Genomic DNA, 144,179 nt, shown 5'->3' with positions numbered 1-144,179 from the left:
TTATTATTTATTCACTGGTCTTGATAAATGGATTTAGATATCATCCTGTTGAACTGGACGTACTGCAGTGTCGGAAATAAAAAAATCATTGTACTCTTAGTGTTTAATTATAGATTTAAATATGGCTCTATTGTTTTTTTTCTTTTTCTTTTGATCAAACCTTTTAATCACACATCTCCAATTCAAAGTACTATTGTGATGTCATGACCATGTAATGACAAGTGCATACTTTCTGAGTTGAGTTAAAACACCAATGGAGTTAAGGAAGAAACGGCTCCACCGCTGTGAATACCAGAGATATTTGTCAAACCCAAAAACTAATTTCTCAGTAAGAGAATGTTGCAACTCCAGTGCGACTAATGCAGTCTCACATTATACAGCTCTTAGGCTCAGAGACACTTTATTTTGGACTTCCTATTAAAACTTCAAACCTTTGTGTGTGTGCTTTGGGCCTTGAGAATGTTTTAATATTCAGGAACCACGATTGTGCGGTTTGTGCAAATGTACAAAATAAAGAGCCACATCAGATAGCTTAGACGAGGTCGCAAACATTTTCTTACATTGGGAGGGGAAGGGAAAAAAATGAGAAGAAAACAAATTTGGGGGGGAAGCATTGGTATTTATAGTGCGGTGTGAGTGAGGGAGAGGGAGGTACAGAGGGAGCAAAAATTGCGAGAGAGAGAAAGAAATGTGTTTGAGAGAGATGTGTGACACGAGTGTAATGAAGAGGAGTTTGATTCTGAGTGTGGTGCATGCGTGGGATCATACACTTTCTTGTGCATTCCAGTACTGTCCCACAAACCATAAACATAGACACACACAAACACACAGGCACATACACACACACATGAGAGAGAGAGAGAAATGAAGAACACCATCAATGTTAACATACTTACTCGGGAAACACCCTTTTGTGCAGTGTGACTAAACCAGTTAGAAGAATTACCATCACTAAAGAGTTACCATCCTATACCCAGTTTATGTCATTTCTTCAGATGAAATGAGGTGTGTTCCATGTTATGCAATGAACAACATACACCAATAAGTTAGGGACCAAACGTTTTCAGCGTTGGATTTTTTTTATTTATTTAAAAATATTAAATATATATTTATATATTGGCAATCACTGGAAGACAGAGGCTTTAAGTGTAGGTGACACTTACATCAATCATCCAGACATCTGACCTAATCGAGCATTTATTAACACATATTCCAGTAGGTGTTATTTGTCATAAACGTTTCAGTCTCTAACTTTGAGGTCTAATTGACATTTGTAAGTTTGGTTGGTTTTTCTCTGACATTAAGCTGTGTTATTGAGGAAACCATCTGTGTCACTTTCTGAGGTGAAACAGCTCAGTGTATATGAGAGTGATATGATGTAGCTTTGCAATGATACGTAGTTTAACAAGAGTAAGCATTTTTCTGGTTCCGTAGATTAAATGAGTTTCACTTTATCAGTTACAAAATTGAAACTACATCACATGATCAACATTAATTCTCTATGATTATACATAAGCTACGAAATTCTGAATAATATCACCTGATATCAAAGATAAGAAAAGCAGGCTTTGTGAAAAGACACCTATTGGAATAAGACTTTCTAAATGTTTGTGTAGATTTAAGTCATTTGTCAGGGAGAGCTTGTATCATGTAACCAACCGAGCACTGCCCTGTGGTAAAGTGGTATAGATAAGTGTAAACATCTTTCATAGCTGCCTTAACTTAAGAATAGTCTTGGGTTGGCCTTTAAAACTTTCAGAAACAGTCTTCTTTTATCTTCACATTAGAGAGTGAACAAGAATGGCTAAGGACTACAGCCTCCCTCATCCTCCACAACCCACACTGCATTAGCACATCACAGGGGTCTATATTCACACCTAGCTTTGATGAGAAACTTACCTGAGTCAAACAGGATATTGTGTGTTTTGTGGGTCCTGACACAGCAGTCAGTTGGTGTGGTGAAGCAGCAAAGAAGACACACACACACACGCATACATACAAGGAGTTATGAAAATAGGAGAGGGTTTCTTTAAAGATTATGCGCACGTATACATGCACACCTCAGTTATTACATGGTACAAGGTGCTACTTGCATGCTTGGGGTGTTATCGTTCTGTGATCAACTGATAAGGGGTCGTATCAGATGCTTATATTTTCCACTTGTTTCAGACAGGGTTTTTTTTCTTTCTCTTATGCTTTCTCTGCATTTCTCCATCCCTGGTTATTTCTCTATTATTATGTCCTTAAGAATTTATGTCACTCGTGAGTCCATTTCAGGTTGCATCAGGTGTTCTATGGTAAAGTGAGTGTACAGTTATATTCTTGAGCTCTGAAGCGGGGTGGCGTGGGTGTAGCCGTGTAAAAGCACTGTCATTATGCCATTGGAGTTCAGCTTGGGGAATTTCCCCATGTATCTTTCTCTTCGGTGCTTGAATATCTGCTCTAGACGGATCTGAGTCAAGGGTCTCACGTACAAACACACACACAAACATTTGCACAGAAAATTGCACATTACTTTCGCTTAGTTTAAGCTTTCTCTCCCCTTTCTGTCTTTCTCAGAAGTCTTCCCTGTTTCCTGTCTGTCCTCAGCTCAATGACACCCCCAGAGGGACGAGCCCTGCTAAGCTGTAACACATCAGTGCAGTGTTATTATCCAACTCTCTGCCATCTGGGCTAATCATTTTAATCAGTCAGAAAGGGCAGAAGAGCACCACACTCACAAATTTAGATCAGGCCTTTTTAAATGGGAATTTCCCCAATGATTTTAAACGTATTTATTATTGAAATCTAAAGAAGAAAACAAATTGCTGAAAAAGGTGTTTGGTGTGAAGTTGGGTGCTGAGAAGATCGCCTCTGATTTCTTTACAGTACAGTTGTTTACACTGTGAATTTAAAAAGCTTGGTGGGATTCCCCTTCAGGTTTATCTACTAATTTAGGTAAGTTGGTGTAAAATAAGCCTAATCACACCCTGCCCACAAATGTGCTTTTTGCAGCAGTTGTTTTTAGGTAAATTTAGCTTCGTAGACTACTAGCGAAATCCAGTGTTATTAAAGTTAAATTCTATTTATATTTTGGTCTAGACGTCTCACTATTCGATTACATCAGTGGGATCTGATGGGTATATTTTTTGTGTCAAGTAATTAAGCTAACATTAGCATGATGGAAAATTTGTTTTGAGTTTTGAGCTAAAATAAAGATTACATATTGGTAACAGAGCTTTGTAAACTCCAAACAAATTTCACTACATTTTCACATTTGGTTGAAGGAGATTTTGTCATTTTCTAAAGCTTGTCCAGAATTTGGAAAGGAGACGTTAGTGGGTGAGGCAGATTTGGAATGACTATGTGTGCAAACACTACTTAAATGTTATTTGTTTGATTTGAGTAAAGCAAAGTTACAGCATGAAAAAAAAAGGAAATTATTTTATACAGTACAGCAGTTAATTACAGGAATTATGAAAGTCATGGTGAAATGGGTAATGTATATGCATTCAAAATTATATATAAATGAATACAATAAAAATGTAAGCCACTTAACCCTTTAAATGCCAGACTTCCTTACAAATATAACTACCTAATTAACATTGTAGCCCCCTCCAGGGTGTATTTCCGCCTTGCGCCCAATGATTCCAGGTAGGCTCTGGACCCACCGTGACCCTGAATGCATAAGTGGTTACAGATAATGAATGAATGAATAATTAACATTGTATTTTCATAATGCTTACTGAATAATTCATAGTATTTACTGGATAATGATCAAAAAATATCTTACGAATAACTAAATAAATGAGTACAGAAATAACACCCAAGAACTTTAAAAAGTAATGTATATGCTCAACACCACATACATCAACAGATAGACACACACACACACAGACAGACAGACAGACACACACACACACACATATACACACACACTCCTCCAAAGGTTTATAAACACAAATTTGGCTCTGTATATAAACACCATACCCCAGCTTTATTACTCTAAATCTACTTGAATCCTTGTTAGTGTGGCAGTAATAAAGTCAAACTGGGCGAAGGGCCTCTGTAATCAACAACAAGAACAAAGAAAACCACTTAAAAAGCCTTTAACTACAACAACAGATACACTGGTGTAAGAGTGTGCGTGCGAGAAGCCTCGAACGATCATTATTACATCTGTTTAGTGTGAAAGAACAATCATACAGTGGAGCTTATACTGACGTGTCCTTTAAAAAGCTAAAATCTCACTACACACACTCACACACCTCACCTTATTAAACTACCCTCTAACACCCTTACAAGACTACAGAATGTCACACATGCACTATCCATCACCCCCCCACACACACACACACAGAATGACACACTTTGAAAGTGAGCATGTAGTCAATGTGGCATCTGTATTTAGCTGAAGAAGCATGTTTTGCACGGGTTATCACTGCCAGACATGACTGTCCTCTAAGATGGGTGTTAAAAACAAGAAAATGACAAAAACTGAGAAGGCCGTTAACAGTTCATCTTTAGAGTTGTATTTCATTTCCTCTGTGTTTTGGGCAATCAACATTTCTGCTATTTTTGCATGTGCTGTATTTTTATACAAATACCTTGATTGTCACTGTACAAGTACAACAAGATCAGTATGAATTATCTTGTGTTAACATGCATTAGACTGTCCAGTACTTGACTGAGCCTCTGTATTTTTATTTTGTGTGCTTATATGTGTGTCTGGATATTTGTTTCTGTCTCTGTGTGTCTGAAAGATACCATAGGGGGATGTAGGAGGTGTAGCTGTGATGTGGTGTGTGTGACTCATTGTTAGAGTGTGAAAATAGCGACGTCAGATAATTCCGCATATGTTTTTAAAGGTTTTTACGTTTTAAGGACAGTAGAGATGAATTTGATTGCTGTTCAGTGAAAAGTCTGTAATAAACTCTTAACTGCTGTGGTTTTACATGTCAATGCTCTACACTGACGCTACAGAAGGTAAAACTAAATGTTTCTTATCTCTTGCTGGTTTCTGCCATGTGTGCTTGCCTTCTTTTTTGTTACAGAAATAAGAGATGCTTTAAAATGATGTCTGGTCTTTGAATATATCATTTGCTGTTTAAACGGGAGTTTACTGTAATGTTTTAATTACTAGTAAAAAACCTGAACTGACTTAATCTCAAAATGGTTGAGCTGGCACTCTGTTACAGGTTTTCATGTGGCTTCTACTGTACCGATAACTTTTTCAGACTGTAAGTTTCCATATGTTCATACACAGAGCCCAGAATAGTCAATGTTTTGCCTTGTATAGTTTTTTTTTTTAACAATGATTTTCAAACAAGAGCTGCTCTCGGTGGTGAAGAGAAGCTGATTTTGAACTGTGCCTTTGGCTTTCCTTGTGTGCAAAAATGAAAGTTGAGAAACACCTACATATCATATATTATCACATTGTCAAAATAGCGAGTATTTACTTCATACTTAAAGCAGAAATATATATTTAACCTTTCCAAATTCTTTCCAAACATTTCCAAGTCTTGTTTTGCTGGTAGAGCTTATGTGTGAATTTACAAAATACCTCAAGTGTAAGGCAACTAAATTCCATTTAAGATCTCACAACTGATTTTCATATAATTTGTACATATCTAAAGCCGCAGTTGATGTAATGTAATATGTAGTCTATTAAAAGTACTTGAATTCCAAAATTGTAAAGGGACAGTAAGAAGGTAACTGTTAATTCATCTGTAGTTTTTCCAAATATATTTGTTCTATCTATCTACAGTAAAACTGGACAAAAGCCTACATTCTCTTCAGATATCTATCATCCCCAGATCTTATATATGTTTATCCTAGATATCCTAACTCGTCAGTAATTCACAACATGGAAAACTGTGTGTCTAACATTACGGAAATCTCAGGAGTCTGGTTGTTGTTATATTTTATTATATAATGTCTTCTGATCCTGAGTTGAACAATTAAGCTTTTGCATCACTCCGTTTTTTAAATCACTTTAAAATGTAAAACTTTTTTAGTTTTTTTTTTCTCCCCCACAGTATGGTTACATTTGGTACATATTTATTTATTTGTTTATTGTTTTTATTTATTTACTTTTACTGTTATCATTATGAATTGTTGTTTAATTTCCCCTAACATATTGTGCTTATTTATGTAACTACAAACACTAATAAATTATGGTGAAATTACAGATATTAACTGTAACATCTGTGTGGATGTTTTATTCGTTCATACAAATACAGAAGTATGAAACTCTTTATAGACTTCTGATAGAGGCCATAAAACTCAAGCTGATATTACAAAATAATGAAAGAACAAAAAAAATACCTTTTGAGATGATTGGTACAGGTGTGCACTCTGTGCACATGTAAAAGACACATCGTATGGTTACATTTTAATTTGTTATCCGACACATTAATATTGCATTAAAACATTGTTAAATTCTTTGTCTATTCAATATGTTTTCCCTTTTGGTGCCATAAGTAATGGTACTGGTTACACCTTGTTTGTCTGAACATATTGCAAAATGGCAAAATTAATGACTAAATGTTTAATTTAAAAAATAAAACTTTTGTAAAGTTTTTTCTACAGTTCTCAGCGAACATGTTTGTAGCACTTCATTTATCTGAGGATGTCCTTTTAGTTTATAAATTGTATTAGCAATACAGGTATCGTAGTATACACAAGTTTATGAATGCTGAAATTTAACAATGTTTAACTGATTTAGCACACACAAACACACACACACACAGGTATACACACAAACAAACACATACTTACACATGAGCATTGGCTCAGAGTTTTTCTGGCTGAAATATAAGACTGAGTAAAGAATGTGATCAAGCCCAGATATATAAATAAATCAGTCAGGGGAGATAATGAGAGCCATCCCTGCAAAACATGGACACAGGCCACTGTCATTTACTGCCACAGCACGAATTACACTCCACTCAACCCTAATGTAGAGCAGGCCCACTTCTGCTGAGCTTAGAAGGAATAGATGTGGTCCATAGGACCTGCCATTCCAAAGGATTTTTCATGGAGATTCTTAGTAATCAGTTTATATATCAACGGTAGATAATTAGCAGAATGTTATTAAACTTTCATAGGTATCTGCAAGACTACATTTGAACTACACTACATTCACAGTTCCCAAAACTGGGGTGAAGAAGGTCTTGTTTGACAGAACACTTGTGCTGTTTTTTTAATGAATCTTTTTTTAAAGCTATTTCTTAAAATTATTCAGGTGTTCCGCTTAGTATGAAAGCCTTTCCTGGGCTAAATCCAGTTTGGTCCGGTATGGCTTAATTTCAAAGGCTGAATTTTGGAGGTGTGGAAAAACATATCTTCATCTTTGTTTTAAAAGCATAAAAGCAAACCACACCAAAAGCTGCAATAAAGACCAAGGCTGGACAGAATGTGTACTGTAAAAATGTATACTACACTGCAATCATAAATTTTACATTTTACATTTAAGGACTGTTTAGTTTACAGTACTTTTGTGTTAACAAAAAAATAGATATACACCGTAAAAAAGCCTTAGTATTTACATAAAAATAAGGAAGAAACATTGTTTTGGCATAAAAGTAACATGTAAATTGCTTGACAAATGAGAGAATGGAGATATAGCTATATTTAGATATAGCCAAACCACATCCTATATTTAGCCCTTAAAAGGAGATATTGCTGAAAGGACTAAAGAAATATGCAGTATCTGGGTGCCACACTCCAGCACTTTCCTGACCAACACACATCTCGTCAAAACATGCACAGAAACACAAACACACACAGAAATACACAAAATAATCACCCCAATGCAACCCAAAATCAAAAAGTCTCAGACAAGAAAAAATAAAGAAACTCTGGAAATCACAGAAAATATGGAGAAGCAAGGCTTCTACAATGATTCTCGCTCCTCCCAGTACTTGGACACTTGTAGCGCCCCTAATGGTTTGCGTGTTTAACAGTGAAATAATGTATTTTTTACAGTAAAGAGATGTATACAATATTATTATTTTATTATTATTATGTGTTTTGGTTGATTAAAATATTTATGGTATTTCACTGTTACAGAAACTGTTTTCAACCTTTTTGAAGTTTACAGTCATTTACTGTCATGCTTTTACAGTTTTCCACCGTAAAATTTCACAGACATTTTTTACAGTGTATATATTTATTTTATTTTTATTTTATTAAATAAAAAATTAGGAGATATTTTGACTGGAAGCTAAACAAAGGAAGGGTGGTCTCAGTCCCACTATGGTAAGAAGTAAAAAAGAAAGTACAATAATATATAAGTTGGAGCAGCACAGACAGAAAGTGACCTATGTGTTTTGAATAGTGATCATGCCATGAATATGTGTTTACACTAATATAAACATTGTATAACTCTTTCATTAATCTGAATGAGTGGAGTTTATTGCTCCTATATTCTGCACAGTCATAGAAATAAAGGTCACATTTTGAGTGCTGTGTGTATTTGGGCACAAATATATGGCCTGATCCAAACCCAACTTCAACTAAGTGAGTGGGGTCATTATTGTGCACAGTCATAATAGAAAAGGTCAAATTGTGCTCGGCATGAGTGTGTATGACTTTGCAAACCTACTGGTGGGAAAAACACTATTGGTTTTTCATGTACACTACAGAAAAGGTGTATTACTCATGAGTGAGCAACATTGGGGCTTCACACACACATACACACACACACACACACACACACACACACACACACAGGCCGTGCTGCATTGTTATTTTTTCCAGCACAGTCGAACTGAAACTGCAGCTTCCTGCCATGCGATGCCAACATGTTCACACTTCGACTTTGAACTGATTAGAGAGAAAGTAGTGAACCCAATCATGTAAACACACACATGCACACAAACACACACACACACACACACACACACACACAGACACACACACACACACACACTTACACACTGTACAGAAACCTCTGTCAAACAGAGAAATGATTACAGAAAACATATCCTATTTTAGATTTCAGTGCTTTACTATTTGTTAAATGAACTAGATATTTTTAGGAAAAGTTTGGAAAATTTGTATTTAAATAAATCCTATTGTATGTCTGTATTTCATGGATCAATGAAACATTGAATAATTACAACAATTACAAGATGCGATAGCATGCAAACATCTAGGGACTCAAAATATATGGCTTTTTGGTAATAAGTTTTGGTGCAAGATTTTGGGGCAAAAATATAAAACATAAATTATAATATTAAACAGTGATTATTCATTAAAATGTACAAAAGTGTGTTCTCTGTATAGGATAAGTAAACTTATTTCAGTCAAAAAAAAAACTGCGCAAATTTCAAACAAATAATTTGAATTAATTAATTGAATGGATGTGTGCAAACTAATTCAGAGTAATAGCATATTTATGTATTAATCTGTGTATAGAAAAACATATCCATTTGTTATCACAATGTTGCATCATTTATTTAAATGATATAAAATGTTGAAAAATATTATTATTATTATAATATATTAACTGAATTTGGATTCTGGAGCAGTGGATATTTTGCTTACTTTATTGAAGGCATTCTATTGCTATTTTAATTACGACGTTAAATGCCATGCATTAGTAATTTTGTAGAGCTCAGAGATTTATTGGAACATATTGAATCATCAACCTCATTTTCGGAAAGTGCCAAGAAAGACAGCATCAGCTGGCATGGTTTCTGCCACAACTGCTTTCTGATGCTTTGCGCTGAATGTAGGAGAGTAACTATTAGCAGGTTTGCAGTACGCTCAACCTGAATTGAATAACATTTGTTGTAAAGAATAATGAAGATTTTAAAACACAGATCCTTTTAACAGCAGTTTTACTCAGTATGGCGAATTGTGCCTTGGTCAGTAACACAAGGCATTCCTCAGAATACTGGTGGTTTTAATGTCTTTCAGTTCTTCATATTCAATTGTTCTTCAGCCCAAAAATGTTTCACATCACTTGGAAAAATTCTAATGAAGCACGTCTGTGGGTGCCAGTTCATTCAAGTGTACATATAAACATATTAGAGCCATGTGATATGAATCATAAGCTCCTTTAATCAAGTTCTGATTGTTCATTTTTGACGATTTACAAAAAAGAGTTATAAAAACTCAATAAGCAGAATTCAAAATGTACGCCTGCAGGGTCCGGACACATAAAACCAAACGACTCATTATATTTTTGCAACAAGGGAAGAATGCAAACATTTTGGTAATCGTAATATCAATGTTTAGTAAGTCTGAATTTTATTCTCCTAATTTAAAAAACATTCTGTACACTTTCTCACTTGTTTTTAATCAATAACATATTTCCCAAAACTTCTTAAACTATTACATTATTGCTTTTTGACACTTTTTTGTGTCGCTGTTTTAATTTTGTCAGAGTATGATTTTCTTGTACAGTTTTGTGTTACTGTATGTAACAGAATGAAAAAAGTTTTGCTCAGCCACCCTTAATACATATATCTATATGGTTTCATTTGTCTCACTGTTTTGTCCCTTCCCAAATCTAATCTGTTTTTTTTCTGATCAAGCAACCTGTTTTGTTCAATCTCAAACAACTGAAATATAAGTTATGAATAAAAAGAGATAAATAAATGTAAGTTATATATAAGTATACTATAAATATATGTATGAAAATATATGAATATATGAATAAAAAACTAATTGACACAAGTCTTTAGTTATTTCCCTATCCCCGAGCAGCCCAAACATGATACTTTTAAGTAAATATGTATAAAAAAAAATTGGAAATTTGTTTTCTGTTTTCAGTTACAAAATCAAGAAAATATGTCACTGGCCAGGGCAAAAAAACATGGGGTATAACTGTGTTAATATTAGCAAATGTAAAAATCCTCCAGTGTGTGTCTGGCTGTAGTAGTAAGTAATTTTCTGCTTGTGGTTGGTGTTTTCAATTATACACAAGTTTTTCCCCCCGTAATTGATCTCTCATTTCTCTCTCTCTCTCTCTCGCTCTCGCTCTCGCTCTCTCCCTCTTGTAGTTGATACAGGAGGTTTGCTGGACTCTGAGGGAGAGGATGAAGGGTGTGTATGGGGGACGGATGTGCAGGATGAAAGAAACGGGCAGGATAAGTTGAGTGTGACGGCCAGCGAGGGCACTGAGCCCAGCAGCCCCACTCGCTTTGCCCGAGCCCACAGCCTGAGTCCTCCCGACGTGCACTGGGACGACACAGAGACCACTGTCCTGCCAGCCACGTCCAGGGACACAGACAACACTGCACACAGCATGTACAGTAAGTAAATACCATTAAATCCAGCAGATGTGTTCAAAGACAATCAAATCTCTGTCAAATCCACTGGCAGCACCTTTGAGATTAAAGCGTCATATACAAGTCTGAATTATGAGAGTATTAGGTCAAACATTTTTTTGTTCAACAAATACATATAACTACAATGAAACCAAACGTGTAGAACTACAACATAGAAGCTCCTGCAGTTAATTGGGTTAATGGGTCAGACAGGCTTCAGTTTAGAACAGAAACATATTAAAAAGTAAAAAAGACCATAAAACTGCATTTACACCATATTCCAAATCAGCGCTATATGAGGCAATCATCTTTCATTATGCACATAGAAGTTACCCTCTATGTTTAGTTATGATGATTTACACATGATTATAATCATTGCAGTAGTTGTGACTCTGTACCAGTTCTGAAAGTTCAGCAATTTCCAACGCCTCCGAGATATTAGAAATGATAATAGCCAGACCGTGGACGGAAATTGAAACCTCTTGCTAGCATCCAGATAACACTAAAGTCACTGCAGTATGAAGGGCTCTTTTTAAAACGTCAAGCATGACAAAGGCCTGTCACATCAAACGAGGTGTTCTCCATCTAAAATCCAAATTGAGGTTATGAGGCTTTCTTTTTATACTGGCGGACATCAAAGGCTTTCACGGCATGCCTAGAAACATTCACTGCAGTCTCTCCCTCTCTCTGATGAAGAAGAAGAAACAAAGTTTTTACTGCAATGAAGCACTCTGGCTCTTCTCTGGCCACATTAGAGAAAGCTGGAAATATGATGCCAACATCTGCAAACATTTGAAAAATCCTCCTCAAAGTCACAGCGCTGCACTGGCATCTGTCCTTCTCTCTTTCTCTCAGTATTATTATCTGATGTTTTTTTTCCCTGCTCTTTGGCTGTTATTGCTCTCAGGGGAGAACCGCTGAAGCATTTTCTTCATTTGAGTTCTCATCATTCCCATTATGGAGCCTTTTTTAATTTCCCAAGAGTTTTCCCTTTTACACTTTCTTTAAGAAGGATCACACACACACACAAACAAACACAGACGAAGATAGTCACACACATACTGTTTTTTCTGTGGTGTTCAATATGGTTCTTAAGACATTGTTTGCTGAACAAGATTGATACACCTCTTCAGCTACAAAGCCTTAGCTAAATTAGGTTGCTGTGTTGTTTTGTAAAAAGTTAAATACAGAAATTGTACATCAAGCACATCCATATTAAACAAATAGCTTAAAAATGTGTATGGAGAAATATCTACCTTTACACACACTATATATATATGTGTGTGTGTGTTTGTTGTTGCCACAGAAAAGGTAGATTGCATTCCAGAATTGTCCTTAATGTAAGAATATGGTAAGAAAAAGCTGCTCTTGGATCAGCATAAAAAGGCACATTTTTCTTGGAGAAAGTATTCTATCTTACAGCAAAACAGATGATAAACTAACACTACCACATCCTGTCTCCTCTCCTCAGTGCAAAAAGATGCCCATGTGCTGGAGGACTTAGCTCGTTATGACTTTCTCATGCAGCTGAGAAAATCGAACCACCGACAGAGTCAGCAGCTCAACGGCTCCATCACCGCCTACAATTCTTGTGCTATACGGGAAGACTCGTTATCTACCCTGTCACCAGGCATTCGGGAATCACCAGAGAGAAAAGGTAAAAAGGCTTGGAAAAAAATACAGCACTGTGCTAATATCTTGTGGATCCAAGCGAATAGTTGAAAAACATGTTTATTTAACTACTAAATGCACTTATAACATCACTATACAATATTAGAACAAAAATCAATTGATCATTTATACAGTAAAAAAATGTAAAAAGTTAATGAAGCACTAATTGACCCAAAACAAGAAATGAATATCTATGAATACTTCTAGAATACACAGACAGGTTTAGAAATTTATGAGTGGACACAAGACAAACATAACATCACTACTTAACACTCCTGGGAAAAATTATTCAAACATTCTGCTTGTTTACTTGTACTATCAAATGTACAAATTACTGAAATATACATCAGATAATTACACTGAGTTAATGCCAAATAATTAATCAAGATCCAGAAAAAAATATTGTTTTGAGGAAGAGTGTTGAGGATGTAAATTTAGAAACACCTCATAATTACTAAAATATATACTGACACAAGTTGCAAATTGACTTATAAATGGAGCCAACTGAAAGAAAATATGACCCCAACAAGAGAGCCTCCCATAAAGCCAATATAAAATGTGGAGAAAGTGTTGTTTATTCACTGTAAGCTGATTTTAAAGTTTGATAAAAATATAAATATAAGAAGGTTATAAATGGAAAACACTTGGGTTGACTAAGGAAGATGTCAAAACAACAGGATAGAAAACTCAAAGCAAAAACAAAAAAGGTATAAAACAAGTTAATAATATAAAAGTAAAGAGTAAAGTCAATGTATCTCTGTCTCTGACAGAACGATAAGAAATCAGCTGAATTATATGGGATTTATGTCTAGAAATGCAAAATGAAAAGTGAAAAATGTTAATCAGTGATATCACTAATCTTCATCTGTCAAAGTGATGATGCCGCAAATTTTGTTTGGCACAGTTCTAATGAAACTTATTAAAATGACTGCCTGAAGACAACATTTATATATCCCCACTTATTTTTAATATGTTATTGTAGACCAGAGGAAATGGCAGTCATTACCTCGACAGTCAGTCCTCAGGTATACACTGAAGTTTTGGACACTTTTCTCATTCTGTTGATAGAAAAAAGGTTTGGTGATAATGAAAATCACAATGCATTGTGTCACTGTGCCAAGTGTTAAAGGTTTTCTTCAGGAAAGTCATGTCAACGTAATAACACAGCCAGTTAATGTCCTAGTCTCACACTGACTGAAAATTTGGTGGACATTAAATTGATTGGTCCATGACAATGTTCCATCCTGCAAAGCATGTCAATTGCTATCCAAGAAACTTGGAACCATCTTGATGCACAATATAGTTTTTTTCATTAGTGTAGTCCAAGTCTCAAGGAATTCAAGTCTAAGGACTAGCAACAAAATAATAAATGTATTTATGATTCCAAATTTGGTCCCCTACTTGACTGGGAAAATTTTGCCATTTATTCACATGACTTTAATTTAACGTTGGCTCAACAAACCACAAATAACATCCAACATTAGACTAAACTCAAATAACATTATTCCAGGTAGAAGTGTGATATTGTGTGTGTGAATATGTCGGTTTAAATCCTTCCAAATCTATCCTTGTGGCAGTTTACATTATTTGACGTTTTCATCCAATGCCTAGTTTTAGTGGTTAATAAACAATGATTTTAAAAATGCGTGCTGTTGATTTAATAAATTCGTGCAATCAAGGAGTGATCAAACTCACTCACCTACCACCTTAATGGAAAAATAATCTGTATAAATATTTTTTTAAAATGTATTATTTGATATAAGAATATACATGTGTGTGTGTTTGTGTATTCTGAGCAAAATACTGCTTACTGACAAAATAAGGTTTGTCATATTCATAGATACATAGCTGTAATTTAAACTAGAAATCATATTTTATTATCACTGAAATCTAAATGAATGGTTTTGTAAAAAAAGCAAGTAGCATTTTTCCCCTTGGCTCAAATGTAGTTATATATCCAGGACATGTACACTTTCTTTAATTTTGCACTAGTGTAACATGACTAATGTAGGTTTCAAAAAACCACCAAGTAGCATTGTGCAAACTGCATGTCTAAATGATAACTCACCCGCCTCAAACCATATAAACATTTAATCGTATGCTGACAGGGTTATGTAGTTCATGAAAAAAGATGACAAGAATTTACAAAATGTCTCACCGGTGAACAAAATGTGAAAAAGACGCAATCAGTTCTCTGTTGTTTAATCTGCAGACACAGATTCGATGAGCCCTGATCCCACAGGGACAGCTGTGCAGGTTTGTCCATTTTGCCAGCGGTCATATCGATGTGAAACCTCTCTCAGAGACCATATGAAATTGTGCCAGGAAAGAGAGGCAGGGCACACCTTATGCTCAATCTGTGGGTACAGCACTCCTTACAGGGCACAGATGGAGCAGCACCTGGCACATCACGCTCAAGCTCGAGACAAGGTAAGAGAATTTCTTTTATCTTGCTAAAACATCAGAATAATTAAAATTGCTATACAAATCACTTTGCTCAAAACCACTAAACCCTAACCCACAAACCACAAACCAGCACTTTGATAAATGACTGCTACTTTGTCCATACCCATAATACATTAAAAGGTCTCTTAAAAAAGTACCAGTAAATTTGTTTTTTGTACCCAAAATCCCTATTTAACATCCTGCTGTTTGCTTGTTTTTTCCAGGCCTCAGTGTCTGAACCTACTGTGGAAAACAGGAAGTTTAAATGTACAGAGTGCGGAAAAGCCTTTAAATACAAACATCATCTCAAAGAGCACCTACGCATTCATAGTGGTAAGCAGCACTATTGTTCCAGCGTTCTATGTCAGACATTCAATTGAAGGTAGAATTTTATCTATGTCGGCTGATACATCAATACACACTGATAAAGAGAGGCTCTTGTTAGTTCTTCAGTGCAGATGTAATAACTCAGTAATCAGTGGTTCTCAGTAAAACATCTTGTGTGCCACTCTACTCAGTTGGCTTTTAAGATGATGGATGATGTGTCATCCTTTCATTATCAACCTGTAGTTAAACTGTAGTTTTGTGTTTTTGTTTGTCTTTTGTCCCTGCAGGAGAGAAGCCGTATGAGTGCTCTAACTGTAAGAAGCGTTTCAGTCACTCAGGCTCCTACAGCTCACACCTTAGCAGCAAGAAGTGCCTCAGTGGAGTTGGGTCAGGGAATGGAGCATATTTTAACGGCCATTCCCATCCCACTTACCTCTTTCCCTCCCCGTCATCGCCCCCAGTAGCAGGAAGCAGGAATATTAGCAGAGGGAAGACCTCTCCATTTGGCCCTCTGAGTCAGTTCTTTGCAGAGCAGCTGCCATCTCAGGGACAAGAATCTATTACCTCTATGTTACGAGCTCCACAGGGATGGTCAGGGATGTTTAAAGGGACCACGCTACTGCCCTTGCTGCACTCCAGTGGCAAGTTTGAACACCTCCTGCAGGAAATGCTACGGAAGGAAGTGAGGAGGGAAGAGCATCGAGGGAAGGAAGAAAGAGAGGAGGTGGAGGAAAGTGAGGGAAGGTGTGAACTGCCTGTTGGTGCCATCTCATGCCAGTGGTGTTTTCAGATTTTCCCAAATGAGGTTGTTTTAAAACAGCACGAAAGATATCTGTGCAAGAGCATAGACGAACAGAATGCAGAGCAGTCACATTGCCGCAGAGAAGGATCACCGCTTAACTTTTCTCGCTCCTCCCAAGTGCCTCTGAAAAAACATTCCACCCCTAATGGATTCTCTAGAGACCTCTCTTCCCCTCAGAGGGCATCCTGGCACTCAGTCCCACAGCAGCTCCTCGTGCCACTACAGTCACCTGTGCATCATCCTGGACACTCCTTTTGGCCAAACAAAGAAACCAGCAGCCCCAGAAACCCTGCTCTTATGAGTCCCACTTCACCTTCACTACAACACCACAGACACCCACTCTCCTCAGGTTTCAGCTCTCCACCCTGCCTCGACCTGTCAGTCACCACATCTCCATGCCGACCCACCCTAAACAGACCGTCTCCCAAAACAGAGGGTTACCAGAGCGAGCCCCTAGACCTCTCCATTCCCAAAACCCGCAAAAGCTCCAAGGAAAAGAGAGAGCAGGCCTGCAATGGCAGCTCACCCCAGAAGGACTGGAGTGATGCTGAAAGTGTGTATAGGAGGTTAACTCCACCTTCTCAGCATCAAGTAGGTGGGGGCTATACGTCGTTATTTGGTAGTGCAGTTCTCAGCAGCTATTCCGTTTTAAATCCCATCTTCCCAAGTGCCCTTGCAGGGATGGGTCATAACGGTCTAACATCAGTTCCTCTAACACAGACAGCCCCCAGCCCTGGATTTCTGTCTCCTATGTCATATTTGCTGGATGCTGAGTCAGAAGCAATAAGGAAAAGAAATACTTTGGTGAGCATATAGACTTGTTCAGTAAGCCACATACTTGCAACAAGTTCAAACAACATGTACTCCAAGTACAGACCAAGGGTCTGATATACAGGGTGAATCAAACGTACACTCCTTTTAAGTACCCGTAAGTACCATTTTATCTGAATACCCCAGCAAGTAATAGGTGGCCACCATCTTGAATGATATTGGATCTAGGGCAAGTTTCATCCCCAATGGGAAGGTGGTCATGTAGCATATCAAAGAAATAAAAGGGTGTTCTGTGACTTTTGACTCTCCCTGTATAATAAATGAATAATTTTTTTCTATTTTTCCAGCTCCAGAGGCATCAGACTTTCAGAAGTTGGTGTTCTACAGCCCTAATTGGCTTTTTTGCTACTGCGATGAATAGAAATAATTACTGGTTATACTTAAGGGCTGTTTTGGAAACATGTGTTATCCATCCATACATCCATTATCTGTAACCGCTTATCCAATTTAGGGTTGCGGGGGGGTCCAGAGCCTACCTGGAATCATTGGGCGCAAGGCGGGAATACACCCTGGAGGGGACGCCAGTCCTTCACAGGGCAACACACACACACACACACATTCACTCACACACTCACACATACGGACACTTTCGAGTCACCAATCCACCTGCAACGTGTGTTTTTGGACTGTGGGAGGAAACCGGAGCACCCGGAGGAAACCCACGCGGACACAGGGAGAACACACCAACTCCTCACAGACAGTCACCCAGAGCGGGAATCGAACCCACAACCTCCAGGCCCCTGGATCTGTGTGACTGCGACACTACCTGCCGCGCCATGTGTTATGTAATAAATATTATACATTCTTATAATATTGGCTAAAATTCAAGCGTTTCCTCCAGTTTCATACTGAAACTCAGTAATAGACACTTGCTCAGCACTTAACAATTTAATTAGTTTGTACTACTATGGCAAAGAGTGATGCTGTTCCCTTCTGACTAAAAAGGGTTTACTCTTACACTTAGGTTTACTCTCAGTTTAAGTCAGTGTCCGTTATTCAAGAGAGCATCAAATCAAGACAGTGAACACAAAAATCATAACAGACCCTCATTCACTGTCTTTTAAACCTATGTAGGTGTCTTTTGATGAGCTTGTTTCCCCTGTTGGTGCTGTAAACCAGCACATTACTCAGAGGGGAATTCCTGCCTGTACATACTTAAAGGGCAAAGAAAATGCACGCCTGTTTACACACTGATGGGTTTGGAGTTCAGATACAAATTCTCAAAGTTCACAGTCATATCCTGACTAAACATATAAAATAGAGTGTATATTATACTCACTGTACACCATTTATAGTAGATATTACTCTTATAGTAGATATTACATTAGATATTGTAGATATTACATTCTTAAATGTGAATGCTATTACATATCAAAGAGCTCATCTGTATTTAAAAATTGCAGATTTCAATTTAAAAAAGTTAATTTCTCTCTCTCTCTCTTTCTCTCTCTCTCTCTCTCTCTCTCTCTCTCTCTCTCTCTCAGGGTGAACCAATAAATCGTGCATATCCAGACTACTTCTCTCTGATGGAGGAGGGACTGGATGGAGATCATCTGCCAGGGAGAAAGAGACTGAGGAAAACAGAAGAAGGTCTATATGCATGTGATATCTGTGATAAAAGTTTCCAGAAGAGTAGCTCTCTACTTCGACACAAATATGAACATACAGGTACAGACACAACAGAACTGTGTCATATGTTAACACCGAAGATACTTGAGATATACACATTGTAAACGAAAGTTATAACATTGGGTTATTGGGTGTGAAGGAGTTTTGTCATTTTAAATTTCAAAGATATTATAGTACCATTAAAAGTTTATAAATGAGACAGACCATTGACTTATCCTGACTGCTGTTCCGTTGCAGGAAAGCGGCCCCATGAATGCCAGATCTGCAAAAAAGCATTTAAACACAAGCACCACCTGATAGAGCACAGCCGACTGCACTCTGGAGAAAAGCCCTACCAATGTGATAAATGCGGCAAGCGCTTCTCTCATTCAGGCTCCTACTCACAGCACATGAACCACCGCTATGCATTCTGCAGTCGAGACCATGACCCAGATGGTACTGGAGAGGAGCTCTTAGTGGGGGATTCCTACCCAAGCCCACGCAGGGAGCTTAATCCTGAAGCAGAAGATGCACCTCTAAGCCTCCTCAGTGATTCCAGCCTTGATGGAGCTCCACTAGGCCTAAGAGTGGAAGATGACGAAGAGGAGGAGAGCTCACTCAGTAACCATGCCCATGATAGAAGTGTGGAGAGCAGAACAGGAATGGAGGAGAAAAGTGGAGGCCAGGAACCAACGAGTGAAAATAGTGAGGAGAAAAAGAAATCAGAAAGTTCTGTTGAAGGACCAGAGAGCAAAAGAATCAATCACTGCAAGAAAATGACAGTAGAGCAGAATGGAGATGGAGAAAGAGACAGACAGGAGATTAATCTAGTGATGGTATGAGTCTGCTGGACAGAGAAAATAAGATTTAAGCTTTAAGTTGACGTACCACAGATGTGAACGTACTTACATGGGTTGTACTGTACAGTGCAATGGAGAACTTATTACATTCTCACATAAGTGCTGAGAGACTCACCTCCTGTTGGACAGTAAAGAACACAGTGAAGGCTCTGTGAACAAACAATTGCCTTTAGATCTATGCCAGCACAAAACATTCTTGACAATAACGCAATACATACATGCTATTACAATCAATGCAGTCACATGCACACAAAGCTATAGGACCAAAGCTGCACTGTATATTTGCTAATCACTAAACACAGTGTCCACAAAAGTACTGTTTAGCCCTATCCATACTTCATGACCATAAACATTACTCAACACTGTGAACAGGTTAATGTCAGGTTATTTTAAATTTCACTCCCCAGTTACAGGTACAGACAAGAAAAATATTTTCTTTCCCTTTTTTAGATGTAAGGTAACCCTTGTTAACAACTCTAAATACACTTAATTTGTATCTTTTCCCTTTTCCTGGAAACCGTTCACCATTGATGTGAAAGTTGATTATATATATATATATATATATATATATATATATATATATATATATATATATATATAAACATGATTTATACATATTTGCACTCTTTAATGTTCTTTTGTGTGTTACATTCAGTAATGCCACTTTATTTTTCCAAAGAAACGTTGCAATAATAAATAAGATAAAAATACATTTAAAAATATATTGCAGTTAAAAATGAGAAACTGTTATTTAATTCTCTTGAAAATATATTGAACTGTCAAAAGTACAAAGAAAATATTTCCAATGGTTTAAACGAATACCAGGATTGTATTTTGTAAATGTTAACAAACTTTGAATTTGATGTCTGCAACACACACACACACACACACACACACACACACACACACACACAAATGGTAGAACATTCACACTTTTCAAATAGTCCACAATAATCAGGGTAGAAAAAAACACAATCACTCCGCCTTGCGGCACCAAAAATCCAGTGGGCAGAGTTGGACTATACCCAACTCTGCCCAGTCTGTGTTTTCATTGGTTAATAAATCGAATGTTGCTATTGGTCTGAACCTTGGAGCCAGAATTAAAGTCGCTACACAGCTGTGACTATAGCGGCTTTGGTTACACGTAAGTTTGAACTTAAACATTGTTTGGCATCCTTGTTCTTCATGTGATATGAATATAGCAATTAGTATATAGTATTAGTATGACACATTTGAGAATAGTTTTTCTGCTATTTCTGTCAACACATTCCGGTGAACATTCTGCACACTCACCTGTATATACTATCTTGGATATCTAATGTTAAAACACCACCACGGAATAGATACATGAAAGATCAGAATGATAAAGATTTTTAATAATAATAATTTAATAATAAAAAAACAGCAAATATCCTCATTTAATGACAAAATGTTTTTAATCCAACGGCATAATTTTCATGTTTAACGATCATAAAGTATTCATTGTTTTAGTTAGTAGTTTAGAAATTACTTGATATTTTTCATAATAAATACTGTGACACAAAAGTATATAACAAAATATCTTTGCTTCAAACACTTAAGAATAGGTGTAGCATGGAACATATGAAAGATTAAAGCAAAGGTTTACGATCAATATGGTTTGTAAATAGCAAAATAGACGTAAGTCACGTTAAAAAAAAAAAACATTAGTTCTGAATTTTTGACATATTTGCAGTGCATTTCCAAACAAAGGAGCATCCACTAAATGTTCCTGTCTTTGCAGTAACACTGGTTTGTAGCACATTTGTAGCCTTGTGTGGGACCTGGGCCTACCCAAATTGAACCAAGTTACACCCAGTCAGACAGGGTCAATTCCCGACAGGGCTAATTACACTCTACTTTCTTACTGTTCCGCACAAACGCAGACCTGATAGGGGTTGCCGATCGTATTTGGACACTAAAAGCCGTGTTTTGAGCCGTTACGGGACCCGTTTTCTTCTGTACTTTTGAGGTTAGACTTATGATTTGTATGAGAAAGGGGGATGTACTCCACAGCATCTAAACAGGCAATGCAATTCTCATTGGTTGTCACCTTTACTTAGCCAATCAGCAGCCAGAATTAGCTATAATATAATTAATAATTAATATAATTATCATTATTCAATGCTGCAGCCAATGGAGTTACAGTCCCTCCCACAGGGGTTGGTTTTGCTGCGGTGATGAAAACAACAGGTCAGTGCTAAAACACTGGGAATTTACAGCTCTGCTTTTAGATAGAACTAATGTAAGATTATTTCACATCAGATCTCATTGTAATTAATGAACAAATAACAATTACATACAACAGATCCTGTTTTGCTGATGTTCAGAGAGGCTTCTCCTATATACGTTAATTCGATTTCAGAAAATTGGCAACCCTTGTTATTGACTGGAGCATGAGGCATACAAGCAGGAGATGTTGCGTAAATCACACAACCGCACCTCACACACCCAAAATCAATTCTTCTGCACCCTAAAATTTGTTCATTTTTCTAGAAATAATAATTGTCCCCACCTCTTTTGCCCAGGCCCACCCAAAGGTCAAATTCTGGTTACACCTCTGCTTTGTGCCAAAACAACACTAACAGAATTGTGAAATATTTCAAAATTTCTCAGCATAAGTTTGTAAATTATTTAAATTATTCATCATCTATTGTACATATAATTGTGAAAACATTTAGGAATCTAGAGAAATCGTTGTCCATGTAGAACAAAATCAGAAAATACTATTGGATATACATAACATTTGAGCACTTACAAAGCATTGCGAGAAAAACCGACATGCTCATGTGATAATTATAGCCACACAAATATGCATCAGTGCCCATGGCACGAGTGAAGAGGGACGAACCTGCCGCTGTCCAAAAATCTCACTTGTGGTGCTTCATGAAGATGAGTACCAGATGAGCTTTTGAGCAATAGAATTCTTGTATCAATGGGCAAAACTTCAACTTGCAAATCTATTATAATTTGTAAACTCAGTTCTCACATGATAAAAACACCAATAATATAAATTGCATACAATTAAATACTTTATAAATGTAAATTATTTCAATTTAATTAAATTTCGTATTTATATGTAATCAAAAGTATAAGTGATGTAACAGTGCTCAAAGTTCTCTGTGCCAATTTGTGTGTGTGTGTGTGTGTGTGTGTGAGAGAGTACGTTGCAGGCATGAAATTCTAAATTAGTTTCTATTTCAAAAACATAAAGTTTTCAGTGAAAACATTGGATATATTTCTTTGTGCTTTTTTCAGCTAAACAAAACTTCAAAAGAATTAATAAATTACATCCTTGTTTTACTGCATTTGGCATAAAATCCAAACTTTTCTGGCAATAGAAATTTAAGAGAATGGTTTGCATTGTTATATACTGCACTGAGGAAGACCACAGACGAACTCTGAGACAGATTAGCCTACATTTCTGAGGTGCTGTGCTTAATTCTGCAAACATTTCAGCAAACAACACTGCATCTGTAGCATTCGCATGAGATGGTGCTGTCATTCAGGTTTTGCTCCAGTTTCATACCCTTTTATAAATGATTTTGTAAATTCAATGTCTTTACATTGACATGTAACTAAATGTATACCTTTAAGCTATTTGAATATTGTGTCTGTTTTTGCATCAGCTTTACTTTTATACAGTTAAGCATTCTGAAAGTTTTTTTACAGATCTGTTTGTGCATAATTTTTATAATCTAATAAACTGTACATATCAAAACTTGTTCATAAACTAACAGAACGGTTGGTCATCATTTACCTAAAATTCAAATGAAACATTGAAATATACCTTTTTCAAATGTTTAAAAATCCATCAAGCTACCTAAAGTTTTTGTAATGACAGTAGCTAACAATAATCTCCAAAAATAGCCTTAAAAGTATGTGTCATGTCCTTCCCCCCAATGCACATGGTGGCCCCCCTTAGCATTTTGAGTCAAATGTGCTTGGGCTGTCCCGAAACTGCCTACACTACTCAAATTAACAGCAAAAGGGAAGCTGATTTTGCACTGGTCTACCACTGTGTCCGGCAGGTTTTCTTAAACGGATGGCATGACGAGTTTGGTGAATGTAGTAAGAATATGGGTAGTCAGCCAAGTATTAGTCATTCACTTTTTTTTTTAATTACATGCATAAAGATGCAAATAAATATACATCAAATAAGAGACAGATAATTTACAGTAATCTAGTCAAATGCCAAATGTAAGACTATAAATATAGAAATATTGAAATATATTTATAATATTGTTATACTTATTTATTAGTTTCTTTTTTATGCAGTCAAAAACAAAACAATTACTAGAGTTCAGTTTCTTAGTACTGCATATTTCCTCTTCTTACATTAATGACTTTATTCATTCATTTGAATATTTGTAGCAATCATGATTTCTTCTCCTATTTTCATCTTCACTTGTAATTTCCCCAGTAACTCAACAGATGTAAATAACACACTGAGCAGTTTAGATTGTTAACAGGCCACACTGGAGAATGACTTTGATGGGATTAAGAAGAAAATGTTTTAGGCAAAATGAAACTTTTTAGTTTGTTTCAAATGAACACTGAGTTCTGTTATGAGTAAATGTGTGCACCTCCAAAAAGGATGTTTTTTTCATTACATTAGATTAACTGGGGTGACACAGTGGTGCAACAGGTAGTGTTGCTGTCAAACAGCTCCAGGGACCTTGAATCCTGCTTCGGGTCACTGATTGGTTTACTGCATAGTGATGGACTTAAGTCCAGGGTGTGTTCCTGCCTTGTGAATGAATGAATCAGATTAACTTCAGTGTTAATACAGATGCATGTGTACTTTGCTACTCTATAATAGTTTGAAAATTTTAATATTTAACTTTAATTTTAATTACTTTCTTATTTATTTCCATTCTGAACTTTAAAGTACTTCCTAATTTAAAGACAATAAATATTTTAAAAGCCATTAGCTATTTTAACGTTTAAGTTTTTTGCAAAAACTACTAATGCATTTTTAACATTATTTGATCACAGGTGAAAAAAAAATGCATTCTGTTGATGTGTTACCATATACGTCTTATACAGGTTCACATATATTAGTATATATAATGTAAATTCTGTTTACATATAGTTTTGGTTTCATTTTCAACACTGAGTAGGACTTCAAGCAACACATTTTTTCCCATTTTTTGTTGGTCTAAAATGTACAACAGCTGCCTTATTTTACTGACTTGAAATTAAAATTATGAGGTTTTGTGCAGAAACACAAACGTCTATTACACAGACTTAGTAAACCACATTTTCTCTCAAAAGTGGGGACTAGCCATTTAGCTATGTGCTAATTAACACTGGCATTAAAAAGTGCAGTTCTTCGTAGACATTCTCAAAAATGTCTACAATTACACACAATGGATGGATGAACCTGAAAATATGAGCAAAAATAATTCTGTTAGCATAAATACATTAATTGTATAACTACAACACAACACAATTAGCTAAAAATTACACCATGTACAAGTTACATAAACACTCATTGCCTTTGTAAAAGTTCACATAAATTGAGTGTTTGAATGTTTTTAATAGGCACAGCAAAACTTTTTTTTTTTTTCCAACTGCACAATTCTGTTCATCCAGAGGCTGTAACCATACAGTGTTTTCGGAACATAATCTCTGTCTCATCAGTAACTAGGCAGTGGATTTGATGTTGTCATTTGGTGTGTTTCACTATTACAGTAGGCTGAGAAACTGGTCTCTCTTGCCTCGGTGAAGATGCAGCTTAGCTGTCTGAACCGTCTTCTCTGCTAAACCATTATTTTGTGGAAAGAATGGACTCAATATGCCTGAACCCCTATCATTTTTCAAACTGATTAGATCGTGGTTTATGACTATGTAGTTCTATGCAATCTGCTCCTACAGTCTGACATGGTGATTCCAATACACATTGATGACTGGGTGACACTTTTTCCTAGTTCGTAGCCAGCCTGACAGAATATTTTTGCTTGAAGATGGAGAACTGTTCATTCTGTGCTATAGATATTCTTATAACATCTAGCCCCTCTGCACGTTATTTTCGAACACTCCCTCTGAAACTCATGCTGGGGTGAAACAATGCTGAAAGGGAGCCTGAGGAAATGATATTTTTAAAACATGGTGTTATTGTTAGTTAGCAGTGATGATTGCTCATGAAAGTTTGATCTACATGTAGCCTGATTTTGGATCTACGATGCTGAAAGCGTACCCCCTTCCATCTTAGATATCACATCTAGCACAGGTAGATGGTCTTATTGTGAACTTTAGTGTTTATGTTGTTATTGCTGGTCTGATGGTGCACACTCTTTGTGAGTTTTTCACAAATACAATCCGGGCCTGGATTATTTCATCACAACCTTTTACAAGCTCTTTCAGAGAAGACTTTGTGTCTTCTCATGAGGTTTGTATGTGACAAATACGGCAGTGGCTTTTGGTATGACATATTTTGTAAAACTTGTTCTATTAAAATATTTTAATTAGAGACAGCTACAATTTAAAAAAAGTTAATTTTTACTGTGAAAATGGCCCAAGAACATCATTTTGTATGCTATTGAAATTGCAATTGAATATACTTCCAGTCCATCCACAGTAGATATGCTAAATATTTTGTCTCATGTTTATTTTTTTGTGTTTAGTCCACTTGCTACCAACCTGACACCACATTGTGTGTTTTGTCTAAATCTAAATTGTACGTGAGCCTTCAATTTGAGCACGGCCCTGCCTTTTCTGAGGTTTTGAAAATGCATGTCAGGGAGTGGAGTGCAAGCTTGTGTTGGGCGGTGAGTCGACAGTGACTTAGGGAGGTGGAGGAGCAAACATCAATGTCACACTTATTAGCCTTTTGCTAAACATGGACAGTTGTGGCAAAGCTATGCAAGCCTAGGTTATTTGTCTTGTTCCTCCTCCTTCAGTGGTGTGGTGAACTCTCCACTGTTTGCTCCTCTGGCTGTCACCCACAAGACCTAGAGCACTTTCTCATTGAAGAGAGAGACTGAGAACCAACACATCAGAATCAGGGAAAGACAGATTGAGACTGTCATTATTAAATGCCGTTCCTTTTTTTTTGTAATAGTGAGGAAAAAAACTCACAATGCAATCATTAACTTGGTTTTGGTCACAGGTTTAGCTTACTGTTTTTTTCTGAAGAGAGAAAAAAATATTTATTAAGGTCATAATCTTTTTGTTAAGAAAAGTAGCAACAATAGAATAAACTATCAAGCTTGCATCTGAATATATTTGCAACTGAAATAAAAAATATAATTCACTAAAATACATTTTTAAAACAAAGATCAGGCACATGTTAGACAGAGAGCCATTCCTCATTTTTCCTTTAGTTGCTTCACATTCCACACTGACCCAACCACATCAGCTCCTTTATTTATATTAGTGTTTAAAATAAAAGTCCTGTACAGGTGCTGGTGATACAATTAGAATATCATGAAAAAAGATTGATTTATTTCAGTAATTCCATTCAAAAAGTGAAACTTGTTTATTATACTCATTCATTGCACACAGACTGATATATTTCAAGTCTTTATTTCTTTTTTTGATGATTTTAACTGACAACTAATGAAAACCCCAAAATCAGTATCTCAGAAAATTAGAATATTGTGAAAAGGTTCAATATTGAAGACACCTGGTGCCACACTCTAATCAGCTAATTAACTCAAAACACCTGCAAAGGCCTTTAAATGGTCTCTCAGTCTAGTTCTGTAGGCTCCACAATCATGAGGAAGACTGCTGACTTGACAGTTGTCCAAAGAATGACCATTGACACCTTACACAAGCAGGGCAAGACACAAAAGGTCATTACTAATGAAGTTGGCTGTTCACAGAGCTCTGTGTCCAAGCACATTAATACAGAGGTGAAGGGAAGGAAAAGATGTGGTAGAAAAGAGTGTACAAGCAACAAGGATAACCACACCCTGGAGAGGATTGTGAAACAAAACCCATTCAAAAATGTGGGGGAGATTCACAAAGACTGGACTGCAGCTGGAGTCAGTGCTTAAAGAACCACCACTACACAGACGTATGTGAGACATGGGTTTCAGCATCGCATTCCTTGTGTCAAGCCACTCTTTAATAAGAGACAGCGTCAGAAGTGTCTCACCTGGGCTAAAGACAAAAAGGACTGCACTGCTGCTGAGTGGTCCAAAGTTATGTTCATGATGAAAGTAAATTTTGCATTTCCTTTGGAAATCAAGGTCCCAGCATCTGGAGGAAGAGAGGAGAGGCACAGAATCCATGTTGCTTGAGGTCCAGTGTAAAGTTTCCACAGTCAGTGATGCTTTGGGGTGCCATGTCATCGGCTGGTGTTGGTCCACTGTGTTTTCTGAGGTCCAAGGTCAAAGCAGCCGTCTACCAGGAAGTTTTAGAGCACTTCATGCTTCCTGCTGCTGACCAACTTTATGGAGATGCAGATTTAATTTTCCAGCAGGACTTAGCACCTGCACACAGTGATAAAGCTACCAGTACCTGGTTTAAGGACCATGGTCTCCCTGTTCTTAATTGACCAGCAAACTCGCCTGACCTTAACCCCATAGAAAATATGCAATACACTAGACCCAACAATGCAGAAGAACTGACGGCCACTATCAGAGCAACCTGGGCTCTCATAACACCTTAGCAGTGCCACAGACTGATCGACTCCATGCCACACCTCATTGCTGCAGTAATTCAGGCAAAAGAAGCCCCAACTAAGTATTGAGTGCTGTACATGCTCATACTTTTCAGTTGACCAGCATTTCTAAAAATCCTTTTTTGTATTGATCTTAAGTAATAGTCTAATTTTCTGAGATACTGAATTTGGGGTTTTCATTAGTTGTCAGTTATAATCATCAAATTAAAAGAAATAAACAATTGAAATATATCAGTCCGTGTGTAATGAATGAGTATAATAAACAAGTTTCACTTTTTGAATGGAATTACTGAAATAAATCAACTTTTTCATGATATTCTAATTTTATGATCTGTATGTTGCCGTACTGAACATAACATTAGAAGCCTGTCACAGGCTCAGTGTGGTGGGGTTGTAACAATCTCTGCTATTTATAAATAAGTATGGTTATTTGTGGGAGAATCTATTTTTTGGTATGAGCAATATGTAACTGAAATTATGCAGGACAAAAATGCAATATTTATTAAGAAAAGATAGTTCAAATGAGTAATTACCATAGATGTTCATTTGGCAACAGACTTTAAAATTTTTTTGTGGTTTATGAGTCACTGTAACAGAATAACAGGTTGCTTTAAACAAGCATAGAGTGAGCTTTTAACATGGGCAGTGAAGACTCTGAAATGATTGCTATCAGAAATTTCACCACAGATGCAATTTCTAGCTGCAAGTGATTAACTGCTGTTGTTCAGACTAAAACCTCATAGCTATAAAATGATACATTTTCAAGAGAAGGAATAAATATCCTTACATCCTTAACATATTTTGGAAGTTAAAATTTTAAAAATATTGTATTCCAGGGAACAGTGGATCTTTCTTTTGCTCCATTCATCATTTCATTTTCAAACAGTTCTAAGACATTTGGTTGGTTTTGATAATGCCTAATAATAATAATGAGATACAATGTTTGTGTTTTACCAGCAAGGATAAGCAAATACACACACACACACACATGCTAGATTCATAGTTTGTGTTAAACACAGTTCCTCTAGAGGCAGAAGGTTCTCCACAGGACATACAATGCTGACAGACTTGTCAAACTCTGAAAGCACTGTTTGGAAGACAGCACACATGTCCAAAAAGGCTGTTTACCACAAAAGGGTAAATGACATAAATGTCAAAACTTGGACTGCTAGGCTAAGCTTACTAGAGGACAAGTGAGTTTGGGCTTCCTACATTTGGCGTTTCAAGGCCTCGGCTAGAGAGGGTATTCATTACCTAGAAAACAAGATTAAATAGCACCCTGTAAAGTGGTACAATAATCATAAATCCAAGAAGGGATCGGTGACGTTAAGTGTATAATTTAGCTGTTTACTTTAAACCACTAATGCTCCATTATTAGCTACGTGCCAAAAGCCACAGAGAGAAAGCCGTTCTCCGCCGCCATGGTGACGTAGTGCTGCTCCTTCAATTTAAAATGTGAGAAGGCTTTTCACACTCGGTTCACACAAGCGTCACTTAATCAGGAATCATTCGGCTCCGAACATAAAAGATGTCTCATTTTGCCACAGATTTACTTCATTGGTTTTTATTGTCAAATAATTCTCTCAAAGTACAGGATCTGGAGGAAGAGAAACAGAACTGACAAATAATTAGACTGCATGTTGGCAAGACCTATACATGGCATTATTGTGAAGCACAAAATGTAGGGTTAGAATAGTCTCTTGAAAATGCCCATAGGTCAGAACTGCTACTCATTGATAATAAAAAAAGTAACATTATACAATGGAAATTTTTTACATATTCAAAATCCCCAAATTAGGGACTAACCTATATAAAAGACAAATATGGGAACTGAAACAGCTTCACAAATCACTGAGCTCAGTCAAAGACAAGTTATTAGGTCAACACTGGAGGCAACAGAAAAGCATCTTGTTGAGTTCTAGTTTGACTTTTCTGTGACAACTTAGGCATTGCTTTCATGGAGTTTGGCTGTGAAGGTTTCTTCGGTCAGAAAACAGGTTTCTAAAACAGTTCAGGCACAAGGGTACATGGGTAAATCACAACAATGTGAAGAGAAGGACGCTTACATTTCTAACCAAATAATCCAAAACAACCGTAAGAGCATATGAGTTCAGTACATTTCCACACTAAGTGCTTGGGTCATTTTCCCCATCTCCTTGCCCCTCTTGCAATAATAAGAAAATAAAAATGAATAAATATATAAACTTTAACATTAAAATCCATGTATGCGCTCTCTGTTCTTTTTCTTCTCTCTCACTCCTTCTTGTCTCCTGCCAAGCCACAGTCAATATAAAATTACCAAAGCCATGGTGCTGGGGGGGAAAAAGCTCCACATTTTTTAAACATATGCATTTTTAGCTCTTCTTTTGTTCTGTTATTAAAAGCAGAGATTTGGACCAATAGTGGCAAAGAGCTCCACCCAGTCAGTGAGCAACATACAGAATGTACCTCTGCACTTCTGTCTGTCACGCAAGCCACACACAAACAGCACACACACCACAGGCATACCGCTGGAACAATGGAAAAGTGGATTACATAGCACTTTGGATAGAACTGTAGCCTCTTTTATTTCGCTATTAAAAAGAAACTAAATGACTAAGTGCGGTTGAACAACATGGTAAACTTTCGACCTGTGCTCATGTTTATACTTATTGGGTGACTATTGTCGATTTTATTTTATGGCGTTTTGTTCATTTAGTCCGTACGACTTTTTTGGGCAACAAAAAAGCTCTTTGTGGTTTTTCCTAAGACACTGAAGCTGAAGGACACAATGGAAAACACTTGTGAAAAGGCATCACACAAACACACATACCCACACGGACAAACAAACCAAAAAATGAGCCTCTTAACATGATTTGGAAGCACTTTTTGGGGTGTGATTTTGGGGCAGTTTTGCTCGAGTACTTCCATCTATTGGTCATCCATCCCCCACAGGATGAATTTTTGGTGAATCATTGCAGTTTAATAAAACGGTAGAGTTCTATAAATTTTATTTTTCTCTGTTCACACACTTATTTGAGTCCTGCTTCACAGTGGACAGTGGACTGGCTCTGCTTCCAGGGTCAGAGGGAGCTGGGTGAATCAGGACCAAATATCTGCTCATATTCACTGAGGATGAGTTCCACTGCCTGGTTCTGATAGATCATATTAATAGCCATGTTTCCGCAGTCACTCTGAGGACGCATCAGAGTTGGCCCAAAGACGATTCCGATGTTCTGCGTAGTCATGCGATTACTGTCCGAGTGCTCCATCACACTGCGAGATTGAAAGAGAAAGAGATACGCAGAGAAAGAGATGGAGATTGTGTGTTAATATGCATGTGTGTGAGAGTGCAGCAGGGACACAAAGACAAAGGAATGGGTTAAAGCTGCAGTATGAGGAATTCTTCTAAAAAATGCCATTCCCACTTAACCACAGATCCAGCCAGCAATTGCTCAAAACTTCCACATTAAAAAGGAAAGGGGAAAAGTGAAGAAAAGAAGAAGAGGTATTAGGCATCTAGCAATGGCTAGGAGAGGAGAGGTTCCAGTGGTGGTGCTGGTGCGTCTTCCAACAGATCATCATACAACCACGTGTCACGAGATGTAGAAACTCATGAAAAGTAAAGGGTTAAAGAGAAATGCCAAGAAAGAGTAGCAAGGGTGTAAAATAAAAAAAGAATACAAATCCAATATGACACAAATAAGGCTTATATATTATAATAATTTATTATTATTTATAGAGAGTATTAAGTTGATTTTATTTATTTATTTTCTTTACTGATGTGGGAAAAGGAGGAGAATTCAAAAACAAGTACAATTGTCTTAGATTATCATGTAGTTTCCTTTACCCCTACCCTCATTTACATAGCTTCTCCTACAATGTGCAAAATCGAACTTAAGTTTATTTAAGATGGTCACACTTGTTCATGTAACATAAATGTAATATATAAATAATAAGAAGAAAAAACCCTCCACCACCACGCGGAGATTTAACTCTTATTGGCCAATTACACTAACTATAGCATTGTATCTACTCATATTCAATTAACGTCAGCCAACGTTCTACTAAGTGAGCAGTGAGCAGACACCGCCATCTAGTGGCTGCGTTTACAATTACAAGGCAATTCATTTCGGCAGAGTGGGAAAACATACTGAAATGGTAAGAAATCCAAGGACACCTGCTGAATGTAAATCATTTAGCTCTTACCGTTTAAGGTGGGAGAACATGTGTCTCATTGTGTCGTGGTTGGGGGGTGGCATGCTGATGACTAGTAATTTCATCCGGTCTACCTTTTCCAAATAATCAGACATCTCTGCAGGACAGACGTATGTTCGTATAAGACAAACAGTAACAATAGCGCATTGGCATAACTATGTTTACCATCCAATAATAATTCAAGGTCTGGTTACTTTATCTGCTTTGTAGCTACACTCATTCTCCATGTCTCTTTCCACCCTTAAATTTACAGATCTCAGTTCATTAATTAATTAATCTCCTTAGAAATACATGAAATTTAATAGGATGCCCTGAAGCAGCTGTACATGAGCCTAACATCAACATGCTCAAACCCAAGAGTCAAAAAGTCAGCTAGATGGCTCCATAGCACCTAGAATCAGGCTGTGGATCAGTTCTATGGTGTGAAGAAGCTCCAATGGGAGTAGGTTCATAAGCAAAAATGAGTAAATTAGTACCCTTCTGGTAATGCTATCAAATTCTCGCAGCAATATTCGAACATCTAAAGCATTCTCAGAGTAAAAGTGTTAATGCATGATTAATATAATGTCAAATATCAAAATAATATCAAAATTAATATCAAAAGAAATGTTGTTTATAGGGTATATCTCCCCCTCTCACTTACTGACAGTCTCAACAATGTCATGGAAGAATCCATAAGGAACCAGTGGCTCTGGCAGCTCTCTGAAGAAGAGTTTCAGAGCTCCGGTTATCACATGAATGTCCTCCCACTGTGGGTCCTCCAGGTCCACACGGTCCACTGAGGCACACCCAGGAGGAATGGGGCAATGAATCAATAAGAGAAAACATGAATAATAATAGGAGGGAGGGAAAAAAGGATCATTTAATGGGTGTATGAGACAATAAAAAATATTTATAAGAGGTTTTCTGACAACCAAAAACACAGAAATGTAAACACATAGACACCTATCACTATGCTTAGAGGAAATGTGTGTGCATCAGTGAAGGAAAGATGGAGGGATAGAAGAGACAGGAGTATGCAGCAGAGCAAAACCAAGGGCAAACACCCTAGCTTTTGCAGTTTCTTTAGTTAACATCCTGCTTTTTAAACACACAAACACACACACACACAGCTCACATCTCAAAGGACAGTCTCAAAAGAGTCCTTGTTCTCTGTTCCTCAGAAGAAACGAATGCCTTGTGATTATCAGCGCTCATAATGAATTTCATGCAGTATTTCTTTTGGTTTGATTTACTGTAATATGCAAGCAAAACATAGAAAAACATCATTATTAACCAAGCAGTAACAGCAGCAGCAGCAGCAGCAGCAGCATGCATCTCTCAGTCAGCTGCCTGCAGTGACATCAACCACAAATTGTCAGTCACAGACATGAAATCCATGTGTTTTACAACATGGCTGAAGCTGCCTGTGCTCACTGATCTGAGATCAGAATTAAAGATGCTTGTTTTAATATCTACATTAATCATTAACCAAAAGGTGGCTAATGATGAATAAAGACATGTTTGTTTGTTTTTAAAATACTGCTATATCTCGTTGCTGTCAGGACAAAGCCTTGTATCTCCCAATAAGTGACTATAAGAATAACTTTTAATGAATGTTAATTGAACCAATATTTTTCCAAGACATATTGGAGTATTCCTATTGATACATTTATCAGGAAATCGTAACACTATGGCAATGTTTTCAAATGACATAAAAATGAATGAAGCGTTCACATAGAGACAGGTTTTGTCCTAACAGCAACTTTCAGCTGAATGCTTGCACGTCTTCAGTGAGCTAGAACTGAGAAATAAAATATAGAAAATTATTCACGCTTCTAAAACTGTGACTTCCGAGGGTTAATCTGGTCTCAGATCAGTGTAAAAGGGCAGCTTCTTCCTGAACCACAGACTCATAGCAAGGCAGCTTTGGAGTGTAAGGAAGCAAGGGCCATTGCTCCTGCTGATTGGGAGGGCTACCTTGCACTAAATCTTCTGGGAATAGATAGCGTCCATCTGTAGAGACCGCTCGCTCTGGAAAAATGAACAGGAGTTACAGCCCACCATCCAAGACCATAGGCACACTGTCATATACTCCCCCTCACCCTGTTACACTTCTGTCAAACTTGATCTTACCCCAGCAGGCAACAGAAATGTTGATTAGTTAAAACAATGTTATTCTCACTTACTCTGTAATTTACTCTTTTTTGTCTGTGTCTTACCGTGATTGACTGCAAAGCGCAGTTTCTGGATCACGGCCAGATTCCCGCTGACTCTGTAGATGCCATCTGTCTCTAAACCTGAAAACACACACACAAGCCAATTATCCACTGACCAGTGTATGTGTGAGGGATTGCCCTCAGGCGGTAATTCAAACAGATGCGTGTGTCACAGATACAATACGGCCATCTACGCACCTTTCTTCTCCACTGTTTCTGTACACTTTCTAACGAACCGTGGCACTGTGCTCTTCTCTCTTTCACAAAGAACCTCCAAACTGCAGCCAAACACCTGATCTGAAAACAACAAACAAATACACACACACACACATTGCAAGTTTATATATATATATATATATATAAGCACACAAACCTAAGAAATGTTTTTATAAAGATGCTTCTACTCATCAACTTCAAAAACATTCAGTGATTCAATGTGAAAATGTTAGATGAGTCCAGAATAATAAACAGAGCTGTAAATGGTTCCATAATGACTGAAAACATACCACAAATTGCACAAAATGCCAAACTAATATTTATATCCTGACTTTCACATGAATTGATAAAATCTCAGGAAGATAACTTATAAAGAAATGACCATAAAAACATAAATGCTTTATAACAAAATAATTAAATATAATATATAATTTATCACAAATAAATATTTAAAATTTGGCATCTATATATAAGAATTCATATCATAAACTTTATCAGACATTTGAAAATGCTGCATTTTGAAGGCCCATATTAAAAGAATATTAATAATTAAAAGAATGTGTAGTGATTTTTTATCTCTATCTTACAATGATTAAATTCACTTGTGAGTTGCAGTATGACCAGAACCCTAATCAGGATAAAGTGGTTACACAAAATTAATTAAAGAATGAGCAGCAGTATTTTTCAGAAACATATTGTTTTATGGTACAGACATGCTCTGTGTTTATTGGTATTGTCTGTCTTTTTGCACATGGTCCTGGTTGAGTTAATGTGCTGTGACAGGTTCATTTCAAACTTTACAATACTAATGTTTATTAGTTACTGCTAGAGACTCGTATGCAATTTGAATGAAAACACACAGTGCATCGAGATCAACAGAAAGTCTTTTTTTTTTTTTTAAGCTTGAGTGGAGTTTCTTTCTCATATTTCATCTAACAACATATGCCTTGTTCAACAGGTTTCCTATGTATTCCAAAAGACACTGAGCACACTGTGACCGAGTACACTCTTTGACATCCTGTTAAAGCCTGCGGTGGCTGGGTCTGTGTGCTGGTGTATGTGCAAATGAGGTTCACTTACCTTTAATAAGACCTTTCTCTTGTAATGCCTGTAGAGGCGGTCTCCTTAGAATGAGCTTCTTCAGACGACTCTTGACTCTCTTCCGCTCTGTATTCTCCAAATTAGAGCTGGAACGAGGGACTAAACAGAGAAAGAAGAAAGAGAGAGGGAGAGAGGGAGAGAGAGAGAGAGAGAGAGAGAGAGAGAGAGATATGTAAGCTACTTTATATATATAATAAGTAGGATGAAGCTTATCAGAAAATACATATAGGATGATTTAAGGTCCCTGTAACATTTATTAGTTTAATTTGAATTAATGATAATTTTCTGACCGTTTGAGTTTAAATTCACAAAAAGAAAATCTGAAATAGAAAATAGAAATTCAGGGGAAAAAACCTCTCTTTACTCAAATTTCAGACTTTTTCATTTTTGTGTCTTATAATGAAAGTGGTAGGACAATATTATCACTGTGACCACTTGATGTTAAACACAAAACAGGAAATTAGATGTAAACATCCTTCATTTGGTATGCTAAGGAAATAAATAGAATGTAGTTACTTTTTCTAGTTTATAATTTCTACTCGTCAAAATCTAAATTTTAGGAGAATGAAAAAAATTATTCTTTTGCCATTTTTCCATTTCTGTGTCTTGTAATGAAAATGGTAGGCCTGTGCCCTCAAAGTGGCCTGGTGTAGCTCTTTCACGTTAACCCCTGATTTTCCAATAAACAGAAAATAAGACATAAAAAAAAGAGAAAATAAGAGTACTTCATACTCATACACAGCAGCCATATCCACATTTACACAATAAACATAAATACAGCATACGTGTAATACAGCAGCGTGTAACGCTTATCATTTTGAAATTCATGTTACATTTTTCAAACTGAAAAGCAGAAAACAAAGGTAATATTTATGCAATTCAACACAAAATTCATAAAGATAAGCATTACACAGACCAGAAGAAAAAGCTCCTTTGACCCAACCTATAACCAACAGCTCTCAGCATTCATGTCATAATTTTCCTGCCACAAACCAGTAAACATATGTTCACAGCTTATCAAGCCAAATTATTTATGCTATCACTTCTGAATCTTGGAGGTTCAAAACAATGAACGCCTTGCACTACATACATGTTGACAAAGTACCGACCTTTCTGTCCAGCCCCCTGGATGCGAGGAAGGGTGAGGATCATATGATTGCTTGATCACATGATTGGACTGCAGAAGTGTAGCCTATAGTATTTTAACACTAATCTTAACTAAGTTTAAAGGCTTTTTAAATGAATCTAGTGTTAATTTATTATTAATAAAAGTGATAAAGTGTCATAATAATAATAAAGGTTTAATTCTCCTCACACTGATGCACACTCTCACTGACCAATCACATGCAGGCATCATGTTCTCCACCAATCTGATGGTCTGGTCCTACCATGTTCGTTACAAGATGCAAAAATGGAAATATCAAAAATAGAGTAGTGTCGTATGTCCTGATATTCAGATTGTTAGGAGCAGAATGAAAGTCTAGGAAATACCAAATATATATATATATATATATATATATATATATGTGTGTGTGTGTGTTTGTGTGTGTGTGTGTGTGTGTGTGTGTTATGTTTATGTATCATTTAAATTTGCTCAGGGCTGTCTACAGATAGTCATTAGTCATTAGTCATCATGTAATTTAAGATTCTGATATTAAATTCCTGAATATAATATTCTGAAGAGCCCATCTCCTCTCTCTCCAGTGCTGGCTATATTCATAATAAATCTACAGTTTGAGTTTGTTCACACAGTGTATTAATCCTCAGTTTAGTTCATGTAGATGTCTAATCCTTACTGTTTCAAAAAGATACACTTCAATATACACAATTCTTAAGTAAATCAAGTATACATGACTGTAGTAGCATAGTGTGAAGTGCTTATAACCTGTTTCAAAAGTAGTGTGTCTGTGTGTGTTTGTGTGTGTCTGTGTGTGTGTGAGAGAGAGAGAGTGACTAACGTGAAGCTTTGTATCCCAGACGACTCTCATCCTCATCTCCACTCTGGTCCAACATCTCCATGGAGCCTGCTCTCCTCAAAGAATAGAGCAAAACGTTATCCAGAGGATTCTCTTTATCCTATAAGACAGACACACACACACACACACACATATATATATATATATATATCAAATATACAAAAACAGTGTTCATTATACAATTCCTAAAATTTAGTATGAAGTACACAAGAGAAAAGCACTCACCAATCTTTCAATAACTTTCTGAATAGTGCTGTACCACTCTCGGATCAAAGAATCTGTCTCTGATTGCAGCAGAAATTCATTGCCTGTTACTGTCCTCAACTACACACACACACACAAACACACACACACACACAAACACACACCAAATACGTGTTATTCTGTTTATAGATCTTACTGCTTGTTACGGAGGAAGTAAGAGAGGAACTAGTGGTTAAAGTCACAAGTATCTTTAGCACAGTAATTTTTAAACAATTGACATTAAAGTTAATCATATTTGAGCAAATTCAAATTTTTTTAATGTATGGCCTGCATCTAAACACTCCTCAGACATGTGGTCATTTGAATAAACTTGGAACTGAAAACCCATTTTTTCGCTCACTCTTTCACCTTAAAGACATTCTTTCTGCTGGAGAGGTCATTGGCCCACTGAAGCTGAGCTCCTCTTAGATCCACACTACTCTCTGGACAACTGTGACCTGGCTTCTATACACATAAAAACACACACAACAATCCACTGAATTTGTGATGCTGCAGGGAAATGTTTATACAAACCTCTAGGCATACAGACATTCAAAGGTTTAGAGAGCTCTGGAAAATGTACATGTTGTAAACTGCCTTAAAACATTTGAGATGCCGCACCCAAACTTTTGAACATGACTGTATATATACATTTTCTTTTACAAAAAATCAAAAACATGTTTGGAAAGCTGTTTCACATTTCTTTTGCTGAGTTTTTAAATGGCACCAGGTCCTCTTACCCAACTGGCCGGACTTTGGGTCTTTGGATCTTTAAAGAACACAAGACTGTTTCCCACCAACACCACCCAGGCTGGATTCCAATTTTTCCTGCAGTTCACACACACAAACATTTTGAGTTATATTCAGAAATGAGATCATGCAGACTGTAAGCAGTATGAGACCACAACCCAATAATCAGGTGGTTTATTTTCATAATTAATTCGTAACATCTCTTCCTGACCCAAAACTGAACCTTAACATTACAACAGGGCTTTTCAAACAGCACACTGCAACACAGAGACTGTTATTTCACATGGATTTTATCCCAGCTGAGACACAAATGCTAGTCACAAATATATTTAATATCAATTTTAGAAAGAATTAATACAATACAGCAATAATTGTAAACCAACAATATCCTTGATATTCTTAGTAAATTATTTCTTCTTAATAGCAGTTACTTTTGTCTTCTTACACAGCCCTAGGGAGGACTAAGTCCTGCTGCAGTATCAAAATGGGTCACAGCCAATTAAACAGATGTATGGTATGGTACAAAATTTTCATGCACAATGTTCACTTACATTCAAGAATGTTTGACTTAAATCTATCAATGGTAATTCATTTTTAAAAAAGTTAAAGGATGTGTTATTGTTTCAAAATGAATAGTTATAATATTAAAAAAAAAACATGTAAAATAGGTATGTAAATATTTCAGCATTTCAAGATAATAAACCATAATTTTCAGATACTTTGAGATTTCTTCAGATACATTTTGAAAAGGAGGAAGGAAGGAAAAAGCTATAGTCTTATATACAGACATAATCTTTCATATTTATCAGCTGTGTAGTGACTGAACAGAGCAAACAAATGTGTCACATGCTGGACAAAGACTCTGGGGGATTGCTTTATAACTGTAGTGACAAACAGACAAAGATGGCTATATGTGTGTTAAAGCATGCATGCACATGTGTGTGTATGAACACGTGTCATTTAAGTTAAGCTTACCTCAGCTTCCTGCCTCCTTCTGCTATCTTGGTTTTGTTCAGCAGGCCCGCTTTTTCAAGCTCCTGCAAGTTGGAAGAGTGAATGTTAGCATATGTTCAGGGCTGGGATGTTAATGTTTCTTCAAGTGTGTGCTGGCAGTTCTCTTTCTTAAAAAAATAATCTTAAGCCAACAAATACCTCAAATAATTTTTACTAAAAAGGCATGCTGGAAAAATACTGTATCTGACAAACTACTATTTATTATACCCATATACAATGTACACAATCTTCAGTAAACAATCTAGAAATACTGAGAAATAGCAATTTATTTAGCTTGAAGCTATGTAACCCAAAATAATATTTTTATATAAAATAAATATTATATAAAATAAATAATAAAATAGTATATATTCAAAAATGATTTATCAAAACGTATATGAATCCACATTCATAAAATTTCAGCAGCTTACATATGGGTATTCAAACTGGGGTTAATCTAGGCCAAATTTCAAATTTAAAAAGACCTCAGGTTATTCTGTTTCTGTGGGGGACGGGTGGTTTGTGTTTGTTTGTATCTTACTGGTGTTATTCCATCACTGTCTGGAGAGCTGTCAGTAGAAGGTGACTCCACCATCAACTGGTACTCCGACTATTGAAAGACATGTAAAAAAATCATCATCGTGGTATAAGAGAAAGGCATTAAAAAAACACAAGGCATCCATATATTTTTTGGTGGGTTGGTTACTCCCTAAAACTGACAAATCGGAAGAAGACATATATAAACACTGCAAAATATACTATTTGTCTTAGGGATTGTTACAACAATTTATACAGTTACCCTAAAACGCTTTTGGAACAAAATGGCAAACTAGGTTTCTGGAATGTTTAAACAGAATATTATATATTTTTAGCAAAAAATCTTACACAAAATAAAAATAAGTACACAAACAATTAAGAAGTGAAAAAAGTATAAAATCTTCCAGTAAGATAAGGATCTGTAGTTCATTAGCCACCTTTTGAAACAAAATGTAAATTACAGAATTGGAATGGTCTAAGTGAATGTGTCATAAAGTGAAAGCTGCTTTAGTTTGACACCGGAGTTTTCTTTTTACAGTGAACTTCATATATATATATTAAGCATGGCAATATCATTTAGTTACTATACTAAAAGGCCTATGAAACAAGACAAGGATTTACCCAGAGAAGCTGTATGTGTAAGAAGGATAAAATCCAGGTAATGTCCAGGAGATATGTTGCAGGTGTTTGCGTTAACACATACAGCTCTTCTGGGTAAAGAACAAGCTTTACTCTAACCAGGCGCTACTCTGCTCTGCTTGCTGGCTACCTGCCTGATTCCATCATGGTTTTCTCCCATGTTTTGCAATTGGCCTGCCTTTGTGTATTCTCTTAGCTGGTCGAGAACATCTGCCTTCATTGCTGATCAGGAATGCTCATTTGCACCGTTGCTACTCTGCCTTGACCCTAGCAGAGAATCCCATATTCACCATCTCCGCTCTGTCCACACAGTGCCATACAGTCACAGTATAGCTGCTGACCACATTATCTACTCCTGTCCTCCCTGGACCTCTATATTCCCTTTGTTGTTTGTACTCTTTGTGTTGCTGTGATTTGGTTTGTGTTTTAATGCCCTGCTGACATCTGAAAGTGCTTTGTAAGCTATGGAAAATCGCTATATAATGTATTATTATGAAATTCTATGTCTGTCTTCATGAGTCACAGGCTTAGAGTAGGCAATGATAATTTCAGGGATGTAACATTAGCTGTTATCATGTCAAGATTAAGGCAACCTTCAGCTTTTTTAAAACAGCAGGATTGCTGGCAGGCTCAGAGGCAGTGGTAAAAGTGAAAATTGGAAATAAATTTTGCTATGTATAAAACATTCATTCATTCATTGTCTGTAACTGCTTCTCCAGTTCAGGGTCGCAGAGGATCCAGAGCCAATCCAAAATCACTGGGCGCAAGGCAGAAACACACAGCAAAACTTTGGAAGTCCTTCACAGGGCGTGGGAGAGGTGGGAGAAAACCGGAGCACCCGGTGGAGACCCCCGCAGACACTGGGTGAACACACAAATTTTCTCACAGACAGTCACCCAGAGTGCGGCTCGAACCCACAACCCCAGGATCTTGGAGCTGTGTGAGAGCGACACTACCTGCTTCACTGTCGTGCCGCCCCCCCCATGTATAAAACAACACTAAAACAATACATTGACCATATTATGGTTTTCAAAAAGAGGACATTTGAGGCAGGATGGCAGCAGATGAACACCTGCACTGGGGTTAAATTTGGGTTTGTGGTTGTGCGTGGGGAGGACTGAAATGTCATTGGTAGCACCATGCGCAATGTGTTTGTGGCAGGGCTAAATACTTCACAAATTCAGAAAAAAAAAGATTTTAATATTTAACATGACAACTAACAAATGCCTTTAATCATATTCAATTCCATTCACTGGTTGGCTCTAAACAATAATAACAAAAAATTAACGAAAAAAAACAATGTGTTTGTGACATTTTATGATCATGAAAATGTGTTATTTTATGTTAACTACAAACTACAAAACTGAACTGTCTGTTTTGAAATGACATCCAAGCAACTGCCTAAAATATTCCTGACAGGAACTGACAATTTAGGCCAAATTTTAACTGTGACTTTTACTAAATGTAAGCACTAACATTTTATCATTCAGCCATTAATGTAAATAGATTAAAATTCTATAGAAAGGTCTGACTGATAAAATGGTGCTGTATAGGAAAGTCCATTCACAGCCTCATTTAATATACCGAGCACCCCACTTGCTGGTGTTAAGGAGTTTTTGCCTGTGTAGTTAAAGTCATACAAAAAGCTGTGCAGATGAATGCGTCAGATTGTTAGTAGGAGTGTAGTAGTGTAGAATGTCAGTGCTTTGGTGTGTGTTATAAGAACAGACGAAATGTCCTTAAGTTTTGTAAAATATAGAGTAGAAAATTAAACACCTCCACACATTAAGAGATTATGATAAATTACTTTAACCACTTACAACACATGCCCTGCAAAGGACTGGCGCCCCCTGCAGGGTGTTTTCCTGCCTTGTGCCCAGTGATTCTGAAATGAAATTTCAGCATATTCCTGTTGAAGCATCCAGTAGAACACCATAATGTTAATTGTGGTCATGTGTAAAACATGTAAAACATGTGTAAAACTCCATATATTAAACATCATTCACTGTGAAGTCACCCAAAGCAAAGTGTGTCCCAATTCTGCCTTCAGTTTCACCCTCTTGTGCTCATCCTTCAACATCATCATCAAAAGTTAGGAACATGCACACTTCAAAGAAGACCTTAGAGCTTAAGGCAAGAATCGGGACATGGGAAAGACTGCTGACAGCAAAAGCTGAATACCAGATATTTTCGGCAAATTAGGGATCCTGACTAGATGCATTTCTTTAGGTCCCCAAAAAGAACATATTCCGAAAAAGAAAGATGCATAGTCACCCTAAATCAAAGATTATTTCTCCACCTGAATTGACTTACGTAAAAATAATGTAAAGCATTCTCTTTAGAAATTTACACCGGTTAGTAAACCTTTTTCATGACAAGATCAACAGTACAAGACATGTACTGTATTCACGTGACTGATGAGGAATTTCTTTTAGATTTTAGATGACTAAAATCTTCTGTGTGTACACTTGGCCCCTTACAAACAGTCCTTTAAGCAGGTTCGGAGCTCAACATCTGATGACACTCCAAAATTTATTAATCAATCGTTACAAAAGGGAGATTTCCCCTGAAGTCTTAAAAAAAAAAAAACATCTTTTACAATTTTTAACAATTACCAACCTTCATATATCTAACCTTTTTTGCTTGCCAAAATCATGTGTCAATCCAGCTTCTAAATACAAATCTAATGAAATAAAACGTTTCAATCTTTTTGCCCAGTCGCCACAGCATCTGTAATAAATCATCTGAGATTGAACAGAGACTTTCTCCTATAAATATATTTTTATCCTGTATATTTATTTTATTCTATCTTCAATTTCAGTATAAACATTTTTAAATTATAATTTTAATAGTCATACAGCTCCAGGGACCTAGAGGCTGTGCGGGTGACTGTCTGTGAGGAGTGTGGTGTGTTCTCCCCGTGTCTGTGTGGGTTTCCTCCGGGTGCTCCGGTTTCCTCCCATGGTCCAAAAACACACGTTGGTAGGTGGATTGGTGACGCAAAAGAGTCCATAGGTGTGAGTGAATGTGTGTGTGTGTGTGTGTGTGTGTGTGTGTGTGTGTGTGTGTGTGTGTGTTGCCTTGTGGGTGTGTTCCCGTCTTGCACCCAATGATTCCAGGTAGGCTCTGGACCCACTGTGACCCCACACTGGATAAGCGCTTACAGATAATGAATGAATTTTAATAGTGGTTGCACTGTTGCACCCTTTTAAATTTTATCATTTTTATTTCAGAGAAAACATCTGTAAAGTACTTATTTACATATATTTATATATTTATCTATAATATTATATTTATTTATGAAATACATATATATTTATGTACATAAAAAATATTATTATTATTATAAATTTGCTATGAATATTAAGAGCTCCAGTGTGCTCAGCATTTCTGTGGGCTTCTTAACCCTGACCATGCTAAAAATACATCCGGAGGAGGAGGCATGGCTGGAGGGATATGGCTGACAATGAAACATATATTTTTGTCTGAGATGCTGGTGCTCTATTGCAACATCTAGTGGCATAATATCACATATAGCACCTTTAACTATAAAATAACTGTGAATATGAATATTACTCCCACCTCACACGAATCAGTCAAATAATTTCCAAATTAGGCACACTGTGTCTGTGTGTTAGTTTGTGTAGGTGTTTCACAGGTACCTTGCCATTTGTTGAAATCCCATCTCTTTGATTGGGCAGGATCATAGAGTAAGAGTGGCAGATGTGTTCCCTGTCCCCAACCAGGGAGGAGTTTCTGCGCTGGATGTCTGCACTGCTGAAAGAGGCGGAGCTGAGGGCATCAGATGACACTGCTCTCTGCATGGTCTACGAGAGAGAGAGAGAGAGAGAGAGAGAGAGAGAGAGAGAGAGAGATCATTCTATTACACTTTTTTTTACATTTCAGTTTTTACAAATCAATTAGCAAACTCCTTTACAATAGGCATGGTCCAAAGCAGCTTTTCAGAGATTGTAACCCCAAGTGTGTAGAATGGCAGTAGAGATCAGCCCTTTGGGTGTCCATATGCTACGGATTAGAACTCAGGAAAAACCCCTGAGATAGAAACCATTCATTTAGTATCTGATTAAAACACAGCAAAGCTTCTGTACCACTGAACTGCTGTCAGCATCTTCATATTTCACAAGAAGAGAACATATATCCTTGAGTTTCATATTTACACAGTAAAGTGTAGTCCTTTCAAATACAGTGGAACGTAACACAAAGTTTCAATAGAATTTCAGTTCCTATTCTCATATGTACTTAGGAAGTGTAATGTTAAAAAAGCAAGAGAGCACAAAAAGTTGGAGTTGATTTGTCTCACCTGACTCAGCTGCCACACATTTGCATTCTGGGTACTGTAGGTGAAGTCTGGGGAGAGCTGTGTGTGAGAGTGAAAGAGAGAGAGAGAGAGAGAGAGAGAGAGAGAGACAGAAAAAAAAAGAGAAGAAAATGTTTTTTGAGCATGAAAATGTTCAGGGCACAATGACTCACATTCATGCTGTGACAGGATGCTGAGGTGGATACTCTTGCCACAGAAACAGCCAAACTGAAACTAACCGTTAAAAAACAAGACAATAAGTCCAAAATATAAAGGTATTCAAACTTCTCAAAACTGTCTAAATTCTCAAAGCCATCACAAACCTGCATGATCTCTCAATCAGCTCTCAGTAGAGCTGCTAGACGCGAGCTCGAAACATGCGCAGATGCACAGTTGTACTCTACTCTATTTCCACATTCTGCGTTGCTGTGCATGTCATTCTCTGACTATGTGTTAGTTCCTGCATGTCAGCTGAAGTAACAGCTTAGCCGAGTTTCTTCCTCTTTGTTTCAAGCATCACACCCAACTTACAGCAACGCTCTTCAATGTGTCCTTAGATTATAATCCAACTCCAGCTTAGTCCAGGGGAGAGTCTCATATTTTCAGCGGCTTTAAGTTCATACCTTTCCTTCACATTCTTTTTCAAACACATATATTCCACAACCACAGATATTCTAATTTGAAATATAGCCCCAGAGCACTTTGGTTATTCCTACTGTTGCCATAGTGCTGAACTTCCTCATTGTATTTTTGGAGGAAGGTGTCAAAACAACTTGTAACATCACTTTCTCTCTGTATCACTCTCTATATCTCTTTATTTCATGCACATACCCTCTCTCTGTCTCTCTCTTTTTCATGTACACTCTCTCTGTCTTTTCCTGTCTTTCAACAGAAGGAGGAAGTGTAGCATAGTTTGTGCATTTCAGACACTAATAATCTCCTTCTTTAATCACAGTCACAGACATTAATTTCTCAACATTCACACGATTTATTTCTCTTTGGTCATTTTGATGTTTACACATCATATTGTATGTTAAGTGGTTAAACCACTGGGCAATAAACTGTACTCTGAAGTAGACTGAACAGTATATTAATAGAACACTGATCTGTACAGGTACACATCTGACCAACCAAGGCACAAACAATTTCCCCACTCTAAACCCAGTATCAATAAATTGTTATCATATCTTACTTAAAAGAATGTAAAAGTATCATGAATGGTACAGCATGATCCTTGAAAGCAATCTGACATAAACTTAACATTTAATTAGTCATTTGTTATGTCATACAGCTCTCTGCACCTATCTGCCTCATTTGTTTTTCTCAATCGATGTTCTCTCACTGCAGTACATATCACGCATGTACACCAAAGCAGTAGTCTTTCTGAATGTAGTTTCCAAAAAGAAGGTAAATCACCAGATATCCTAGTTTTAAAATTTTAAATCTTACATCAGAATCTATTGGGCTACTACTGTAAAAATGATTACAGCAGATACATAAATGATTACAATATGCATTGTGGTATAACTCTTCTTTAAATCTCCAGTTTTGTTTATTCATCACTGTCAGAAAACACTGTTGAACACAGACAGTGTAAATGTATCTTTAAATGTACAACAGTGGTCTTAAAGTCCAGCTGCGTTTCCTAAATGTACACTTTATTCTCATTTTCAGAATGAGAGGCAAATATTTGTTTAAAGGCCTGAAAATTAACCTGGAAATATGAAATAAATGTAACTTAAGTGTCCAATTTTAAAATAAAATTGAGTTCCCAAATTAAAACTGCAGAAGAGTTAAAAACTTAGAAGAGTTAAATCCACTTTGTATGAGCTCATTTCAACTTATTATGGTACAAAAGATATGGCGGGATAGGATACCACTGCACACAACATCTGTACCCTAAAAGTGGCAATTTAATACTTGTAACTGTGTGTGTGTGTGTGTGTGTGTGTGTGTGTGTGTGTGTGTGTGATTCCCGTTTACCAATACATGATCCTGGCCCTCAGCATTGGATCAACAGGCATTACCCTCCTAGCACTAGCAGGATTAGCTAAACAAAAAATCCATTTGAGGAAAATAAATAAATAAATGAAGCTGGAAGGCATAATCCCCTTTTTAATTTGGCTCTGCCTTCTGCTCTAATCTGCACCATGAGGCAGACCCTCTGTGTGCTTGGGCAATCTGCCACTCTGTCTGTCTATCTGTGTGTAAGTGAGTGCGTGTATGTGTTTGTGTGTGTGTTATTGAATAAAAGAAGTCTAGCTAGAAAGTAAATCATAGTCCAGAAATAACGTCATCTGGAAAACGCAGCACAGCTTCATACTTCTGTGTCATATCTGTGTAATAGCTCAGATTCTAATATGACTTAATCTACTTTTAATCAGCTCAGGTTTTACAAAGTGCATTTCACTCACAAATCACTCACAAACACATCCATACACAAGCCCACACACACTCACATTCACAAAATGAAGCAGTTTGAGAGCAGCCAGGGACAACCCTACCCTTCATCTCTTGGACGTCATTATCAGGCTTAAGTGCGTCTAAAACCATGCAGCATTCATCAAGCACAGTATTTTCCTTCTCCTATTGTAAAGGCAGTCTGCCATCTATGTGTTTTAATTACAGATTAGATATAATACTGGCCAATCCCATCCCTAGAGACACCTACACACACAACATCATAAAAATGTCTTGAATGACAGACGTTATCATTGTATCATATCCCTTGGCAAATGAAGATTGTTGTATTGATATCATATACAATATTCTGAACCCTTTTTATTTATTATTTAAAAGTCACCATATTTATTTTCTGTAACAGCATTATCCTGTTCAGGGTCACAGTTGGTCTGAAGTATACCTGAAATCACTGGGCAGAAGGCAGTGGTGCACCTTTTACAGAGCCCCTTGTCCATCACAAGGCATCACACACACACATTTGAATAGCCAATTCACATAACTACATTTGTTTTTGGACGGTGAGAGGAAATGGAAGAACATTTAAACCCACAAGCTCAGGATCCTGCTGGGCCACCATGCTGCCTTTCAATAGACACAAAGAGAGTGGAGAAGTATGAGACCCAAGCAAAACCTTAGAACCTCAGAAAATTGTGCTAACCTGTGGCAAAGAGGCAGAATATATCTATTTTACGGGTTCATTAATGGGGTTCAAGACCACATCTTAGAAAATAACTTTAGTGAACAACTATGTACATATCCTGTATTTTTTTCTGACAGTGTTTTTGACAGTGAAAGTGGCATTTACTTGCTTTCAAATGTCAGGACCTTTACAATCTACAAATGTCCATGTGACACAGTGTCAGAAACCAGATAAGCAAGTCCATTTAATATAATGTAACAGCAAGATAGGGTGTGGGGCGGTGGGATAATTTATGCAAAGTTAATATAGTTAATATAACAGGCTATAAGTTGCTACATTAGACTTTGCCCCAGTGCAAAACTAAAGAAAAGTACATACACACACACAGAGACAAACACAGCTGCATTACCCTGTGCAATGACTTGCTTCCTGAATTGTGAAGGGGAAGTGACAGGTGGCTGGTGTCCCGTGGGAATGTCCCAACCTGTGAGACAGAGGCCTGGAAAAGAGAAAGAGCGAGAGAATAAGAGAGGAGACAAATTACTCAGGAATGTCTAAATGATTAATGATCATTATGTGTCTAATTTGTGATCAATATGAAATTTTTCCCACAGCAATTTTTATTTTATTATATCATTTTTTTCAGTAAATATCCTGTAACAACAGTTACCTTTACTCTTTGCTACATTTCAGTGCTACATAAACATGGCAGCAATATATGTATATTTCTTCTCTTACATTACATGTTATGCATTGTTGTAGTTCTAACGATGAAAATATACAATAATAATATAACGACAAAGTAAAATAAAATGATTTCTTTTAAATACTATTGTGGTAATGAACAAAGGTCAAATCACAGTGCAAAGATGCTGAATGAGCTGTGAGATGATCTTTTATGTTCCAATGGCCACAAAATTCAGTGCCACGATCAGGGCCTTGGCTGCTTACCATGTTTTGACCATGGTCACTATGGCGAGCTCTACGCGGTGGTTTCCACGAACGCTCCTTGGTGATAATGTTTACATAGAAACAGCGTCCAGAGGCAGGATCTTGGTACTGGTCCCACTGCTGTAGCCTCTGTATAGGCTTCTGACCTGGGCGTGGACTGGGAGGCTCTGCCCACTGTCTCCTCCCCTGCTCTGGCAATGAACTCTGGGAGATGTAGGCCTTTAGAAATAAGGGATGAAAAAAAATTCTGATGCCTGTTTAGGTAATTTCCAGATATTTCCTGGTCCCTACATATCCATATTTTATCCAAACTAAAAAAATATTATGTATTTGTGTGGCTTTGTGTAGAGGTAGTTTAGATTTAGTATTCACTTATGTTTACTGTTAGGTTAATACAACCCCAATTCCAATAAAGTTGGGACACTATGTTAAAGGTAAATACATGTATATAAGAACAAAATGCAATTATTTGCAAATCCCATAGACTTCATTTTATTCACAACAGAACAAAGAAAACATAACATGTTTGAAAGTGAGTCATTTTGCCAATCTGCAAAAAGCTACAGTCTAAAAATTGTTTAAAAAAAAATTGAAAATTAAACTTTTCCTTAATGTAAAATTGTGAAGACTTGAATATCCCAGCATTTACAGCACATAATATCATCAAATGATTCAGAGAATCCGAAGAAATCTCAATGCGCAAGGGACAAGGAAGACGGGCAATATTGGATGCTCGTACTCTTCAGGCCCTCAGGATTACTGCATTAAAGACAATAATGATTCTGTACTGAAAATCACTGTATGGGCTCAGAAACACTTCCAGATCACTTCCAAAAATCATTGTCTGTAAACACAGTTTGCAATCCACAAATACATGTGAAAGCTGTATCATGCAAAGAGGAAGACATATGTCAGCATGATTCAGAAACGCTGCCATCTTCTCTGGGCCAAAGCTCATTTAAAACAGACAGAGGCAAAATGGAAAACTGTTCTGTGGTCAAATTAATCAAGATACTTTTTGGCAACAACTGCGGAGTGCGACCATCCAGCTTGTCTTCAGCACACAGTTCAAAAGCCTGCACCTCTGATGGTATTGGGTTTCATTAATGTCTAGGGCATGGGCAGCTTACACATCTGGAAAAGCAGTAACATATATAATAATACATTATATTTATATAGCACATTTCAAGTACTCAAAGTCACATATAGAGGTTTTAGAACAAGAAGTCATCACTGTCCAATAAACAGTGTCAGTTTTCATTTTTTATTTTACTATATTATCTGAACACAGCAGCTGTCCTTTTCCACAGTCCTAACACTGTGTGAAAATTTCATAATATCTGGGCCAACAGAAATGCTTCAACATTACTTGGATTAAAATCTTTTTATATTGACTTCCACTGGAAATTAAGAAGGTTTTTTCTTCTCCTGTAAAGAGAGAAAAACTATATTGGAGATACATGTTTTCATTAGACAGCAATGATATGCTCCCATTCAGACAACGTCTTTTTCAGGGAAGGCCTTGCATTTTTCAGCAAGACAATGCTAAACCACATACTGCATCCAGCACAACAGCATGTCTTCACAAAATTTGATGCATCAAAAAATCTGGCAAAAAAACACAGGACTGTTGAGCAGCTAGAATCCTACATCAGACCAGAATGGGACAACATCCCACTCCCAAAACTCCAGCAATTGGTCTCCTCGCTTCCCAGATGATTACAGACTGTTGTTAAAAATAAAATGGATGCTACACAATGGCAGACACGGCCCTATCCCAACTTTTGGGAGATGCATTGCTGCCATCGAATTTGTAAATGAGTTAAGATTGCTAATGAAATGTGAATAAAATGTGTCTATGAAATTTGCAAATCATTGCATTCTGTTTTTATTTACATTTTACACAGCGTCCCAGCTTTTTTGAATTTGGGGTTGTAATTCAGAACTTGTTTCTGGTGTGATAATTAGAAGATAATCCACTTGCACTGGGATGGAGAATATCAAAGTTAAATATGTGGTAAGACAGGACTTCCCAGAAAAAAAAAACAGAAGAGAAAATGGGAGTTATACATAACTGAAACATTGATAACATTTCTTGCAGTGATTTTCCCTGATGCTGAAAAATTAATAGATTCATTTAATAGCTGTTTGGTCTGAAAAAGAATAAGAATAAGAATGAAAGCAAACCAAAGCCAAAGATGGCATACAAAAAATAATTTTTTTATTTTTTAAGACAGATAGGAAGAGAGAGAGAGAGAGAGAGAGAGAGAGAGAGGATAGGCAGAGAGAGAGAGAGTGAGAGAGAGGATAGGCAGAGAGTGCTAAAGGCAGAGGGGAAAAACAGACAGAAAGAGACAGGCACTAAAGCTTTTCAAAGACTGCACACAGAAAAAATCTGACTCACAAATAATGCAGCTTGGCTAGGAAAAAGAACTCAGGGCTGATGTCACCTCGAGCACTAAAGTTAGGGCTGAGATAAAAGCACTTACAGACCTGAACTCATTTTAAACTCTTGTAGGCTCAGACATTACAGCATGGGGTGTACATGGGAAGAGGACAGGGGAAGGTATGTTGAGGTCAGTGTATAAGGTTGACTGGATTACATAACTCAGCTATAGTGATGACCCGAAGTCTGAACCCACAGGAAGAATTCATTAAGTGCATTACTTACAATCACCAGTAGAGGGCTGTGTCACTAATGTTAGCAGAGGTTGGAGATTCATAAAAGGGCCACACTTCACCTCCTAATTCTCTTTAACTAAATAATTAATGAAAAAATATGTGTAGCAAAAATTACAGGGAATAACATGAAACAAAAAAAAGAAAGAAAAATTAAAACAAAGTAGGGGCATATTTGGAATTTATCAAACTGACATTGAAAATGTAATTTTGGGATGACAGTGCTAGTGTTGACCTGCAAGAGAGACAATAATACTTGGGATAAACTGTACTTGCGCCTCATTTTAATAAACAAAATTAAGAGAAATTAAGATTTTGAACTTTGCTATCTTCCTTATATCTAACCCGACACAGCCTAAGGTAAAGAACTTAACACATCCCTGGTGTAAAGTACCATAAAACAATGCTGTAGACAAAGATTACTCTTATTTTTAATATTTAATAATATTTTAGAAGATTTCCGCCTACATATTAGGCATGCTGTCTCAATTCATTCTATATGGTATAGCATCTGTTTAATATAATACACCGTATTTCAGTCTGTTCTCATATAATGTGCTTGAGCACTTCCTCTGTGTTATAAAACTACTTTAATCTGAAGCACATTCACTAGGTTTCAGTCTGCATAGTGAGTGGCTAGTGATCCCTCGCTCATGATGTCCCTTATTCGGTTCTAGATGAGAAAGAATTCAATTTAGTGTTTTCCACTGTTGTCATCTTGTTCTTTGTGTGAGCAAATGTGTGTGTGTGTGTGTGTGTGTGTGTGTGTGTGTGTGTGTGTGTATGCTTCTGCCTCACCATTGTCCGAACCATACATACAAACTGTTCCACATAGCAGAATAATCCTCACCATGATCTGAACCAACGTCATTTATGAATAAACAAAGCTGAAGAAAATGTACCATATGGTTAGGAAAGATCACTTTGTGATAGAAAGGAGATTTGTGTGTGTGTGTATGTGTGTGTATGTGTGTGTGTGTTTGTGTGTATGTGTGGTCTGTTGTAGAATAAGCTCAGGGAGCAAAGCTATTTCTAACTGCTTCAAGATTTTAGGAGCAATTATGGCTGTGTTTAAAGAGTTCATTAAAAATAGATGGTGCACAAAAACACAAGGGTCTAAGGGTGTGACCAAGGCTTCATCCAGCACTATGACGTAGATTTGTGTGTGTGTGTGTGTGTCCGTGACACATAGAGAGAGAGAGAAAGAAAGAGAGACTTGTGAAATGTTTCTGTTTTTAAAACAAATGCTTCTTTTTTATTTAGAAATCACACTCTTAAAATGACCAGCTTCCCTTGACCATCCAGTGATGACTGAAAAGGTAAACACGTTGGCCTACATATGAACAACCAGGGTTTCAATTACATTATAAAAAAAGGATTATCTCTATTCTGCTAAGTAGGGTTTGTCAAATAACTGAGGAAATTAACACCAAGGCCAGATTAGCACCAATCATTTTGTGATCACAGCTCTCTTTCACATTATATTGTAATACAGAACATATTATAGTATGTTCATATCCTGGAATACACTTCGTCTACATCCCTTTTATTCATGTAAAAATATTAATTGATACTAACTGTGACTTTGCATAACTTAAATTGCTCTCTTATGTTGATTTCTACTATTTATATTCCTTGTGAAACAATATTTTATTATACAAAGACATTTATTATTTTATGAATTACTGTGTATAGGTAATAATTATGGGACCTATGTATGACCCCATGTCATCTTAATACTACATTAAAATAAATGTGTGTGTGTGTGTGTGTTATGTAAACTGTGTGGTGGGAAATGAGGAGCTTGTGACCTGAATGTAGCTGTAATCCCTGATTACTCAGCTTAGAGACATGAGTGCACGAGATAGAAAGAGAGAGAAACAGACAGAGAGGGAGGGAGGGAGGAGTGCAAGGAAAGAGACTGAGTGAATGTGGACAACTCAATTAGATGAATCAATACGGGCCTGATCATTAAAGCACAATCCTGTGGCAGCAATCTATTATTTTCCTCAATATCTGTCTGTGAGTATTTGTTTGTGTGTGTGTGTGTGTGTGTGTGTGTGTGTGTGTGTGTATAGTACTCTAATTTGGTCTGAAAAGATCTGAGAATACTATATGTCAATCTTCATATGTATCTGCAAAAGAAATCTGTTTATTTGCTTAAATTATTATTAATTCAAATAAACATTAATTGAACAGATAGTGATATGACCACATCTGTGCAACATGCAACTATTTCCAAAGCTTTTTTCAAGGAAGTATTTAGTTACCTCCAAGTGGGTCTTAGTTATAACAATCATTGCAAGTGCTGAGTGGAATGGAAGAGAAAAGAAAGCTAAACCTGTGGTCTTCTATCCACCAGAATAATGTCTATCAAAGCTATTGGTATACATCCCCTAATGTGAACCAATGCATTTGTTCATGCATTCATTACGTTTCTATAGCCACTATTATCCAGATCAGGGTGAAGGGATCATTAGGGTGAGACACACTCTGGACAGACATCACACCCCTCAACCAGTCAGTCCCACATAATAAATACAGAATAATTTCTCACTAACAATGACAAGATGCCAGGTTCTGACTCAGGACCCCAAGATCCTGGCACTGTATGGCAGTGACACTATGTGTTAATTAATTAATTAATAGTCTGTAACCACTTTTACAATTAAGGGTAGCGGTGGGTCCAGATTCTACCCAGAATCACTGGGCACACACCTTGGAGGGGGCACCAGTCTTTCACAGGAAGACACACACTCACACATTCACTCATACCTATGGACGCATTTGAGTAGCCAATCCACCTACCAACGTGTGTTTTTGTAACGTGGGAGGAGAAACACCCAAAGGAAACCCAAAAGGACACACCAAATTCCTCACAGACAGACAGACACCTGGAGTGTGTGGTGTAAAATTACTTGTTAAGGACTTGTTATTAATTACTTGCCTGGTTAAAATTTAAATAAAATAAAAAATAAAAATGTTGTCAACAAATTCACATCCCCTTTTTTTGGCTTAGGACTTGAAGACTAAATGCCAGCTAACGAGCTCTGAGTTATAAGGTGAAACTTGCCAACTTGAATCTTTTTGAGATACCATTAAATAATTAAGAATATATATATATGTTACCTGGATGTGACCATCAGTGTGGCGCCGTGTGCTGGCTGCCATGTCCCACTGGCTGTAGGACTTTGTGGAGCTAGTGGGGCCTGTCCTGATGATTTGAGGGTCTTCATACGGGTTTTGTGGCAGGTTACTGGAGCTCTGACTGCGTGGAATCAGGCCACTAGACCCTAGTTGACTGCTGGGCACAGAAAGGTGACTGGAGGAGATGGTAGAGGTGGAGAGGGGCAGTATTTGGAAATGACCTCCTGCTGAGCTTCGTCCCATGCGTGCATTTGTGAAGGCACTGTTGCTGTTCAGGTCTTCCATTGAACGACAGAATGTTCTGACTGGCACTGATGGAGGGAATGAGAAAAGTAAACCAGTTAGAAAAAACTTCAGGAACACATCTGAGAAAAAAAGACTTGTCAGGATCGCTAACACTAAAAGCCTGAAGGTGTCAACAGTGAAAACAACAGCATGTTGTGCCATATTTGTGTTTTTTAAATAAAAAAATATTATTGTGACCAGAATACAACGTCTTGCTTTTTTAATTAATTTGAAATGGACACAAATAGAAAACTGAAAAGCTGACTGAAACATGGTGTTGTGAAATGTCACTCAAAGATAAATGGAGCTAAAATAAATGCTAATGTGGTCAATTTTGTAAATACAAGTTAATACTAGAAAATGCTATATTATATTATTAATTTTAATTACACAATAAGTAAACTATACTGATATAATGGTTGGGCATAATGCCAGAAAACACTGACAGCAATATTCACATTTAATGCTTCAGGCAGCCAGGTAACTGTCATTGGTCACTGGTCTGCTTGCACCATCACCTATACAGAACCTCTGGACCCTGAGGAACTCTGAAACTCAAAAGCCCAAAATGTGGGAGTCCCCTTGTTCCCTGGTCCCCTTGGAGACTCCAAACTGAAACAACAGTGTAGGCTTGCCCTTAAGGAAGGGGACACCTTGCACCCTGCAAAACCCAAATGTGCATATGATGACAGGAAACCAACAACTCTTCAGAGGCAGTATACTGAGTTTGTTAGGTTGGCTGAGCACGGGTCTACAACCAAGTTCGTATGCACCTCAGGCACCTCAGTTTGTTTGTTTCCTGAAATTGCATGTTCGGGATCTGCAGGGTGTGAGGCCTCTTAAAAATGGCCCTATTGCTCAATTTGCTCACCAGATCTCATGTTATGAGATTCTGAATTATTCAGGTCCAGAGGGTAGATCTGTGTAATGCAAGCAGACCAGTGCTATCCTTGTGACAGAAACTGGAAAATACTGCACACACACACACAAATAGATACATTGGACACATACAAACAAATACACACAGGAATACAGAAAAACTCTTGGAAACACACACACACACACCATACCTGAGCACTGTGTCTGAGAGCATGGTGTAAGAGACCCTCGTGACACCAATCTGTTAATAGGGGCTGTCTGTTTGCTGCTGAGCTGAGGTGTGTGTAGTGGTGGCTGTAGTTGTGTGTGTAGCGGTGTGTGTAGTGAGGTGATTGGCAGCTCGATGACGTATGTGGCGGGCACATACAGTGGCTTGCTCTTCATGTTCACTCCAAGCCGCCGCACCTGCCACCAGTCAGCATTGGTCTTCCTAAGCAGGAGGAAACGCTCGCCCTCCTGTATGGACACCGTCCGCCCATCTGCCCCTCTGTATGAGTAGTCATACTGGGCTTCCAGGACCACCGTGCCCCCTGATACAGACCCCCGACCCACTGGGAAGCTACAGGTGGGTCCAGCCGTGCCGCGCCGCCAGCTGTTCGACAGCATGACTCTCAGTGGCACGAAGTAGATGGGGTGTCACTACGGCAACAGCTGGCACTACAGGACAGGGGCAGGACACAGGATGATGCCCACTGTGCCATGATCTGAAACACAATGTAGAAAGAGAAGTTTATGTGTGTGCAGTATTTGTGCAGCTACATAAAAAATGACCAGTGTTTATTGCCATGTAATCATACATTTTAATGATGCTCCTTGTTAATCTTAAAAGCCATTACATTTATTCATTCATTTTCTGTAATTGCTTATCCAATTCAGGGTCGCGGAGGGTCCAGAGTCTACCTGGAATCACTCAACACACCCTGGAAGAGGCACCAGTCCTTCACAGGGAGACACTCACACATTCACTCACACACCCACACCTACGGACACTTTTGCGTCGCCCATCCACCTACCAACGTATGTTTCTGGATGGTGGGAGGAAACTGGAGCACCCAGAGGAAACCCACGCGGACACAGGGAGAACACACCACACTCCTCACAGACAGTCACCCTGAGTGGGAATCAAACCCACACCCCCAGGTCCTTGGAGCAGGGTCACAGCAGCACTACCTGCTGCGCCACCATGCCGCCGTTGCATTTATTATCAATTCATAAAACAGTAAATAAGAATAAAAAAACTATATTGAAAAAGATGGTTCTCACTTTATGTTATCAACAACTGCTTGACTGTTTACTGACCAAGTAATACACAGGCCCTGAATAATAAAAAAAAAAAAAAAAAAACATAACATAAGAATGGACACAAACTGAACATAAACAGCTTCAAAGAAAAGCTTTTTACACTTTCAAGGACATTTATTTTAATATATTTCTCATGGCCAAATTTCCATGTCTGGAAATCTAGACGATACATTTTCAGGCCTTCCTGGTCCTCCATCTCATTTCTGGAACCTTGAATACTGTATGTCCAACAGTGTATGGCATGTTACACATGTCAAGGACCCTATTTTGCTACACAATTGTCTAAGACATTCATCCTGTTATCTGTATTTTATATAAAACACCAACATGTGCTAGTAATTTCAACTAAAATCTCATGGCTGAAAAGAACACTAAGGAACATATGATGTGTGTTTACCAAAGTCAAGTTAAGAATTTAATACCTATCCAAACAAATGTATTTATAAAGGGCAGGTTGGATATTCCCTCCTGAACACTCTTGGAGAGTTCTCTTACTGCTTTTAGTAACAGATGTTGTAAAGAAAATCTAAACATAAAAAAGGACGAGGTATCAAACCTATGTGGTTAAATACAGTGTATGGTTGCAAATTCTGTTCCTTTAATGAGGGAGCAAAATTGTACTTTATTCTATTATAATTGTAAATATTAAAACTGTGCTCATTTCATATGCTCAATTTCACCTCCAGGACCTGAGAGTTCTATAATGAAAGATTACAATATTCACCTCTCTTTCTTGATAAGAGAATGTAATGTACTTTTAGGGAATACAACTGGACTTTAATGGTACATTTACACTGTTTGTATTTCGTAACAATTATGTACCACAACCGTACCTTTTTTCTTAGTGTACCATACAATTAGACTACAGTCAGAAGATTCTATATTACTCTAGTATTATAATTTTATATACATAGTTTCTAATACTGTATTATAATCTATACAAACTCTGTTCATCTCTTTTGCTGCATTGACAATGTCTACTTTTGTGGGAAGGGTTTAAACTAGATGTTGTAAGATTTCTGTGAGTTGTTTGATGGAATTTATATTATAGGATATTAGGCCAGCTACTGATGAAAGACAATTAATTCTGGATGACAAACATCACTCCAAATCATCCCATACTTGTTGGAACTGTGGCCTTAAGGTAAGCAAAAGTGTGTCTTTCCCACAACTGGTAGGAGAACTGAGCGTGCGTGGAAATGATAGAACAGTGCTTTCTCCTCTATAGACATTCACAGCTGATATGGAAGACACTTAATTTCCCACTGCTCCCCAGGTGTTGAGTTATTATATACAACAGTAGCCGACGTTTTCAATTTTATTTCCAGCTTTTTTTCTGTTTCTTCCTATCATACCTGATTTCCGCTTCTTGCGATTACTGTCAGTAACAATTACAGAAACATAATTACCACAGATTACTCAATGCTGCACTCTAAAGGAGCTATAGCAATCAGTCAAGAGAAATTTGTTGCAAGACTAACACATAACAATGTGGGAAATGACTGCTGTCAGATACTTGTGATTATGTAATAGCTGTTGTAGCTCTCTGAGTAATAGTGCTGCCTTCTGCACAGAAGCATAGAGTTGGACACAATGCTATAACTGTAAAGGTCTCTGGGTAAGATTTTTAACACTGTATTCATCTACACCTGTAAGAGAAATAACAACTGTACATCACTCTGAGTAAAATATTCTGCCAAATGGTAGAAATGTAATCTTTTTGCTCTACTGGAAATTTTATGTCTTTATTCATCCTTCTAGACAGAGAAAAAAAAATTGTTAGAGTTAAAAACTGCCAAGATGTGCATGACTGTTTTCCTGCTGATCTTATCTTGACAGTTTGAATCATCTATCCAGCAATGCTATGATATACAATAAGATACTGCAACGATGACTCAAACCACCACCATGAACAACAACTTGGACTTTCCCCAAAGTCGCATCACTTCTTGTCTTTTAACATTTTAGGATCACATTAGGAATTTTAACGGTTAATAAAACCCACAGATCTACCATTCTACATGTGTATATCTGTTTGTGTGTGTGTGTGTGTGTGTGTGTGTATGTGTGTGTGTGTGTGTGTGTGTGTGTGTGTGTGTGTATGCGTGTATGTGTTCGAGCTTTGGTGGGGGAGCTTTGATAATCCTCACTGCAGAGCACTGTGGTTGAGTGAAGCTTGGTTAGGTTTAAGTTAAAACCCTTCCTCTCTGCATGTGGAGCACACGTGCACTCTCATTATACTTACTGATACACACACAAATACACACAATGGATTTTGAGCAAATGTCTTTTTCACTGAGGTAGCATTTGTACATGGATTAGCATTTTTGATTTTTACCTTTTTCTGGAAACCCACTTCTAGCAATTCCAAAATGAGAATGGAAATAAACTAGATATGTTCAAGTTATTTAATCAAATCAAATGATTTGCCCCATCACTCTGTTACCAGACTAACAAGGACATTGTTGGCTTTCTGTGTGTAATATTATGGTTTATTGTTGAACTGCTAGAGAGCAATGAGAAACAAAAAAGCAGTACACAAAGGAATGTAGGTATTTCATATGAAAATTTGCACAAATAAACACAATCAAAGCATTTCTATAAACAGTGTGCTCAGCGAATAAGGAGGGCTTTGCTATATCACATATCTGTATCATGCTAATATGTGTCATCAACAACATTTAAGAACAACCACATAAAAATATTTAAGTACATGATATAAAACCTACTTGACACTGCATTTTATGGGAACTTTGAAAAGGTGACAGAGCTCGTGTGCTTGTGTACATACACCAACGTGGCCTTTCACAAAATAATATCACCTTAAAAATTCAGACCATGTCTAGTTACTTCTGTGTCTTTGTCAGTCAAAGTGGCCCAGAGTGTTACTACTTCTCAGTCTCAACAGGAAATAGAGAGGTGCACTGAGGACAAGTGGAGAAAACAGGAAACCACACGCTTAACATCACCAAAAGTCCAACAGACAAAGACTGAGTTGCTGCTCCTTATCCCAAACACTCCAGTAAATCAATTGCAAATTAGGTCAGTTTTCTATAATCACGTTTTTTCTAGTATTTGCAAATTTAGCTGCTACTTACTGACCACAAATGCAAGTAGACAACATAATGGCTAGCTAGATCCTGTCTTCAAAAGTGTCAAAAATAACCAGAATGGCACCTAATGGCATTATTCTGAAGCACAAATACAGTGGCCAAATATACCCCAAGTAATTTGCAGAGAGGGGACAAAATACCAGTTTTACATTACAGATACGGGAGAGTATAAGAAAAAATAAAGCATAGAGGATAACACTGCTGCCTTTAACCCAGTAGACTAAGGTCTTAGGTCTGGAAGACCCCCAATTAAAGACCCTAGGACACACACCTGTCACAGTGGAGTTAAATTCAGATTTTCCTGTGAATATTCCCTAACTTGTAATTTATTTCAAATGTGGAAAAGAAATATTTCTGCAAAATATTTACCCCTTTAGCTGTTTCCCCAAAGCACCACTTAATTTAGTATATTTTATGTTCCATTTTCTCCATCACTTTTAACCATTTGGCTGGGTGTTCATGGAGTCTATTGGATTATTGACAGCCTTTGCGTCAAATGTATACTGCACATAGGTTGTATTTCAAATTGGAAACATTTTCCTCTTGTAGTTATTTGACTAAGAGTATAGGTTTCTGATGCTCAGGCTGCATCTCTAATATCTATCTACTTCCTACAAAGTTTCTATTACAAAAAGAATGGTTCCCTGTTTGATTTATTAAGTACATGCAGTACATTGTGCAAGTTGATGAAAGATAGCCACAAACTGTAAATAACCCCAAAGACTTGTTCAGAAAATCGGAAAAACACCTGAAATTCCTGATTGGACGATATCCCCTATTGCTTATTCTTGATTTAAGCTCAGCTCAGCTAGCATTCATGAACATGCGATATAAGACTATTCGCTATAGTCAATAAGCATTCCTAAAACACATTACAGACCATCCCAAATAAAGTGGAATTACGAATTCCAAGATGGTAAGTGGGCTGTAAACAGAAAAAAAATTATTTTACATGTCATGTTATTCACTATGCTCTTCCCAAATGTTGGAATGAAGCAGAAATATGAGCAAATATTCACATTTCCTGGTAATATTACATTTTGAGTACGATGCAAAAATATTAGGTGTGGACTTTAAAGAAAAAAGAAACACTTCTAATGATGTAACTTGAAAGTGGGAGGAACTTTTGAAAACTATAAGCACATATACTCGAAGGTGGGCTGAAATAATAGTATCTAAGCTAGGTAGCTTTTACAGATAGGAAGTGAAATATCATATCTATATTTAATAAGCCTCTGTAAGTGACTGTGATGGGTAAAGATGTTTTTAATTATCATTGGGAAACCGAAAATGGTTTGATGAAGTATCTCTTTAATGTACGCTGGGTTTTATAGACAGAGTTTCAGAGGACATAAATGGACATGAGGGTTTCAAAAGACACAAACTGACATCAACACAAATAAGGTAGTAATTATGAACTCTGTCAAATCAATTGTTTATTACATAAGATGACAATTAACATTCTAAAATGCTACTTGTTAAATTCCTCTTTAAGATTTAAATGTGTGTTATTGTCTTCAAACTATACTAAACTATAAAATTGCCACGGCTAACCACTTGACACTATACATTTAAAATGAACTATGTCTTACAGGACAAGTTAAGATATCCAGTAGTATATTAAACATAAAGCGTCACTGTTGAACAAATTTTGTTACCCTAATGTTCATTACTGCAGTGTGCCCACATACATATATATATATTTACCTATTCCACCTACAGCAGTTAAGCATCAAGTAATGTTTCAGTCCAGCCAACCCAACTAAATCAGGTCACTCATATACATTCATTCATTCGTTATCTGTAAGCGTTTACCCAGTTCAGAGTTGCGGTGGGTCCAGACCCTACCTGGAATCATTGGGCGCATGGCGGGAATACTCCCTGGAGGGGGCGCCAGTCCTTCACAGGTCAACACACACACACACACACACACACACATTCACACCTACAGACACTTTTTGAGTCGTCAATCCACCTACCAACGTGTGTTTTTGGACTGTGGAAGGAAACCAGAGCACCCGGAGGAAACCCACGCGGACACATGGAGAACACACCAACTCCTCACAGACAGTCACCCGGAGGAAACCCACGCGGACACAGGGAGAACACACCACACTCCTCACAGACAGTCACCTGGAGGAAACCCACGCGGACACAGGGAAAACACACCACACTCCTCACAGAGAGTCACCCGGAGGAAACCCACGCGGACACAGGGAGAACACACCACACTCCTCACAGACAGTCACCTGGAGGAAACCCACGCAGACACAGGGAGAACACACCAACTCCTCACAGACAGTCACCCGGAGGAAACCCATGCAGACACAGGGAGAACACACCACACTCCTCACACCTGGAGCGGGAATCGAACCCACAACCTCCTGGTCCCTGGAGCTGTGTGACTGCTGATTATGGCTGATTTTGGAACATATTCCCAAACAACTATAATAAGCGGTACTTTAGTGAATGCCTTGAGCACCTTTCTAACTGGATGGTACAAAACATTCTTCAGTTAAATAAAGAATAAAGACAGATTTTTTTATTTGGGATCAGGAGGTGAGGTACAGACTAGCTGCATATCTGGATTCGAAATAGCTCATAGCTCAAAGTCTGATCTGAGTTTTAGCAGTCAGGTAGTCAAGTCCTAGTAACCTCTTTGCTGGAGGTGATCCGTAGTCTGAGCCTCTTCCCTGGGCATATATTTGATATAAATCCTGAATCTAAATTCATAGTTTCTTTGCCAAATGTGATCCGTATTCTGAGCCCATTTTCTGGAGGTGATCTATATTCTGAGCCTCTTTCCTGGACCTGAGCTATATTCGTAGTCTCTATGCTGGAGGTGATTCGTATTCGTAGCCTCTTTGCTGGAGGTGATCCATTTTTATCCCATGCTATAAGGCTGTGGGCATCCAGTGTGTGCCTCCCTTATCCATTGCTTAATTAAATAATGCATGAAGGTGTAAAATAATCAGAATCCATGTCCATTACTATATTTTACGCTTTTAAGTATTTTATTGTTTTTACTGTTACTGTTACTGCTACTGTTATACTCTATAAATAAACCTGTTTAATCTAAGATGATATTTTAATATTCTGGGTATATTTAGCGTAAAGAAATATATCTGATTCTCAGTGAGGGTAAAAATTCTGCTTTAAAAAAAATCAACTTTTTCCTTCCTTGGGCTTGAGCTGTATATAAACCAAAACAAACAGAAATCAGCAGACAATTTACAGCCTGCACAAACACACAGAGGCTCATGTGGTGCCTCACACAAATACACACACACACACACACAACGTTCCAGTAGAGTGGACAGAAGCTGCTGTACACCCAACCTGTGCCAACAATGAAGGGCACGGAGATCAGAGAGAGAGGGAGCATCGAGAAAACAATATAGTGGAAAGAGAGCGAGTGAGCGAGAGACAGAGATACAGAGAGAGAGAGAGAGAGAGAGAGAGAGAGAGAGAGAAACTGGGAGCTAGAGAGAGAAATGGCAAATGAGAGACTGAGAATGACAAAAGGGAAAGTGAGGCAGATCAATAGAGAGAGAGAGCGAGAGAGAGAGATGACGCAAACACAGCTTAGTATAAATTACTATTTTCAGTTTTCTCTGATGGGAAACAATGTGAGGAATGGCATAAGCTCCATATTAAAATATTAACAGCTAATGTGGAAACATGCAATACTCAGTGTTCATGTAAAAAAAATCTGTAAACTTTTGAGCTTTGCCTTACCGAGTGAGTAAATGTGTGTGTGTGTGTGTGTGTGTGTGTGTAAGAGAGAGAGAGATACTTCCTATCTCCGCATCTCACTCCTAATCCCAGCTGACTGAGCCTGGATCAGCCTCTTGAGCCACAGCCCCTCCATTCAGATCAGATTTAGAGGAGAGTTTTAACTGCCAAACTCTTGGTACCAGCACTAAAGCTGAATGATTTGGAGAAAATACTCTATATGGCCACATGTTTGTGGACATCTGCCAACATTATTCCTTCTGCACTAACAAATGCAACACTTCTGGCTAAGATTTAGATTAGACATTCATCAATGAGAATGAGTAAGGTCTGGTGGTCCTTATATAACTAGTTCTGTATCACCAACACAACTCCGACTCCTAGTAATGCTCTATCACTCCTGTCTAGCTGACAGTTGGTACTATGAATAATGAATCTGGAGCATGTCCTTTAATTTCATGCTTTTCTTTGGAGATTAAGCTATGTGCATAACAGAACATCTGTGTACACAATGGGTGAACTGTAAGGCAGACACATTTATTAAGTATAAAGGCTGTTTTTGACCAAAAACCAGTACATTAAGCTGTCTGTCATATAACAATCATAGCATAACTTATTCCCTTTTTCACAGTGATCCATGTTTATAGTAATGCATTATTCACAGCATTAACTCAAAGCATTGTTGTCCAATTTGAGCTGCAGCAGTCGGAGTAACATTACTCCTGCATATCACAGCATTGTCTGTTTGTTTCTTTAAAAATGACTACCCTTTTACTGTCTGGAAAACTCTTTTGTAAAACACCTTTGTATGTTTTAGAGTGCCTGATGAATTGATGTCCTGGTCGACTCTTAAGATCGTAGTTTAAGATCGAAGTCAGAGAAAGCATGCTTCATTTTTTAAATATTCCTTTTATGCTTTCCTTTTTAATGCTCTAGTAATTTCTCAATTCACATTTTTACTATTATTAAACAAATATTTATCTTAATTTAATTATATTGTCTAATGTTTTATTGATTTCTGTAAGGTGCCTTGCTGTTTTATATATTTATACTAAAAGCACCTTGATTTAATATATTTTTATGTATGAAATGTGGTTATAAATATGGTCATTATTGTTAATAATGTATTATTGCCTATTTTTCCAGAATCTATACTGAAAAATGGCTTAAAAACTGAATGTAGTGCCAGACTGAAGATTTAGTCGTCAAACGCATAAAGCATATATATTCTTCATCACTCAGGTCACACTTGCATTGTACATATCTTTCACTCTCTCTCTTTCTTCTTCTCTCTCTCTATTACAGAGTCAGCTTGCCGTTTCAGCTCGCTTCAGTGATTCAGCCATTGATTTTAGCTCCTTTCCAGTCCCAGGACACACATCAGATAACTGAGTCTCATCCCACTAACAATTGCACATTCATCAGAGATCAGAACTAGACATGTGCTGACATTCAATGATACGTACAACTGCAATATTCAACACATGCTTTTCTTATTAAGGGCAGTTTAAAATACCCTCGCTGCATTTTAGTCCCTTTGCAGTTTGAAAAGAGATTTTTATATCCAGTGCAGCACTGTTTTCATAAAGTTCTACTACACTGCCACATTAGCCATGTCTCAAAGCTGAGGACGCCATTAAGGAAGGTCATGTTTCTTGGTGGTTATGTCACTGAAAGCTGTCCTGTTTTGTAGGACCCTGCAAAGATGGCCTAGATATCAAACAACCCAAATTATTTGTCCTTCAGATCCTTAAGTCACTCACAGTTCTTCCATTAAAACACTAGAGAAACAGCAAAAACAGGTGCAAAATATGTTATGTATCATCTTTTTTAATGCTATTTCTCCAAATGAATTTTTGAGCTTCACCAATAATTAATGCTATCAACAAACAACTTTACAAATTAATGCTATCAACAAACTCTATATCTGTGCGCATATATTGAAATAAATATATGTAGTGATCCTGAATGCAAAATTATGCTTAAAATCTGCAAAACAGGTTGGGTAATTATGGCAATATTATATTTTATACTGAGAAACGATTGTTCTAAACAATTCTTATTCCAAACATCTCATTCCCGTTGTAAAATCTCAGGTTGTGGTTTTGAAAATGGCCATCATTTTTAATTTTTTTTAAATCAGCTGAGCCAAACAATCTATCTAAAAATGTATACATAACACTAACCCAAATACATCAAGACAACAATTATAATTAGTGACTTCAGGGAATTAAGGTGCACCCATTTCTGACAGAGTTCTTCAGTAGTCATCATGCCCAATGCCAAGTGTATGCAAAGTGGTATATAGTTCCCTAGCATTAGGCTGTAGAGCAGTGGAACTTTGTTCTCCATTCAATATCTTTAGGATGAGGTGGAGTGGTGTTTCGTGAACCAGAACCTTTCCTCACTAATATTCTGGTAGCTGAATTCAAAAAAACCTTCACAGCAATGTCCAAAGTACAAAGAAGAGTGGAGACTGTAATAGCACAGAGGGATAACACACAATGAATACTCTTTCATAAGCACACAATTAATATCCAAATATTTTTTCTTTTTTTTTTTTCATTCAGTCACGACTAAGCGTTGCAGCCGCCACCCCCCCCTCCCCCCCAGCCCCGCCCTGAACTATTCAGACCATTAGTGAGGATGAGGAAAAAGGCTGTAAGACTGCTGTTTATCTGTACTTAAAAATATTATTAAAAGAAATTTATATTTATCATTTATATGTGTTTTTGTAGAATTTTATCTCACAGAAAGCTTAGTGCTTAGCTGTAATCATCTGAGCTTATCTCAATTGTTTCCCACAGCTGATAACTTTCACAATTATTTGTTTATGTTGCAACAAGCAAATGGGTATTGGGAGTGTTTTCATCAGCTGGTGTGAGGCAAATAAATGTAAATAAAACAAAGCAGAAGCATATTTACAGAGGCACCACGGACATAAGTATCAACACCCAGACAGCAAAATCCTGAAGCAACAAAAGCAGCTAATGAGCTGGTTTAACTGATCTCCATGCATTTGCCTTAATAATTACATACATTATACAAAGAGAAAAAAATACACTTTTTATGAGAAATTCAAGATCAGCTAAAAGTGTGTTATTTTACCAGGGTTTCTCTAAAATGGATCTTATAAACTACATACTGTTTTAATAATAATTAAACAGAGTAATATGTCATAGGAAGCATGTTATATTCAGACGACTGCCCTGTTACTTATCGGATCATTGTTCAGCTCTAACACAGACATCAATTTACAGTGGATTTGTAGCCTGTTCCTTTCAAAAGAGGCCAATCAATTCACTCAGCAGTATAACAGATGGTAATGAATTGCAGCACGGTGACCTAAAGCCATTCTCTCCTCCTAAATTAGTGAAAGCACACCATCAGTACTCTCCCTGTATAAGGAGGAATGTTTATGTGTTTGCACATATGTGAGAGTGTGTGTATGTGTGTGTGTGGCTCAAGGATCACTTTTAAACTTCAGAGTGAAGGCACACATGTACAAAAAACAAAAAAAATAAAAAAATAAAAAATAAATAAAACCCTCCATCTAATTCTCAGGCAGCAACTTGCTCCAGGGAGTGTACAAATGCAACAATCTTTGCATCACACAGAGCAATATCGTTCCCTCTCCAGCAACCAACCAATCAGCAGTGCCCAAAGAGCTCCGAAGCAATCCTATTGGTGCGCTTGGAATTTTGGCATAGTAACTGAAAACGTAATGGAGAGGAGCAAAAGTAAAGCATCAGAGCAGAACGACAGTTGTTCAATCACACAGTGACAGAACCAGCGTACTGTCTCCGTCAGCTGTTGAAAGTAAATAGATCTCAGCAAAATAGTAATGTAATTAGGCAAAGGGCAGTATACTACTTTTATTTCTCTCCAATAATCTGCTTTATGACTCTGACTTCAGTAAAGGACCTGTCCTTTTCCGCCCTACATGATCCTTTATGGCAGGAACTCTAAAGCCTTATACACAAAGCCTGTGTTTGCACTCTGTTTTGCATGATCTGGTCTCAGAGGCAATAGAGATAAAAGCAGCAAAGTTATATGAAAGAAAGTATTATGCATAATCACCAATACAGAAGAACAGTACAACAGTGATGTTCAACATTTTCTCCACCTATTACTAATGAAACATAGGGTTGAATACCATGGACAAGATCCCTGGAAATTCCCACTGATACAAACTACACTCATAATAGAAGCTAACAGGCAGGTGCTTCAGCCAAACCATCTGCCTTTTGGCTTCTATTATTTGTGAGTCTCTGAGTCTTCTGTTCTTTTCTAAGTAACGGAAAATGCCTCAAAGCTACTGTCCATGGCCATTGAGCATATGTTCAAAATGTGGCTGAAAAACATAAGAATATTCATTTAAGGCAGACTAAGGTGGAAAGATTTTAAAAAAGGTCCCCAGAGCATGAATGAGCCATGCAGCGTGATAATGTTCTGTGTGTGTGTGTGTGTGCGCAGAAGGGAGGGCAGCACGTGTCTGTGTGATTTTTCCATTCCAGACCTTTGAACACAGAGATGAGTCTAGGTGCTCACACTGAGCTTATCCTATTATATCTGCATCCATATCAATCCAGAGAGAGAGAGAGAGAGATACAAACATAAGAATAGTGACAGATAAAACAAAAAAGTGGTCAATATTTAAAATTACATATTATTTCTAATACTATGTATTTTATAACATGAAAAACATGACACTGACAATAAAATATATACATTTAAATTTAAATTATATACAGAGCCCCTAATAAGTCAGTGTAGAAAATAAATATTTTGAGACTTTAATCCATTTAGTAATATTCTTTCTAATTATAAAAATTTGTTTTTTTTATAATGTCATCTCCCAATTTTATAAATGGTTTCTTATATTATGTAAGCTACCCCCGAATTACGTCTCTTTCATGTGAATAACTGAAGTGAACAATTCAATACATTAAGGAAAGGAATTAAAACATGTATGGAACACTTTTTGTTAAACTAAGGGAATTATTTATTGAATTGAAAAAATGTTAAAATCAGGAAGTGATTTTTTTTTCTACCTTGATATTTTATTGCTCTTCGTAATGAGGTTCAATATTCAGTCGCTAACGTATTATTCAGTTAAAAATATTTACAAATTTAAAAAAATAAAACAGCCATAAAAGCCTTTAGGAATTAAGGACTCGGAGAAAGATGTGGGGGAGTATGGATAGTGGATAACTTGGGACAGAAGACTATGACCGAAACATACACAGAAACATGATTCAGGTTAATTTTAAAACAGTAGGAAAAAGGGTGTTTTTGTTAATATGCAAATGTTTTCCTTTTCAGTCCCTGAGTATTCAAAACTCACTGGCTGAGTGGTGTTCTCCAAGATTCATTCAGACCAGTTTCTTAGCAGAAATATGAAATAATGCTGGGTGCCCTGGTTTAACTCACCAACCACGAGATACGATAGCCCCAAGCTAATGTTCCACCTACACGCAGTATAAATATATACACACACAACACAAAACCTTTATTTTATGTCAGCTGACCTTTACCTGTTTATCTTGTGTGAAAATGTACAAATAAAATACTTTTTGTGACACAACACCTGGGTACCTGGACTTCAAATTTGTATTCTTTTTGTCCTGAAAATATGATTAGAAAAGATCTTTTTTTCTCTCATTCACTCACTCACTCTCTCTCACACACACACACACACACACACACACACCTGAGAGTGTATGATTATCGCCTGGTAGGGCACGCTAAAATGAACAAACTTCATAAATTCACAATTACAGCAGATCAGTTCAGCAAAGCATCAGTGTGACTGTATGTGTCAGTGCATGCATGTGTGTGTGTGAGTGTGTGTGTGTCCGCATGCATTTGTGCGTTTCTCTCAATGTGAGTTTGAGCATGTGTGTGTTTTAAGACCATGCGTGTATGTGTGTTTGTGTATGTGTATATCTGTATATGTCGGTGTGTGTGTGTGTGTGTGTGTGTGTGTGTGTGAGCATGTATGTATGTGAGAGAGTGTATGCATGTGTGTCAGTTTGCATGTGAGCATGTGTATGTCTCAGAATACATGTGAATTGAATGTGTTAGAGCATGTGTGTGTTAATGTGTGTGTGTGTGTGTGTGTGTGTGTGTGTGTGCGTGTTAGTGTGTGTGTTTTTTGGTGTGTGTGTTTCTATGTAGGGTCAGCATTTAACACATTATGACATCATATTCTATTGACAGAAGTACTTTCCTCTGACACAAATACTTGCTCTACATAACTGACTTTTAAGAGACAGGACGGATGTTAAAAACTGCTTGCCTACAGCTTGAGAGGGAGTCAGTCAAACTGAAACTGTGTGCGCAGTATAACCAGAGTCAGAGCAGCATGTTTAAAGCTGAGTGAGTTGTCTTACGGTTCTGAAACAATGATGACCACATCCTTTTTTCCGTATCATGACTTACACTGCCATCCTGAACCTCAGAGTTGAGGACCGGATCTAAACAGAGCAGTTATCTAAATTCAAAAGTATTAAAGCGTGGATCTGTACGGCGCTTCATTCTTTATGAAATTTGAACACAATATCAAGGTTCTATAAAAAAATAAATATTGGAATGGAGATATGAGGTTTATGAATGGTTCTTTTACAGAGTGCTGAAAAATTCTGTGTGATTCAGCTTTAAATTTCAATACCTAGTTGGTGTGCCTAATCGTTTTTATTCCAAAATCTCGTCTTCTGACTGTCTGTCTAAATTGTGTTGTGTTTACATATTATTAACATCAGCATTTCTTGTTATGTCTGTCACAGCCAGTAAATTTACTTATTTCTGGGTGACACCCTGATTTCTGTTTTAAGCCACACCCAGTTTTGGTGTGCTATGTAAATAAGGTACTCAAAAAAAATGTGATATAGGAATCAGTCTTGTCAAAGTATTAATATTACTAAAAGTATGAGTAGGGAACCATGTTGATGGGCATCCATATCTAATTCTGACTAAGGGTGGGCACTACGATGGCACATTATCATAATACATGATATAATATAGGTATCATCAGTACTTCTAAAACACTCAGCAACTGCATATTTCACCAAATGACAGACTTAGAACAACACAGAGCAACCAAAACTAGTGTAAATTTACTGTGTATGTTTAAAAAAGCAGTAATTAGCAGGAAGAAAAATGAGTGGTCTCAGCTGGCCTTAAAGGTAGTTTCCACCTGTTTTTAAAGTCTATTCTTTAAAAGCTAGTTTGTTCTTTTTTCAGTAACATCAGGAAATACACTGATCAGCCATAAAATTAACACAATATTGTTAGTGTGTGTTATGATGGTACTAGTGGATCAGACACAGTAGTGTTGCTGAGGTTTTACACCTCTCAGTGTCACTGCTGGGCTTGTGGTCATAATGTTACAGCTGATTAATACATGTGTATTTACAAATTGATTTTTTGTGAAAATCGTTCATGAATTTTGATATCAAAACTTCTAAAGCTGTCTGTTTTATCTTGGCATGGCTGTCTTGGAAGAAGGTTGTGAATTGCTTTCATACCACAGTTCTCTGCTCATTGCTCACTAGCAGCTCAACGCAGTTAGAAAAGTCGCAGCATTTCATACTTTTTCACCAGGAGCTGAAGATAATGACATGTCATTGTTTTATATGCCTTGTTTCATATCCTTTTATTTAAACATGAAGTTATTTGTTGTATGTGATTCATTTATTTCACATAAATATATTGCTCTCTTTATATAGTATATAGTATTTTGATGTTATATTTGGCACCAATCTCAGTCTAGACTGGCAGAGGGCACATCATTTTGAGCCTTGTGCAGTGATTATGCAATATTACAGACTCCACTGCCCTTACATAAAAGTCCACTTGCCCCCGGTGCTTTCCCACATTGGTCATAAATGAATCCTGGAGCTGTGCTAGTGTGTAGATTATCCCCTACCATGAGCTGCCCTGCCTACTTGCCCCTCTGTCCTGTCTTTTTCTCGTTCTGTCCAGCTCATGCAATCATCATCCTGACACACACACATAACACACTTTTACACACACACACACACACACACACACACACACACACACCATCCCTCAGTGGCCTGTTCAATGGCCCAATTGTGCACTATGTTTTGTTTTTTTTTTCGTCTGAGAGGTATGAATAAATTCAAACTGACAATGAAGCCATGCCAGCCCCTCTTGTGTTTTTTTTTTTTTTATCTATGAAGAGTGAAATGACAGAATAGTCACAGACAGGTTTTAAAGGGCCAATAACAAAAAAAAGTTTCCTCACTTTTTGCCCATATAAAAACTTTGATGTAGTTTGCAAATATGTTAGTAATATAAGTTTCAAAACTTATATTGATTTATTTCAAATATGAATATACCCATATTTCAAAATGGTCATTTTAAATATGGACATTTAGTTGCAAAAATTAATTTTAGTATAATTTCCGATGTCTCTACATTTCTTAGTTAACCTTTACGACTTAAGTGTGAATGAGATGTGTATACTGCATCATTAAAAAGCTGTCCTAAAACTAATTGTAAAGCTTTCAGTTATATAAATATATATATCCCCACAATGTATATAACCTAAATGGAACTTAGGGGAAAATAATCATAGAATGTAGGATATGGACTCTTTAATGTTAGTGTTAAACCAAGGCCTTGAAGGAAAAAAAAAAGAAGATAAGACTTTCCAAATATTTTCCAACAGCACTGAGAGTACAGTCTGCAGGAGGTAAATAAGTAGCTGAACACAAAGCTGCATGTGGAGACTGGCACAGAAAAATACTTTAAAACTGCTTTGTCCTTTGTGCTAAATCCCACTGTTCTCTCTCTCTCTCTTTTAATACTCTGGCTTTGTCATCATACTGAGACTTATACACACTACATGTCCCATGAACTGAAAACGTCCCAGTCAGTAACTAAACAACTGCAGAAGGTTAAAGACATTTCTTCCCTTTACCCTGTCAAACTCTTTTCTTACACCCTATAACAGAGGAGTATGATATCGAGTAAAAGTGGCTAAAGTCTAAAACATGAGGTTGTGTTTATCTCACCCGTTGTAGCAGGTGCATCCGCGAAGTGTAAATCCAAATATTATAAAATCAACAATTCACTTTATTCTGCTCCTCTAACTCTCCGCTTCGGTTCCAACTCTCTGTCACTGTCACTCAGCCGAGAGAGAGAGAGAGAGACTGTTAGTGCCTTCACACGTGACAGCGAGGGGGGGGGGCGGGGGGGATCTATCTGGCTGTGTTCCAATTGGCGTACAGAAGTAAAGAAAACTGTACTAACCATTGCCCTCTAGTGAAAGCCCTTTTATTTGCTCAGAACAAAACCACAAATATAAAATAACTTTAACGAGTTAAGGAAAACAAGCTCTTGTCCTTACCTTCAATTTATGTGAGTAATATAAAATTCCAAGTCGTTTTTTATTTTTCAATTGTTCCATTTTTACTCGGTGGATTGGCTATTCAAAACTGTCCGCAGGTGTGAGTGATTGACTATGTGAGTGTGCAATACCCTGGCTTGTGGACTGGCTTGTTGTCTACAGATTGGCTTTGTACTTACCATGGCCCTGAACAGGATAAAGCAATTATAGAAAATGAATGAATAAACACTGCACTAGTGGTAATGTGTCCAACCCTATGTCACCACTGGTCCAGGCTGACACTGTCCATCTTCACTCACAGCTGTCTTGCAGTCTTGATACACCACCAACTGAGGCTGGCTTCAGACTGGCTCAGTCCTTCCCATGGCAGCTGTAGCTTTGGACAATGTTTCTTTTTCTGCTTGGGGTTGAACAGCCAGACTCATGTGTCCGGTATAAGCAGCTTCCCTGGACAGTGCATGTTGTAAGTGCACTTCTGACTCATGCTTGTGCCTCCTTGGTGCTGCTGCGTGAGCCACATATATTTGCAGGCAATGGATATAATCAGCTTCGGTGACCGTCACCAATTTCCACTCTGGCTTGCACCCTTTCTTTATCCAGCCCAACTCCAAGGCCAGTCCTCTGTCCTCTGCTTGAGGAGGCGCTGATGTCAATGTGATGTTGCAAACTCTTCCATATACTCCTCTATCAGTTAATTTAATTAATTTTTATTTATAGTTTGCTTTCTTGCAACTAGTATTGCCACAAAGCAACTTCACAATCCAGGGCCTAGTGACGGTTGAACAAGGCTGGACAATCATTCATCAGCACTAAATCACTCAGGATTGTTTAACACAGATATGAAACATACAAAATTTATTTTGATAAGTCCCTCTGGGTGAGTGTTTATAAAAAGATAAAAGTGCAATAGTAGCTCCAGCAGGCTTAAGAAGAAAGTAAAAGAGAGAAACCAAAAGTGTAACACAGACATGAAGGCTCCTTGAGATCAGTGCCTTTCTGCTTCACTGTCAACAATCCTGAATGAATGTGGGAAAACAGGGCGGCAACAGCATAAATATCTCAGATCTGACCAAACGCAAATGTAGTGCTGATAATATCAGCATTCTAACTTAAGTTTAAGATTTTAAATTCCAGAAAGAAAGGAATTGCAGTAGTCCATACTACAAATTCTTTTTACATTTTATCTCAACATATTATTTACGGAGATGATAAGGACAAACTATTCTTGCATATTCTGTCATATTCCTCATATTTCTTTTTTATTTGTATGTTTACAGGTCCAAGTAGATGTAAGTCCAGTGTGAGTGCAGACGCACTCCTAAAAGTCTCCGCGAATGCGCAGATTGGAGCACAGCCTCAGACACCGACCGGCCCTTCTTGGTCATAAAAATGCTCCTGATGTGTCGAAAGCGTAAAGTAAATGGTTTGACCTGGGGACATGTTTTATTCTGAGAGTGAGCCCTGTTTAAACATAAAATATAAACAAATTTATATAGACTTGTGCTTGGATGAACAGCGCGTCAACAAACCCAGCGACCAATGAGAGTAACGTACATGCAGGAGCGTTTTTTTGCGACACTTGTTGGGGGTTTATGGGAAGTGTAGTTTCAGTGGTGGCTCGCCGCTGTTGGGTTGTGTGGTATTTCCGATACTGGAAGACTACAACTCGCTCTTTCTCGATCTGGTGCCACAGTTGCATCAGCGCAGAAGGGACTCTGGAAAAGCCGGTTGAGTTGAATAAATACTGTGCGTGTTGTTAGAAGTATCCAGAGTGTGAATTCGTTAAGACCGTTGTTGTAGGCAGTCACACAGAGACAGTAATACGGCCCAAATGAAGCTGTTTGTCAGCGAGGGGAACCCGCTATGTCTGAAGGTGTTAGCGGCGCTCGAGCTCACTGGAGCCAAGTGTGACGTTCAGGTGCTGAACCACGAGGGTGAGTTACATACATACACTCTTTTCACTCTTACTTTTTTTCATACGGTACACACAACTCACTGACAGCAACACTGAAATTTGAGCATGCATTATCAGTACACTCTTTATTCCAGACCGCTCCTTAAATCAACATTTCTACGTTATTTTAGTGTTATTTACACGCTAGAATGTGTATCATAAGCGAAATAAGCAGCCAGAGCCATGTTTGACAGTTACCTTTAGAAACTGCAGAATTCCTAAAACATCCTGGTCATCCTCATATGGGTGGATTCAGACAGCCAAGGTTTCTGACATCAGAAGCCTAATTAACCAATCCCATCAACTTGTGGGGCAGGGCTTTCAGATAATTGTGCCTTAAATGTTTGAAGCCTTCATGTAAGTTATCTGCTTTAATGCACCTGATTCCAAAAGTGCTTGGAATTAGGGCTGTGCCATATCGTTTCATTCACAATAATATCACAATAGTTAAAACCTATTACAATGATAAAAAAACTATATTGTGATAATCGTGATATTCTGACTTGTTTAAGTAGTGATGTCATGCAGTTACACATAATGCAGCATATGCTCTTTACATGAGTCGTTTAGGCACAGTGAAGTAGGGTGACAAGTAGCTCTGAGGCAGTGGAATATGCTCCAAAACAAGGAAGTGACAGTAGTGTGGCGATGGTTTAGTTTCAAAACATCAGGTGTACAGTAAACAATGGTTAAGAAATGAAAGAAGACTATAACATAAGGAGGATGGGGAAAGACAATTAATCTGTTTCAACATCTCCAGACAGAGCACCTGGTTGAGAATGAGAAATATCAAAAATGCCATTAGATGAGTTCAGCAGCCAATGAGCTCTAATCCAAGCAAATAAACTCTACTCAGCACAGCAATAAATCTGTATTTCTTTTGTTATTTACTGTGAACCTTTAAGGTTACTTTTTTTAAACATAGTTGTTTACGTTTGCTTTTTATATGCACACACAACTTTCGGCACTTGTGTGGTAAATTTATATGCTACAGTTTTTTTTTAAAATCCAAAATCAGAATCTTGGTTCATTACTTTTATTTACAAAGCAAGCAAATGTTTACAGATTTTTTGTCACTTCTTGAAATTTTTACATTTGTAGTAAAATATAAATGTTAATAAATAAAAGAATTTAATTAAATATATATGGAATATAATTAATATTAATAAACATTTTTTGCAATAGCGGGTTGTTGAAATTAATAAATGGATTTGTCCCTGTTTTGTTAAATTGGTAAAAATATTGCCAAAATACCCTGAAATATTGTGATATTATTTTAGGGCTGTATCGCCCACCTATACTTGGAAGGGTGTGATTGAGTAGTCAGTGATATTACAACCAGGCTAACAAGTGTTTTGCCTCAGAAACTCCAAATGTAACAAGTTGTGGCTTTGTCAAATGAGGAGTAAAGACCTTATATAAAAGATGGCGAGTTCACAGTAACTGAGCTCTTAACTGAGCGTTCTTTGTTTCTCATCCCTGTGATTTGCATGTTTGCTACTTGTTTTCAATCCTCATAACACTAGTGGTTTGATCTAAAAAAAAATAAATAAAAAAGTGACCATTCATGACTATTGTCCTTTATTGAGCCTCATTCAAAAAGTAGTCCAAGCTGTACTTTACAATGAATGGTAGCTAAATTGCTGTAGACTGAAAATTAATATGTTTGTATATAGGAGCTATCACAAATAGAGTCTATACAGAAAGGACTGTTTTTGGGTACAAGTGTATAGAATGTGTATTTTGAAACTGTAACAATGTTTTCCTACTGCATACTGCCAAATTGCTTTTCAGTTTCATGTCCCCTTTATATCTGGACCACTAAGTTACTGTTCACTAGCTTTATATTTTTAGTTATGTTTAGCCATGTTCAATTAATTCTTCAGTAACTACTAGAGTGAACATGAATGTCAAGTGGTTATTAAGACCATTATACTGAATCATTGTTGGTTTGCTGTTGTCTACATGACTTGTGTGTGTGTGTGTGTGTGTGTGTGTGTGTGTGTGTGTGTGTGTGTGTGTTTATTTCTATTTTTATTTTTTTCAGAAAAAATCGTGCCCTTCCTAAATCGCCCAGTCCGACCAGTTTTGCTGCTGCCAGACGAGGAATACCTCTTCAGTCCTAATGCTATCTGCCAGTAAGAATCTCCTTAATGTGGCAGAAAATGGCTGTGAGTTTCACTGTCTTAACTGTCCATGTATTCACAGATACCTGTTTGAGGTTGCTGGGAAAGAGGCCATTGATGGTAGCATCCAGTTACTGGAATGGGAAGCAACAGTATTACAGGTCAGGATCTGCTGTAAGGTGGCAATTATGCCAATGATTGTGTTATTACTCACATCTTATTCCAGGTCCAAAACCCTGTATGTCATTTTAAGTAGTTATTGTGATATCCGTTCTTTCCCAAAATACTGTCAATATTGTTTGAAGTACAAGAAATATGATATGATATGAAAGTGTAATAGCAATGGTGAGATTGAAGTTTTATTACATTAAATACATTATAGTACAAAGTTACATAAAGTAAACGTAAACACAGCACAAGACATAGTTCTGCTTATTACAATTTCAGGCCCTTACAAAACAAGCAAATGTATACAGATTTTTTTGTCACTTCTTGACATTTTTATATTTGTAGTAAAATAAAGATGTTAATAAATAAAAGCATTTAATATTATTAATGTTAAATATATTGAATATAATAATATAATTCACAATAATATCACCATAATTAAAACCTGTTAAAACGATAAAAAAAACTATATTGTGATAATCGTGATATTCTGACTTGTTTAAGTAGTGATGTCATGTAGTTACACATAATGCAGCATATGCTTTTTACATAAGTCGTTTAGGCACAGTGAAGTAGGGTGACAAGTAGCTCTGAGGCAGTGGAATATGCTCCAAAACAAGGAAGTGACAGTAGTGTGGCGATGGTTTAGTTGCAAAACATCAGATGTACAGTAAACCATGGTTAAGAAATGAAAGAAGACTATAACAAAAGGAGGATGGGGAAAGACAATTAATCTGTTTTACCATCTCCAGACAGAGCACCTGGTTGAGAATGAGGAATATGCCATTAGATGAGTTCAGCAGCCAATGAGCTCTAATCCAAGCAAATAAACTCTACTCAGCACAGCAATAAATCTGTATTTCTTTTGTTATTTAGTGTGAACCTTTAAGGTTACTTTAAACATACTCCAAATATAACAATGTGTGGCTTTGTCAAATGAGGAGTAAAGACCTTATATAAAATGTAAAAAGTTTACATTTAGTGAGCCTGTACATTACACAATAATATGTGTAAATGATCAATATCAAATGCCTCATTCATATAAGAAACGTGGCTAATAAACGCTCTCCACACTAAAATTGGGTTGGCATGATCTGAAAATTGGCAGCAATAAAAAATGTGCATAAATATCTGTGGCAAATTTATTCATCCAAAACACATTTTTTTCTGCAAGTACTTTAGATCAGGAGTGTTATGTGATGGTAATAACTGCTTTGTGTTTTTGTTCATTAGCCTGCTCTGCTACAGACACTCCAGTTACTGGTGCTACAGGGGAAATCCAGTGAGGCTGCATCAGTGCTGAAGGGACCTCTGGGCTGGCTGGAGCAGTACCTGAGCAAAAAGTCCACACCTTTCTTGACAGAGGTACAGTGCACATACCTCTAACCCAATAGAACTGGAGGCTTCATGTTGGCCTGGATGATCTTTATCCTGAAGCACTATGATGTCGAGAATACTTTGCTAAGCAATCATATTTCTCCAATTTCACTATTGATCTTAATGTTTTGATCACCTCGTTTTTATGCTCAGCCAGCTTTAAAACAACAGAGCACGAATAGTAAAATGAGAATTTGAGGTGAAGTTAAGTGACTTTTTTATGGAAAATAAGTGTAATTTAATATAGGGCTGTGCCATATCGTATCGTTTGCAATATTATCGTGATTTTAATGATATTCTGACTTTTTTTACATAACGACAACATGCAGTTACCCATAATATGGCATACGTTCTATACATGTGTCATTTAGCCAGAGTGAAGTACAGTGGAAAGTGACATTGAGACAGGAATTTGCTCCAGAAAAGGGGAGAGAATTGTGGAAGTGGTTTGGTTACAGGATATCAGATGTACAAAACTTGAAATTAATAAAATAATTTTTCAGTGTGTTGTCATATCACCAACAATATTGTGATATAATTTTATGGCCATCCCTAGTTTTATATGAAATTAATTTTAGAAATCTTAGATTGCTTTACAGTATTGGTGGGACAGAGGCCATAAACGTAATATCCTATCCTAGGCCAGTCTTCTAAGCTGTTTAATTCCATCAGGGTAGAATAGTTGTACATTCACAAAAATGTTTTCAGTGGGTTCTGGTTTGCCTTTCACATTGAAGTTATCATCAGAGCAAATGGATTGTCTCTAAAATACCCACATAAACTTCAGCTTGACCCCTGCCCTGAGCATCTGATGGGTGACAGTATGTTAAAATGATGATGTGTGTAACTTTTCTGTTTCAGGGGATAGTGACAGTGGCAGATATTGTACTGTGGGCAACGCTGTACCCAGTTCTGTCTAACACAGCTTTCAAATCTGGTGAGAGAAATCTGTTTTTTGATTTCTTAATTTTTATTGTGAATTAATGGTATTTATGTTTTTAAATTATTTATTTATTAATGCATGTTTCTTAAGTGTCAGCTTCCTTTCATAGACTCTCATTTATTTTTTCAAACTCTCATTTTTATCTTTGAAATTCATTCATTCATTCATTATCTGTAACCGCTTATCCAATTCAGGGTCGCGGTGGGTCCAGAGCCTACCTGGAATCATTGGGCGCAAGGCGGGAATACACCCTGGAGGGGGCGCCAGTCCTTCACAGGGCAACACACACACACATATTCACTCACACACTCACACCTACGGACACTTTTGGAGTCGCCAATCCACCTGCAATGTTTAGGTTTTGGACTGTGGGAGGAAACCGGAGCACCCGGAGGAAACCCACGCGGACACAGGGAGAACACACCAACTCCTCACAGACAGTCACCCGGATCAGGAATCGAACCCACAACCTCCAGGCCCCTGGAGCTGTGTGACACTACCTGCTGCTCCACCGTGCCGCCCTACCTTTGAAATTATTATATGCAAATATTTATTTACTAAGCTGCATTTTCATTTATTTATTTTTGTAGTGTTTTATTTATTTGCAGCATTTTAACCTTGACACATGCAAAGTAATAGGAAGAAAGTTATTTTTTTATTTTTATATACTTCTTTTTTTCTCTCTCTGCCCTTCCTCTTATGTTGTAGGTGAATCGCAGTCAGTAAGGGGCTGGTTTGAGCGTGTTGGTCAGCTTCCAGCATGTGAAGTGGCTATTCAGAGGGTCCTGCATGGGAAAGGGCTTGATGCCTTGAAGAGTTTTCTTCAAAAGCAGCCGGCTCCACATCTACAGCGAAGAGACAGCCCACCTAGTTCAAATGCCCCTGAGGTAGGAAGGGAGAAAGCTAGTGTTGCATGTGCTGAACCCTGTTATATGAATGAAAGGTTTACATGCAGAAATGTTTTTGTTTTAAAGACAGATGACTCAGAGCTTGTGATGACAGAGGAGGAAATTGAAGCTGCTACTCTGACCTGGAGTTCAGGTCTCCCAGGCTGTTCAGAAAGCTCAGAAAAGAAACACCCTGTGTAAGACTCTAAACCCCATCTAAGACAGATGCCACATCCTATGAAGATTAGTTTTACACATGCTTAGGAACACATGCAATGTAATTCACAAAGAAGGTAAAAACCTTCTTGACTTTCAGTGGAAGTCAGTGCAAGAAGATTTTATTATACATTTATTATTCTAAATAATTATGGAGCATTCCTACTTGTCCTTTATCTTGAGTTTTACACACTGTAACGCACAGCTGCTGTGTTTAAATGATGTAGTAAACTGAGAATTGTTAAACTGGAGATACATGTTTTTCATTGGACAGGGATGATATGTAATTACATGCAGGTTCTGTAGAATGTATACGAGTATTAGGACTCTTTGTAATGTGCTGTGTATTTGTACTCAGTCTACCACAGGAAGGCAAACGCAATGTGTTGGTGACCAGTGCACTGCCCTATGTCAACAATGTTCCTCACTTGGGCAACATCATTGGCTGTGTGCTCAGTGCTGATGTATTTTCGAGGTAACATAAAAGTGGCTAGACAAATAACAATTTCTTTTCCATTTTTCCTGTCTATACTTATATTTATTGACACCAGTCCTTATAATGAATTGCATTCTATTAGAATATGTAAATTATTCTAATGTAAATTTGAATGTAAATTAATGTTGAACAAAAATGATTATTCTTGGCCAAAACAAATTAAAGACAGAATTTGATGGTAAAACTATGAAAGCCCTGAAGGTCAAGGTGAATAAAAAAGTTAGTTCCACAAGTTTTTTTTTTCTGCCTGTTAAACACACGAAAAACAGCTAAAAATGTGTACAATTTTAGCCATTAAAAGTAAAGTATTCTTTTTTTATTTTATTTTTTCCTTAATTCATTTTCTACTAGTGAGGTGTGCCTGGCACAGTGGCACGGCAGTTAGTGTCCCAGTCACACAGCTCCAGGATCCTGGGGTTGTGGGTTCAAGTCCCGCTCCAGGTGACTGACTATGAGGAGTTTGGTGTGTTTTCCCCGAGTCCATGAGTTTCCTCCCACGGTCCAAAAACACACATTGGCGTGAGTGAATGTGTGTCGCACTGTCCAGTTTATACAAGTGATACCGGGTAGTCTTTGGACCCACCGCAAACCTGAACTGGATAAGCAGTTAAATGAATGAATGAAAAATGAAAGAATGAGATGTCCCTGAGGGTTAAAATAAAATTAATAATTAAAAATAAAGACTAACCTTTAGTTTGCTTTTCCAGCATTGACCAGCAGGAGGCAGGCGTTTAAAATATGTTTTCCTCATACCCAGATGAAAAACTTTTAAGAGCTGGTTGCTAAGAATTAGCATGCTGTACCAGCTTTGACCACGAGTCCAACTCCACGTGTCCACTGCCGAAACACGAGCAAACTGGTCATTATACAGCCACAGGAGAGACAAATTGTTCAGCTGTTCTTAATTATTTATTTAGTATTTATCCATTTTACTGCGTCTTGTAATGAAAGTGTTAAACTGTACTATCACAGCGCAGGTGTCATGCTCTCTGAACGTAAACCATAGACATACATAAACCACCAATTTTCCAATAGACAGTGGATAACATCTTCATAATCATTAAGGGCCGACATTATACAAAGACACGTGGATCAAACTATCTACACTGCACACAAAGTGCCATGTAGGCTTCTCTGGAAAGGCACAGACAAACTGGACTCTAAATGTTTATTACCCGCTAGTTTTAATCGCAAAATCACACCTTACTTGACAAAAAATGAGTGTTATAATGCTTAAACAAGAGAGCAAACCCCATAACTTGAATGAATATCACAATGTTCCAGATAAAAATTTAAATCTAATTGTTTGTGTATTGTGTAAATGCTGACACTGCTGCTGTGTGTCTTAGTACGAAGACATTATTCGCTGTTTGGTGAGCAGTCCGTGGTTAACCTGTAGAAAGGTACAGCAGGTTGGTCTCCCTCAACTATGATGGTATAGTCCCTTTCTCTTTCGTTACAAGACGCAGTAAAGGGAAATTGATCTGAAGCGTTACACGGACCTACATAGCCCCTCAAATTTTTCCTGCTTTTCATCTGGGGCTTAGGGTGAAAAAAAATTTATTCTGTGGTCAAAGCTGAAAGAGCAAGCCAAATGATAGCTTTTTCCCCCACATTATTTCTTTGATATATCTGTGATTTAACTTTGCTGGCCAATCAGTGCAAACAAGTTCTCTTGTATTATGTGTTTTGTTAGATTTTTCAAGACGTCTGTTTAAATGCTGGTCAAAGCTAGAAGAGCAAGCTGAATTTTAGCTTTTTTTCTGCTATTAGGAAAAAAATGTCTGGAAGGAAAAAAAAAAGTATTATGCTTGTAATGGCTAAAATTGTGTGATGCTAAAAAAAATTGATTCTAGAAATGTTTCTTCAACTGTTTTTGGTGTGCAGGGGAAAAATAAATAATATGCAACTTAGTCTCAGGAATATATATGAAACTTTTTATTCACCTTTACCTTCAAGGCTTTTGTATAAAATAACAAACATAGCAACAAAAAATAGCTGCCAAAACCCGCATCCTGGTATTTAAGCTTCTAATGAGAATTTGTATGCTTCATCTTAAATAGTGCAGTACTTGTAGTGCTGGCCAAAATCAAATAAACCATTTAAATGTTTTTGCTGACATAATTTTCCTGTATTTTTCATGTAAATACTAAAAGGTTTAATTATTTTTGATCTACATGTAATATAATCTGTGATATATTGATTTTTTTGCTGGCCAATCACTGCAAACCGGTTCTCTTGTTTTTCTGTGTTTTGTTATATTTTTCAAGACATCTGTTATTTTCTTTGCAGATATGGACGTTTGCGAGGCTGGAACTTGCTGTATGTGTGTGGGACTGATGAGTATGGCACTGCAACAGAAAACAAGGCTCGTGAGGAAGGACTAACACCACAAGAAATCTGTGACAAATACCATGCCGTCCACGCCGCCATTTACAAGTGGTTCCAGATTGATTTTGACTATTTCGGCCGAACCACAACTGAAAAACAGACTGAGTATGAGATTCTGTGTGTGTTTTAGACATGATCACGAGTCAAGATTGTTAATAACCCTGAGGCCTAATACCCATTATGATCATAAATATATTAACTGAGTAATTCTGAGGGTGAGGGCTAGAAGTCCCTACCTGATGATGGAATTATTTGAGTTTGGGAATAATCTTTTTTTCTTTTCTTTTCTTCTCACTTATACTTTTCGAAACGTAATCACCCCCCCCCCCATTTCATTTTTGCTTTACCATTTGATTAAATTAATTGTCTATTTTATATGGCAGAATATTTAATCTATAAATAATAAATCATATTTTCGCTCTAAAAGGTTTGCAATATTGGTTTAATTTAACTAATTGTATCTCTCTCTCTCACTCAGAATCTCACAGAACATATTCTGGCGCTTGCATGAGCGCGGTTTTCTGTTGGGGGACACAGTCGAACAGTTGCGTTGTGAGAACTGTCAGCGTTTCTTGGCTGATCGCTTTGTGGAGGGTGTGTGTCCCCACTGCAAGTATCCTGAGGCCAGAGGGGACCAATGCGATAAATGTGGCCGACTCATCAATGCTGTGGAGCTCAAGGTATGATTTGAGATCTTTTCCAGTTTTCCTAATCCATACAATATGCTAATGGTATCTACTGAATACTACCACTGTCAACAACATTTCACAGTTCTTCTTACACAATACAAAAATATCAGTTACAAACATAAATGTGGACCAATTCAGAGAGCTTGACTCTGAACAACAAATCAGAATAGAGCATTAAGGCTTGCAATGTGAACTTAGCCAAAGAGACTCCTAATGAGCAGTAATATTACTGAGAATCATCTTCAGACATATTCAGTTTGAGTGTCTGACTGAATGATTAAGTGTGTGTCTTTCATTTCAGTAGTTTCATTGACATTTGATGATTTTGCATGATGATGAAACTGGATGTCCTCATTTCAAGCTTTGATTAATGCTGCAGATGTGAATGTTATGATTGATGTGTTTTGCCGCTGATGTCTTGTTAGGAGCCACAGTGTAAGGTGTGTGGGCAGACTCCTGTGATTCGATCTTCTAAACATCTGTTTTTGGACCTACCAAAGGTAAAAAATATATTTACTAGGGGTTCAACAAATGATCAGTGACATCACTTAATGGAAACAACCATGACAAATAATTTTGTTTGACTATTGCATCATAGAAATATGCTGTTAATGTCACATAATTGTAGAAAGTATGAAATATAGTGGTGAACATATCTTTTGAGAAGTAGGAAGGGATGTTTCTAAAGCAGTGCAGCAAATTAAAATAATGTTTAGAGGAAAATACACTGCTCAAAAAAATAAAGGGAACACTAAAATATCACATTCTAGATCTCAGTGAATGAATTATTACAGTTGAAAATCTTTATTCATTACATACTGGAATGCGCTGAGAACAAATTAACATAAAAATAATCTACATAAATCAATTTGCCATCCTGGATGAGCTGCACTACCTGAGTAACATCTGTGGGTTATAGACACTGCCTCATGCTTCCTCTAGGGGTGAGTGCACTGTGTGCAAAAGTGACCAAAACATCAGCCAGAAAGGATGAGAACAGAGAAACAGTCTGTGGTTACCACCTGCAGAACCACTCTTTATAGGGGTTTTCTTGCTAATTGCCTCTCATTTCTACCTGTTGTCTGTTCTATTTGCACAACAGCAGGAGAAATTGATTCACAATCAGTGTTGCTTCCTAACAGGATGATTTTACAGAAGTGTGATTGACTTGGAGTTGTATTGTGTTGTTTAAGTGTTCCCTTTATTTTTTTTGAGCAGTGTATATGTGAACAGGAGCGAGATAGTGGTACCTGACTATAATATCTTCAAGACCAGGGGTAATTAATTCATTAAGGTCCAATTAGAGAATTTTTTCTCAAGCCGACTTCTGGAGCATAATGTTTAACTTGCTGTCAGGAAACTCGGGGGGGTGGACTGACGGAGGCGGACGCACATGCTAAAACACACTGACTTTTATTTTCAAAATATGACAAAACAGAAAGAGACTAGCATAACAGACAGAAAAGAAAGACAGACAGAGAGACTTGGACAGAAGGACTATACATGGAGTGAACTAAACTGAGATACAGATACAGACAAACCTGGACTGAGATTAATAAACAGACAGAGAAAGCTAAGCAAACTAACCTTGACACAGAGAGCTAAACAGAGATCTAAACCTGAACACGGAGAGCTAAACAGACTGAATGGTATTGACAGACGATGAGAGACACAAGGAAGGAAACAGACAGAGAACAGACTGGACTGACAATGGAAGCAACATGACAATGGAAGCAATGACAAGGGAGAATGAAACGAGAACAACCCATGAAACAATACCATGGAAGCAACAAGACTGAATTGAAACGAGAACGAATGACCAACAAGAGGAAGTGAGACAAGGGGACTTAAATACATAACACAGACGAGACGCACCTGAGACAGATAACGAGGGGGAGGAAGAAAGGGGGGACATGGGCAGAGACATGGACAACAACAAACAGAGCCATGTGCTAAGAGAGCACATGGCGGGGAAAACAGACATGACAGGACGAGGGTGTGACACTTGCATTTTGATCAGTGCTGTATTCTGCATACTGAAATAGCAGTGTATTTATAGCAATATTTTATAACAATTGAATGTCACATCAAATTGCATTTTCTATTACATTTCAACATATTTCAACAAGATTTATAAATAATTATGAATAATAAATACTCTTAATGATATGTCCTTTTCTCATTTGAAGAAAATTTTACAAATTTATAAATCCCTAATAACTTTTGTAGTTGCAGTTAACCTTACTGCTTTCCCATAACCAGCAATCTGATTGGCTCTTCATGCTCAAGCACGGTACTGCATCCTTAAATAGTATCTATGTTCAGTGTTAGGAGAATGTCAACCAGTAATTGTTTCCTTATTTGTTAATTTTCTGGTTTAACTTTACACAATACTGTCATCTCAAAAGTGTCTCGAAAGAGCTTTTGTTACATCCCTTGGGCTATTTTTATTGGCCCCAGGTCAGTGGTGTTTGGAACCATGTCCTGTGTGTGTCACTTATTCGAGTCACAGTGCCAATCATAATGCACAGATCTGATTGGCTGAGTTGCCACATGTGTGATATGCAGAAATAAACTTGAACCGTAAAGACTAAAAGAGTAACTCCTACTAAAACAAACACTCTGTTCAAAATTAAACAGCTCCTAACAGTTTGACCGTGGTCCGCCTATTAGTGACCCCTGATTTAGACCTTTATCTGTGCCATTCAAAGCATTGAGAAATGTTGACAAGAATGGCTGAGAACCACAGGCTCTATAATCTTTAATGATTTAAACGTATTCTGCTTGAAAACTTTCTTAAAAAAAATAAATGGGTGTGCATTGGAAAACGATGATAATGATGATGACCATCATCATAACAGGAAATCTCACTTTATTTGAAAGTTATGTTATGGATTTAGAATGCATGAATACATATTGTTCATGTAAATGTTTTCCAGTCCTGGCACTGGCAGCTTAGGGTTTGCAGAGTTAATGTTTTAATTAGTTGAAATGAGTGTGCTAGATTGGATGGAATACATAAACATGTAGAGTGCGTGTTTAGCAATTTGTGTTTGTGTAAAAGCTGATTAATCCACATAATCAAAAATGGATTATTTCACCCCAACACTATGACTGTATTTGTTTTAGCTGGAAAGTGAGTTGGAGCAGTGGCTGGACAAATCCATGGGTTCTGGCGATTGGACATCTAATGCTAAACACATCACCCGCTCGTGGCTGAGAGATGGTCTGAAACCACGTTGCATTACTAGAGATCTGCTGTGGGGAACACCTGTACCACATCCAGATTACAGTGACAAGGTATGGGAGAAAAAAATAATTGCTAACATGAATTGGTGGATTTTAGACTGCATACACATTACAGGTGTTAAGTGGATTAAACTTAGTTTTTTTTCTAGATTTGATGCAGAGCTTGTTAGACGTGTGAAACAATAACGTTTTTTCTAATCAGATTTCGTCCACTTTAGTGTTATTCTTATTTGCACTGCACTGCTGAAGTGCATACCTTGTTAAGCATTGCACCAGCAGCTAAGTTAAAAATCTTTTGCCTTACAACTGGTTCTTTTCATCTTCTTGCCTTAATGTTGAACAGCTGATGAGCTATCAACCTGCTTACAGAGCAAATACATTTTGGGGATGAATGATTTTACTCTCTTGCAAATAAATAAAATACATTTCTACTAACATCTACTATACATTTCTAATATCATCGCTCTCCAGTCAAATACATGCATCACCAATTTTGTACTTTTTTATTTTACTACATCATTAGAATACAGCACTGGTCCTTCACACTGTGTGATAATTTTATTATGAATAAACCGATAGAAGTGCTCCAAAAGTACTTAAAATAACATATTTTTACGTAGAAATACATTGAAATTTAAGAAGGTTTTTTCCTTCTCCTGTAAAGTGACTATTTTGGGAGATACATGTTTTTGATTGGACAGTGACGATATGTGAAACTTAAATCGGAACAGAAACTAAGTTTAATGCGTGTTCACGTTTGCGTGTTTATTGGTGTGTAAACTCTTACAACTTTTTTTTTTTTCCCCACAAAGGTGTTTTATGTCTGGTTTGACGCCCCCATTGGTTACCTCTCTATAACAGCCAACTACACCAGTGAATGGGAGAAGTGGTGGAAGAATCCACAGCAGGTACCTATTTCACTTCCATTTAAAATGCTTAACTGTTCTGTAAAATTCCAGGTGTGTTTAAGTTGTTTTTTTCAATGTGTAACCTGCAGGTGGAGCTGTATAACTTCATGGCAAAGGATAATGTTCCGTTCCACAGTGTAGTCTTCCCCTGCTCCCTACTTGGTGCGCAGGACAACTACACACTTGTCAATCATCTGATTGCTACAGGTGACACTCCCACCCTTGCTTGTTAGAAAAAAGTACTTAGATTTTTTTTTAAAATTGGAATTAAGAATAAGTCATGGAAAGTGTTTGAACATATTTTCAAGGAATAAAACAATGTTTTCATAAGTCATGCTCTTTAACCTCACTGTGAAGGATTATTATACTATTATTATTCTGGTAGTTTATATAATGTAACATAACATGTTTTATTATAGTGTGTGTGTGTGTGTGTGTGAATTGTATATATAGGGTGAGTCAAAAGTCATTGGGCACCCTTTTATTTCATTGATATGCTATATTACCACATTTACATTGGAAAAACTTGCCCATGAACCAATATGCCAGCTTTCATATTTCATTTTCATAAAATTTCATATCATAACATTTTTATCTTTTTCCTTTCATTGCAGAATACTTGAATTATGAGGACACAAAATTCTCAAAAAGCCGTGGTGTGGGTGTGTTTGGAGACATGGCTCAAGACACAGGCATTCCATCTGATGTGTGGCGTTTCTATCTTCTCTATATGAGACCTGAAGGTCAGGACTCTGCGTTCTCCTGGGCTGATATGGCTCTCAAGAACAACTCCGAACTGCTCAACAACCTGGGCAACTTTATCAACAGGTAGAATGAGTACACACAGACTCTAATTTCACACATCTTTATTGTAGGAGAAGAAGAGAGCACACTTTAACATCAGTATAATAACTGTTTTGGGACTTTGAACAATTTTCATTGGTTCTTTCATCAGTAAACACAGTGTGGAGGTCAGCTGTGATTTTCAAAGTATTTTGAAAAATGGAGATGTTATACTGTTTTACTAAAGACCACAGAGCAACATGGCAGAATTTGACACACATAGACATAAAAGTTTTGTGATGGCAAATTCCAGGTTTTACCAGTAATGTGACAGAGACAGACATTTATGTATAAAATTTCCAGTCAAAACAGCATTTCCTAGATTCTCTGTAGATATTTCACATTTGGTTACATAAAATATATTTCACTTGCATAAAGGCAAAATCCAAAGTACCAGATCTCACACACAAAAACTGTCCTCAACAAATATATAATAATTCAAATTAAATTTCCCCCTTAGATCTGATTCTGTCTCTTCTCCTGTTGTAAGAAGGCATCATAGTGCTATGGGTCTGAAAGAATACTTAGCTAGGTCCTTACTGGAAAAAAGCAATATATAGATCAGAAAAAAAATTCTAATCAAAATAATGAAATCCAGCCTGTCATTAAATGTGTTTGGGATTACTGTGATTGTGGAAATCACAAAATGCAACCAGCTAGGCTGAGCTTTTGAGCTGTGGAAGAATATACATGTAGATTTCTATAATAAAAGCAAGTCTGTTTAAAAGAATGGGAGCTGTACAAAAGCTGAACTAAATAATCAAATTTTTATCAGGTCTCTGACTTTTGCACAGTTCTATTCATTAATTAACATCTAGTCATTTATCCACACATTTCTGTTTAACCCCATCCCCCCCACCCTCTCTCTCTCAGGGCAGGGATGTTTGTAAGTAAGTTCTTTGAGGGTCGTGTTCCTGAGATGGTGCTGCAGGATGAAGATAAACGTCTCATTGCTCAGGTGTCCTGGGAACTCAAACAGTACATCCATTTACTGGACAAAGTCAGGTCAGAAAAATAATATAATAAAAATATATATTTTATTTATTTATTGTTAACATATTATATATATATATATGTCCAGTTATTTTTGGACATTCTGTGAAAAACATAAATAATTCATTCAATTCAAACAAAATAAATTGATTGATTTCAGTTGCTGAGTTGATTTTATTTCTCTGTTGACATACAAAATTTTGTCATATCAAAATTGTCATGTCAGTCAGTCACAAAAGTATTCACAGTTTTAATTAAATATATTATTGCCTTTCAAATGGTAATATATAAGGATATATCTCATCAGGGGTTACATTTGTTTGCAGTGGAGATATATCTGAATAAAGCACTTCCTTGTGCAGTTCAGTGATGTTTTATCCTCAGCAATATTTGGTGTATATTAATTTAAATATTTACATTGGAAAGTTGATTTGTGAATGTAAAATCATATATATGTTGCAAAATGTACTGTCATCTTTCTAAATATTTGTAATATAAAGTTTATTAAATTGGAACACACACACACACACACACGTTTTATTAATAAATGAATAATAGATTTTACCTGGATATTCAAATGCTAATTACTTATTTTGTTAACAAAAAATAGTAGAACATTTGTCTACTCTCACTTTATTTTTTCATCTTTTTTAAACGGTAGTATTTGACTGTCCATATTTCATTAAGGAATTAATAGATGATCCCAAAAACACTATAGAAATTAACTGTATTAATGGTTGAATGTTTTTTACATTTTTCACCATGAAACGCAAATTATTTAGTATTACTAAAGCCTGTATAAGTGTTAAAAGAGATTACTCTTACCATTTTACCCAGATAAAAATAAATTTTTAAAACATTACATTTCAGGAAGAATATACGGACATGTAGTGGATTATATATTAATGTGTATCATTTGTACTTTAAAAGGTCAAAGGTCAAAAATTTATAAAATAATATATGAGAAATATTGTTGGTTATGGACAATGGAATCAGGTTTAGTTAAGCGTATTTCATAATGCTTACCATAAATATCTGTCTGCTCATTTCCTATTGGTTGTTGCCAGGATCCGCGATGCCCTAAAGTGCATCCTCAACATCTCTCGCCATGGCAACCAGTATATCCAGGTTAACGAACCCTGGAAGAAGATCAAAGGAGGAGACGATGACAGGCAAGTGAACGTGATCCTCCCAGTTGTAGGACCAGCCAGAGTGACTGCAGCCTGGGCCACTGTACTGAAGGAATGGGTCACGGGGACATTCACCTTACATTTTATGCAGAAAGAAATTTTGTTTACATCAGTGGATATTTATAGAAAGTACATTTTTAGATGCATGTATGAATGGCTGTATATATGAGTTGAAGGAAATAAATAACAAGTAAATTATACATTTTTCATAAGATTTTTTTTTCTTTCTTCATTATTGTTGAGCGTCATCTGGAATACACTCACGTCTGTCCTTTTTTCTGTGTTTTGTAGGAGACGAGCAGGCACGGTTACGGGAGTTTCGGTGAACGTGGCATGTCTCCTGTCGGCCATGCTGGAGCCATATATGCCCACAGTCAGCCAGACCATCCGTGACCAGCTCCGGGCTCCAGCTCACTGTGCCAGTGCCATGCTTCAAGCTGATGGCGGTTTCCTTTGCAGTATCTCGCACGGCCACAGCATTGGCACGGTAATGACAGAGTATAAGCATTTAACAACGTGATTGTAATCTTCGGGATTTTATTGACGACTCGTTTTTTTTTTCCAGGTCAGTCCATTGTTCCAAAAACTGGAGTCTGAGCAGATAGAGGCTCTGAGGAAGAGATTTGGAGGGCAGCAGGTGTGTTTAAAATCCTCCCACTTCCAAGTTCTAAAATCATGAAAAAGTGCAGGTTACCTTCAATGTAATTTGATGAAAAGGTGTAATTAGTGGTTGGTTTTGATGAAGAGTCATGATACAGTGACAGGTCCTAGAACAGGACGAGGTGTCTAGATATTACATCATTGCGGGGTGGAACAACAAGATCCAGACACACTTGTTGCAACATTTTTTCAAAATGGAAGACGGGGTGATATTTCAACCTCCAGTCAGGACTCACTTCATCACCTTTTTTTTTTTTTTTAACCACAATGTGCATGTTTATTTACACCTCACTCTGTTAGCACATTTTACAGCAAGTCCTGGGGCATCCACGGCACTGTTCTGGCAAATCCTCATACAAAGCTCTAATATAGTCCTCCGTCTGTCTTATTTCTCTTTACTTGAACCCTCTTTTAAGCCGGAGGAGGAGACCCCTACAGGAAAGGTAGATCTGACTGCAACTGTTGCGTGCTTTTGTGTCTCCACACTGCCACCTCCACTTATGCGCCAAGCATGAAATTGATCTAGCGACGCCGTCTGTATTCAGACCGCTCCAGTGTTGGGATCAAAGCCCAGTACTGTCAGTCACTGAGTTACCTTTTTTTTTTTCTTAACTTGTAATATGGTTTGCCTCTGGGCATGTAATAATAAAAGTTCATCCAAAACATTTATTTTAAACAAACTGCCACCTGTGCTGATTGGCCTTTTTATCTGCATAAGAGAAAGGAATGGCAATTTCACAGCAGAGATGAACATTAATATTTACTAAAATGTCTGCATGTGTGTGGAATTTCCCCCTTAAAGATGACTAATTTCTTACTTCTATAAAAATGTTTATATTTTGTAGCAATTCATTACTTCATTTTACCCACATTTGAGTTTTTGGCTGGAGTGTTGTTTGCGTGTGTCACATGGCATTTGCAGTTCCTTAGAAAAGTGTGAGCGATGACCTGAAGGGTTTTCTCTTGTCTTTGTCAGGTCCCCAGCAAAGCAGCGAATTCCCAGACCCAACCACCCGCTCCTACAGAACCTGTGATTAACGCCAGCACCCATAACACAGCGGACCCAGAGAGAGCCAAACAGCTCACTGCTGCAGTGGCACAACAGGTCAGAACACGGCAAATATAAAATAAACACACTCTAATCAACATTAACTTTTCAGCCCATTATGATCAAATGAACAGAATTAATTTAATCTCCTGTTCGGACCATGTTCCATATTTCTCAGGCTAAGTATTAAAGATGTGTTCACGATCCTGGCCACTACGATTTATAACTATTATAGAATAATATTTAGACAGACATATTGATACTTATTATTAGGTTAAATATTAAATGTTTTGTCTCTGTCAAAAGAAAATAACTCAGTTTTTTATTAACTCAGTGTTGAAGAAAATATAATAAACATGGCGTCATATAGTTTTGCATTTATTACATTACAAATAAGATGCCGCAAATTACTCCATTACAAAATTCACAGTCATTCGTGACATGTATTTTGTAAAGCTTTTTATTTTTTATTCATTTACAACATATTTGCCTTCTTAATAAAAACATTATTTTGGAGACGAGTCGTATATAGTGGTTACATTTATTTATTTAGGTGTTAAAATGTTTAAATTTTTGTTTGTGTTTAAAATTTCAGGGTGCTAAAGTGCGTACTCTGAAGGATCAGAAGGCAGACAAGTCAGTAATCACAGCGGAGGTCACTAAACTCCTCGAGCTGAAGAAGGAGCTTGCTGTGGCTGAAGGCAAAAACCCCGAGCCTTCGTCTCAGAAGGGAAAGAAGAAATGAGAGAAACACAGCAGGAGAGGATTCCATCCTTTGGGCGTGTTGGAGGAGGTACATAGTGCAGGGATATTTGTAATAAGAGGGATCAGTGAGCGCATGAGGAAAAATCAAGCCGTAGCCATCCTTTTTACTGAGCCGTGGAGACTATTTTAGTACAAACAATGTACAGCTCCAAATGTAACAAAAATAAAACCTGTGTGTAGTAACAGTCCCTCCTGGTTTTCTCTATATACTCCAAGATTTCATATAGTCTGTATTTAACCATACTATTAAAATGCTGTACGGGTCTCAATCTTTTTAAAATTCAATAAAATATATGCATTTATAGTCAGACTCAGTATTCTTTAAATGGTGTCGATATCTTACATTTTATAATCACTGCGTAAATTTATTAATAAAAATATTAGTAGTAACAATGTAATTAATATAATTTACAGTGTTTATAAACTGAGTTTATAGCCAGAATCATTTTTTTAAATGGTGTGGTATAACTATAAATTATAAACACTATAACACTACTATTATTATTAATAACAATACAAATTAAAATAATAAAAAAAAATCCAGACTCAGTTTTGTTTAAAATTTTATTAGTAAATAAGTCCAATACAGTAAGTAAATACAAAATGATATTCTAACAGTTGTTTGACTATGTAAATACATCAATTTTGCATGCATGTGTGTTAATTGTTACACAATGTTACTAAGCTACAGTATGAGAAATGATTATATATAATGATTAAATGATTTACATAGGTAGATAAAATAGAAAAATACGTGTGGATCAGGGTGAACTACACATTGTAAACAACTAATTCTACTTAAAAAAGAAGAAACATTTTAAGAAAATTAGTGAAAACAAAATGAGTACTACACCCAACCACATTTCCTGCCTTTTTTCCCCCTCAACATACACTCTTAGAGGCCTTGGCTTGAGCTGAGCTTCAGAAAACAAAAGAAATAGCAAACAAATATCGCAAACGCAGTCGCTCTTAAAAACATTCCTGAGCTGTTAATCTCTGAATTAGGCGTGGCTTTATATATATCCATATATGTTGTGTTTATAAGCCCTTGAATTAATGACAAAGGTGTTGAACTGCATCTGTAAATGGGTTACAATGAAATGCACATGTATTCTTTACTTATAACCATTTTACACTTTTGCAAATCATTTTAAAGGGTAAAACAGACAAATAGGAAGTGATCACTTGTACTACTTATTTGCCAGTTACACCCACCCCAGGAGTCTGTTATAAGCCGTTTCTGTCGTATTACACCTACTTGTATAGTTCTTGTTCGTTTTCACAAACAATGTATTGTCAGCTATTACATTCAAGGACAGATGATGAATCTACAATCATATCCTTGCATTGCAAAAGGTTTTTAAATTACAAATAAGGTGCCTGGTATTCTTTTACTAGCCACAACTTCTAATCTGGGGTCCACCTATCTTTCTATGGCTAAACCTGACTTCCTCACCATGCTTTCACTATCATTCTCTTCCATTCTTAGGGGAGACTCTTAATGAATCCCTCTCTCCCCAAGGTCCCACATGTCTTTTTTCCTGTCTCTCCTTTCTAAACGTGCATTTCATGGTTACCACTGAACTCACTTCTATTTATTCCTTCCTTTTTTCAATCTTTCTCCACTTTCATCCCTCTCTGCCAACCCTCACTTCCTGGTGTTAACGAGCCTCTCAATGAGTGCCCTGCGTGTCCGCTGCACCTCTTCTCCGAGGCGCTCGATCTCTGCCTTCAGCCTCTCGTTTTGGTCAGTCAGCTCTTGCACCTTCCGCTCATTTTCCTGCTCGCGCTCTTTCCGACTCTTCTTCCCTGAGGAAGGTGAGGCCAAGGCGTTGCCCCTCTTCCTCTTGCCTGGGCGCTGTGAAGAGGTGGATGAGGCTGAGGCAGGTGGAGAGAGGGTGGGGGGAGAAGAGGGAGGTGAGCAGTTAAGGGATGGTGACTCTGAGGCTGAAGACGAAGAGGAACAGGATGACGAGTCAGGAACAGTGGGCAGATCTTCCTCACTAGCGGCCGGAGAGGCGGGTGGGGGGTGTGGGGGGTGCTGCTGGTGATGATGATGATGATGGTAGCCACTGGTAACCATTACTGCCCCGGTTTCGACAAGCCCAACTCCACCCTCGCTCAAGAGCTCAAAGAACTCCGGAGGCAGCAGGTCTCCGCCACCAGAGCTCCCCGCCTCTCCTGCCCCACGACGCTCTTCAGGTGGAGGGGGGCTGAGGCAGGAGGCCGGGGGCTGCTCCTCCATCACACGCTGCACCCCCTCCCCCCACACCTGCCCCTCGGTCAGCCAGGTGAGGGAGCAGCTCTCCAGAACGTCCAGGAACTCAGGCTCCTTCTGCACACGAGAGAGAAGAGAAACAAGCATAAAAATAAGTTATCGTCCAACGAAGACATCTGCATTAATTCCAAAATCCAATATCATTTACAACACTGTTCCCTCTGAGAGTGCATTTGTTTCAAAATGAACGCCTTCAAGTGTTATCTCCGACCAGGTGTTTCCTTTTCAAATGGCCCCTTAAAAGGGAACAGTGTTTGACGATGGCGAAAAAGTCAAGTCGTCGAAAAGCGTCAAGTACATTTACGAAAGACAAATAAAATTTAAAAATCAATTCACAGCACTGTTCCCCATAAAAGTGCATTGGTTTCAGAATTCACATGCGTCAATATCTTGAACTAGGTTTTTTCCTCTTCAAATGATCCTTTAAAGGGAACAGTAGTGGATGATTGAGAAAAAGCAGGTCATAAAAAGCATTAAAATGCATTACGGAGAACAGAAAGAAGGAGGGAGAGCGTAACATTCAGAAGCAGAAGAGCAGAAAGATGGCAAGACAACTCGTTCGGTGCAAACTGACCTCGGCGCAGGGCGGGGCACGTGAGTGCTTGGCCCCACCTGCGTCGGAGCCCAGTATATCCTGCAGGTCCTCATACCACGCCTCCAACTCTGCACCACACAGCGGCCCCACGCCAGGGGGGTACAGCCACTCCGCAGTCATCTCACCAATCAGCCGCTAACGCACAGACACGATTCGATATGCTTCCACACCCAGCACAGCAGACCTGGCCCAGATAAAAAAAAAAAAATAAAATAATTTCAGAATTTTGGAAAGCAGGGAAAAAGTCTCCAAACGCTGTTGCTAGGTCACAGCGTGATCTAGGAGTCTCGTGGGAATCCACCAAAACCAGGCTTACAACTAACATGGGATTGAGTGTGACTAGCGGCAAAGATCTAGTGGAAGAATATCGAAATTGCAGTGACCCATCGTTGCCAAGATCGAGACTGACAGATTAAGGCGTTCAGTGCTACAAGGACACTCAGTGGCCAGAGGGAGTTACTGCACAAAGCACAGCAGTCCAACTGTAGCCATTCTACAACACACCAAGCTGCATGCACATGCTGGCAATTACTGTTGGTCATTAGTGTAACATTAAATGAACTTCAGCAAAACCAAAAACAGTTACAAAGATCCAGCAAAAGACAATTTTACCATCAACAAAAAATAATAATTTCAAGTTTTTTAAGATTTGACAAATATTTCAATCACCATCCCCAATAACTGGAATTACATCAATTTTCTTTAAAAACAAAAAAAAAAAAAAAAATGTTAAAAACAAATTGATAATGAGACAAAATTTCTTACCTTAAAAGTGTTTCTTCTTAATCAAGTATGATTATGAGTTGTTGGGGATATTTTATCCCAGGGATTCTAAAAAATAAGGATAAACATTTATTGGAATCTGCAAAATATTTTTTTTTTCAAATCTGTGAACAAAATGTTAAAAGGAAAAGCAAGTCAAATCTAGTGTGCCCTCAAACTTCTCAGGATTCATCTATTTTCAGAACCATTTCAATATTAAACCTTCCATTTTATTTTTATTTATTTATTTATTTATATTTGTTTTTTTTTTGGGGGGGGGGGGGGGGGGTTGGTAATATGTAACAAAGTTTAAAGTTTAATATGTTGCAAATATCCAGTGAGTACATGATTGAGGTTTATTAATTGTTTAGTTCAGGAATATAAAAGCTAAATTGAGGTCATTGGGTTTTTTTTATGTAAACAAAAGGTTCAGTTGTTGCCCAGTAGCGCCCCCTGTGTGCCTCGCATCACACAGTGGTGCTTTAAAACAACAGCTCGGTCCCATCCTAGACACTTCAAACATACAGGAGCACTGCCAGCGCTGTTTACTTCAGGTTCAGTATCGTCTCAAACCCGTCTGACCTATTTTACAACACGGGAGGTACAGGAATTGAAAGAAGTTGAGGGGGGTCTGGTTTTCGGGAGGTTTTAGCTTTCCTTTGCCTCAAAAACAAAAAGGAAAATCAAAGCACATGATACAAATACCTTTACAGGGGACAAATGGAAGTAGGTGTGAAGAACTGTGGGGCGCACTGGTGTTTTGTTAAATACCCAGCTCCAATTTTGCCTATAGCTCAATACGGTGAAACTGAGGTTTCAATAAAATTCCCATAGATGAGGACACTAAAAATAAACGGAATCCACTAAAACAGTAGACGGATTGAATATAACAGTCATCAGCTAAATACAGCTATAACCTCCGCGCAATTGATAAAAACACTTGTGGATTAAACACTTGGATAATTATGTAAGTCTGGACAATGGTTAAATAAACTGAGGGCCGGACAATTACGTCATGGAAGCGAAAAACAGAGGGAAACAAAAGGAGAAAAGAGAAAGGCACAGCTCCCTGACATCTGACCACATCTTAACACTTTACAGACGCGGTCTTGATACATAATAGTACATTTAATTTAAACGTGCGTGTAAACAAATCTATACATTTTATGTGCCAATGTTCAACGGTGTTAATTAAACACGACACGAGTATTAAACTAAGCATTTAAACTCATTAATAATACAAAGCAAGAGTTTTGCCCCCTAAACGCTTTAGACAACTTTCGGTCATGTCCCTTCTTTCTATGAAACATATTACGTAAGAGCTATAATATTACTAATAACATTTTTTATATATATATGTGTGTGTGTGTGTGTGTGTGTATATATATATATATAGTACAATATGTGTGTGTGCCCATTATTAAATGGATACTTGTCCAGATTTCAGGAGTAAAACACTAACTACACCGCTGAGGTAAGAAGTTGAGTGAAGAAATGTTCCGAGATTTGTACTGACAGCTTGACACTGATGTAAAACTTCTAAAATTCAACTTTAATCCTTAACCCCCAAGTCTAAAACTGAAGAATTCCATGCTAAAACCAGATAAATGCTCGTCTTGTCGTTTATCTTTTTGCTATGTATCCGTTCAGAGAGACGCGAAAGACGGGGGTTGCGTCCGGAACTCCCCTTAGCCAAACTCCGCTCAGGACACGGAGGGCTGCTCTGTCAGAGAGCGGCGGACTGTCAGGGACAAACTCTGGAGTGCGCTGGAGTGTGGTTCTGGACGCAGCCCCTGGGCTATAGAAAGTCCTGTCAGAGAAGGGTAAGTGAGCTCCAAAAACAGCCGCGGGAGAGCTGCCAGAATATGAGCGCTCTTGTTTTCCACAAGGAGAAAAGAGGGAAGAAGAAAACCAAAGTTGTTCAAAGGGCAAAAGAAAAGAGAAAGTGGAAAGTTACTTACCCTTTTCCGTTTATTATGTCGTTTTTTGGACTCTCTCGGACTCGGGTTGTGTATGTATTGTTGTTGAGGTTGAGGTTGCTGATAGCTCATGTTAACCATTGTTTAGTTGAAGTCACCGAGTGTGAATTTCGGAAACTCCCGAGCACTTTTATAGACGACGTCAACCAACCGCCCATCGGGGGTGGGGCTAAAGCCACAACCGAACGTTACTCTTTAAGGATTGACAGCGCCAAAGTCCAATCGCGAAAGGAAAATGGAACACTTTTGCTTAGAGACATCCAATGAACCTGCGGCAAGAACGCCGAGGGGCGGGGTTTGATGGGACTGTGTGCAGGAGCAGGCTTGTGTGCGCGGGGAGCTGTGATGCAGTCCTGAGACGGCAGGACGAATTCGGGGCGTAAAGGGAGTCACATGAAAGGAATGATGCAATCGTTGGCAACCGGTTTCTAGTCGGAGATAAGACTAGCAGAAACCCGAGCATGTTTTATTAAACAGCCTTGTATTAAAAGGGAAAACCAGACAAAATACCTTATAAGGACCTAAATGTATCAATTTTTTGCTTGCGTTCGCAATACGCCCTTAAAAAACAAGAGTATATTATATCCGTACTTGTTATGAGTATCTGGGCAACGTATTTCTTCCTCTTCTTTTTTCCTGTTTTTTTATAGCCCCCTCCCTTCTTCCTCCCTCCCCCCTCCCCCTCACCCTCCCCCCAGCACTTTTCCTTTGTAAAGTGAGATAATATTCCAATCCAAGTGAAGTGTCGAACTGCTTTATCTTTTCACGTTTTAAAATTAGATCGAGCTTCCCATTGGAGTCACCTGGAAATAATAGAAATACCACTCACAAACCCACCCTCCCTCTTTCCCTAGTTCATCATTTCAATCAACTCCCTAGATCAAGTTCATGAGGGTACATGTCAAAGATGGAGAAACAACATAGTACGTCGTTACGGCTACACTTTTGAAACTTGTTGTTTCAAGTCTAAAAATAAGAGGAAAATAAGACTTCCCCCACCTTCACACTCAAGGATCATGCAGGCTACTGTTAATTATAATATGCTAGTATTATTGGTATTGATGCTAATATTGACAAAGAGCTCACAAAGTTGTGTCATGTTAATAAATTTGACCACACGTTTGAAACATGTAGAACCTGTGCTTAGAAGCTTTGACCAGACACACCTTTTCTTCCAACATCTTGAACTTGAATCTTTTCTCTCATAAAGATAAAGAGGCTGAGTAACATGAAGGCATGTTATCTCTCTGCAAGCAGGAGGGAATGTGGGCATGGAATTGCTATTCTCAGTGTGCTTTAAATTTTCTACAAATATAATAACTGTGTATATGCTTTACTTTAGAATTATTATTATTATTATTATTATTATTATTATTATTATTATTATTATACTGCTTTAAAATAGGTGTTCTTAGAAATTGAAGGAGACAGTCTTCACAGGTGCGGCTCCTCCCCTGCGCTTTATCTGGGCCATGTGCTCTCAGAAATAATTAAATAAGTGCAATTTTAAAATAAATAAATACAATTAGGAAATGTCCAGTTTACTTTAAAAGCTTATGTTATGTGTTTCTATATTGTCGTAGTTACTGATATACCATAGCCCTTGAATTCAAGTAGAACAAATCACACGTGATTTTTTTTTCTTTTTACTGTTATTTAGGTTTAGCTAATAAAAGTAAACAAAATGTTTGTAGTTGTATGTTTAATGTAGTTAGACATAAATGAATTATACAGTCACCTACCAAGCTGTTGAAGGAATACACTTATTGTCAGTGAATGCATTCTTACTGCCAACAAAAAGCCCAGGCATTTAACCAAGGAGTGTAACTAACACATACACACACATGCAAACACACACACATACACACACGCACATACACACGCAAACACACACACACACACACACACACACACACAATGAAGGTAGACCAGTGAAAACAACAAGATAATGGCAAGTAAAATAACTAAAACGGTATGCAAATAGACAGTGCCAGGAGCCAATGAGAGAGATGTTGTGGTTTACTCATTAAGATTGCATTGACCAAATAAACACTAATTAAGGACAATCATATGCAAAAGTTTGTATACCCCTGGTCTAATTACACATTGTTTTCCTAAATCAAACAAAGTACACATCCTCAACAAAGATTATACATTTTAATGTATGGTTATTATTTATTTGCTGAAGGATACAATGTTCCCATTGCTTCACATTTATGAAACGTCTGTGGTAAACTTGACATACACAATACGAACTACAATGGCAAGTTGAAGCTTGTTCACTCTGCACAATGAGTGCAATTATTTTCACCGAGAAATTCAACAAAACGTGGGACTGGGACCAGAGTGTCCAAACGTTTGCCTATAAATCTGACAGCTCAGTAGCCTGTGCTTATGGCACAAATCAGTGGATGAATTTCCCTCACTCAATGATAAAGTTCAGAGTGCCATCTGTGCCAGAGACCTGCCTAAAAGAGAAGTGTGTTTTTCCTTGTTTCTAGAGGTGTGTGGGTGGGGTTTGTTTGTATCCGAGGGTCCGCTGGAGAGTGACCTGTAACTTCTGTGACCTGATGATCATCTCGTTAGTATTCTGAAACTCTTCCAAAAACCTGGGAGAGTGTGTGTGTCTGTGTGTGTCTGTGTCTGTGTGTGTGTGTATATGTGTGTGTTTTAAGCGCGCGGCGCGGCGCGTGCGGTGTATTGCCTAGCAACAGCGCGAGTGGGAACGCGCGCGAGCTTTTAGCGAATGGGAGCCCCGCGTACTGTTTCCAGGAGCTCGCGAGCAGACGCGCCTGCCACGTCACGCGCGGGGCGGCTGTTGCTGTGTGTCCGCGCGCTCTCTCCGCGCCGCTAATGGTTATCACCTCCGAGCGCAGCACGCGATTGGCAGCTTCAGCCTTTATTCCCCAAAGTTGTGAACACACACTCTCTCTCTTTCACACACACTCGCACAGAGCGCGCGCTCTGCACACTCCGGGTCACTTTTGCTTTCCAAACTTTGAGGACACTGCAAAGTACTGAGGTGCTCTGGGCTGTGTCCACATACTGCAGTACACACGATATGGGGCTGTGTTCATACCATACGTACAATACTAATGAATATACTTCTAAACTGTGGTGTGTCCTCACATATTACACGTAGGCCTGTGTATTACACGTAAACTACTATTCTAATGGTGTTCACCACTGGCAGCATGCCTTTAATCCCAAAAGTTGTTAACAGTCAAAACAGTCTACTTGGGATATTGAATCTCTTCTCTTTTAGAAACTTTGAGGACACAGCAAAGTACTGCGGCTCTGTATAGGTTGTGTCCGAAACCAGATAACGGACTACTATTCATATCTTGCATAAATATATAGTAAATAGTGGTGTACTATGTCCACATACTGCACATATTTTTACCAATATATGTGGTTCTTAAAGCTAGAGTACAAACACAGGACAGAAACACACATCCAAATGTTCAATTGCCCATGAAATGTTCAGATGAAAAAAAAAAAAAAATACAACAAATAATAACAACAGCAACAATTTAGACAGGCAAATGTAGAGCGACTGGGGAACAGAGCACTTAAATCATTCAGCAATCAAACCTGAGTACGATACACCCACCGGACGTTTGTGTTTTGTCTGTGTTTGTGTGCATTTTAGGCTTTTTCACACACAGTTCTATACATATTCAATGTACTATACTAATGATCATTGACCATATGTGCTGTGTGGACTGCAAACATAAAGCGTATAATCCTCAATTTTATGACTGATCACTCTCACAAACACTTACACACAGTTCATTCGGCACTCTCCAGGACGCTGGGTCACTCCTGCATGTGAACTTAGAGGACACAACAACATGCTGCTTACAAAATCACAAAAAGTTTGTTACTGTATGCACTATAATACTGAATGTACTTCTATATGGTAGTGTATTTATTTATTGTTTTTGCATAGAATAAAGCTATATACTATAAAAATTAATGTAGTTTTAATTGGCAGACACCACTAATATGATTATATTCGGGTGTTTAAGTAAAATGAATGGGAAGAAAACACTTTTAGTCTTTTCAGTGGTCAAAGATGGGTACAACACACTGACCAAGCTTTTGTCCCATTGGTGTACTCTGGTCTTTAATGGTGTTGTACTTTTTTTACATATTGTACTTTACTGATTATTTCAAACTGCAGTATGTGAATGGCAACTTGAAGTCTTATTGCACCTAAATTGTGAAAAGTCTCTTGCTCTCACTCACACACACACACTCCCTCACACACACACACACACACACACACACTCACTCACACACACAGTGCGCTCGGCACAATCAGAGATTGTAGGCCACTTCTGTTTTTTGAACTTTAAGCAAACAGATATAAGCTACATTCCAACACAAACAAGACATACATTAAGTATATGCACAGTGTAGAATATAATAGTTCATGTACTTCTGATGACCAGAGTAATCTGGCAGGCAAGCAGGGGTACATATGAATATTCTAAAGTTTATAGTTGTCCAGAGAAAATAAATATTAACACGTAAGTTTAACTAAAATGAAGGCAAATTGAACATTGTGTGTTCCAATTGTTTAATCTAGCCATTTGTAGATAACATATCTTTTTAAATAGGTTATGCTCTTTTGACTAATCTATGTGTTCTACGTACTATACTAGTGGTGGATGCTTTTTAAGTGCCATGTGTGATTGGCAGCTTAAAGGCTTTATTCCTTAATTATTTTATAAGTTGTGAACATTCTCTCTCACACACGTACACACAGTTGGCTCGGCAATATCCGAGAGTGTGGAACACTCCTGCATCATGAACTTTAATGATACAGATGTAAGCTGCATCTAAAACCATATAAGCTAGCATATACTGTACATACTGTACTAATGAGGCAAGTCATTTTGGCCTGAGGTGCAAGAATCTAAAGAAAAAACATGCAACAATACCAAAAAATATCACTACACATAATGTCTCCCAAAACACACACACACACACACACACACACACACACATTATAGTAAGTGTTTATCAAAATCTAAAGAGAAACTTTGAAGGCATCAGCAATCATATATTTCAGTACAGGACTCCAAATCTGACAAATGAGTGCTCGGATAACTGACATCAGAGAAATTCAAATGTTATTTTAACGAAACAAATCACCTAATGTTACAATGGCATATTATTGTAAAATATAAAAAAAAAACCAAATATATCGTAACTGGATTTTATGTATTATATTTTCCCTTTACACTGTCAGGTTTTGTTCCACTGAGTGTGACTGAAACAATTAAGTATTTCATGTGAAAAATGTTAAAAAAAAAAAAAAACATGATACATGTAACATTACTTAGAGTAAATGGTAAAGTACCATATATTAATTTCCAGTGCACTGTTCTAATAATATAAATGTGTATTAAAGAAAGGGCAATTTCTGAATTTTGTTGCTTTTAATGAACAAAAAAATAATTTGAATAAAATTGATAAATGTTTTTACTGTGAACCAGAACAATTCAGTACCATTACAACATCAGTATGTAATGTGAATTATGATGGTAATGACATGCAAGTCTCAAATCAATCTGTTATCTGATGCAATATCTCTGGTGAGGGAGGTTTTATGGAAAAGTCACTCTAAAAATATCACTTCATTATTTTAATTTTTCACGAATCTCACACAGAAACGGAGGAGATGCCTCTCCTTGGGCTCCTTTATTTTGAGCTAGTGCTACAGTACATATACATAGTGCACATATTTTACTCGGGTCAAGTCTTGTTCCATAGAAAACTAATTTTTTTTTAGTGGTCCAATATACACAACCACACAACAATACTCAAAATCTCAAACACTACAGATAATACCCAACTTAAATTAAGTATACAAAGACAATGAAAGTAACACAAAAATAACAAAACATGTTCAAATGCAACAAAGCAACTACAGTTCTGAAAGATATTATTTTTAGGAGTTTGAAACAGGTTATTTTAATTAATAAAAATTGTATTAATTTTCTTTTCTTTCTTTTTTTCATTTATTTTCTACTGTAATAAATGTACTACTAATGCATATATATTGTTTTGATACATAATTTGGATTGGTATTATGTGGTTTGTGCTGCACCCAAAATCAAATATTTAGATGTGAATAGAAACTATATTTACAGTACATGAGTTAAGCTACAATTCTGATGGATTTGTACTGTCTTTATAGTTTAAACTGACACAACTTTTCATGTTTTAGTTCAAAAGATATTTTTGTGGAATGTCCTATACATTACGCTAACATTGTTTTTTCTTTAAGCGTTAATATTTAGTTACATATTCCATTTTGAGTTTAATAATATTATATCATCTTGGTGTGAACATGTGATTGGTCACTTTTGAGGTTGATTATTTTCTTTCAGACCAAATAGATCCATTAACTCTTGAACAGTCATCAGGGTATATTTATCAGGGTATAAATGTAGGTTACCTTTGCACATATTGTACAGACTTAGACATACTGAATGTTCTACTAATACTGTAATAAATATTTTAAGACTGTTTTGTGTGATACAGTGTTTAAATACACATCCTACAGTGTCCTGTACTGTATTAAACAGCTGCTCTATGATACTAAGACCCGAAGAAACACTTAAACAGTGGTATTAGAATTAACCCTTGTTTCTAGTGTACACTAAATATCCATATTGTCAGCTCCACAAAGGTGTACTTTGTAGCTCTATTGTTATAGACTGCATCTGTTGCTTTGTTAGCTTTTATACTGTTTTTCAATTGTAAGGACCACCACAGTGCAGATATTATTTGGGTGTTGAATCATTCTCTGCTCTGCAGTGATGCTACCGATGGAGTTTTAAACACTTCAGTGTCACTGCTGGAGTAAGGATAGTTCACCAACTAAAAATATCCAGCCAACAGCGTCCTGTGCACATTAATGTAGAGCTAGAGAAAGAGTAATACAAACAGTTGAGTAACAGATATTGCTCCATATGGTAAGTGAGTGAGAAATAGATAATGAGTGCAGGCGCAAGGAAGTTATTTTAAATGTATGAATGATTGGTGTAACTAAATGATTGAATTTAAATGTATGAATGATTGGTCTAACTTAAACTGAAGTTATGAAGGGCGTTACATAGTGCTTATTAAATACAAGGCAGTCAGTCAGGACAAAGCTCATTTACATTTATGAACAATACATTTATAGAAATACATTTTATCAGTAATAAATTCTGTTTATTTCAAAGGGATTAAGAGAAATGGGGAGAGTGGCCATTTAAAAATTAGTTTTGACCTCAGGAAAAACACGAAGAAATATGGAAATGTGGTAGAATATATGTAATGAGCCCTTTAATGCATGGCTTTAATATACTTACTTAAAGAAGCATGTATTTTTCATACTCAGAATGAAATCTAGATTTTCCTTTTGTTACGCATGTCCCATTAAAAAAAATGTAATAAATAAAGTGATAAAAGCTCAGTTTTTAGAAAATATATTGAAACAATTGTGTTCAGACAAGCTTAGGGTACATGTGGATAAAAAATATTTCAAATATTTTCATTATTTGTTTGTGTCCTTTCCTTAAGTTGTTATTTTACAAGCAATGTAATAAAATATATGTTTAAATTCACTACTATGTGAATATATCAAATTACAAACAACAGAAATGTGAAAATATATATCAAGCATTTCCACAGATTTATTAGCTTTTAGCAAATATCTGCTTACTGGGTATTCTTATAGGACATTAAAAATACTGCATATTCAGTGGAATAAAATAGGATAGGGTGATGATTAATTCAGTTAAGGAAATCCTTGTTGCTAGTAGAATTAATATATTGATTTAATATTTCAAAATAATGAATAAAATCTCCTGTGTTAATTTGCTTGGTTAATATAAAAGGTACATTTTACAGTATATTTCTTTAATTTATAAACATTTAATTTTACAAGGTATCTAAATTATTTTAAACGCATTAATAATTTGATATTGTACCATCACAGGATTGCTCTTTTAAGTTTGACCATATCCAGCTGCAAAAGGATTATACAATAAGTAAATTTTCACTCGGAATATTATGTTAAATTCAGTAAGGGTGAGACCACTCTGTTGGCTGTAAGGTCACACAATGTTAAATATTACCATGAACATTGCAGCTAATGTAAAAAAAAATAACATGCAATATTTGATACCAACAAAATCACCCATGAGACCAAGTGCATAACCAAGTGGTGTGTAAGTTGCTGGCGTCTGACAGATGTCCTCAGGGACCTCAATCTTCTTGTCATTTAGGGTGACCTTACACACTTAAAAATGAATGGTTTTTCAAGGGTTCTTTAGTAAGAAAAATTGTTCTAAACATAGCACAACAAGGAAGGAAATTTGTGTTTGGTAGATTATTTCTTTGTTGTTTTTTATGTTTCATGGTAATAAATTTTATATCGCTGGAAAGCCTGTTAATTTCCCTTTTAAATGGTGCCACATTTGTAAGGAACATGCATTTGTGGGGTGAGCAGTAGAGCTGAGTATGTGGGTTGCGCCTATGAAAAATTTGCCAAATCCTCTCTGCTAAAGCCAAACAGCTTATTCTGCCATTGACTTGTTTGGTGTTTGGTGAGTTGATGATTAAAGTTTGAAGAAACAAGACATACTGGCAATTTAACAATTTGTTCATTTAAAAAACAGGAGCCTCAATAGTGTGTGGAAGAACCATACACAGCCACAACAGCCTAGCACTTCCTCCTCATGCTGGTCACCAGCCTGGTCACACACTGCTGTGAGATGGCATCCCATACTTTAACCAGTAAATCAGCCAACGTGGTTGTGTTGGTCACTCTGGCACAAACTGCATGACCAAGCTGATCCCACAAGTGTTCAATGGAGTTGAGGTCAGGAACCTGGCAGGTCATTCCATCCTCTCCACTCCCAAATTCTGCAGGTAGTCTCTGATAAACCCCACTCAGTGGGAGTGAGCGTTGTCATTGTGGAGGATAGAGTTCAGTCCCAGACTGTGGAGATATGGGATTGCCACTGGTTGCAGAACTTCATCTCAATATCTCTCTGCATTGAGATTGCCTACAATTGAAATTCCAATTTGAAATTGGCAGAGAGGATTTGGCAAATTTTTCATGGGCGCAACCCACATACTCAGCTCTACTGCTCATTCCACAAATGCATGTTCCTTACAAATGTGGCACCATTTAAAAGGGAAATTAACAGATTTATTGCCAAGAAGCACTGTTACAACAATGAAATTATCTTCCAAACACAAATTTACTTACATTTTGTTCTATGTTTATTTAGAACCCTGAACACTTGAAGAACCTTTTACATAATTAAAGTGTTCTTTGCATCATGAAGGGGTTCTTCAGATTGATGGATAGTCCTATGTAGCAACTATTAGAGAAGGGTTCTATATGTCACTAAAACAGTTCCTCTATTGTTATGATGTAAAGCTTGTTACAGTAGAGGAACTGTTTTTGTTGCCACATAGAATCCTTCTCTAATAGGTGCTATATAGGACTATCTATAGCATGTTCTCCATCAATCTGAAGAACCCCTTCATGATGCAAAAAGCATGCAAAAGGTTCTACAAAGGTTTATGATTCTTTATAGAACATTTTTCTATGCTAAAGAACCCTTGAAGAACCATCATTTTCATGTGTGTAGGGGAAACTTGGAAGCCCTCCACTATTGACACAACCACAGTTATATATACAACTAACGTTACATTCCATACCTCCTCATTATGAAGGTAATGCTACAGATGTGAATGATGCATACCAGTGATAGCATAAGGAAGTCCTAAGGTGACTCTTGTCCATGACCCACAGCACCATAACAACTGGAAAACCCTTGCCAGTATTCTTAATATCATTATAGAAATAATAGAAGGTACATGGCAGTGACCAATGATGCAGATGCTGCACACACGTCCCTCATGGAACACCACATCACCTCTGGAAATAATGCCCTTCCATAGGATCCAGCAAATTTGTAAGCCCATAGGATCACCTCCACCATCCAGTGTGATAGGGGCTGTCTTCACAGTGGCAATCACAGCTTAGCAGCAGAAAAACAGACAAACAACTGGTCAGTCTCCTGGACAGCAGCTGTGGCAGATACATTGGCTCACAGGGCACAACTTGAGCCGTCTGGTTATAGACCGATCCACATAAGCTGTGAGGTCAATGGTTGGGTTTACAAAGGCAGGATTCACAATCTTAGGCTGGAAAGCCATGTTCTGCCCCAGCACAGATTCCAGATCCATCCATGTTCCATTGAGTGCAGTGGGGGCTGATAGAAAGCATGTGCAACATATACTTCGACATGGTGAGCAAAAATTCAGGTTCCGAGGAGATCCACTTGAGCTCCTCTTGCTCCAGGGGCTCAAAGGTGATTTACACAGAGCATTCAGGATGAAGGAAAGTCCCATGGCAGGGCCCTAACTCAGTATAAAGGGGCCAAACTTTATTTTTCCTTTCAAGAACAACAAAAACAGTGTGTATGTGCCTGTGACCAACTGTAGGCTGGTATTCAATGGCAAACCACTGCTGCCTTGTATATTTTAACTTTTGAAAGAGGACTTCCTCTTTGTCAACAGTGAAATAAGCCAAATTGACCAGGGTGCACCAGTCCTAATGGATTGAGCAGAGTACCTCTGTGGTTCGTAGAAAGGCAGAATGTTTAGGAACTTGTTTAGTAGGGTTACCAGATCTGAGATAGTGAAAAAGAGGACACACGTCTGGGGGGAAGGGGGGGTGATGAGCTCTTGCCCCTCGCTGCCGTTGTATGCTTAGCTGAACCTATGTGTGCTTTTAGGTCCTTTACACCTTTATTTGCTACACAAAACATGGGAATTTCTTTTTTAATTCATTCGAGAACTTATATTTACGTTTCGGCATTGCTGCTCGAGATGAGGGTAGGTACATGCTTTGCCTGACATAAACAAGGACTGCTGACGTGCAGACTGACCAATTAAATGTTTACAGAGAAGGTTATCGACCAATAACGGTAGCTCTACAGTCAGACCGTCCAATCAGAAGATTTTAGGCTACTTCACCCCTCCCTCTTCTCACTCAAGCGAACCAAATAGAGTAGGGGAGGACAGGACTAGTTTGTGAACAAAATGCTTCTCCAAATTCTATGTAAGCTCTAGAAAAACAAAATCCTAGACGTTTGTGAAATTCCGCCCGGACATTTTTTTAAGTCTAAAAAGAGGACATGTCCAGGTAAAAGAGGACGTCTGGTCACCCTAATACTGCATTCGATTACTTGAGAAACCTACCCAAAACAAGTCACATACTGTAGGCTACTACACTTGGGAAAATAATTCATGCTTTCACCACTTCACCCTATGTTTAGTCATTGAACGTCTAAAATACAATGAATTTAAACAGGGGCGGCACGGTGGTGCAGCAGGTAGTGTCTCAGTCACACAGCTCCAGGGACCTGGAGGTTGTGGGTTCGATTCCCCCTCCAGGTGACTGCCTGTGAGGAGTTGGTGTGGGTCCGTGTAGGTTTCCTCCAGGTGCTCTGGTTTCCTCCCACAGTCCAAAAACACATGTTGGTAGGTGGATTGGAGACTCAAAAGTGTGTGTGTGTGTGTGTATGTGTTGCCCCCTCCAGGGTGTATTCCTGCCTTCCTTCCAGGTAGGCTCTGGACCCACTGCAACCCTGAACTGGATAAGCAGTTACAGATAATGAATGAATATAAACACATCTGAGAGGCATTAATGTCTATTTCTTATATTCAACCCTAGACCAGAAAGGAGTCAACCACTTGGGAGAGTGTTGAATCTTACGAAGGGGTAACATTACATTTACATTACAACTTAATTTTGGTAAATTTTAGGTGAGTGCTGTGAGGCAGGGAGGGCAGAGGGGGGCTCAAAGCGAATGAGGCACAGATGCATTGTGCCTGTTATTGAGGCTGAGGTTGTGGCAATAACAGATGAAAGGTCTGTGGTCTGCTAGCATCATGTAGTTACCACACCTACATAAAAAGGGAACAGAATTCCAAGGCTTCCTTATCTGCGGGTCATGGGGGCATGGTGCTTAGCAGGAAATTACACATCTCTAGCAAATAAGACTAGCCACTCTCCTCCAGGTCATGTAACACATGGTCAGCAGGGCCAGATCCAGAACTTCCCATGAGGAGTTTAAATTTTCCACTGAACATCTGGGATGAAGGGACATACCCATGGCAGGATGATACTTGAGCATGGAGTGTTCAAACCTCAGCATCCCTTTCAAATACTGTGAAACCAAACCGGTCATCCATGCCCCTCTACTCTGTACTCAGGTAGCAAGTCTCTGGGTAAAGTGCTTCATCTGGTGAAACCTGCAACACAAGCATTGATGGGTGGCATCTGAAGCACGAAATCCTGACATAGAACCACTGCAAAATGAAGTTTAAGGACTCCACTGATGGGGAGTATAAACCCTGTCAAGTCGGGTCTATTCTCAGGATTTTTTTCACCAAGATCCTGCATTCATTAGCAATGCGGTGGTCCTTTTTGCTCGCAGCCCTGTCTGAGAAAAGAAAGCGACAGCTTTAATGAACTACTTTTCCTGAACAACATGTGAAATTTTTAATACAGTGTGACACACCATTTACAGGATAAGGGACATTAAATGAACTTTCTGTTCATGTTATCCCTGGAGGAAGAGCGTGACTGAAAAACCTCCAAACAATATCCGTTCCAAAGGAGAACCATTCAATAGTGAGGAACTGATGTGACCAGACTGCGACACCACACCTTCAACATCCATATAACTCACAAGTCTTCTGTTGATTGAGCACCGATTCCTTTCCACAGGGTGATGAATTTGATGATGTTAAATGCTTGTATTTTGTTCCTATATACATCATGCCCTTTTCTTATAATTTCTTTCACCAGTTGCTTTACTATTAATATTTGTGAATGTTTTTACCAGTGTGTACATCTCTTATCACAAATGCTCTACTACTTGCAAAAGCACTCTAGGTTCTCCTACAAGAAAAAGCACTGCATTGAGCAGTGGAATAAGGTCTTTATCCATGGGGTAAAGCAGTGCATACAGCATGGCTGGAAAAGGATGATATGAATTTCCTGGTTGCAGCAAGCTCAGAGTGCCAGGAGCTGCGTGAATGAGTTGGAAGGCACACTAGTAGAGGTTAAGCTTTTGCTTAGTAGCACTCAGCAGCCATAAGCAACATTCCTGATGTTATGGCCACTCTGTGCCATAACCAAGCATAACTGCTAAATAAAGGCCTGGACTACTGTGTTTTGTCTGGTGGAGGCGCGAGGATGAGCAAAATTTCGAAGTCAAGTTAGAAGAAGGGTTTCTTTCAGAGAGGTGCCATATACTGCAAACTGTTTAAAGCCGAGAATTCCCTAGATCTCAGTCTGTGGGATGTGTTGGGCAATCAAGTCTGATCCAAATAGGTCCAGTTTCACAGCTTACAAGGCTTAATGGAGCCACTGTTGTCTTAATATCACAATGTCTTAGTGCCAGATAACAGAGGACAACTTCAGAGGTGTTGTGGGGTCCATGTTTTGACAGGTCAGATCTATGTACATTGCATAAAGGGAACTAAACAATATTAAGTAAGTGGTTTTAATGTTATGAATGACCATTGTATACATAGGCTGGATGACCAAACTGTTTGCCCAGTGTTATGTAATAAAAGAAAGATAATTAGTTGGTCTAGCTGAAGTAACAGCTATTCCTCTAGATGCTAGAACAATGCTATGTGGATATGGATATGGATATGTTTAGTGATTAGTGGTCAGGTAATAATGTTGGATTAGTTCTGGACCACAAATACCGCTACCACTAATCCCAAATATGCTTAATGGAGCTCTATTAGTCGAGAGAAAGCAGTTGCAGTAGTAAACACCCTAATGCTGAGGGCCATAGGATATACAGTATTGTGCAGAAGTCTCAGGCACTTAAGATAATTATATATATTTAAACTAATGCCTTCTCAGTAAGCGTGGTGCTTGTATAACGTTATATATAATCACAGTAAATACAAAAAAAAATGCATATAAAACAAAAATGTTTTTCTTTCTATAAATTAGTGAAGGTGAAAACTAGTAAAGTAGTATAAAGTAGTAGTAAAGGTTTGAGTGAATTTGAAGAACAATATTTTGTTCAGATTCTCCTTGATTGCATGAATTTGTTAAATCAACAGCACACATTATTTTAAATAATTATTTATTAACCGGTAAAACCAGGTATTGGATGATAACCTCAAATAATATGGACTGCCACGAGGAGAGATTTGGAAAACGTTAAACCAACACATTCATATACACAATATCACACTCCCTGGAATAATGTTATATGAGTTTAGTCTAATGTTGGGCGTTATTTGTTGTTTGTTTGTTAGCAAATAAACACTGCTCAGATAAATATCTTTTAAATCCCATAATCTGTGCCTAAACGTTTTGTACAGTACTGTATGATACAGCACATTGTGAATCAGATATGTTGGAGCTATAGATTAATAATGAGAGGAAGGTGAGTATATGCTGATGAAGGTGGGTAAATTATATTGATGAAAAAATTGCCACTGGATCCTCTTTGAACTGAACACTATATCACTCGAATATTCGACTCATTGAATCCGGCGTTTTTTGTGAATCGGCTCATTGAACTGAATCGATCTTCCCGTCTCCAGTCCACACGCTGCTCCTGCCCGGGTGCATTGTGGGAGCGGAATTCCCTGGGCCGAGTGCGCAGGTCCGAAAGGAAACTCCATGATTTTTTTGGACGGAATCCTGGGGAAAATAGGAACTTGAACTGGGGATTAATAGAAACGGCGCATCACAGAAGCGAGACGCGACTCGGGCCCGATTTTAAGCCGCTTCAGAAGCGCTGATGTCGGCGTGTTTATCGCTGGATTAAAGAGAAGCGCGCCTTGCGGCCGACCCTCAGACCCGCTCCAAATTTAACAGCGTTTAGGCGACAATGCAGCGGGCGCAGTAAAAGCACCCAGGCGTTATTGCTCTTTGTGCTTTTAGGACGGACGCACAGGAGGAGGAAGAAGAAGAAGGAGAAAAGTGGACGAAAACCATAGGAAAACAAACGGCAGCGGCTGGAGAATAAAGTCTGTCAGAAAATCCTCCTCGGCTCTCTTCTCTCTCTTTCTCTCTCTATCTCTCTCGCATTCACTACAGCGCGTATGAGGAGCTGAAAACTTCATAAACACAGAAGGTATGTGGCTAGCTAATACCAGCTGCTAACAAACTATAAATACAACACGGTCACTCTAACGTAATCTTGTGGACTTTTCCTCTACTTTTATTTCTTCTTTTGTTCCCGGCATATATTAAACAGCATGCGACATTTTAAGTTTGTTCATTTTTGGATTAACAATATCTTCTTTAGCTTATTAGCATACCAGCTAGCTAGCAGAGGTGAGTCCAGGTCCAGAAATGACAGAAACCCATTCCAGGCTTTCATCCCAACTGCCTAGACTCCCCTGTAACTGTTTACAGGCAAACTACTAAATACATGCAGTTGGAACAATTTCCTGGGGAGGATCTTTTTACTTTCTGGACCTCAAACGGCTCTGCGTTGGCTAGTTGTTATGGAGGTTCTCGCCGAGGGTGCGTTCAAAACAGCGGTATAGCATAATACATAGTGCACTAAAACCAGTAGCTATATAACAAGTAGAAATGCGTTGTTTGGTGTAACTTTTATAATATGGAAGTGTATTCCCCTTCTCGCTTTATGAGTGGGCAGCGTGGCAGTAAGTTCTTTTATATTTTTCATTAAACAAAATACTTGTCATCATATTTTGACAGGCTGACACCATCCACTAACCGTACCACAACTAATATGCCTTATGGTATTTATTCAGGTTTTTCCCTATTTTGTACAAGCCAGTCACAGCAGGCCAAATTGTGCTATTTCTGTAATAAAACTTGAAATTGATCTCTGTTTTTTAAGTACAGGCGATATCAACAGTATGATTTTCATGACAGTAAGTTTATTATAATAATGTTATCCTCATATTGCTCACGTCTAGTCAGCTCCCTGTTTTAAAGTAACTGATCTGGTCCTGTTTATACTTTTTTTTTGTCTCTGAAACCTTTATTTTCATGTTTAAACAAAACCATTAATGTGCATTAACTGCTTAGAACAAATGTCTTTTTAAAATTTGTGGTATACCTTAGGTGGTAACCTAAATCTATCTGTGTAAATTCGGCACATATTCAGTGACAAAGTATTTATTGAAATGTTTGAATTTTTAAACTGTCCATAAAGTGACAGGTGAAAAAATTTAAAATTTTTACATTTGCAAGTCATTTTGTTTATTATCTCACCTCCTAAATTAATTGATTTAATATCTACATTTATTCTAAAAAGATAAGTATCAATGATAGGTTTTGTATTTTTATTTAACAAAATGTCAACTATAGGAAGAAGACTTTGTTTTTTTTTTTTATCCCCAGAAGTCTTTTGTCTCATCATGTTTTGTAAAGTTCATGCTATGTTATATGTTGCACCTTAGACATAAAGTCAGTTAAATTTTCATTTATACCTGTGCATAGGGAAAAAACAACACAGCATTTTATCCATGTCTAAACAGTGCTTTTAAAAAAGGCAAATTTCTAAAAAAAAAAAATAAAAATGTACCTGGTTCTCTTTCTTCTCCTTTCTTATGTCACAGTATATAGTTTAGTTGGTTTTGCTTTGTTTTACCTTGTCTTTGCACTCTCACATAAACCTGAACATAGTGCTGTGATTGAAGCGGCCAAGAGGCAGAAAAGTTGTAAACTGCCTGCCATCTATGCACAGCTTGTTCTCAAATATCGGCAGATCACAAAAACTTGACAATTTGGCTTATATCACATGCATGTTGCTCTGTAAATGGTCTCTTATTATGTTAAATAAAGGTACATGCTGTAACAAGAGTCTGCCTTTGTTTCAGGTGTCCGGTTCCAAAGACGAGAGAGGAAAAAAGATAACAGATTCCAAAGAGAAGAGAGGATTCCCAACTGGCTTTCTGTTCATTTGTGTTCTGGTAACACTGTTTGAAATGTCCTTGCAAGGGTGGATTTCATGGATGGTGTTGACTCAGTCTATATAAAAATGAAAAGGTAAATTAAACCAAACTGAATGTTGTTCTTCATTTATGTGAAATGACAATTTCAGCAAATTTTAAAAATTCCCCCACATTTTTAGCCCTAGTGATACAGATAGGGTTATATCTAGGTTATAACTTGTTTTAAAAAGTGTCTCTTTCTTTACGTTAATAGCCAGGTTTACAATACTTACCCTTTAAGGCTGGAATGCAGAGCTCTGAAGTGGTTTTACTCCTGTTTGACAGTTTGTCATTGATTGATTTTGCTTTAGGGTCCCAAATTTAGACACAGGCATGTGAGTGTTGCTCTCATTGCATTTTGCATTGTGCAAATATCCCTTCCTTACCTCTGGTGCTATTTCAATTTGCTGTTTATTTCAAAGTTTTTTAAAATTCACTGTTTTGCAGTGGCTTAAACCAGTTGATATGACATTCTGGAGTGTGCTGTAAGTGTGAGTGTGTTCAGAATGTTTGTAAAACAATGTCTCACAACCTGATCTCTGATATTTACTGATAATGTGAACTGAATATTTGTTTTTAGTTGAATGAATTTGATGAGTTGACTATTCTTTTGGTTTTTAGGAGCTCAATGTGTGGTAGCAGAAAATGACGGGGGGCAATGAGAATGCAGCAGGAGAAAAAGATGGTGGTCCAACACTCACCACTCAGGTCCCTGTTGGCTGGCAGAGAAAAGTGGAGGATGGGACTGTCGCTTACATCAGGTAGCTATACTTCTGCTGAACTTCTTGCAGGTTTCTTTGTGGCATCCTTTAGAGATTGTATGAATAGGCAAATGGATTTGTGTGGAATTGTGTGTGTGTGTGGAATAATTTTCATTAAATTATTCATGGAATAATCATGAATTGCTGAAAATAGAAAGGTAGTTTTTAGTACAGCAGCTACAGAATGTTTTGCATAACTACAGGGTGCCCACAAAAAATTTTGTACAGTGATGCAGCCTTCTGTAACAAAAAGTAGTAATGGGTTGTAGTTAACGCCGGGTACTGAAATTCCATTTATGTAAGTAACATCACAGTAGTACATAATCTGTTACGGTTAGTAAATATACCCATTTCTAGCCTCTCATATTCTTTTCTGTTTCTAATTAAAAAGAGTTTTTGCAAAACCTATTGATCAGAAATCATATTGTAACCAAGCTGTCAATATTTGTATGATGTTGAAAAACCATTGTGTCACTGAGCAGTATTTGTTTGGAGCTTTTACAAATATGCATTTTCCATAGTCATTGCTAAACAGTATGATAAATTGAATGCAGGTCTGTTTTTCTTCTTTCTGAAATACGAGTTGCTTTGTTCTAAAATTTCCACTAGTCCGTGGGAACAATTTTCACTGTTACAATAGCAATGCTGTTTTGCGGCATCTGTGATTACACACAGATGTGTGTGACTGTTCACTAAAGCAAACTTCAGTCACACATTCAAATGCATGACCTGTCAAACTGATAGTCTGTGATCACAGTCTCCCCAGCTGAACATCTGTGCGTTTTCTCCCCTCTTTCTCAGCCCAAGTGGTACAGTCTTGTGTTCTGTGGAGGAGGTGAGAGTGTATCTATTGACAGACAGTACATGTAAGTGCGGACTGGAATGCCCACTTGTCCTCCCAAAGGTGAGATTCTGGTTCATTGTTGTAACTTTTTATTATTTAACCTTAGTTTGAATGGAACCCCAAACCATAATTTTCAGGTTTCACATGAACCACTTGTCCAAATAAGATTTTTATCAGACATTTGGAGATGCGGCGAAAGTTTGTTTATTAATTTTATTAATAATGTGTCAAATAAACTACAGAAACACATTCCATACCTTTTTTGTGCCTGGTATGAACTACAAAAAAGTATTTCTTTATGTCCCATTGGGAATTTGTACTCATTTCTGGTGTCATTGTTATTATGTAATAGAGGTGCTAGAGCACGGATACAGCTGCAAATAAGCTACTGTATATTACTGCTGCTTTGTGCTTAAATCAGGGTTGTCAAAAATTAAGAAACATGTCTTGGGTAGAAAGGCTAATATATATATATATATATATATATATATATATATATATATATATATATATATATATATATATATATATATATATATACACACTTTTTTATGTGCAGTTAAAAATACTGTTCTGTTTTCTAGCAACACAGTTTGTAGTTGACTTAGGTGCTAGTATGGAAGATGCCAGTGAGAAATACAAAAGATTCATGGAGAGTTAATTTTTAAATAAATGGGATTGGAATCTGCCATTTTTTTAAGACCTGATGGGCAAAATCAATTTACTTGATAAGTTCTCAGACAGATGTCTTTTCCCCCCCCTTTCTTTTAGGTGTTCAACTTTGACCCTGCTGCAGTGGTTCAAGCTCCAAGTCATCAGTCGGGGAAGGTGGAGGAGGACATGACGAAACTCTGCAACCATCGCCGGAAAGTGGTTGCTATGGCTGCTTTGTGCCGGAGCATGCAAAACTCCCAAATTCCACTGCCAGCTCATGGCACAGGTACACTAACCTGGTGCTACCTCAGTGCACCATACATTTTGCTCTACTGAGGCTTATCTCTAGTGCACAACAGTTGACAAATTCAGACTTCAATACAGGATCATGGTTATTTAAAAAAAAATTATCTAGCTTTTCTGTGAGCTTATATAGCTGTGCTTTGTACTTTTAAGGCATCAGTTTGTTTGTTTGTTGCTTGTTTGTTATAGCCTCAAATGAAAAGCCATATTCTGTTGGTCACATTTTGTTTAATTGAACAAAACTTACCCATTGAGTTATAATGAAAATCGTGTCTGTAATACTTATTTGTTGTTTCCCAATCCTGGTCCTGGAGTGACCTTGACCTGCACATTTAAAAAAATTTTATTTTTTCCCCCAAATTACTCAATCTAACTGATTTAAATAACACTGTATTCCTAAGTTTGCAGGGGTGTGTTAGAGCACAGGGCATAAAAAAAACACTTGCATATCGTCACTCTCCAAATAAAAACATGCATCTCCGTTTTTCTTGTTGATTTATTTAGTTTACTACATCATTTGAGTATAGCAGCTGTCCTTCACAATTTGTGAAAATTTCATGATAAATGAAAATACTCAAATTACTTGGAATAAGATCTTTTACATTGTCTTCCACTGAAAGTTAAGGGTTTTTTTTAAGGATGCACCAATTTAGAATTTGTTGGGTGGATACGATAATTAACAACTTATCAAATTGAATTTATTTATATAGCGCTTTTTACAACTGACGTACTATCAATGCGGATTTGAATCAAAGCCCAGTGCGAGCAAGCCGAAGGCGACCGTAGCAAGGAAAACTTTTGTGCAGCTGATATCGATTTTAATAATCGATAAATTTATCTTTTTGAATTTAAAGCAAATTCACGCTGGATTCAACCAAAACAAATTCTTTTTACCATAGGTCGTCATAGGACAAGCATTTTTTCCCTCAATATTTGTACATTTCTGTACTTTTTATTATTTAAGTTAATTAGTAGTAGTTCATTTATATTTTTATCCAAGGTTTACTGCAGGTTCTGCACGAATGGTTTTCTAGAGTGGCTTTAATTAGTTCTACACTGGGTTTGGTTTTGAGAGCAAGGGCGAGTCAGTGTTTTTGAGTAGTTTAATTGTTTTTCATCGTGTTTCAGTAATTCATTCAGACGCTGAATGACTCTATTTTCATGTGTATTTATATAAGAAGGTTTCCTGCATTGTGGTGATTGAGAGTACCGTTCTGTCGTTTAACCTGCTTTATGTTTACACCACTATCTGTGTGCGTGTACTGAGCGCCACTGATATTTTAAATTAGTTTTCATCCTTACAACCGACAATAAAATGCAAATTCATCATAGTGACAGAGAGATTAAATCCAAGAGCTTGTTCTCTAAAGAAACTGAAAAAAAATGTCCACACAGCAGACATAGTTACAGGCGAGCAAGTACAAATAGAGAGGAAAGTTATAGGTTGTAATATTGGCTAAAATTCCAGTATTGGACAGATGACAATAACAAAAAAAAAAATCAACATATCGGCAAATAATATATCGTCTGCCGTTATATAGTGCAGCACTAATTTTTTCCTTCTCGTTTAAAGTTACTATTTCGCAGATGCATGTTTTTCTTTGGACAGTGATGATATGCACCATATGAGCACTCCAGGATCAGGGCTGGGAGCCTTTTCATACATTGCTATATAGAAAAGTGACATGATGTAAAACATGTGTGTTTTAGGGAGTATCGTGTGTTCAGTAGATGGCAGGGAACAGAGAGGACCCATAGTGACTCGTGGAGACATGGTCCACTGCACTTACCTGACCCAGCCAAGATTGAACCAGCCCAGACCCAGCAGCAGCAGTAGTAGCTTTCCTCTGCCCTCCCCTGTCCCCCTCCTGCAGAATGGATCCCTCTCCCAACCCACCACTGTTCTGGCTTCAGATCAGAGCTCCCCCTTAAAGAGGCCGCCTGCCCAGTCACCAGGACCCAGCATAGCTGCTTATGGGAAACAGCACTGGAGCCCTCATCCTGCCATTACTCAAACCATACTCCAAAGAGCGCCTCACAAGCCCCCATCTCCTAGCACTACGAAACTAGATCCACACATGCATGCATACCAGCTGGACTCGTCCCTCTCCATCTCGCTTTCTTCTCCCCCTTCTTCGTCTTCATCTGTGATTGGCAGGGCTGGGCAAACACATCTGCAGGGAACAATTGTGAAATCACCTTCTCCTCTATCTGTTTCTTCATCACCTTCCTGTGCTCTGGACTCGTTCTCTCCACATCAGCGATCCCGACACTCCTCCACCTCTTCTCTCTCTGAAGGAGCTCCAGGATCTGTTCTCAGTCACACTCAGGGGGTTAAAGTGTCCCCATCTCCACTGCCCTCTGCCCAGCCCTCTGCCTCATCACCCAAACTCCCCCTGCCTCCTGCTAGTCCACGCATACGCCTCGAAGGCATTTTGCAACAGTACAAGGAGTGCGGTGGCATAAATACAAATACAAACACCAACATGAACTCCATCCAGTACCATAACACACTCAGTAACCAAAGCAACCTAAACACATCGCTGAATCCACAGCCAGCTCATAGCAGCCCCTGTGACAGGAAGAATGGATCGGGATCCAGTGCTCCTACCCAAGGTTTGCTGGGTCTCCCTCTGGGTCAGATCCTTTGCCATCAGAAGACCCAGCAGCAGCAGCAGCACATCAATAGCTCTTTCCCAGCCAGTAGTCTCCTGTCAGCAGCTGCCAAAGCCCAGTTGGCAAGCCAGAAAAGCCAGAATCAGGCCGGTGCTGTAGAAACAATGACAGCTCTCCCTCTTCTGGACAAGGACCAGCAGTCAAAGGTATTGATTAGCACTTTAAACAGTAGCCTTCATACACCTACAGCCCGAACCCAGTCTTTGACAGCCTTCTTGCTCCCTCACTCCCCTACCCTTACCATGACCTCCTCCACTCTGACAGAGAAAAAGTTACACCGCAAACGCCAGCGTCGCTCTCCCACTGTACTTAGCATGTTGAAAGAATCACAAATGAACAGGACCACAGGAGACCCACCTGCTTCTTCCCTGCTTGTCCCATCCCCCTCCTCCTCTAGCTCTCCTCCTCTCATCTCTCACTCAGAGACCCACCTCCATAACACACGGCTTTCTGGCACTCCTCCTGTCTCCTCCAACAATATTATGAGGCAGCCAGAATTTGAGGAAGGCAAGAAGACAGTTCTCGCTAACTCCATTCCTCTCTCCTCCCCCTCTGCTTCTTCCCAACCTTTGTCTGCCCTGCTTCAGCTCCTCAGCATGCAGAGTGTTCAGAACGCCACCCAGCCTAATAGTACCACAACATCATCTGTACAAAGCAAACACACGGGGGCGCTGCCTTCTCCTTTGTCCATTCCTGTCACCACCTTGACCCCTAGCTACGACAGCCAGTCCACCGGGCTGAACACACACATCCACATGCAGCAGCCTCACCCACAAAACCTGGTGCCGTCTATGGATCCAATTGCTCAGCTCCAGACTCCTCAGCCCATTTCTCTTACATGTGAAAACCTAGAAGGAGCTGCAATAAACCTCAAAACGACAAGCAGTGAGGTTCTGAACTTGAGCCAGCAACAGCCAAGCACCAGGACAGTCACTGAGCCTTCTTTTACCAGCCAGTCTCCCCCTGCCAGCTGTCTGCGTGCATCCATCCACCCAGTGAAAAGCTGCGCAACCAAACCAGGAGAAACTGGCTCAGATAATGACAATTACCAAGCAAGCCAGTCTAGCCTCCAACAGTCTACAGAAAGTGAGGGTACGTGATATTTATTTATTTCTTACTTACTTACTTACGTTTTCCTTCAGTTTAATATTACATGGTTTTGAACCTGGGTGCACACAGGTGTAAGACATGAAAACTAGAAAGAATTTTGACTACTTGGTAGAAAAGCATGGTTATATTCAGTCAGTTTTGGTGCCTATGAACACTTTAATCAAAACAAACCCAGACGGGAGACCTGCTGTCTTGGTGACTTGGGTTCCAAGACCTCAAAATTTGATCCTGTTCCCCAGTGAAGGTCTTGATAAATTGCATTAGGATGGTAGACCTTGAGGATCGGCATTTCATATCCACTTTTTTATAGCTTGTATACCGGTATTAACACACTTATGGCTCCATTCTCTGGTGTGGTACCTACACGATTCGGCTTGGCCTGGGTCAATAAGCTTTTCAGCCCTGGTCCCTGGTTGCTTTTCCATCAGCACAGCTCCCCATGAAATATAGCAGGTGATGTCACAAAACAGTTTCTAACAGGAAAACCACAACAACGGTGGCTGTTATGTTAAGCGCAGTTTACTTGTGTATTCACAAGCTTTTTTGAATGCTGCTCCATGCCCCAGATCTAACAGATCGACAGTTTTTTCATTTCTTGTTTCACGTCTGCCTCTCGCTGGAGTTTTTTGCTGGCCACCAATCCGCTGAGTGTTTGAACTCCTTCAAAAGACCACAGCCTAGTTTTACATGCCGTTTTGTGTTGGATAAATCCATATATGATTGCTGATGTATGTTGGAGATATTACAGATGGCTAGTTTGTGCTGGTTGTCTGAAGTTTGTGGTTATTGACAAGTCTCTCTGGCCAGTCAGTGCTCTGCAAAGTTAACATGTCACGTTTAGTCCCTACACGGCTCACTTGGATCTGCACACAAGCAAAAAATAAATTAATTAAAAATACGGGGACCAGATATGTTTAGTCGAGTAGGAACCATGCAATACTGTAATGTTACTGTAGTTAAGAAATTATTTAAGATTAATATGAGATTTGGAGTCATATGATTAATTAACTATTTGCATCTCCTCTCCATACAGGTCCTGTACTACCGGAGGAACCTCAGGACTTGCAGACTAGACTTCTTACTGGCTATGATCCAGACCCTAGCCTCCCTCATTCACCTGTCCCCACTGCTTCCTCAGCCGACATCCCCAGCACTCCAACTGACCCTGTGAACGCCTTGCAGTTGGCCGAGTCTTTCCCTTTCATGACGCAAGAACAGTTGCTCCAGCTGCTCTCCTCCACTGCAGGCCTGCCCTCCCTTCTTCCTCCATTCTTAGGCTCTTTGCCTCTCGGGCTTTGGACAGGCAGTCAGCCCCCTACCACAGGAAACAGCACCCAGCCACCACCAACAACAACAAACAACATCCTCAATCAGGCTTCCCCACTCAGCATTCTACCTTCCAGTCTTGGAGCTCAGGGGGAGTTCCCTCTTAACCTCATCAGTCTTCTCAATCCACCAGCTCCGGCTCCAGGGTTTGAGCTTGGTGAGAAGACCCCTGGGCTGCAGGCTCTGCTCATGGCGTCCTTGCTTCTTGGACAGAACCCTGCTGCTATGCTGCCTTTGCCTGGAATTAATCTGGAGCTTCCTCCCTCACAGCAGGTTTTTGGGGAGGGAGTGTCTCTGGAGAAGACCCCTGCACCTCTGCTGGATTCTGTGCTGATGGGCCCAGGGCTCCTTGAAGCTCTCCAGGCTCTAGCACCACCTGCAGATGGACAGTCTCTTCTGCTCTCCGCCCAGCTCACTCCTCCCCCTCCTCCCGCCTTCCTGTCCCTCAACCACACCCTGCTGGCTGCAGCTCTCGCCCAGACAGAAACTCTCCCCAACCACACACCATCCCCCCCGCCACACACTCAGGTACACTTTTGCGCACACGTGCTGATTGCATGCCCTGTGTACAAACATACACACTTGCACAAATGACTGCATGCTGTAGGTATCTGTATCTTTTTGAGGGTTCAGGTTCTTTGTAAAGTTTTTATATGTTTAATGCTAGATGTTAATATGTATCTGTCTCTATGTGCTGTAGGGGACCCTTTCCAGCCCTGCAATGGTCTCTACCTCTGTGTCCTGTGCCCCTCTGGTACCCGTTGCTGGGCAGGAGGTCTGTGACTCGCTAACCGAGCAGGATAAGACCAACACCCAGGCACCTCCATTTCTGCCTCCACTCCTCCCTCCAGGGGTCTTGGGTGAGTGAACAGAAATTGTAAATTGTGTTATGTAGCACATTGTTTTAGACCAAATTGAGACTTATAATCATCTAATGGCACCTGTCTGTGATATCCATAAATATTAGCCACTTCAAAATGATGTGAATGATGTGCCCAAAGTTTTACCTTCAGTGATACAAAGTTAACAGGTTGTCAGTCCAGTACAGTTTAGCTTTGTTGTGTCACTTTTAGGAATGCACTTCAGCTTTTCTGACTACATTATTCTGTTGTTCTTTGGTGAATATATATTCTGGACCTTTTCCATATTTTGGAATGTGGGAGGTGGATTCTATGTAATATGGACTCTGAATTTGGACTCAAATCTATTTGAGCTAGCTAGGATGCACATTCTGTCTGAACACTAAGCACAATTGCTCTGGATAAGAGCGTCTGCTAAATGCTGTAAATGTAATAAAAAAAAAATAAAAAGATGATTTATTTCCTTTGCCAGAAAGTAGCCATGTAAGCATTTTTGCTTTTCTTCCTTGCTGGAATTCACATCATGTTGTACTCTGCATTACTGCAAAGTCTTCATTAATTATATTTATGAAAATAACATTGAATGAGTTTTTCTTGTGTTTGTGCAGGTGATCTTACAGCCCTGGGTAACATCAATAGTCTGAATGGTTTACTTGGAGCAGGGTCTTTGCTGCTGCCCCAGGCTTCCTCTCTTGGCATGGCACTGCCACAGAACCAGACCAGCCTAAACCCACTCACCTGCTTGCAGGTAAACCCTTTAAAATATGGCATTCATAGACGTTTACCAATGACAATGTAATAGGGATGTCACAATAACCATAATATGATAATACCGCACTATGGACCGCTATGGTCTTTGGGGTGTGTATGTGTAATGAACATTAAATAAATTAGTTTAAAATATCGTAAAAAACAGTAAGAAAGTAATTTTTCCCAACTTTTGGGAAGTCTTCAGTGTCAGTCTTCATTTTACAAAATGGACACAGTGGCAGCAAACCTTGTCGCAAAACCAAATGCGGCTTTCCAGTTGGGCAGCATTTCAGCTTTCAACCAAATGAAAAGGGAGAGTCAGGCAATTCAGACCAGGAAATCTGTGCCAGAGAAGTCGCAGTGAAATGGAGAAATGCGAATTTGAGATATCATTTAGCTACCTATAATCCAACTATCGAAGCCCAACTGCCTCCTCCAGCAACGAGTCATGGAGCAGCCTCAAAAAGCACAGTTCAGGCTGGTTCCAGGTGACAGTGAGGAGTGTAACACTAGAATCGGGATGAATTGAGTCATTTGGGATGGTAATATAGCAATTTGCTGTGTTGAGCCCTGATAAAACACTACATGGGAAATTATTTCACCTCGACAGCCCTACAAGCTACACTAAACAGTGAGTAGACACTGTTTAAAAACCCGAGCTGCACTGCTGTGTCTGCTCCACCCATGTCAGCCCAACACACTAACATCCCACTACCATGTCAGTATCACTGCAGAAAGGGAGCAAAGAAAGTATGCAGAGCAGGAGATGGACTCCTGTCTGTAAACGTAGAACTACAAAGTGTTCCTGTATGGTCAGCAGAGCTGAGAGAATAGTATTTATGTTAATAAATGATTAACAATGAGCTTGTACAGAAACATTTTTTTTTAAGTATTTCCTTACATCAGAAATATGTGGACATATTTGGCTCATACAAGTCAGCAATTGCCAAACTATCAATTGGTATTTCCATATTACAGTTGTCTATGGCTCCAGCACTGATGGGAGAGAAACCACTTGCTCTGCATGAGACCCCTCCAGCCCAGGAGGACCTTTCACCGTCTCATCTGGCCCAGGACTCTCTATTGAACCCTGGACACATTCAGACTCCTGCACAGCAGAGAGAGGAGTCAGGAGGAGCAACAGAACCTGGGCTGTTGGACCCTTACAGTTCCTTCATGGACACCATCTACACTTCCTTTCTGCAGGTGAGTGGGCGTGGCTCTGAGGGAGGAAGTGACTCCACCCCTCTCTCATATCCTGAGCTCCCACCGCTGTTGCATCAGCCCAGTGGCCCACCGTCCCTCAGCCCACGGAGAGCATGCTCCGTACACAACTCCGACCTCTCTAGACTTACCATGGACACAGCCCAGTCTCCGGCTCGTGGGACCCCAAAACTCAACGAAGACCCCTCAACTCCACCGCCCAGCAAACCTGCAGGAGCAGATGCGTGTCCAACAGATAACCCTCTGCATCTTAACTTTATGGAGGAGGCCAAGACAGACGGTTCAGCCAAACTGTGTGTCTATAGCAACGGGATAGGATCGGGGCCTGGGGTAAGAAGAGAGGATGATGATGATGAAGATGAAGACGAAGAAGAAGAAGACAGACAGCCACAGGTATACTTGAGCCCCAGAGAAAGAGTGGCCAGTGATGCAGAGAACGATGCCATGTGTAACACAGACATGGAGCAGGGTCGAGTGAGTATTTTTATTTATTTATTTATCTATTTTTTTTTTTTTTTTTTTTTTTTTTTTTTTTTGACAGATTTGACAACCTTGGTGGATAATAATTATTTTTTAAACGTGGGTAATTTCCAAACTGAAAATAGTATTTAACACTCTTTGTCTTAAGGGCTTGTGAATAGTTATTGGAGCTTTCAGAAAAGTATTCCTGATAGAAGTGATGTTTATATACAGGATGACATTTAGTTTTTTTATTTGAACGTAGAAGTATAAGTATTTAAACTGAATGTTTGACTTTAATGTAGTTGCTTAACTAAATTAATGTAATGTTTCACCTCACTAGTGATTGAAAGAAAATACAGTGATTGAACAGAAAATATTTTTTCTTTTTGTTACAGGCTGCAGAAATACGTACAGGCTCTAGAAGAGGGAGAAAAAGAAAGCAGACGTCAGTATCACAGTAAACGTGGAAACCTGGAAATTAATATTTATTTTCAAAATATTTTTTTGTCTTTCTTTTATTTGTAACATTTGTCATTCCTTTGCGGCAGGCTGCAAAAAGGACCAGAGATTTCAGGAAATATTGACAGCATCATAGAAGAGCCCGCAGCTACGGTGAGACTGATATACAGACACACCCCGAAACCCCCTGGCAGACGCACATCTAGACAGATGCGGTTTGATTGCGGAGGGAAAAATGAGGCGCTATGGTTGCAAAAAAAAAAAAACAACTCGACATTTTGTCAACATAATAAATAGATATATTATAATGAAACAGGAAACATATTTAAATACACAGGGGAAATGTGTCAATGCATTAGACAGACATCAAACAGAAGCATTTGCATTTAATGGAATTCATGTAAACAACAGGATGCATCGGGGTTGATTTTTACTGGAGGGGCTGTTGTGTCTGGTAATAGCAGGTGTGTTGTGATTCATTTTAATCATGTTTGTTTTTGTGTGATGCAGATAGCACTGCCGAGGCCAGCGAGGGCTGCAAGAGGGAAAAGGCGGCGTGTATTCAGATAGACATTCAAACTGAAGCCCTTATCCTACTGTACTTGCCCGCCAACACCAGCACTGTCACTATGGCAACACCACGACGGTGCGTCACGGTCGACTGCGCCGCACTGTGAGGACCCGAAAAACAGAATCTGCTTCTCCAAAAAGCTCAGTTACCTCACTCGCCGTCTCCTGCCCTCCTTTATACTGTTACTATTCTGTTTCTGACCTCTGCCTTCTAGTTACACATTGGTAGTGACAGTAATGTGAGCAATACTAGATACGGAACAGACTAGCCAACACTACTACATAGGAACTCACACCATTTGTCCTCTCGTGTGGAGTAGTATGTACACACACGCTCACGATTATGTGGCAGTGTGCATACACGTTTCCTATTCAACACAAATTTGATGCTTGAAGTTCAAAACGTTTCGTTTCTATTTAATGTGGGCCTGTAGCACCCTCTATCTGCCAGTCATTCTTACTGCACTCTAGTTTCCTTCTTATTAGCCACTGTGCTGGAAGTAGGTTATGGTCCCTTTTTAAACTTTGACCAAACAAATATTAACTGTCTTAAATTTGTAATTTCTTTTGCGATAATCTTAAAAAAAAAAAAATAGTAAAAGAACCTCATGAGTAGAATTTCCTTCCCCAGACACAGCAGTGTTTTGTGTGTGTGTGTGCGCGTGTGTGAGTGTAAATGGAAGGAGTATATGTACTGTATGTGTGTATGTTGCGGGGTCGGAGTCTGATACTGTGATCAATGGGAGATTCTGTATGTTTGGTCAGAGCTGAAACTCTAGCGCTCATTTGAGTCTGAAACCCGACTGCCACCTCATCAACGCAGGCACAAAAATATTTAAATAATGGTTTAAAGTAATAATGAGGATGATTATGCAATTTTACTAACAAATTTTATGTAAATATGTACAGTTTTAGTATTTTATTTTGTACACTTTTTTAGGAAAAAAATGATTTGTAAAGTATTTCCTCCTCAGAAAAACTCCTTTCCATTCCCATATTTACGTTTGATTTGTAAAGAGAATACCTTGAAAGTTGTGAGCAGTAGCATTTCTTTTTTTTATTTTTATGGGAGTTGACTTTTTATTTAACAAATTAAAATGTTTACCAAATTCTGAGAACATCTCTTTGTTGTGACTGTATGTGAACAGTTCATGCGTGTGTGGTGAGATAAACAGTGCACTGTTCTTCAAAGCATGTTACATTTATTCTTATGTCTGGAGATTTATACATGTCAAAAGCTGAGTGACTTGTGGGGATCCATCTCATAATACAGTGATGAAAGAGTGATAACAGTTTAAAGTACACAGGCATGTATAGATACAGCATGGTTCATGACTCAATGAGGAAATATTCTCCCACAAATGTCAAAAAATGTTGGCCAAAACGTGCATTTCGTTCATAGACACTTTCTGAAATTACCCCTTTAAGAAAGTTAGCTAACATTTAAACATGTAGACGCTTCCTATCCAACATTTAAATTCAACACAACAGGTTTGACTTCAGTCATTCACGCACAGTTAATGTTTTCTGTGGATTGCAGGGGAAAAAAATCTGGAATTGATTTTTTCTTGGATCTCCAGGAGTAAAGGAGTGGAATATAGGCAGGTGTCTGAAACAATGCTAACCAAGCGCTTCAGAGAAGGAGCTGAAGATTTCTGTAGTGTTAGTTTTAAGGGGTGTTTGCTCTTAATCCTCAACCTCACCCTTGTTTCTAACTATTTCCAACATTCAGCGTTGTGGAAGAAAAGGCTTATGAGGAGAAAAAGCACAATAAAATAAGTAAATTCTTTTTTTTGCACATCCCTCAAACTCTCCTCTTTAGAGAGAAAAAAAGTTATTTTGAGAGTTTCTTAATCCTCTGTTCGAGTGTAGCGAAGTTCTCTTCCACTGAGACCAGGTTCTCCTTCATTGTCTGCTGCACCTGTGTGTGAAGACGAGAAGAGGAACATAATTACCACACAGAAGAAACAGAAAAAGAGATACTACCCACTGGTAATATGTAGACAGAATATGTAAGCACCTGCGTGAGCAATGTGCTATTGTCCTTCAGCGCATTGTTGATCATCTGCTGTGTGGTGTCCAGATGGGTCAGCAGCTGCCCAAACTGCATGGCTGAAAAGGAGGGGGAAAATATATAAAGAAATAAATCATACAGATCATATAGAAATATTACAAATATATTTAAAATCTTTCAAATTCCAAACATCTTAGTAAAGGTCTGACTATCAACTGGACAGGGGTTTGCTGTATCCACAAAAGTAAAGATGTCACACAATCTGCTTTTGTAAATCTGCCTGTTATTTACACTCTCAGTAGATTATCAAATCCATTTCTTTCCTGTCACCCTTGTTTAACCAAAAAATAATAAAAGCTGCTCCACTTCCAGACCACATTCAGCTACATTTACTGTGTTTCCACATATTAAGTGATCCAAATGATGGTTCAATACCACTTTTGTTTCTAAAGCCATGCTGCCAGCACACACCTTTTCTGCTAACATTAGCAATATTAGCAATGCCCACAGAACTCACTCCAGCTCGAGGGAGGCTACTGCCAGAGGATGAAATCATTTGTGAAGACGTTTACAGTTTCAAATGGTCATGGTAAAGTGGTATTCGAGTCAAAATATGAGGTTTCTAGTTCTCTTTGCTTTCAAGTGTAACATGAGGGGATTAAAACCATGCAAACATGCTACATGAGTCTTCAAGCTTTAAAAGGATGGGGCCAAAACTATATGGGCACAATCAGTGTCATGCAGCTTTAAATTCAAAATAATGAATAATTTCAACCAATTATATGGAAGACAAACTGCTATGTCAAACATCTCAGAATAAAGAAAATCGTCGAGAGAGAGAGAAGAACATTACCTTGCTCATGAAGTTCTTTAACAGCTATCAGTCTCTGGACAACCTGAGGGAGGGAGGTTGCCATGGCATCCCATTTCTGCACCACATCGTACAGCTGTGACACCTGAGAGAGAAACAATCCCAGGTATAGCATATGAACTAGCGTGAGTTAAACTACAACACTTCCATTCATCACCCTGAATTAGAATCGTAACTAGAATCAGTGCTATATATTTATTGCCCCCCACCACTACCTCTTTGGGATATTTAAGAATACTTGATTAATAACGTTTATGACTATTGTTACATATTTTACTCGTTTAATTATTAAAGGGCCATTTGTTAAACTTTAATTTTCTGTAAAAAAAAATATGCCACATTTTAGAATGTAGCCTATCAACAAAGAAACTACCCAGAAAGCAAAGTTTGCATTTAAAAAAAGCATTTACTTGCAAAACCAAGTTGAGATTAATACAAAACAGAAAAGTTCAGAATATCTCTAGTGTCTAAGTCTATGTGGATAATGAGAGCGCTACTTGAGCACCCACCATAGTATTAAGGCTTACACAAGGGTGTTGACCTTTCACAACCTTTGGATTTGTGTATGTATAAATGGAAAGGATGGGAGTGACTTCTGCAACATTCTTGTACATTTTAAGAGAGGGTTAATCACAGGAGTTTCAGTTAATAAACATAAAACACACTCAGTTCTGGAATAAGAGCATTTTTCTAATGTCTAAGAGAAGCTGTAAAAGACACTGTAGACGTATTAAAGTATCTATAATGACATGCTGAAAAAAAAAAAACTCTGAGAAGATACATTCTGGATTCTCAGATGAACAAAAATATTGAAGTTACCAGATGGAAAGTATATTGTTACCTACTTCTAATATGTTAACTTTTCCATTTGGGTTTATTTAATACACGTGTGATTTTGTATAATAGTTGTGACCTTAACTCACCTTAGTTTGTGTCTCAGCATCTTCAATCGCAGCCTTGTGCTTTGCTATTTCATTCATCTTCCCCAAAACACTCTGCAACACAAATGGAGACATAAATTAAACATCAGATATTCAAGCAGCACAATCATATAAACAATAACGGTAGATTATGTTGGACTGCTTTAGCATAACATTTAACACCTATAAATTCAGGCATCTGTTACAGGAAACTTCGCTGAGAAGAGCACTACTTCTAATATGTGGCACCTCAGGTCAATTCTAATCAATACCACACTTAGAGTTTCCTGAACCTTCCAGCAGTTTCTTACTTTTAGTAGATAAGGCTAAATGCTGAAAGAGCTTCAGAAGGATTGGGCAGGTGTCCACTGAGGTAGTCAATAGCTCTCTCCAAAGCCATCACCACACAAATGACACTCTGTAGTCATGGTTACCTGCAGTCTTGCTTCAACCTGGTCCAAAGTAGCAGCATCCAGAGCGTTAACGCGAGCCTCCAGCAACTCCATAGTCTCCTATGCAGAGAAACAGAATGAGAGATAAAGAGGAATAAAAGGTAAAGCAGTTGTAAAAGCAGAAAAGCATTAAAAATCATGAACTGGGTTAACTGTATAAAGGCCTTCCAAAAACACTCTCGTGCACAACAGTTATAGATCAGATATTCCTCCAAATACGTGGTGGTAAATGCATTATAGGAGCACTCACCATAAGACTTGCTCCCTGAAGTCCAGCACTGAGAGGACCCTGCCAAATGCAGACAAACCTAATCAAATCTGCAGAGACAACTACTTCATATTGTTTGTTATAAACCTTGCTTAAAAAAATCCCAAAATGTACAAAGCAATGAGCAAACACTGGTGTAAAATGAAGCTACATGAGTTGAGCACAGTACAGTGAGAAGGTGTGTGGTGAGGCCAGTTAATGCACCTGCTTATCGGACCCTGAACCTACAGCTGTCTCCAATTCTGCCAACCTCTTCTCTAGTTCAGCGACCTGCTCACAGAGGGGAGAGGTAATGACAGAAATAACACGGATCAATGACAACAACTTCAATTAGATAATCTACATTTAGTGATAAACTGTAATACACCGCTGTCTCACCTTGGCAGATTCAGTGAAGCGCTCATGCTCAGGCCGGCTGTGTAGCTCATACAGAACAACTCCATCTGGCCCTTTGACTCCCGAGCTCTTCCCCTCTACTCCTGCACTAGTACGCACACCCCGTGCCACCTCCAGCTGAGTCATCAGCCGCCTGACAAAGACACACACAAAATGTGATAAACGTCCTTTTTATGTTTGTTAACAATTTCATTCATAATAACGTGAGATCAATGTGGCCCTTTCTCTCTCGAGCAGGTAACAACACTGGTCCATGGTCAGCACTAAAAGAGAACATACAGCCCCAAGCGTTTTTCCCCCTCATTGTAGGCCCTACTCCCACTGCTCCTCACTTGGCAAGAGCTCCATCTGGGTCAGCGAGGTTGATGTGGGCGTTCGGGCCCAGAAGCGAGTCCAGGTGTGCTGAGACCAGCTGCTGTTTGAGCTGAGCTGCCCGCTGGGCCAGGACCACCGGCGTCAGGCGCTCCTCTGCATTGCTCTCTTTAGTGCTTGCCTGAAAGTATACAGTTACACACAGATACTGGTTAACACTCACCCACCTTTCTCCACAATCTATCAAAGTAAACAATCCAGAGGGATTTGGAAATATCCTGTGGACAGAAATGACATGTAATTCAGGACTAAAATGCAGGTTAACAGATGAGTTCCCTCTAATATACAAATCCAAGCAGATTTATTTGGAAAATGTCTGTGGGGTTCCTGCTTATATAACGTATTATGGTTAATATGACTAAACAGGATCACTGTACAAGTGATAAACACAAGAAAACAGGCTATTATGCTTCTCACAATTATTTAAAATCATCTGATTAAAGACAAGCTGAATGTCCACTCAGTTAAGCTTAGTGGAATTTTTGCCACAACTATCGGTGTTGAGTAATATGACAGGGACAGAAAAAAAGCAGTGTCAAAAGCATGTAAATCACAAAAAAAAAAAATAATAATTTAATTACACAAGCCATAGCTATAAACCCAATTCTTGAACTTCATTAAGGCTATGACATTGGAAGTCAGGACGTTCTGTCAGGTCTATTTCATTAGTTGAATACAATGAACACATGAAATACTATTACATTTATTACTGAAAATATAGTCTGCTAAAATGTCATGCTGAAGTCTAAGGTTTATGCTGAATATTAAGTGAATCAGAGTTAAAAATATACCTCGTCTTCATAATAAAGACCATCACAAACATTGATTTTTTTTTTTTTTGACTTTTTTTTGCGACTAGGGGTGAATGTGTGTACACCAATAATTCAGTGCATGGTAAACTGAGCTCTTCGGCTCCGCTATAACAAACTGGAACACTGAAATGCTGCATTACTCATCCACATAGTATCAAAGCAGTGAAATGTCTAAAATGCTGACAAGCAGTCTTGAAGAACTCTTGTTCCAGCTGAGACCTGTGGGACCTGGTCATGTTATTGTAAATCCCAGTTTAAGAGATGTAGTTGTGAAATGACAATGAGTAATACAGGGTTATGGCTCTACCTAAAAAATAAGAAAAGTCATCTGATGCAACAGGTTTATGTATGTATGTATGTATGTATGTGTATGTGTGTGTGTGTGTGTGTGTGTACGTGCGTTAAAACTCCAACCTGAAGGTGTTCCACTTCCTGTGTGAGCTCCTGGATCTCGTTAAGAAGCCGCTGATATTTCTGCTGAGGAGTCTCCTTTACCCCACCCCCCTCTGCAAGCTACACAGAAAAAAAAAACAAGCCAAAAAAGTAGAATGAGAATACAAGACTGAGTTTGGAAAGTAGGAGTTCAACTGCTATGAATCAAAATGTAGATTACTTACAAGCTCATATTCTCCAGACTCATAGCCCACTCTGCGAGTCTTGCTGATGCGGTCTGAGAAGTCTGAGGTCAGACAGGTTACAGTAATGAGACCCATGCAGGAAACACAAACATTAACACTGCACATTTACAAATTAGATGTGGACATCTAGCAGTTGTTTTTCTTACCAAGGCCCTTAGTGCCGACACGTTTGTCTTTGAACTTGTCATAGGCAGCGTTAGGGTTGACCACAATGCGCTCAACACTGTCACTGCACAGCTCTTCCTATTACAGGTGTGGGAGAAACGTAAAATTATACAAGGATGAAAAATACTGCACGTTTAAAAAAAAACCACACACTTCATTTTAAACCTGGAATTAAATGCAAAATGTATACACTATGTAAGAGCCAGGAGACACGTGGAAGTATCAGCAATTGTAACTAACATTAAAATACATGCAAGCTATCTGCCACACTTTCCACTTTCTAAGTCATAATGAGAGGGTGTGGGTGAGTGGCCACTATGACACTAATACTTCATACACACCACTTTACATAAAGAAAAATATAAACTTCAGAAAATGGTTAGGCAGATCTGCTCACATTTGGAAACCACTGTTCTAATATAGAATCAGCAGTAATGTTTTAATTTGCTTGTTGTGTACATACAGCTTGCATTTTAATTGCAGATGATTTTACAGGGTGAGTCAAAAGTCACAGGACACCCTTGTATTTCTTTGATATGCCTCATGACAACTTTCCCATTGGAAAAACTTGCCCTTGATCCAATATGGTGGCCATGTTCTGGACATAGCTTAAAAGATAGGCTCCCTCACCTATTACTGGCTTGAGTACTCAGATTAAATGGTGTCCTGCAACGTTTGGCTCACCCTGTATGTGTCGAAAGAACATGAAAAATAAACACATACACTTTGAAAACAATTTGCGCATGCAGTGGTTAAGCCTAAATTAAATTCTGATAGAGATTTCAATGATTATTAAAGTAATCTAGTAATACGTTAAAAAAAGAGAAGTATGTGTTTCTAAGCCTCAGAATGGAGATTTACTAGAGCAAGCCAAACTTGATCAGGATACTGGTCTCAATCATGTAACTAATAAACCTTAAAGTAATAACCGCAGTACGAATCTTAGGTTTTTTAGTTGATTTCCACATGCAATTCCAAAATGCTCCCTCTATCTCTCCTTCACACACTCACACACAAATTATGAGAAACAGGCCTGTGGGAAAACTACAAACCTGGATTCTTGGATTTCTGGGTTTAACTTACTGTAGTCTCAAGGGGCCAGACATAACCTCAACAAGTAAACATCCGGGGGGCAACTTATTAAATTTTTATTTCTGGACTGCATCGAAACAAGCCACATAAAGGTACATCCAGTCTAAAACCAACCCCTAATTTCTCTAGTAGTTGCTTTTTTCAGAGCAATCGATAAAACAAGTAAACAATCAAATCAGAAAAATGCTATTGCTTTGTAAGTGTGACAGCCATGCTAACATATCTTACAAATATTGGCTAACAACACACTTGCCTGTTATAGAAGAAACAAACATTTATTTGGGCTCCACTTCATGAAGATATTAAGTAGTTTTCAAACTATATTTCTCAGGGTTGTCTCTCAGATGTTACATCATCATGATTGTCCCACATGGCTAAATCACCTATGCCTACAGCTAAGTTGAACAAAACTACATCAATATTTTTACACTGTTGCTTCCTTATTCTACATGACTTAATGAATCCAGCTTCATACATCCCACTAACAGCCACTTGTAGAAATCACACAAACACAAATTTAGAGCTCAGAGGGAAATAAAATTACATTAAGTTACAGGTTTGTTATGTGAAGATGCTGACTGCACAGATGTTATGGGTAAAGGGTAAAACAGCCTTCAGCAATACTTTACTAAAACAGAAAACTAGAAAAGTGAGAACAACTGTGCGCTATGTCGCCTGCGATAGCATTACATTCATGAAAGGAGGAAGTTTTAAATTGTGGGTGTAAACAAGTCAGCAAACAGTACAATACTGACAGAAAAATACACCAAAGGCAAAAAATATATATAAATAATAAAACAAAATAATAATAAATAAATAAAGTAAAATAAAAAATCCCACATGTATATAGTTATTCTGAGACGGCCAAGAGCATTGATTCTGATTAGGTTGCAAGGAGGGATTAAATGTTAGGGGGGGAATCACTCAGGCTCTTACCAGCTCCTTGGGTTCCCAAAGACAGTTAGAGGAAAAAAAGGAACAAAGAGGGAGAAAAGATGCAAAGAAAAGAGACATATAAAGGGGAAGGGGGGAAGGAGGGAAAAGGGATAAAAGAGAGTAAGAATGAGAGAGAGAAAAAGAGAGAGATTAATGTGGTTATCACATGACATGCACAACAGGAGCTGATGACAGAGAGAAAGAGAGGACTGCTTGTTGTAAGCATCATTGCTGTTGACTATTCATCTATTGATAATGAGGCTTTTGTCCGTTACAACATCCCCACAGAGCAAAGAGACAGTAATACTATTCCCAATAGCATCTTACACCACAGAAAAGGTATGTTTAAAGTCACACAGTTGCAGTATTTCCAAATCCTGTTTATGGTGTTCCACTGCCCTGCTCTGTGTATTTATTTATTTTTATTAAGATTCACTTTAACTCAAGAGGGGCTGCTCCTAATAGTTAGATCAGGTGTGAAAAAAACATGGAAATCATCAAAATACGCAGGACCATGTTTAGAAGCCACTCCATTACAATATGCTCATAGTTTGACAACGCAAGATTTCTCATTAAGCTGGATAACTTAAGACAAATGTAAGTGGTTTCACTACAAACATTCAGGATGCTGTCCATTGGCCAAAACTGTCTTTGAGCTAGCTGAAAAGTCATCAATTTTGTTGGAAGTTCACTGAAGCTAGTTGTTTTGAAATAGCCAAAAGAAATGTAGCATATAAAAAAAACTTTCACTAAAAACCTCAACTCCAAACGTGTGCTGCCTTAACGAGAACACCTCAACACTCAAAGATTGCAATTAATCATCAAATTAAAATGACATGAGCTGTTAAGAAACCAGAACTCCTATGTTGGTGCATCCATAAAAATAATCCTTTATGGCTTTTAACTGCTTTAGCCCTTCCCAACATGTGAAAGACAAATGTGTCAGTCTTTTCTTGTTCTGTTTGGCAGTATAAGCAATTACAGATGATAGCAGAATTGGAAAAAATAGACATTTTTTTCTACTTTTATAATAAAACAAACAAAACAAAACCTACTGTAATACAGCTTTGAGTTACTTTGAATTTAAAAACTCATTAATTATGACCCTTGGCAATACCTTCCATGTATGCATTGTAGACTCACAATATATATGCATTGTAGACTCACAATACATACGCAATGTGTGCTCCACCATGTGTAGTTTAATGTTGGGTGCCAGGACTTAAGGAGCATTTCATGAAATATTACAGCAGGTGTTCTGATATAAAATTGATAACCCTACCTTAAAACATACCCAGCTAACTGAGAAACCCTACATTGTGAAACACCAGCCATGTCTGCAAAGCTCAGAGAATAACCCAAATACAGTTTTCTGAAAACATAGCAAGTGATAGATTGCTCAGACTTAGGAAAGCAGTGGAGCCTTGTGTATTGTTAAATGCAAAGAAGGCGACAGGAGACTTGATGCTAGTCACAGACTTAAACAGCTGTGCAAGTGAGACACTGTCTGTATGGCAGAAACAGGAAGGATGAAAGGGCTGAAGTGCCTTCTCTTTCAGATCAGAGAAACAGCAGGTGCTACACATATGGGTCTTGCACTGAAAGCATGTCAGTTAGTGAAATAGAATAGACTTAGACTCATACACTCTCACACACTGCTGTTTTTGTTCACTACCTCACACTAGCTCTTACTAAGCACACTATGACTCTGAATTAGAATAGATAATAGCATAGTGTCTACTCCTACAATGGATGGCAGCTATTAATGGTCTAATGTCTACATGACAATCTCTATTCACTAATTAATTAAACATGGCTGGCAAATGGGTTGTCCTCCATTCAGATTTACATGTACACAATATCCAGCCATAAAGCTATAGGTCCTTTTCCATTGGACAGTATGGTATGATATGGCAACAGATGCATGACAGCTATTTTTCTGTAATTTCCAGTCAAGTAACCTGCGTACCCATATTGATTTTCATTATGCTTGTAAATAAATCTGGATGTGTAATCTGGATCTGAAAACAGTGCAGAAAAATGACTGGTCAAATGCAAACACCAAAGATGTTGTCAATCAGGTCATACAATAATAGCTATGAAGAATGACTTTGTATGACTTCACACAAAAACCAATGCAGAGTAGTGACTACATCCGAATTGATTTCTGCTGCCAGTGTCTCAAAATGGATGCATAATTAAAACATTATTTTGAGTGCTTTAACTTTAAATACACCACTCAGGTGAAACCAGCATTCAGATTTGTTCATAACAGAGGAAGGATTTAATTAAAGAAATAATCTAAGAATATATTACCTTAAATTATATTTAAAGTCAGCTAATTTATTAATTTAAATTATTTAATTTGAATAGCAAACAAAAGTGTCTCTAATTGCACTGTAGGCATTATGACCCCTGGGTCCTAAAAACACCACTGTAAAGGTTTTGGATTAGAATCTGATAAATAAGCATATTCTGCTGTACCGCGCTGTCCAATGGGAATATGCAGTTTGACATACATATAATGTGAAAAATAATCAAGCATTACAGGACAAACCAAGTTGGGATCAAACAAGAGAAACAAAGAAATGGAGAGTTCCACAGTTCTAAAAACCTACAATTGTGCCTGATTGAAAACAGGAGAGAAAGAATCAGATTACAATCCATGCAGTCACTGTCAGAAAAGGAGGACCTCTTACTTGCACAAACTTAGTGTCCAGGGTAGATCAGAACGGGGAGGGTGGGTGTTGTGAAAGGGGGAGGGAAAGGACTTATTAGGTAAACTTGTGTCAGTCATCAGTAAACCTTTACCGAAACAGCTACAAGGACAGCCCTGTGTGCTTGAATTTTGACCACTCACCGACTCAAACTGTGCCTGGTCATCCTCAGGCAAGTCGCTGGTCTCATAGACATCAGGCTCATTAAAGGCCTGTGAGGAAATTATGACATTCTGTTAGTAAACAAATATTTCTTCAAGGACTTCAGAATAAGAGATAAGATGGTCAAGAATCATGGAACACAAACTATGTCCCACCTTCAATATGATCAATACGGCAATATATGTGACAAAACAATACAAAGACAGTCATGCCCATTTTATAAATATATTATAACATGCTATGTATGTGGAAGTATGTTTTACATTATCCATCATTTGATAAGCATGTTTTAAGGCTTGGCTCTTTAATCATTATGTGTATAAATATCTAAACCAGAGAGGAAAGAAATGTGCTGATTTTGTCCAGTTTTAAACAAGGCCCCTGCTGGATATCTTGAAAATGGAGCATTAAAAAAAAAAAGTTTATCGAGAAGAATCCACTGAGCAGGAATTACGTGGTTGCTGGATAATTCTCAGTGCTGCAATGACACTGATCCAGTGGTGGTGTGCAAGTTTGTGTTGTGGATTTTAAACCCCTCAGTGTCACTACTGAACTGTGAACAGTGTCTCAGGATGACCAAATCAAACTGTGCAGCAGATGAATTGTAGATGTAGATTTTACAGCTACAACGTGGACCAACGGGTTAGGTAGGTCTAGTGTTTAAAACTCTAGCAGTACTGCTGTGTCTGAGCCACTTGGACCAACACAACACATTATAACATGACACTACCTTGTCAATGTAATTGCAGCATTTAAGATGATCCAGCACCGAGAAGATACCTGATCTGTGGTGGTTCAGAACAATGCTTCTTGGAGCTGTAGTGCTTCAGAACCCCAAGAACAGGGTTAAAAATGGCTAACAAAGTATGCAGAGCAACGCAAGGACTACTATAATTATAATGGACAACTATATGGTTGTCTTTTAAAATGAGCAGTGTGTGTAGCTGATACATGTATTTGAAGGGAGACCCTCAGTGTTACAAGAGGGAGAAAATAATTTCTAATCTGCAGTTTCATTCCAGTGAAAGTGATGTGAATGTTACAGTGATGAAGTTGTTGACCTCAGTGGCCGCCGCCCTTTAGAGTCACTTCCACAATTGACTGCCAACACGACAACTACTGGCCTGATATACATCCACTTATATTAGCGATGTTTCAATGAGTAACTGGTAGTAATCCGCTTCAAGGCTATGTTTAAGTTAGTAACCTGCGTGACCAGCACAAACGCCTCTCTTCAGCCAGTTATCACCAGCTTAGATTCAAAACAATAGCAGGCTCAGGGCTAATATAGCTACGTTATACAATAAAAGCTCCTTCGTGGTCATACCCATGCTTTCTTTGAACAAAAAGATATGGGTACATATTCACTTATCACCACACTCATGTCGTTCATATAAATCACGTTAAAAGATGATGAAAGTAACGTTAACCCAACCCTCACCGGCTTTTCTGGGTGGAGTGATGTTCAGCAGCTAACGCTAAATACACAGGTAAATGTATGCCACTATTACATTTAGTCAGATAAATATCGTCCGGAGTAACAACTGCCAAATCTTCTGTGATACATATAGCGCCACATCATAAATAAAACCCAATATAAATATGTATTTAGGCGCAGAAACCTGTACATATTTGTATGACAGTTCCTTTAGCTACATAGCCGCTAACACTAACATAGCAGGACCGTTAGCATTAGTGAGTCTGTACGGAATCATAAGAGACTTACGATGCCCGGCAGATTGGCGTACTTCGGGTCTGCCATCGTAACAGTGAGGATAAAACAGTTACTGAATATCTGTGATGGTCCTTTAAATGATTTCCAGTCTGAATAGCAGTAATTTGTGCAGGGGCAGAGCCGACTCGCTGACAGTAGCGTTAAACTGAACCAGCTTAAATCTCGCGAGATCTGCAGCCAAAGCCCAGGTTCAGCTCAGAGCATTGTCCTTAATCTAACAATTCACAAACGCTGACCAGTTTAATATAACAACTCAGTAACACTGACCAGTTTATTATAGGAATGTACTAATACTGACCAGTTTAGTGTAGCCACTCACTAACACTGACCAGTTTAATATAACAATTCACTAACACTGACTAAATGTACTCTTCCTACATAATTCATTTCATAGAATCTCTACCTATTGTTTCCTCTGACAAAGCTTCCATTTACCATTTCCTCACCATCCGCTCTGGTCCTCAGTCTAACTCTCAGTCCTATACCTAATCATGTGTGGAGAGAGGGGGGGCAGCTTTTTAGAGTAGAGTAGATGCTGCTCATATCTACAGTCCAAGAACAAGTGTAGTTTTGCTAGACTAACATGGGCTGCAAATAATTTGTCAAGCATCATTGTTATTTCAGGATACAGTCATGTGGGTCAAAAATATTCATTGTTCTGATTAGAAGTGCTTGAAAATAATTTCATTCATTGTCTGTAACCTCTTATCCAATTCAGGGTCGCGGTGGGTCAGGAGCCTATCCGGAATCATTGGGCGCAAGGCAGGAATACACTCTGGAAGGGGTGCCAATCCTTCACAGGGCAACACACACTCACACATTCACCCTTACGGACACTTTTGAGTAACCAGTCCACCTACCAATGTGTTTTGGA

At 38.0% G+C, this 144,179-nt stretch overlaps 6 protein-coding genes across 8 annotated transcripts; 3 read left to right on the top strand and 3 right to left on the bottom strand.

Annotated features, from left to right (window-relative positions):
- The first annotated feature begins 4,812 nt into the window (after positions 1-4,812).
- LOC136692628 (zinc finger E-box-binding homeobox 2-like) lies at positions 4,813-20,317 on the top strand. The gene is made up of 8 exons (XM_066666185.1): positions 4,813-4,965; positions 10,995-11,246; positions 12,733-12,918; positions 15,145-15,362; positions 15,602-15,710; positions 15,992-17,310; positions 18,822-19,005; positions 19,204-20,317. The coding sequence occupies exons 1-8, from the start codon at positions 4,935-4,937 to the stop codon at positions 19,785-19,787; spliced, it is 2,883 nt and encodes a 960-aa protein (XP_066522282.1). The 5' UTR covers positions 4,813-4,934; the 3' UTR covers positions 19,788-20,317.
- Positions 20,318-30,016: 9,699 nt separating this feature from the next.
- arhgap9 (Rho GTPase activating protein 9) lies at positions 30,017-73,977 on the bottom strand. Of its 3 annotated transcripts, XM_066665026.1 has the most exons (20): positions 73,862-73,977; positions 56,859-57,371; positions 55,486-55,814; positions 49,678-49,896; positions 49,136-49,225; positions 45,627-45,683; positions 44,968-45,132; positions 40,671-40,739; positions 40,112-40,173; positions 39,127-39,214; positions 38,756-38,851; positions 38,369-38,467; positions 38,126-38,243; positions 36,147-36,266; positions 35,049-35,147; positions 34,854-34,931; positions 34,612-34,665; positions 33,296-33,430; positions 32,644-32,749; positions 30,017-31,710 (listed from the first exon to the last, which is right to left on the bottom strand). In XM_066665026.1, the coding sequence occupies exons 2-20, from the start codon at positions 57,271-57,273 to the stop codon at positions 31,518-31,520; spliced, it is 2,592 nt and encodes an 863-aa protein (XP_066521123.1). In that variant the 5' UTR covers positions 57,274-57,371; positions 73,862-73,977; the 3' UTR covers positions 30,017-31,517. The 3 variants fall into 3 exon arrangements, with proteins under 3 accessions (XP_066521123.1, XP_066521124.1, XP_066521126.1); XM_066665027.1 differs by lacking the exon at positions 34,612-34,665; XM_066665029.1 differs by lacking the exon at positions 73,862-73,977 and having other exon boundaries at positions 57,035-57,081.
- Positions 73,978-75,838: 1,861 nt separating this feature from the next.
- Positions 75,839-95,390, top strand: mars1 (methionyl-tRNA synthetase 1). Its single transcript, XM_066664748.1, has 21 exons — positions 75,839-76,130; positions 78,198-78,288; positions 78,359-78,437; positions 79,678-79,809; positions 80,683-80,758; positions 81,473-81,651; positions 81,739-81,848; positions 82,226-82,342; positions 84,656-84,859; positions 85,233-85,434; positions 85,869-85,943; positions 88,573-88,743; positions 89,505-89,600; positions 89,690-89,807; positions 90,215-90,428; positions 91,317-91,448; positions 92,504-92,608; positions 92,918-93,113; positions 93,192-93,263; positions 94,263-94,391; positions 94,930-95,390. Exons 1-21 carry the CDS (start codon positions 76,028-76,030, stop codon positions 95,077-95,079), a joined length of 2,751 nt encoding a protein of 916 aa, XP_066520845.1. The 5' UTR covers positions 75,839-76,027; the 3' UTR covers positions 95,080-95,390.
- A 293-nt stretch (positions 95,391-95,683) lies between these two features.
- ddit3 (DNA-damage-inducible transcript 3) lies at positions 95,684-100,811 on the bottom strand. Its single transcript, XM_066664889.1, has 4 exons — positions 100,696-100,811; positions 98,738-98,803; positions 97,952-98,156; positions 95,684-97,434 (listed from the first exon to the last, which is right to left on the bottom strand). Exons 3-4 carry the CDS (start codon positions 98,090-98,092, stop codon positions 96,748-96,750), a joined length of 828 nt encoding a protein of 275 aa, XP_066520986.1. The 5' UTR covers positions 98,093-98,156; positions 98,738-98,803; positions 100,696-100,811; the 3' UTR covers positions 95,684-96,747.
- A 14,635-nt stretch (positions 100,812-115,446) lies between these two features.
- On the top strand, positions 115,447-130,871 carry mbd6 (methyl-CpG binding domain protein 6). The gene is made up of 13 exons (XM_066663517.1): positions 115,447-115,919; positions 117,643-117,811; positions 118,378-118,517; positions 119,319-119,421; positions 120,133-120,301; positions 122,029-124,086; positions 125,138-125,958; positions 126,131-126,290; positions 126,899-127,038; positions 128,019-128,738; positions 129,122-129,171; positions 129,275-129,338; positions 129,696-130,871. Exons 3-13 carry the CDS (start codon positions 118,402-118,404, stop codon positions 129,753-129,755), a joined length of 4,461 nt encoding a protein of 1,486 aa, XP_066519614.1. The 5' UTR covers positions 115,447-115,919; positions 117,643-117,811; positions 118,378-118,401; the 3' UTR covers positions 129,756-130,871.
- Positions 130,872-130,903: 32 nt separating this feature from the next.
- On the bottom strand, positions 130,904-143,498 carry dctn2 (dynactin 2 (p50)). Its single transcript, XM_066663518.1, has 14 exons — positions 143,297-143,498; positions 141,552-141,620; positions 136,645-136,741; positions 136,478-136,539; positions 136,275-136,373; positions 135,009-135,169; positions 134,659-134,809; positions 134,485-134,550; positions 134,263-134,301; positions 133,995-134,072; positions 133,564-133,635; positions 132,623-132,725; positions 131,776-131,867; positions 130,904-131,676 (listed from the first exon to the last, which is right to left on the bottom strand). The coding sequence occupies exons 1-14, from the start codon at positions 143,330-143,332 to the stop codon at positions 131,590-131,592; spliced, it is 1,212 nt and encodes a 403-aa protein (XP_066519615.1). The 5' UTR covers positions 143,333-143,498; the 3' UTR covers positions 130,904-131,589.
- Between the last annotated feature and the right edge of the window lie 681 nt (positions 143,499-144,179).

This window comes from Hoplias malabaricus, chromosome 3, assembly GCF_029633855.1.
Source record: "Hoplias malabaricus isolate fHopMal1 chromosome 3, fHopMal1.hap1, whole genome shotgun sequence".
Lineage (NCBI taxonomy): Eukaryota > Metazoa > Chordata > Actinopteri > Characiformes > Erythrinidae > Hoplias > Hoplias malabaricus.
The sequence above is the reverse complement of the archived record's forward strand: the minus strand, read 5'-3'. Positions and strand labels throughout refer to the sequence as shown.

Bases quoted from the DNA above. Each gene is read 5' to 3' on its own strand.
- LOC136692628 (XM_066666185.1), top strand. From the start codon at position 4,935: ATGTCAATGCTCTACACTGACGCTACAGAAG. The intron at 15,363-15,601 runs GTAAGAGAATTT...TGTTTTTTCCAG, and splicing joins ACGCTCAAGCTCGAGACAAG to GCCTCAGTGTCTGAACCTAC. The intron at 15,711-15,991 runs GTAAGCAGCACT...TTGTCCCTGCAG, and splicing joins GCACCTACGCATTCATAGTG to GAGAGAAGCCGTATGAGTGC.
- arhgap9 (XM_066665026.1), bottom strand. From the start codon at position 57,273: ATGCTGTCGAACAGCTGGCGGCGCGGCACGGCTGGACCCACCTGTAGC. The intron at 34,932-35,048 runs GTGCGTAGATGG...GTGTGTTTTCAG, and splicing joins AGAAACAGTGGAGAAGAAAG to GTTTAGAGACAGATGGCATC. The intron at 31,711-32,643 runs GTAAGAGCTAAA...TCAATCTCGCAG, and splicing joins ATGTTCTCCCACCTTAAACG to TGTGATGGAGCACTCGGACA.
- mars1 (XM_066664748.1), top strand. From the start codon at position 76,028: ATGAAGCTGTTTGTCAGCGAGGGGAACCCGCTATGTCTGAAGGTGTTA. The intron at 90,429-91,316 runs GTAGAATGAGTA...TCTCTCTCTCAG, and splicing joins CTGGGCAACTTTATCAACAG to GGCAGGGATGTTTGTAAGTA. The intron at 94,392-94,929 runs GTCAGAACACGG...TTAAAATTTCAG, and splicing joins CTGCTGCAGTGGCACAACAG to GGTGCTAAAGTGCGTACTCT.
- ddit3 (XM_066664889.1), bottom strand. From the start codon at position 98,092: ATGACTGCGGAGTGGCTGTACCCCCCTGGCGTGGGGCCGCTGTGTGGT. The intron at 97,435-97,951 runs GTCAGTTTGCAC...TCTCGTGTGCAG, and splicing joins GTGCCCCGCCCTGCGCCGAG to AAGGAGCCTGAGTTCCTGGA.
- mbd6 (XM_066663517.1), top strand. From the start codon at position 118,402: ATGACGGGGGGCAATGAGAATGCAGCAGGAGAAAAAGATGGTGGTCCA. The intron at 119,422-120,132 runs GTGAGATTCTGG...CCTTTCTTTTAG, and splicing joins GCCCACTTGTCCTCCCAAAG to GTGTTCAACTTTGACCCTGC. The intron at 129,172-129,274 runs GTCAGTATCACA...CCTTTGCGGCAG, and splicing joins GGGAGAAAAAGAAAGCAGAC to GCTGCAAAAAGGACCAGAGA.
- dctn2 (XM_066663518.1), bottom strand. From the start codon at position 143,332: ATGGCAGACCCGAAGTACGCCAATCTGCCGGGCATC. The intron at 136,540-136,644 runs GTAAGAAAAACA...GTCTGACCTCAG, and splicing joins TGTCGGCACTAAGGGCCTTG to ACTTCTCAGACCGCATCAGC. The intron at 131,677-131,775 runs GTGCTTACATAT...CTTCACACACAG, and splicing joins ATAGCACATTGCTCACGCAG to GTGCAGCAGACAATGAAGGA.